At 50.7% G+C, this 144,179-nt stretch overlaps 2 protein-coding genes and 1 pseudogene across 4 annotated transcripts; 1 reads left to right on the top strand and 2 right to left on the bottom strand.

Moving 5' to 3' along the window:
* Positions 1-30,876: 30,876 nt before the first annotated feature.
* Positions 30,877-50,268, top strand: FBXO33 (F-box protein 33). Its single transcript, XM_073638356.1, has 4 exons — positions 30,877-31,316; positions 46,759-46,869; positions 46,986-47,671; positions 49,785-50,268. Exons 1-4 carry the CDS (start codon positions 30,892-30,894, stop codon positions 50,054-50,056), a joined length of 1,494 nt encoding a protein of 497 aa, XP_073494457.1. The 5' UTR covers positions 30,877-30,891; the 3' UTR covers positions 50,057-50,268.
* Positions 50,269-63,438: 13,170 nt separating this feature from the next.
* Positions 63,439-135,190, bottom strand: MIA2 (MIA SH3 domain ER export factor 2). Of its 3 annotated transcripts, none has more exons than XM_073638352.1 (31): positions 134,949-135,190; positions 119,501-119,634; positions 118,829-118,915; positions 117,932-118,046; positions 115,812-116,414; positions 103,602-103,760; positions 103,417-103,511; positions 95,907-96,038; positions 94,636-94,657; positions 94,037-94,125; positions 93,887-93,958; positions 93,360-93,470; positions 90,904-90,975; positions 90,582-90,686; positions 87,172-87,294; positions 86,947-87,070; positions 86,810-86,856; positions 84,799-84,889; positions 84,581-84,719; positions 81,377-81,478; positions 81,245-81,305; positions 73,101-73,136; positions 72,918-72,985; positions 72,565-72,644; positions 66,331-66,360; positions 65,923-66,045; positions 65,675-65,833; positions 65,424-65,567; positions 65,272-65,339; positions 64,983-65,190; positions 63,439-64,078 (listed from the first exon to the last, which is right to left on the bottom strand). In XM_073638352.1, the coding sequence occupies exons 1-31, from the start codon at positions 135,067-135,069 to the stop codon at positions 63,900-63,902; spliced, it is 3,699 nt and encodes a 1,232-aa protein (XP_073494453.1). In that variant the 5' UTR covers positions 135,070-135,190; the 3' UTR covers positions 63,439-63,899. The 3 variants fall into 3 exon arrangements, with proteins under 3 accessions (XP_073494453.1, XP_073494454.1, XP_073494455.1); XM_073638353.1 differs by having other exon boundaries at positions 103,417-103,508; XM_073638354.1 differs by lacking the exon at positions 66,331-66,360.
* Positions 114,173-115,748, bottom strand: LOC141153352 (uncharacterized; annotated as a pseudogene).
* Positions 135,191-144,179: the final 8,989 nt, after the last annotated feature.

The following is a 144,179-nucleotide window of genomic DNA, read 5'->3' as shown; positions in this document are numbered from 1 at the left end:
CTCCCCTGACCTCAACCCCATTGAGAACCTCTGGAGCATCATCAAAAGGAGTGTCTATGATGGCGGGAGGCAGTTCACATCTAAGCAACAGCTCTGGGAGGGTATTCTGTCCTCATGCAAAACAATTGAAGCAGAAACCATCCAAAACCTGACAAATTCAATGGACGAGAGAGTTCAGAAGCTCCTTTCGAACAAGCGGTCCTATGTGCAAATGTAACATCACCTAGAATAAAGTTTTGAGTTGAAAACTGTTTGATTTCAGTGTGTAATAACCGGCTAATGCTTATAATTTCAAAAATGCCCATTTTTTTGTTCTTTATTAAAATGAAAAGGTTGAAAACTCTGCTGTGCATAATAATTTGGAACATGCATTTTGAGTGCAGTTTGAGTGTTTTATTTTTTTTAAAATATACTGTTATCATAGGCAGTTTGTACAAAAACCTTTCAATTGTACTCTAATAGTTATTAGACTGGAAAATTACAATGACTGCAATTCATATAGGTAATTTGGGAAAATCTGAGAAAATATTATTTGCATAATAATTTGGAACACAGTGTATTCCCCATAACTATGCTCAGTGCACAAGATCCATAAAGACATGGAGGAGAACATGAGCAGCTCACAAAGCCCGGACCTCAGCCCCATCCTATAGTGGAGATTGTGAGCCCGGACCCCCAACATCAGGGTCTGACCTCACAAATGCTCTTCTGCATGAAGGGACAAAAATCCCCACAGATGCCTCCAAAATCTTATAGAAATCATTCCCAGAGGAGCTTGATCCGTTAGACCTGTAGAGGACAACTCCATATTAATGTCTATGAATGTAGATGAGGACAGAGAAACTCCAGGAGGTGAATGTGGGGGGCACATACTTCTCTCCATAGAGTATATGCACAAAATACTCATCCTCTGTAGCATCGGAGTCTCTGCCCCCTGATAGTCAGAGACGCCATCCCCATTACCGCTCCGGGCCCGACATCCTCTGGCCCTCCTGCTGCTGCTGCCGGCGCGCACAGCTTCCCGAGCACTGTGCTTAGGGTGCGCGCGACCGCGCTCCCTCCCTCTTAAAGGGGCCGCGCGTGTCGTCCTAAGGAGTCCCCAGCCAATGGCCGGAGGACCTCTCATATAAAAGGCACCTCCTCCAAAATGGAGGTGCCCGTGCAAGGTTGTAGCTCTGTGTTCTAAACTCTGCTTCAGTCCTCAGGTCCCGCTGCTAGCTTGACTACCAGTCCAGCCCGCCAGCCTGACTACCAGTCCAGTCCACCAGCCTGACTACCAGTCCAGTCCGCCATCCTGACTACCAGTCCAGTCTGTCAGCCTGACTACCAGTCCGCTAGCCTGACTACCAGTCCAGCCCGCCAACCTGACTACCAGTCCAGCCCGCCAGCCTGACTACCAGTCCAGCCCGCCAGCCTGACTACCAGTCCAGTCCACCAGCCTGACTACCAGTCCAGTCCACCATCCTGACTACCAGTCCAGTCTGTCAGCCTGACTACCAGTCCGCCAGCCTGACTACCAGTCCAGTCCGCCAGCCTGACTACCAGTCCAGTCCGCCAGCCTGACTACCAGTCCAGTCCGCCAGCCTGCTAACCAGTCCAGTCCGCCAGCCTGTCTACCAGTCCAGTCCGCCAGCCTGACTACCAGTCCAGTCCGCCAGCCTGACTACCAGTCCAGTCCGCCAGCCTGACTACCAGTCCAGTCCGCCAGCCTGTCTACCTGGGTCCGCCTGCCAAGTACACTCTCCAGCCCGACGGTTTGCCTACGATCCTAACCCACCAGTCTGTCTATGGGCCAGACTTGTCTGCCTACCCGGAGAACGTATCAGTTACCTGCCGTGCCTACCAGCCAGCCTACCTGGAGGCTCCTGCCAGCTACCCGTGGTGTCTGCTAGTCCGTCTTCCCGGACCTCCCATCAGCCTGCCTGCTGTGCTCATCTGCTATACCGGTCAGTCCCTGCCTTCTGACCCGTGGGAGTCACCTGCTCTCATACAAGGACTGGTCCACAGTAGCACCTGGTCCCTCTGCTCGGTCCTTCCCTGGTTCACGGAGTCGACTGAGCCGCCGTGCGACCTTGGTCAGTCCGAGTTGATAACTAGTTATGCCCCTCTGGTCCCTCCTTGCACCGCAGCACAGAGGTTCCACCACCCGGATATGTAACAGTTTGCTCAGGCCATGGAACCCGGTGGCCCCCAGGCTCCTTCGCTTGCTGACTTGTACCAGGTTTGTCGTCAGAGATCCCAACAGGAAACCATCCTGACCTACCTGCGGTCTGTCAACTCTCGCCTGGACACGCTGTCCATCCCACCAGTGTCCGCCTCGAGCTGAGCGACACCCGCTCCGGCGGCGCCTCTGCCTACCAGTGCCACGGCATCCAGCTCTGGACCCTGGCTCTCTGCACCTCGTTTTGGGGGTGACCCCGTCTTATGTCTGGGTTTTCTGAACCAGTGCACGCTGCACTTCGAACTACTGGCACGTCAGTTTCCCTCCGACCGGGCCAAGGTGGCGTTTATCATGTCTCACCTCACCGGGGAAGCATTGGCATGGCTAAACCCTCTATGGGAGAGACGGGATCCCCTGGTGTCCGATCTTCCGGCTTTCCTCATTGCCTTCCGGAGGGTCTTCGATGAGCCCGGACGAAGGACTTCTACTGCCTCCTCATTGCTCCGACTCCGCCAAGGGAGTCTCAGCGTGGGCCAGTATGCCATACAGTTCCGTACCCTCGCTTCTGAGCTTGCCTGGAACGACGAGGCCCTGGTGTCCACCTTCTGGGAGGGTCTTTCCGGACAGATGAAGGACGAACTAGCCGGCCGGGACATTCCTACCACCCTTTATGACCTGTTGTCACTAGCTACCCGGATTGACATCCTTTTCCTGGAATGAGCTAAGGAGACTACCCGGGAGAGAAGATTTCATTGTCTTGCTCCTGTTTTCCAGAAACCTGCCTCCCAACCTGCAACTCCCCGGGCACGCTCGCCCGAACCCATGCAGATCGACCAGACCAAGATGGTCAAGTCTCGCCAAGAAATACGCCGTGCCGAGGGGAGTTGTTTCTACTGTGGTAGTAAGGCGCATCTGATCCGTTCCTGCCCGGAGAAGCCGGGAAACTCCAGTGTCTAGGACCACTCGGTCTCTGTAATGCTCCCGCCGTCTTCCAAGAACTAGTTAATGACATCTTCCGTGACCTCTTATATTCATGCGTGGTGGTGTACCTGGACGACATTTTGGTCTTCGCTCCGGATCTACCGACACACCGGAGGGATGTTCGTCAGGTCCTGCTTAAGCCCAGGCAGAATCACCTATAGGCAAAATTTGAGAAATGTCTCTTCGAGCAGTCCTCTCTTCCATTCCTGGGCTATATTATCTCTAAGACTGGCCTACGGATGGACCCCGAGAAGGTCTCTGCCGTCTTAAAGTGGCCCCGATCAGAGGGGTTGAAGGCGATTCAGTGATTCCTGGGCTTCGCAAATTATTACCGCCTCTTCATCCCGCACTTCTCTTCCCGGACTGCTCCCATCTCTGCGCTCACCCGTAAGGGTGCTAATTAGTGCTGAGTGAGCACTAAAATGCTCGGGTGCTCGAAGCTCGGGCCAAGCTCACCGTGATACTCGGGTGCTCGACCCGAGCAACGAGCCCAATGTTAGTCTATGCGGCGGCACCCCCGGTAGTCTGTAGAAAGCCTAAAAAGTGCCCAAAACGATAGTGACAGTGCTCAAAAGACATGGGGACAGCATGGGCATCGCCCCAGGAAGCATTTCTGACCCCCAGATCACTGCTGTCAACAACGTGGTCAGAGGTATTAAGCCACTTTTACGGGCTCACAATAAAACTGTCAAAAACGAAACTGAAAGTGCTTTCCTGTGAAATATGTTAAGGAACATCCTTTCCAGGGTAATGACTTGTGTATAAGGTAAAATAAATAACCAAAAACAAAAATACTCCTCCACACCTTGGGCTTTGTTCACAAGTAGCATTTTTTATGCGTTTCTGCACTTTTGTATTGCTTTCAACCGTGACAAATGCATTCACCGGGAAATGGCATTTTAACATTTTAAAATCTTATCTGGCCATGTGCTGTGTGACATATGCATACAGTGCTCAAAAGACATGGGAACAGCATGGGGAAGACCCCTGGAAGCATCTCTGACACCCAGGTCACTGCCTAAAAGTGTGCCCATCAGAAGTGATCCTTGCCGCATCAGAAGATGCAGACTTGCAACTATCCCCATGCAAGTCCTTGTCCCAGGGCAGTGTTCAATTGTACCTCCCCCATTCCTTGCAATGCAAGCGCAAGTATGCAGCCTGCCACCCACCCACCCCCAGGCTGCAATACCATACTGCTAGCTGGCTTGCACTTGAAATGGGGCCTTTTAGTTTGGAGGAGGCCAAAGCTGGCCACTACCTCATGGCTGCTTCGGCAGAGAGGTATCCATACTCAGTTCCCAGCCGCCCGGCGGCCAGGTGTCCACGCTCAGTCCCCAGCCGCCAGGCGGCTGGGTGTCCATACTCGGTCCCCAGCCGCCCCGCGACCGGGTGTCCATAAATGGTCCCCAGCCGCCCCTATTTCTCCTTGAAACTTCCCCCACACTTTTCTTAGCCTGGCCTGCTTTAGGGCAGCATTGGATGAGCCCACCAGAGAACCAGACTCCTAAGGTGGGCCCTGGCTTCTCCATCAGGGGAGTTGGGAGTGCCAAGATGAGGAGCATGATGATGATGATAGAAGTTAGAGTCTGCTTTGTTTTCTTGGAATGCAAGCGCATGTATGTAGTAGGGGCTAGGCCTGAGGTGGTCAGCGTTTTGGCGCATATCCTACCTCCTCCGAGGATTGCTGGATGTTTTCCTGCTACTATCCCAGTTCTATGACTCCCGTTAAAACAAAGCTTCAGGTGATGAATGATGGATGAGGTGGTGGCAAAGGAGAAAGAGCAGGAGGGGACCATTCACATCAATATCAGGCCAGTCAACCACACATGTCTTGTAGGATATGTTTCTGTACCAAAAGGAGCGGTTCGGCTACACAGTTATAGGGCATGCAGTGAGTGCAATGCCTAACAAAAATTTCGAGGCACTCCAATGCCCCTTGGAAGTGACATGGAGGTCAGAGGGCCTTAACTAAACCGTTTTTTCCATTTATAGCAACTGGGTCTCCTGTGCACTGTTGGCCTAAGCAGTGAATGGAATGCTTTCCAAAAATTACGAGGAACTGCAATGCCCCTTGAAACAGACGTGGATTATAGAGTACTAAAAACCTTCTACCATTATTGGGGAGTGGGTCTCCCTTAGTGTTCGCCTATGCATTGAAAAGCAAAAGCTGACTAAAATTAGGAGGAAATGCAATGCCCGTTGGAAGAATGGTAGAGGTCGCAGTAGCTTAACAAGACGGTTTTAATGCCCCTGGGGAAAGTGGTGGAGGTCGCAGTAGCTTAACAAGACAGTTTTAATGCCCCTTGGAAGAGACGTGGAGGTTGCAGTAGCTTAGCAAGATGGTTTTAATGCCCCTTGGAAGAGACGTGGAGGTCGCAGTGGAATAAAAAGACAATATCAATGCCCCTGGCAAAAGTGGTGGAGGTCGCAGAAGCTTAACAAGATGGTTTTAATGCCCCTTGAAAGAGACGTGGAGGTTGCAGTAGCTTAACAAGACGGTCTTAATGCCCCTTGGAAGAGACATGGAGGTTGCAGTAGCTTAACAAGACGGTTTTAATGCCCCTTGAAAGAGACGTGGAGGTCGCAGTAGCTTAACAAGACGGTTTTAATGCCTCTTGGAAGAGACGTGGAGGTCGCAGTAGCTTAACAAGACGGTTTTAATGCCTCTTGGAAGAGACGTGGAGGTTGCAGTAGCTTTAATAAGACGGTTTTAATGCCCCCTTGGAAGAATGGTGGAGGTCGCAGTAGCTTAACAAGACGGTTTTAATGCCCCTTGAAAGAGACGTGGAGGTCGCAGTAGCTTAACAAGACGGTTTTAATGCCTCTTGGAAGAGACGTGGAGGTTGCAGTAGCTTTAATAAGACAGTTTTAATGCCCCTTGGAAGAATGGTGTAGGTCGCAGTGGAATAAAAAGACAATATCAATGCCCCTGGGAAAAGTGGTGGAGGTCGCAGTAGCTTAACAAGATGGTTTAAATGCCCCTTGGAAGAGCCATGCAGTACAGCATCTTAAAAACATTATTCCCATTATTGGGGAGTGGGCTTTCCATAGTCTTTGCCTATGCCTTCCAAGCAAAAGCTGCCACAACTTAGGACGGAGAAACTTGCAATGCTGGCAAACAAGATCCATGCAGTACAGCATCTTAAAAACATTATTCCCATTATTGGGGAGTGGGTCTCCCATAGTCTTTGCCTATGCCTTCCAAGCAAAAGCTGCCAAAAATTAGGACGGAGGAACTTGCAATGCTGGCAACACGGACCAAGGTCACCCTGGTGGTATAGTGGTGGTGGAGGCTGAAAATAAGGAGAAGAGCAAAATACAGCCGAAATGAGGAAGCGTATACCCATGTGTGGGTGTGAAGCGGTGCATGGGAATACACCTCCCGAAATAACACAGTGGATTTGACTTTATGTTACGCTGCTATCATTTGGTGGTGATGAGAAGTCTGGCCCAATCCAGCCCTTGTTCATTTTGATAAGGGTCAGCTTGTCAGCATTGTCAGTTGACAGGCGAGTGCGCTTATCAGTTATAATTCCTCCAGCGGCACTAAAAACACGCTCCGATAACACGCTAGCGGCAGGGCAGGCCAGGACCTCCAAGGCGTACAGAGCGAGTTCATTCCAAGTGTCCAGCTTGGATACCCAATAATTAAAAGGCACAGAGGAATCACTGAGGATGCTGGTACGGTCGGCAAGGTACTCCCTCACCATCTTTTGAAACTTTCCACTCCTTGTGAGAGTACCCCGCGCCTCAGGGCCTGTAAGCTGGGTGGGTCTGAGAAAACTGTCACAGAATGTTGACAGTGTTCCCCTGCCTCTGCTGGATTGGAGTTGTGTCTCTCTCGCCTGTACGCCTTGGTTGGGCAACGAACTGTGACCTCTGCCGTTAGCGTGTTCAGATGGGAATTTTTTTAACAGTTCTGCAGCAAGGGCCTTCTGGTACTGCCCCATTTTTGTAGACCTTTCCACCTCTGGAATAAGAGAGTGAAAGTTCTCCTTGAAGCGGGGGTCTAAAAGTGTCACCAACCAGTAATGACTGTCGCCAATATTTTGACAACGCGAGGGTCACGGTTAAGGCGGCGTAACATAAAGTCAGCCATGCGTGCCAGACTGGTAACGGGCAAAACTTCTGTGTCCTCACCAAGATGACAACTGACCATGCTCTCCTCCTCCTCCTCCTCCCCCCTGTCCTCAGGCCACCCACGCTGAACCGACGGTATGACAGTTGTACAGGTACTACCATCTACAGCGCATGATACCAACTCCTGTTCTTCCTCCTCCTCCTCCTCCTCTCTCTCATTGTCCCCCAATACAGAGATTTGACCGTTGGAACTGCAAAACCACAGTTCTATTTTTCTCTTTTAAACAGATATATTTGTGTCTGAACAGTCACAGACACACTCAATTTTTTTTTTTGGGGGGGGGGGGGATACCAAAAGGTTAATAAGACGCGTATTTGGACAGTCTGACTGAGGGGAAAAAAAATACAGGATTTAGATGAAAAAAAAAAATATTTTCCTAGCCCCTGAGACCGAGGTGCTAAGTCTAGCAATTTGACCAACAGGAGCACACAGGACTGTAATGCAGCGTTTGCTGGTATAACCACTGCGTCTCCTATACAGCCTGCCTGCCTGCCTGCCTGATATCTGGGATGGATATTAGTCCTGAGAATGACTGTTTGTTTGATTTTGCAGGCTTTAGAGAGCCTTCACTACCTATTTCGCACTATATACAGTATCTCTCCCTAACTCAGCAGCACTGACCCTGCACTGGCTGATCCGGAGCGACTGTGTCCAAGATGGCGGCGCCCGGTTTTAAATACTCGAGGTGACGCTGTGAGGCCAGCCAATCACTGTAATGCCCACAAACAACATGGCTGCGGCATTACAGTGACTGGCTGGCAATCCCTGCATGTTCATTGGCTCTGTAAAGAGTGCCAAATGTGCAGGGCGGAGACCCGAGCTCCCGCCCAAGTAACCCGGAAATGCTCGGTGCTCGCCGAACATCCCGAGTAGCGTGATGCTCGGGCGAGTAACGAGCAGTGTCGAGCACGCTCGCTCAACACTAGTGCTAATCCTAAGAAATGGATGTCCAAAGCGGAGGAGGCCTTCCTCTCCTTAAAACAAGCCTTCTCTACTGCCCCAGTGCTGCACCGTCCGGATTGCAATAAACAGTTCTTTCTGGAGGTTGATGCTTCCTTTTCCGGAGCCGGAGCGGTGCTCACCCAGAAATCTCCGTCTGGGAGAATGGTAACCTGCGGCTTTTTCTCCACATTCTTCTCCTCGTCCGAGCGCAAGTATTCCATAGGACACCGAGAACTGCTAGCCATCAAATTGGCGCTGGAGGAGTGGTGTTACCTGCTTACAGGGGGCTTTGCACCTGGTGGTCATCTATAATGACCACAAAAACCTAGCATATCTACAAAATGCCCAAAGACTCAATCCACGTCAGGCCCAGTGGTCTTTGTTCTTCGCCCGTTTCAACTTTACCCTTCATTATCGCCCTGCGGACAAGAACGTTAAAGCCGACGCTTTGTCCCGATCAAGAGGAGGAGCCTATGCATATCATCGATCCCTCCAAAGTGATGAATGTGGCTCCCTTGGACCTGTTTCACCTCCCACCCGGTAAGACGTTTGTAGCAGTTCCGGATCGTAAGAAGGTTCTTCACTGGCAAGCAAGAATAGAAGGAAAGGCAGCACTCACCCAGTCTTCTTTAAAGACCCGTTGAAGCACCGGAAGGCAGCGAAACGGCCGTTGTCCCTTTTTTCCTCTCCCCCGCATACCCTTTGGGGTCTCAGTCCAATGCTGCACGCTGAAACGCTTCGCACACAAAAATAAAGGAACATTTTAAAGAAGACTGGGTTAGTGCTGCCTTTCCTTCTATTCTTGCTTGTGATTGAAATATTTCTTGCATGTGCACCACCATTTAAGTCTTGAAGCACACAGTCTGAATTACGCCCTGGTGATTGATCCTTTGAAAAAACAGCGTGGTGCCAGAATGTTTCTCTTGCATTTGAACTGAAGGTTCTTCACTGGGGTCATTCATCTAAATTAGCCGGCCATGCTGGCCCGAGGAAGACCTTCCTGCTCATTACCCGGCATTACTGGTGGCTTCCCTGCGCAAGAGGTCGTAGACTTCATCACAGCCTGTTCGTCCTGTGCCCGCAACAAGGTTCCCAGACGTCTTCCAGCCGGCCGTCTCCGGCCTCTTCCTGTACCTGCTGCCCCGTGGCAACACATTGCTATGGACTTTATTACTGATCTCTCTGTTTCTGCTGGTTGTACTGTCATTTGGGTGGTCGCTGACCGCTTTTCTAAAATGGATTTCTCCTCTGCTTATCATCCTCAGTCCAATGGCCAAGTGGAACGTATCAACCAGATCCTTACCAGCTTCCTCCGGCACTTCGTCAACGCTCACCATACTGATTGGGTGGAGCTCCTACCATGGGCCGAGTTCTCCTATAATAACCATGAGAGCGAATCTTCTTCCAAGTCCCCGTTCTTTGTGGTCTACGGTCAACATCCCCGGATTCCGTTTCCCGTCTCCGCTTCAGTGGACAACCCTGCCGCGGAGTCTCTGGTCAGCGAATTTTCCACCATTTGGGAGGACACTAGATCCGCACTTCTTCAATCCTCTGCGCGGATGAAGAAACATGCTGATAAGAGACGTCTGGATCCGCCTCAATTCCGTCCGGGAGACAAGGTTTAACTTTCCTCCAAACATGTTCGTCTCAAAATACCCTCCTATAAGTTGGGTCCACGGTTCATCGGTCCATTTGAAGTCCTCAAGCAAATCAACCCAGTGGCCTACAAGTTATAACTCCCGGCCACCTTACGGATTCCCAACTCCTTCCATGTATCTCTCCTCAAACCAGTTGTGCTTAATTCTTTTTCCGACAATCCAGGTACCTCCCCAGCTCCAGTCTCCACTGAGGACGTCTATGAGGTAGAAAACATTCTGGCCACCATGAGGTTAAAAGGAAAAACCTTTTTTCTGGTGGATTGGAAGGGGTTTGGCCCAGAGGAGAGGACTTGGGAACCCAGGGAGAACATCCACGCCCCGCTTGTTCTTAAACAAATTTTTTCAGACCTAAAAAAGAGGGGGCGTAAAGGGGGGGTACTGTAGCATCGGCGTTTCTGCCCCATGACAGGCATAGACGCCGTCCCCTTTACCGCCGCGCTCCGGGCCCGGCATCCTCCGGCCCTCCTGCTGCTTTTACCGGTGCGTGCAGCTTCCCGAGCACTGTGCTTAGGGCGCGCGCGCGCTCCCTCCCTCTTAAAGGGGCCACATGCGCCGTCCTAAGGAGTCCCCGGCCAATGGCCGGAGGACCTCTCATATAAAAGGCACCTCCTCCAAAATGGAGGTGCCCGTGCAAGGTTGTAGCTCTGTGTTCTAAACTCTGCTTCAGCCCTCAGGTCCCGCTGTTAGCCTACCAGTCCAGCCCGCCAGCCTGACTACCAGTCCAGTCCGCCAGCCTGACTACCAGTCCAGTCCGCCAGCCTGACTACCAGTCCAGTCTGCCAGCCTGACTACCAGTCCAGTCCGCCAGCCTGTCTACCTGTATCCGCCTGCCAAGTACACTCTCCAGCCCAACAGTCAGCCTACGATCCTAACCTGCCAGTCTGTCTATGGGCCAGACTTGCCTGCCTACCCGGAGAACGTACCAGTTACCTGCCGTGCCTACCAGCCAGCCTACCTGGAGGCTCCTGCCAGTTATCCGTGGTGTCTGCCAGTCCATCTTCCCGGACCTCCCGTCAGCCTGCCTGCCATGCTCATCTGCTATACCGGTCAGTCCCTGCCTTCTGATCCGTGAGAGTCACCAGCTCTCATACAAGGACTGGCCCAGAGTAGCACCTGGTCCCTCTGCTCGGTCCTTCCCTGGTTCACAGAGTCGATTGAGCCGCTGTGCCACCTTGGTCAGTCCGAGTTGATACCTAGTTATGCCCCTCTGGTCCCTCCTTGCACCGCAGCACAGAGATTCCACCACCCGGATCCGTAACATCCTCATCCAATTTCCAGCTTCAGCACTGCTCTTCACTAGAAAAGTTAAAAGCTTGTAAAAGGTCAGTGCTGTCAATCTATGTACACAGTGACTCCACCAGCAGAATAGTGAGTGCAGCTCTGGAGTATAATACAGGATGTAACTCAGGATCAGTAATGTAATGTATGTACACAGTGACTGCACCAGCAGAATAGTGAGTGCAGCTCTGGAGTATAATCTAGGATGTAACTCAGGATCAGTAATGTAATGTATGTACACAGTGACTGCACCAGCAGAATAGTGAGTGCAGCTCTGGAGTATAATACAGGATGTAACTCACGATCAGTAATGTAATATATGTACACAGTGACTGCACCAGCAGAATAGTGAGTGCAGCTCTGGCGTATAATACAGGATGTAACTCAGGATCAGTAATGTAATCAGGGGTGGATTAAGAGAAGCTAGGGCCCCGGGCAGTTTAGAAGGCGCGGGCCCTGATGTATTACATGTCACATGATCCCCTGTGATAGATCATGTGATAGTTCACGTGAAATTAATTTGGCACAATATTAATATATTAATTATAATAATTTTTTTTAGGCTGTGTGCCCACGATGCGTTTTTTAAGCGTTTCCAAGTGGCAATTCCGCTGCAGAAACGCTTAAAAAACGCTTGGTAGAAGGTCTGCCATGTTCCCCAATGATAATCCTCATGTGCTGTGCACATGCTGCGGAAATTTCCGCTGCGGATTATCATTGTGGAAAAATCTGCAGCACTACCAATTATTTTGCGGAAGCGCGGCGTTTTCACCGCCATTGACTTGCATTGGAACGCATGGAATCCACATCACTGCATCTGTACATGCAAAATCCATGCGTTTCAATGTGCGGATGGTACCCGGGTGTGGAGGACAGGAGACTCTCCTCCGGACCCGGGTACCATAGAACCTGTAAAAAAAAGAATAAAATAAAAAATAAATATTATACTTACCTTCTGATGGCCCCCGGTGTCTTTATCCGATGAGTCCTGGCTTGCCGGCAGATCGCGGTAGACTAAAGGACCTGTGGTGACGTCATTTAGTCATGTGACGGGTCACGCGACCGCTGACGTCGGCAGGCCATCAGAGGGTAAGTATATATTTATTTTTTACCATTCTTTCGGTCACACTATATATGCTGTTTGCATGGATTTATATAGTGTGACCAAGTTGACAAGCACTTTCCAAGTGATGCTAAAATCACTTGTCAACCCGCATGCGGAAATGCATGTGAAGAACGCTTCACATCCGCATGTCCCTGGCAGGAAAAACGCATGTACAATCCGCATGTACAATCCGCATGCGTTTTTTCTGCAAGAGAGATGCAGAAACGCTCAAAAAAGATCCGGAGCATTTCTGCATCGTGGGCACATAGCCTAACATTAATTGTATGGCTTAATATTGAGCACATGTAGCCATCTATACACAGCAGGAGGCCGCACGGCGCCATCTATACACAGCGGGAGGCCGCACGGCGCCATCTATACACACCAGGAGGCTCCACGTAGTCATCTATACACAGCGGGAGGCCGCATGGCGCCATCTATACACAGCGGGAGGCCGCACGGCGCCATCTATACACACCAAGAGGCTGCACGTAGTCATCTATACACAGCGGGAGGCCGCACGTAGCCATCTATACACAGCGGGAGGTCGCACGGCGCCATCTATACACAGCGGGAGGCCGCACGGCGCCATCTATACACAGCGGGAGGCCGCACGGCGCCATCTATACACAGCGGGAGGCCGCACGGCGCCATCTATACACAGCTGGAGGCCACACGTAGCTATCTATACACAGCAGGAGGCCGCACGTAGCCATCTATACACAGCGGGAGGCCGCACGGCGCCATATCTAAAGAAGGGAGGCATATCTAAAGAAGATTATAATGCAGTCTGCAGATCCTGCAGGGCACGTATCAGGTTAGCTAAAGCTGACAATGAATTAAGGCTTGCAAGAGATGTCAAAAGCAATAAAAAAGGATTTTGGGGGTATGTCAAAAGTAAAAGAAAAGTCAAAGATGCTATAGGATTTTTACAGGATGAAAATGGAGAAATGGTAAGAGAGGATGTTGAGAAGGCCGAACTTTTTAATTCCTATTTTGCATCTGTTTTCTCTCAGAAAGAAAATGTAACATCAACTGATCTTCACTGTCCTTTTAAAGGAATAGAGGAATCCAAGTTATCAGTAAACAGAAAGATTGTGAGGGAATATTTAGCTAACATAAATGAGTTCAAGTCTCCAGGTCCAGATGAATTACACCCCAGAGTACTGAAGGAGATTGTAGAAGAAATTTTAGAACCACTCTCCATAATCTTTGAAAATTCTTGGAGAACAGGAGAAGTCCCAGAAGACTGGAGAAGAGCAAATGTTGTTCCTATCTTCAAAAAGGGGAAGAAGGTGGACCCAGGGAACTATAGGCCGGTGAGTCTGACTTCTATACCAGGAAAGATCTTTGAACAAATTATTAAACAACATGTATGTAAGTACATGGATAAGAATGAAGTGATTAACCAGAGTCAGCATGGGTTTGTAACTAACAAGTCATGTCAGACTAACTTAATTTCCTTCTATGACAGAATCACTGACTGGGTGGATCAGGGAAATGCTGTAGATATAGTATATCTTGACTTCAGCAAAGCATTTGACAAAGTATCTCACATCATCCTTATTGAAAAAATGACCAAGTATGCAATGGACCAGGCAACTGTTAGGTGGATTCATAACTGGCTTAGTGATCGGACTCAAAGGGTGGTTGTAAATGGCTTCACATCCAGCTGGATGAATGTCTCAAGTGGGGTACCACAGGGCTCCGTCCTGGGACCTGTATTGTTCAACATCTTTATCAATGATTTAGATGAAGGAATTGAGGGTAAACTGATTAAATTTGCTGATGACACAAAGCTAGGAGGGATAGCTAATACTAGAGAAGAGAGAGAGAGGATTCAAAAAGACCTAAATAAACTGGAGCAGTGGGCAGCAACCAACAGAATGGTTTTTAACAGGGAAAAATGCAAAGTACTACATCTGGGCAATAAAAATGAAAAAAGCATATACAGAATGGGAGGAATAGAGCTAAGCAACAGTACATGTGAAAAAGACTTAGGTATACTAATAGATCATAGACTGAACATGAGTCAACAGTGTGATGCAGCAGCAAAAAAGGCAAATACAATTCTGGGATGTATTAACAGAAGCATACAGTCTAGATCACGTGAAGTCATTATCGGTCTTTACTCCTCTTTGGTCAGACCTCATCTGGAATACTGTGTACAGTTTTGGGCACCACATTTTAAAAAAGACATAGACAAACTGGAGCAAGTTCAGAGAAGAGCGACCAGAATGGTGACTGGTCTGTAAACCATGTCCTATGAGGAACGGTTGCAGGATTTGGGAATGTTTAGCTTGCAAAAAAGAAGACCGAGAGGAGACTTAATAGCTGTCTACAAATATGTCAAGGGCTGTCACATTGTAGAAGGATCATCTTTATTCTCATTTGCACAAGGAAAGACTAGAAGCAATGGGATGAAACTAAATGGGAGGAGACACAGATTAGATATTAGAAAAAACTTTTTGACAGTTAGGGTGATCAATGAGTGGAACAGGCTGCCACGAGAGGTGGTGAGTTCTCCTTCAATGGACGTCTTCAAACAGAGGCTGGACAGACATCTGTCTGAGATGATCTAGTGAATCCTGCTTTGAGCAGGGGGTTGGACCAGATGACCCAGGAGGTCCCTTCCAACTCTACCATTCTATGATTCTATGATATATACACAGGGGGAGGCCGCACTTAGCCATCTATACACAGCAGGAGGCCGCACACACACAAACATATACAGACATATACATACACGCATAAACACATTTGAAACACAAAAATACATATAAACAGACATCACACAATATCTGCCTGCACACACACACTCAATCACTCACACACACACACACACTCTTACACACACACACACACACACACTCTTACACACACACACACACACACACTGTTACACACACACTCACCATCCCCCGGCTCAGCTCCAGTCCTCCAGCTCCTCTCCGGTGCAGCAGTGCAGGCCAGGCGCGCACTGTGTGACGTCACACTAGCAGACACGGCCACGCACAAGGCCGTGTCTCCTAGCTGTGACGTGGCCGAAGAAGAAATAGCGGCCATGCGCCGCTGCTGGGGGAGCGGTCCAGGGGCCCCCCCGCCTCTGACTGCCGGTATGTGCTAAGGCGTTGCACATGTTATAATGAGGGCAATCTGGCCATGGATGCCCCGGGAGTCAGTCCAGATTGCCCTCATTATAATCCGCCTAAGAGTCCAATATGACTGACCAGATTAATCCCTGTTTTTGGCATACATTATATCACGTCAGACAATTTACCAGTTGGTGCAGTAGATTGGTGGTTTTCTTACAGACTCCGCATTCATGATCTGCAGGTTTTTGACTATGTGTATGTGAATAATTAATCGTGTTCACAATAATAACAGTGTGGAGATCAATCAGTGAGGTCAATCATTCTGTGAGGAAACAGGTGTGAATCAGGGGGCCCTTATATAAGGGTGAAGCCAGCACATGTTGTACATGCATTTCTCCTAGAAAGCCTGAGAAATATGGGTCGTTCCAGACGAACAGCGTACTTTGATTAAAAAGTTGATTGGAGAAGGTAAAACTTATAAAGAAGTGCAGACAATGATCGGCTGTTTAGCTAAAATGATCTCCAATGCTTTATAATGGAAAGCAAAACCAGAGAGATGTGGAAGGAAACGGAAGACTGCCATTCATAGGATGGAAGAATAGCCAGAATGGCAAAGGCTCAGCCATTGATCAGCTCCAGGATGATCAAAGACATCTCAAGTTACCTGTGAGGACTGTGACAGTTAGAAGACGCCTGTGTGAAGCTAATATCTGAGCACGAAGTCCCCACAAAGTCCCACTGTTAAAAAAAAGACATGTACTGAAGCGGATACAATTTGCCAAAGAACACATCAACTGGCCTAAAGAGAAATGGAGAAACATTTTGTGAACTGATGAAAGTAAAATTGTTCTTTTTAGATCCAAGAGCTGCAGACAGTTCGTCAAGACGACCCCCAAACTCTGCATTCAGCAACAGTACAGTCTGAAGACAGTGAAGCATGGTGGAACCACCATGATATGGGCATGTTTCTCTTATCATGGTGTCAGACCTATTTACCACATACCAGGGATCATGGACCAGTTTGCATATATTAAAATACTTGAAGAGGTCATGTTTAGTGATGGGCGAACCCGAACAGTAAAGTTTGAGGTCCGTACCGAACACCTGTTTCGGCATGGACCCCGAATACGGACTTCCTCAGGAAGTCCGAGTTACTGTTCGGGTGTTTCCTGCACTGTCATGTTCGTGACAGCGCGGGAAACGCAGGCTCTGATCGGCGGCACATGGTTACTGCGGTCAGACAGCTGTGGGATCATGCTGACAGATGTCAGCATGATCCCAGAGCTGTGACGGTGACCTGCGGTAAAAAGCTTACCGCAGGTCACAGGCGCCGGCTGATGGTACTACTACCACCATCATCAGCCGGCGCCTGCTGCCATAGGAAATAGCAGTCCAACAAAATTGAGGTCATGGAGTGGCCAGCCAAATCCCCGGACCTTAATCTGATAGAACACTTGTGGGGGGGCATCGAAAATGCTTTTTCTGAGGCAAAACCAACAAATGACAAAAAATTGTGGGATGTAGTCAAAGCATCCTGGGTTGGAATAACAGCTGACTCTATGCAACATAGACGTGAAGCAGTTCTAAAAAACTATGGGTATACAAAAAAGAGAAGACATATTGTGAGTTTGTAAAGACAAATGCAGACACTGCTATTTTTTAGAACAGCCCAATGTTCATTTTTTATTATTTTCTGTAAAGTAGTTAAAAATTATATACATTTCTCTTTATGTTTTGATTTAGAAAACAACAGTGTGCAATGTTCCCAATGCTGGAAATAAAGACTGGTAGAAAGATTTTGTGCTTAACTCATGTTTATGAACACACTGCTATTATTTTGAACACTACTGTATTTGATTCAGATCTTTCCTTTATTCTCCACATACAATAACTCACCCGCTCATGTCATCTACACCTCAAAAACATCTCTAGAATTCGACCCTTTCTCACCTTTGACTCTGCAAAATCTCTTACTGTCGCTCTTATTCATTCACGTCTGGACTGTTACAACTCTCTACTGATCGGTCTCTATTTTACTAAATTCTCCCCTCTCCAATCCATCCTGAATGCAGCAGCCAGGACCATATTCCTCGCCAACCGCTACACTGATGCCTCTTCCCTGTGCCAGTCATTGCACTGGTTACCTATCCACTACAGAATACAACACAAACTTATCACTCTCATCCATAAAGCGCTCCACAGTTCAGCACCGCCCTATATCTCCTCACTCATCCCTATCACCCTACTCCGTTCTGCTAATGACCTAACACTAACAACGGGGGATTGCTGGGTCACTCCTGGGTGAATCCAGGAAATCAGGAAGTTGACGTGACATCAGAGGCGGCTGCAGCCGGGATTGCGTGATGCAGACTGAGCGAGCGGCGTTAGCGCCACTCACAGGCACATATGCCAACAAGAGGTATTTACAAAAATACTTAGTTAAAAGGTGTAAGTCGATGGGGGCATTATACAATGTAGTGGACCACCTCTGTAAGTGTTTTATTGTGGATATTTGGTTACAATTAGTATTTCGTCATGTCCCCCTTACATTTTATCACCGTCTGCAGTCGCTCAGGCGTGGATTCAGCAAGGCTGGTGAAGTACGTGGAGTCCATGGTTCCCGCCAGTGTCTTCAGCGCCTCCTTCAGATCGTTGATGTTGCTGGGTCATGTCTCTTGAACCTTGTTTTTCATTACATTCCAGGCATTTTCTATGGGGTTGAGGTCGGGGGAATTACCTGGCCACTCTAAAATGTTAATGTCATGGTCATTGAGAAACTTTGTCACAGCTTTGTGGGCAGCGGCTCCATCATCCATAAAGTAATCACATTGATGAATGACCAAAATTTAAGCCAATGTCCTTCCAAAACATTAATATAATTGCCCTGTCTATGCTCCACTGAATACCCCCCACCCATCTCTATGTCAGGGTGGTTAACAGTCGCCTCCCACCACCCATCACAATGTCAGGGTGGTTAACAGTCGCCTCCCACCACCCATCACAATGTCAGGGTGGTTAACAGTCGTCCCCCCACCCATCTCTATGTCAGGGTGGTTAACAGTCGTCCCCCCACCCATCTCTATGTCAGGGTGGTTAACAGTCGCCTCCCCCACCCATCTCTATGTCAGGGTGGTTAACGGTCGTCCACCCACCCATCTCAATGTCAGGGTGGTTAACAGTCGCCCCCCCCCATCACAATGTCAGGGTGGTTAACAGTCGCCCCCCCCACCCATCACAATGTCAGGGTGGTTAACAGTCGCCCCCCCACCCATCACAATGTCAGGGTCGTTAACAGTCGCCCCCCCACCCATCACAATGTCAGGGTGGTTAACGGTCGTCCCCCCACCCATCTCAATGTCAGGGTGGTTAACAGTCGCCCCCCCACCCATCACAATGTCAGGGTGGTTAACAGTCGCCCCCCCCACCCATCACAATGTCAGGGTCGTTAACAGTCGCCTCCCATCCATCACAATGTCAGGGTGGTTAACAGTCGCCCCCCCACCCATCACAATGTCAGGGTGGTTAACAGTCGCCCCCCCCACCCATCACAATGTCAGGGTCGTTAACAGTCGCCTCCCATCCATCTCAATGTCAGGGTGGTTAACAGTCGCCCCCCACCCATCACAATGTCAGGGTGGTTAACAGTCGCCCCCCACCCATCACAATGTCAGGGTGGTTAATGGTCGTCCACCCACCCATCTCAATGTCAGGGTGGTTAACAGTCGCCCCCCACCCATCACAATGTCAGGGTGGTTAACAGTCGCCCCCCACCCATCACAATGTCAGGGTGGTTAACAGTCGCCCCCCCACCCATCACAATGTCAGGGTGGTTAACAGTCGCCCCCCCACTCATCACAATGTCAGGGTGGTTAACAGTCGCCCCCCCACCCATCACAATGTCAGGGTGGTTAACAGTCGCCCCCCCCACCCATCACAATGTCAGGGTGGTTAACAGTCGCCCCCCCACCCATCACAATGTCAGGGTGGTTAACAGTCGCCCCCCCACCCATCACAATGTCAGGGTGGTTAACAGTCGCCCCCCCCCACCCATCTTAATGTCAGGGTGGTTAATAGTCGCCCCCCCACCCATCACAATGTCAGGGTCGTTAACAGTCGCCCCCCCACCCATCACAATGTCAGGGTGGTTAACGGTCGTCCCACCACCCATCTCAATGTCAGGGTGGTTAACAGTCTCCCCCCATCCATCTCAATGTCAGGGTGGTTAAGTCGCCCCCCAACTCATCACAATGTCAGGGTGGTTAACAGTCGCCCCCCACCCATCACAATGTCAGGGTGGTTAAGTCGCCCCCCCCCACACCCATCTCAATGTCAGGATGGTTAACAGTCGCCCCCCACCCATCACAATGTCAGGGTGGTTAACAGTCGCCCCCCCACCCATCTCAATGTCAGGGTGGTTAACAGTCGCCCCCCCACCCATCACAATGTCAGGGTGGTTAACAGTCGCCCCCCCCACCCATCACAATGTCAGGGTGGTTAATGGTCGTCCACCCACCCATCTCAATGTCAGGGTGGTTAACAGTCGCCCCCCACCCATCACAATGTCAGGGTGGTTAACAGTCGCCCCCCACCCATCACAATGTCAGGGTGGTTAACAGTCGCCCCCCCCACCCATCTCAATGTCAGGGTGGTTAACAGTCGCCCCCCCACCCATCACAATGTCAGGGTGGTTAACAGTCGCCCCCCCCACCCATCACAATGTCAGGGTGGTTAATGGTCGTCCACCCACCCATCTCAATGTCAGGGTGGTTAACAGTTGCCCCCCACCCATCACAATGTCAGGGTGGTTAACAGTCGCCCCCCACCCATCACAATGTTAGGGTGGTTAACAGTCGCCCCCCCACCCATCACAATGTCACGGTGGTTAACAGTCGCCCCCCCACTCATCACAATGTCAGGGTGGTTAACGGTCGTCCACCCACCCATCACAATGTCAGGGTGGTTAACAGTCGCCCCCCCACCCATCACAATGTCAGGGTGGTTAACAGTCGCCCCCCCACCCATCACAATGTCAGGGTGGTTAACAGTCGCCCCCCCACCCATCACAATGTCAGGGTGGTTAACAGTCGCCCCCCCCCACCCATCTCAATGTCAGGGTGGTTAATAATCGCCCCCCCACCCATCACAATGTCAGGGTCGTTAACAGTCGCCCCCCCACCCATCACAATGTCAGGGTGGTTAACGGTCGTCCCCCCACCCATCTCAATGTCAGGGTGGTTAACAGTCTCCCCCCATCCATCTCAATGTCAGGGTGGTTAAGTCGCCCCCCAACTCATCACAATGTCAGGGTGGTTAACAGTCGCCCCCCACCCATCACAATGTCAGGGTGGTTAAGTCGCGCCCCCCCCCCCACACCCATCTCAATGTCAGGATGGTTAACAGTCGCCCCCCACCCATCACAATGTCAGGGTGGTTAACAGTCGCCTCCCCCACCCATCACAATGTCAGGGTGGTTAACAGTCGCCCCCTCACCCATCACAATGTCAGGGTGGTTAACAGTCGCCCCCCCCACCCATCACAATGTCAGGGTGGTTAACGGTCTCCCCCCACCCATCTCAATGTCAGGGTGGTTAAGTCGCCCCCCAACTCATCACAATGTCAGGGTGGTTAACCGTTGTCACCCACCCATCTGATTGCCACGGTGGTTAACAGTCGCCCCCCCCCCACCCATCTCAATGTCAGGGTGGTTAACAGTCACCCCCCACCCATCACAATGTCAGGGTGGTTAACAGTCGCCCCCCACCCATCACAATGTCAGGGTGGTTAACAGTCGCCCCCCCACCCATCACAATGTCAGGGTGGTTAACAGTCGCCCCCCCACCCATCACAATGTCAGGGTGGTTAACAGTCGCCCCCCCACCCATCACAATGTCAGGGTGGTTAATAGTCGCCCCCCCACCCATCACAATGTCAGGGTTGTTAACAGTCGCCCCCCCACCCATCACAATGTCAGGGTGGTTAACGGTCGTCCCCCCACCCATCTCAATGTCAGGGTGGTTAACAGTCTCCCCCCATCCATCTCAATGTCAGGGTGGTTAACAGTCGCCCCCCACCCATCACAATGTCAGGGTGGTTAACAGTCGCCCCCCCACCCATCACAATGTCACGGTGGTTAACAGTCGCCCCCCATCCATCTCAATGTCAGGGTGGTTAACAGTCGCCCCCCACCCATCACAATGTCAGGGTGGTTAACAGTCGCCCCCCCACCCATCACAATGTCACGGTGGTTAACAGTCGCCCCCCAACTCATCACAATGTCAGGGTGGTTAACAGTCGCCCCCCACCCATCACAATGTCAGGGTGGTTAAGTCGCCCCCCCCACACCCATCTCAATGTCAGGATGGTTAACAGTCGCCCCCCACCCATCACAATGTCAGGGTGGTTAACAGTCGCCCCCCCACCCATCTCAATGTCAGGGTGGTTAAGTCGCCCCCCACCCATCACAATGTCAGGGTGGTTAACAGTCGCCCCCCCCACCCATCTCAATGTCAGGGTGGTTAACAGTCGCCCCCCCACCCATCACAATGTCAGGGTGGTTAATGGTTGTCCACCCACCCATCTCAATGTCAGGGTGGTTAACAGTCGCCCCCCACCCATCACAATGTCAGGGTGGTTAATGGTCGTCCACCCACCCATCACAATGTCACGGTGGTTAACAGTCGCCCCCCCACTCATCACAATGTCAGGGTGGTTAATGGTCATCCACCCACCCATCTCAATGTCAGGGTGGTTAAGTCGCCCCCCACCCATCACAATGTCAGGGTGGTTAACAGTCGCCCCCCCCACCCATTTCAATGTCAGGGTGGTTAACAGTCGCCCCCCCACCCATCACAATGTCAGGGTGGTTAATGGTCGTCCACCCACCCATCTCAATGTCAGGGTGTTTAACAGTCGCCCCCCACCCATCACAATGTCAGGGTGGTTAACAGTCGCCCCCCACCCATCACAATGTCAGGGTGGTTAACAGTTGCCCCCCACCCATCACAATGTCAGGGTGGTTAACAGTCGCCCCCCCACCCATCACAATGTCACGGTGGTTAACAGTCGCCCCCCACCCATCACAATGTCAGGGTGGTTAACAGTCGCCCCCCACCCATCACAATGTCAGGGTGGTTAACAGTCGCCCCCCACCCATCACAATGTCAGGGTGGTTAATGGTCATCCACCCACCCATCTCAATGTCAGGGTGGTTAACAGTCACCCCCCACCCATCACAATGTCAGGGTGGTTAACAGTCGCCCCCCCACCCATCACAATGTCAGGGTGGTTAACAGTCGCCCCCCCACCCATCACAATGTCAGGGTGGTTAACAGTCGCCCCCCCACCCATCACAATGTCAGGGTGGTTAACAGTCGCCCCCCCACCCATCACAATGTCAGGGTGGTTAACAGTCGCCCCCCCACCCATCACAATGTCAGGGTGGTTAATAGTCGCCCCCCCACCCATCACAATGTCAGGGTTGTTAACAGTCGCCCCCCCACCCATCACAATGTCAGGGTGGTTAACGGTCGTCCCCCCACCCATCTCAATGTCAGGGTGGTTAACAGTCTCCCCCCATCCATCTCAATGTCAGGGTGGTTAAGTCGCCCCCCAACTCATCACAATGTCAGGGTGGTTAACAGTCGCCCCCCACCCATCACAATGTCAGGGTGGTTAAGTCGCCCCCCTCACACCCATCTCAATGTCAGGATGGTTAACAGTCGCCCCCCACCCATCACAATGTCAGGGTGGTTAACAGTCGCCCCCCCACCCATCTCAATGTCAGGGTGGTTAACAGTCGCCCCCCCACCCATCACAATGTCAGGGTGGTTAACAGTCGCCCCCCCCACCCATCACAATGTCAGGGTGGTTAACAGTCGCCCCCCCACCCATCACAATGTCACGGTGGTTAACAGTCGCCCCCCCACTCATCACAATGTCAGGGTGGTTAATGGTCATCCACCCACCCATCTCAATGTCAGGGTGGTTAAGTCGCCCCCCACCCATCACAATGTCAGGGTGGTTAACAGTCGCCCCCCCCACCCATCTCAATGTCAGGGTGGTTAACAGTCGCCCCCCCACCCATCACAATGTCAGGGTGGTTAATGGTCGTCCACCCACCCATCTCAATGTCAGGGTGGTTAACAGTCGCCCCCCACCCATCACAATGTCAGGGTGGTTAATGGTCGTCCACCCACCCATCACAATGTCACGGTGGTTAACAGTCGCCCCCCCACTCATCACAATGTCAGGGTGGTTAATGGTCATCCACCCACCCATCTCAATGTCAGGGTGGTTAAGTCGCCCCCCACCCATCACAATGTCAGGGTGGTTAACAGTCGCCCCCCCCACCCATTTCAATGTCAGGGTGGTTAACAGTCGCCCCCCCACCCATCACAATGTCAGGGTGGTTAATGGTCGTCCACCCACCCATCTCAATGTCAGGGTGTTTAACAGTCGCCCCCCACCCATCACAATGTCAGGGTGGTTAACAGTCGCCCCCCACCCATCACAATGTCAGGGTGGTTAACAGTTGCCCCCCACCCATCACAATGTCAGGGTGGTTAACAGTCGCCCCCCCACCCATCACAATGTCACGGTGGTTAACAGTCGCCCCCCACCCATCACAATGTCAGGGTGGTTAACAGTCGCCCCCCACCCATCACAATGTCAGGGTGGTTAACAGTCGCCCCCCACCCATCACAATGTCACGGTGGTTAACAGTCGCCCCCCACCCATCACAATGTCAGGGTGGTTAACAGTCGCCCCCCCACCCATCACAATGTCACGGTGGTTAACAGTCGCCCCCCCACTCATCACAATGTCAGGGTGGTTAACGGTCGTCCACCCACCCATCACAATGTCAGGGTGGTTAACAGTCGCCCCCCCACCCATCACAATGTCAGGGTGGTTAACAGTCGCCCCCCCACCCATCACAATGTCAGGGTGGTTAACAGTCGCCCCCCCCACCCATCTCAATGTCAGGGTGGTTAACAGTCGCCCCCCCACCCATCACAATGTCAGGGTGGTTAATGGTCGTCCACCCACCCATCTCAATGTCAGGGTGGTTAACAGTCGCCCCCCACCCATCACAATGTCAGGGTGGTTAACAGTCGCCCCCCACCCATCACAATGTCAGGGTGGTTAACAGTTGCCCCCCACCCATCACAATGTCAGGGTGGTTAACAGTCGCCCCCCCACCCATCACAATGTCACGGTGGTTAACAGTCGCCCCCCACCCATCACAATGTCAGGGTGGTTAACAGTCGCCCCCCACCCATCACAATGTCAGGGTGGTTAACAGTCGCCCCCCACCCATCACAATGTCACGGTGGTTAACAGTCGCCCCCCACCCATCACAATGTCAGGGTGGTTAACAGTCGCCCCCCCACCCATCACAATGTCACGGTGGTTAACAGTCGCCCCGCCACTCATCACAATGTCAGGGTGGTTAACGGTCGTCCACCCACCCATCACAATGTCAGGGTGGTTAACAGTCGTCCACCCACCCATCACAATGTCAGGGTGGTTAACAGTCGCCCCCCACCCATCACAATGTCAGGGTGGTTAACGGTCGTCCACCCACCCATCACAATGTCAGGGTGGTTAACAGTCGCCCCCCACCCATCACAATGTCAGGGTGGTTAACGGTCGTCCACCCACCCATCACAATGTCAGGGTGGTTAACAGTCGCCCCCCACCCATCACAATGTCAGGGTGGTTAACTGTCGCCCCCCACCCATCACAATGTCAGGGTGGTTAACAGTCGCCCCCCACCCATCACAATGTCACGGTGGTTAACAGTCGCCCCCACCCATCACAATGTCAGGGTGGTTAACAGTCGCCCCCCCACCCATCACAATGTCACGGTGGTTAACAGTCGCCCCCCACCCATCACAATGTCAGGGTGGTTAACGGTCGTCCACCCACCCATCACAATGTCAGGGTGGTTAACAGTCGCCCCCCACCCATCACAATGTCAGGGTGGTTAACGGTCGTCCACCCACCCATCACAATGTCAGGGTGGTTAACAGTCGCCCCCCACCCATCACAATGTCAGGGTGGTTAACTGTCGCCCCCCACCCATCACAATGTCAGGGTGGTTAACAGTCGCCCCCCACCCATCACAATGTCACGGTGGTTAACAGTCGCCCCCCACCCATCACAATGTCAGGGTGGTTAACAGTCGCCCCCCCACCCATCACAATGTCACGGTGGTTAACAGTCGCCCCCCCACTCATCACAATGTCAGGGTGGTTAACAGTCGCCCCCCCCCCCACCCATCTCAATGTCAGGGTGGTTAACAGTCGCCCCCCACCCATCACAATGTCAGGGTGGTTAACAGTCGCCCCCCCACCCATCACAATGTCAGGGTGGTTAACAGTCGCCCCCCCACCCATCACAATGTCAGGGTGGTTAACAGTCGCCCCCCCACCCATCACAATGTCAGGGTGGTTAACAGTCGCCCCCCCACCCATCACAATGTCAGGGTGGTTAACAGTCTTAGGTCTCATTCACACGTCCTGGTAATTCCTCTGCAGGAAAAACCAGCACCAGTGTGATCCGTTTCCGTGTGACATCTGTGTGCTGTCAGTGTGACACGTATGGAATGAAATGCAGATAGAAAATAAAGTGTTATGTATTAAAGATGTGCAAAGACAGATATAGATAGCGACGAAGAAACATGATAGAAATATGTCAGTGTGCTACATCATCAGTAAACTGATGAACGATGAACTGCAGTGACCTCAATGAGATCAGCGCTAGCACCATGAGAAATTTCTCACGGTGCTAGCAGTAACGTCATGAAGGTTACCCGCAGTTCATCGTCCGGCTCACACTGAGCCGCAGGTCACTGAAGCTGCACTCTGACGTTCAGCGTCTCCTGGATTCACGGCTGTGCGGTCACATCACGCCACCTTACAGCAAGGCATCCAGATTAAGCAGAGCTGGACTCATCGTGGGACAAATGGATTATTGGCGGACAGGTGAGGAATATGGTGTTTTATCTTATTTTACAAAGAAAGGACTTTATTCTGTCTGTGTCTTTATTATATTTTACTATGGGGCTAGTAAAGGGGCAGTCTTATAGACGCGCTCCATTACTAACCCTTGACCTTGATGTCAAATGCCATAAAACAGCTGACATTAACCCCAATCCTATTACCCCAGTCGCCACCACACTAGGACAAGTGGAAGAGCGAGGCTAAGCGCCAAATTTGGTGCATCTTATTGATGCACCATTTCTGAGGCCACTGAGGGCTGATGTTATCAGCCTCGGAGGGGCCAGTATCTAAGTCCCCTACCCTGGCTATTAATATCAGCCCACAGCTGTCTGTTTAGCCTTTGCTGGTTACAATTTATAGGGGAACCTAACGTCATTTTTTTCTGGGGTCCCCTTCTAAACTAACCAGTAAAGGCTAAGCAAACAGCTGTGGGCTGGTATTAATAGCCTGGGAACCTTAAGGCTTATGCCTCTTTCCCAGATTATTAACATCAGACCCCAGCGGTCGGCTTTCCCTCTGCTGGTTATGAAAATTATGTGGGAGCCCACGCTGTTTTTTTTTTTTTTTTTTAATCTAATACATGCTGGACACACACGCCAGCTGCTGACTACAACTATCATCAGTGTCGCCTGGTCTCACTGATCGCAGGCAGCAATGATGAGAGCTGCCCTTCAGCCCCTGACGCCTGGAAACAGCGCCAACTGTACGGCTTTTCCCAGGCGTGTGTCATCAGTGTGCACCTGTGCGGCACGCATTTTGTCTGTGGTGCTGGTAAAAAAAACAAGACGTCTGCGGGTTTTTCACATGGATACAAGGTCAGCGTGAAAAACCTGACATGTGCGCACCACCATTGAATAGGTGGGCGTGTGTCAGTATTTGTGGTGTTTAAAAACGGACGTGTGAAGGGGGCCTTAACCGTGTATTTAGGGTCATACCATGACGTGGCACATGGACGACGCACGATCTTTGAGCCTCCCCTGACCAACCTGAATGTGCTCTCGTCACTAAACACCGCTTCCTTCCACTCTTACAGAAGGCGAGCCTCCTCAGTCCTTAGTGAGGTCTTCTCAGGTGTGCCAGCACCCGATTTCACAAATCTCATACACACACATTAGGTTTTTTCCTGACTGATTTGGAAAATTCCTGAGTTTTTGCAAACTGCAGCATGTCGCTCCTTTCAGCGTTTTTGCAGCGTTTTTCACCCATAGAAACCAATGGGTAAGTGCAAAAACGCTGCAAAAAAAAACGCAGGCATCAGGTTTCGCTGTGTTTTTGGTGCCAAAACCTTAAGGAAGTTGCATCATCTTTTTTCAGGGGGGGGGGGGGGGGGGCACTTTATCAGTATGCACAAGAGACAATAAAAAAACAGCAAAATAAATGCTAAAAACCTGCTTTTTTTAAGCTGTTTTTTACAGCCAAGAGAGCAGGTTTTGCTTGCGAAAAAAAAAGCAGCAAGAAGGCAACGTGTGAACATAGCCTTAAGGAGGTTGTCCACTACAATACATAAGAAAGAAGTATTTTTGTAATTACCTTCCATTGTCATTCTTACCTGTGAGAGGCGCTACAGCTGACCGCTCACAGGCATCACGTGACCCCCCTGACGCGCACCCCCTGATTGATGGGATGTAGGCGGGGTTCACCGCATGTCACAGCCCAGCATTCAGCACACTCTTGCGGCCAATGAACGCAGCTCACAGGCACTTCTAACAACAGAAGGTAATTACAAAAAAACTTTTTTTTTCCAAAGTTTAAAATCGTGTGTGCATTATGTATAGTAGTAGCCAACCGGTTTAAGCTTCTCCCGACCCATTTAGAGGAGATGATCAATCACTGTCTAACAGCAAAACTGGCTTAGCTTCCCATAGCAGTCAATCAGAGTGCAGCTTTCATTTTGCCAGAGCAGCTCGAGAAGTGAAAGCTGAACTCTGATTGGCTGCTATGAGAAATGAAACCAGTTTGCTATTAGTTTTTGATTCTCTCCCCATTGTCTGCACCGTGAAGAAGTGAAATCATCAGCGGATTTTACATGCAAAGATTTTTTTTTTTTGCAAACACTGTATTATTATTATCATTACTATTAATATCTATTGTCATTTAGGTTTTTTTTTCATCCCAAGAAACAGTCATTTTAAAAAGCTGAAGAAACGCAATAAAGTCTGAAACTTCTGAAGTCTCTTCTCCTTTCCTCTCTTCCTCCTGTCTCCTCCTTTCCTCTCTTCTCCTGTATCCCTTTCCTCTCTCCTCCTTTCCTCTTCTCCTTTCCTCTCTCCTCCTTTCCTCTCTTCTCCTTTCCTCTCTCCTCCTTCCTCTCTTCTCCTTTCCTCTCTCCTCCTTTCCTCTCTCTCCTTTCCTCTCTCCTCCTTTCCCTCTCTCTCCTCCTTTCCCCTCTCTCCTCCTTTCCTCTCTCCTCCTTTCCTCTCCTCCTTCTTTCCTCTCTTCTCCTTCTCCTCTCTCTCCTTTCCTCTCTCTCCTCCTTTCCTCTCTCCTCCTGTCCTCTCCCTCCTTTTCCTCTCTTCTCCCTGTCTTCTCTCTTCTCCTTCCTCTCTCCTCCTTCCTCTCTTCTCCTGTCTCCTCTCTTCTCCTTTCCTCTCTCCCTCCTTTCCTCTCTTCTCCTGTCTCCTCTCTCTCTCCTCCTTTCCTCTCTTCTCCTTTCCTCTCTTCTCCCTGTCTTCTCTTCTCCTTTCTCTCTTGCTCCTTTCCTCTCTCCCTTTCCTCTCTCTCTCCTCTCCTCTTTCCTCTCTTCCTCCTTCTCTTTCCTCTCTCTCTTCTCCTGTCTCTCTCTTCTCCTGTCTCCTCTTCTCCTTTCCTCTCCTTCTCCTTCCCTCTTCTCCTTTCTCTCTTCTCCTGTCTCCCTCTTCTCCTTTCCTCTCTTCTCCTGTCTCCTCTCTCCTCCTTTCCTCTCTCCCTCCTTTCTCTCTTCTCCTGTCTCCTCTCTTCTCCTGTCTTCTCCTGTCTCCTCTCTCCTCCTGTCCTCTCTTCTCCGGTCTTCTCTTCTCCTGTCTTCTCTCTTCTCCTGTCTTCTCTCTTCTCCTGTCTTCTCTCTTCTCCTGTCTCCTTTCCTCTTCTCCTGTCTTCTCTCTTCTCCTGTCCTTTCCTCTCCTTTCCTCTCTCTCCTGTCTCCTCTTCTCCTGTCTCCTCTTCTCCTGTCTCCTCTTCTTCCTCTTCTCCTGTCTCCTCTTCTCCTGTCTCCTCTTCTCCTTTCTTCTCTCTTCTCCTGTCTCCTCTTCTCCTTTCCTCTCCTCCTTCCCTGTCTCCTCTCTTCTCCTTTCCTCTCTTCTCCTTTCCTCCTTTTCTCTCTTCTCCTTTCCTCTCTTCTCCTTTCTCTCTCTTCCCTGTCTCCTCTTCTCCTTTCCTCTCTTCTCATGTCTCCTCTTCTCATGTCTCCTCTTCTCCTTTCTTTCTCTTCTCCTGTCTCCTCTTCTCCTTTCCTCTCTCCTCCCTTCTCCTGTCTCCTCTCTTCCTGTCTCTCTCTCTCCTGTCTCCTCTTCTCCTGTCTCCTCTTCTCCTGTCTCCCTCTTCTCCTGTCTCTCTTCTCCTGTCTCCTCTTCTCCTGTCTTCCTCTTCTCCTTTCCTCTCCTCCTGTCTCCCTCTCTCTCCTGTCTCCTCTCTTCTCCTTTCCTCTCTCCTCCTTCCTCTCTCTCCTCCTCTCTCTCTCCTGTCTCCTCTCTTCTCCTGTCTCTCTCTTCTCCTATCTTCTCTCCTCCTTTCTCCTCTAACTCTCTTCTCTTCGCAGGATTTCTTTCCTGCTGGTTCCCGCACCGCTGTGGATTAACCCCCTGCACCCCGGTTCCCGCTGTCGCTCGTCACCGCCGCTTACATCATAGAAGCCGCACGCAGCAAAACAACTGCAGCATCTCCGCAGCCGCACCCATGTGAGCACAGGGGCCGCAGCCGTCACGCCCCCTCCTGACTTTGCTTTACGTTATCCGTAAACCCCATGCGTTCACCCCTCTGACTGCAGCGGAGTGGTACAGCCTAGAATCGCTGTACCAGCGCTTTATCTAGAGGATACCATTAATGTGCAGAGGGGTGGTATTTACACTAGGGAGTAAGGAACACGGACATTATGGTTTATTTTTAAGTGCTAGGATAAATAAAAAATATGACTATAGATGTTGTTTGCGTTTTGTATGTAACAGAAGGAGGAAACTATGCAGCATTTTGCATGCTCCCCATAGTGTATGAACAGTGGTACGACCTTTTCATATAGTCGCTAACACAGGACTATACCATGTTGATGAGGAGGGGAGATATGGTCAGTCGGAAATGACGGATTAGTGGGGGAGGTCACGTCGCCGTTGCTGCGGCTGCTTTGTCTTTCAGTTTCCGCCTCAGATCCGCGGTCAGTACAGAGGCCGCGGCCTGTGGTCCCGCCTCCCCCCGGCTTGGTGTGGTGGTACGCTCCGCAGCGCAGTGTCAGCTGTCCCCGCCCTCTCCTTCACCTCCGCTTGTTGTTCCCCGGGGTCCGGAGCGGACAGTCGGCCACAGGCGGCGCTCCTCTCCCGGTCTTGTGCCCCGGTCTCGCCCATGGCTCTGTGCGGGGATGCGGGAGCCTCGTCCCTCCCCAGCGAGCTGATCGTGCACATCTTCTCGTTCCTGCCGGCTCCGGACCGGCTGCGGGCCTCGGCCGCCTGCTCGCACTGGCGGGACTGCCTCTTCTACCCGGCGCTGTGGCCGGAGCTGCGGCTGAGCCTGCAGGCGTCCCTGGCCGAGCGGCCGCGGCTCGAGTTCCTCATGCGGAAATGCGGCTGCTTCGTGCGGGAGCTGCGGGTGGAGTTCGCGGCCGAGAATTATCTGTCCGGATCGGCCGAGGCCGGCGGCGCCTCTCCCCCCTCCTGCTCCGCGCAGGACGCCGCTGACGGGGAGGCGCCGCCCTCGGGGAGGTGGATGGAGGTGCTGAGGACCTACCTGGAGCTGGTGCTGTGCGTGCTGGGCTGCGTGCGGGGCAACAGGTGAGCGGAGCCGCAGCGTGTGTACAGGGGTAAGAGTGTGCGGTATAGGGGGCCACAGTGTGTACAGGGGCAACAGGTGAGCGGAGCCGCAGCGTGTGTACGGGGGGGGGGAACAGTGTGCGGTATAGGGGGCAACAGGTGAGCGGAGCCGCAGCGTGTGTATGGGGGGAACAGTGTGCGGTACAGGGGGCCACAGTGTGTACAGGGGCAACAGGAGAGCGGAGCAGCAGCGTGTGTACAGGGGTAAGAGTGTGCGGTATAGGGGGCCACAGTGTGTACAGGGGCAACAGGTGAGCGGAGCCGCAGCGTGTGTACGGGGGGGGGGGGGACAGTGTGCGGTATAGGGGGCAACAGGTGAGTGGAGCCGCAGCGTGTGTACGGGGGGGGGGGGGGGGGGACAGTGTGCGGTACAGGGGGCCACAGTGTGTACAGGGGCAACAGGTGAGCGGAGCCGCAGCGTGTGTACGGGGGGGGGGGGGGGGAACAGTGTGCGGTATAGGGGGCAACAGGTGAGCGGAGCCGCAGCGTGTGTATGGGGGAACAGTGTGCGGTATAGGGGGCAACAGGTGAGCGGAGCCGCAGCGTGTGCACGGGGGGGGGGGGGACAGTGTGCGGTACAGGGGGCCACAGTGTATACGGGGGCAACAGATGAGCGGAGCCGCAGCGTGTGTACGGGGGGGGGGGAACAGTGTGCGGTACAGGGGGCAACAGGTGAGTGGAGCCGCAGCGTGTGTACGGGGGGGGGGGGGGGACAGTGTGCGGTACAGGGGGCCACAGTGTATACGGGGGCAACAGATGAGCGGAGCCGCAGCGTGTGTACGGGGGGGAACAGTGTGTACAGGGGCAACAGGAGAGCGGAGCAGCAGCGTGTGTACAGGGGGGAACAGTGTGCGGTACAGGGGGCAACAGGTGAGTGGAGCCGCAGCGTGTGTATGGGGGAACAGTGTGCGGTATAGGGGGCAACAGGTGAGCGGAGCCGCAGCGTGTGTACGGGGGGGGGTGACAGTGTGCGGTACAGGGGGCCACAGTGTGTACAGGGGCAACAGGTGAGCGGAGCCGCAGCGTGTGTACGGGGGGGGGGGGGGGAACAGTGTGCGGTATAGGGGGCAACAGGTGAGCGGAGCCGCAGCGTGTGTACGGGGGGGGGGGGGGGGAACAGTGTGCGGTATAGGGGGCAACAGGTGAGCGGAGCCGCAGCGTGTGTATGGGGGAACAGTGTGCGGTATAGGGGGCAACAGGTGAGCGGAGCCGCAGCGTGTGCACGGGGGGGGGGGGGACAGTGTGCGGTACAGGGGGCCACAGTGTATACGGGGGCAACAGATGAGCGGAGCCGCAGCGTGTGTACGGGGGGGGGGGAACAGTGTGCGGTACAGGGGGCAACAGGTGAGTGGAGCCGCAGCGTGTGTACGGGGGGGGGGGGGGACAGTGTGCGGTACAGGGGGCCACAGTGTATACGGGGGCAACAGATGAGCGGAGCCGCAGCGTGTGTACGGGGGGAACAGTGTGTACAGGGGCAACAGGAGAGCCGAGCAGCAGCGTGTGTACAGGGGGGAACAGTGTGCGGTACAGGGGGCAACAGGTGAGTGGAGCCGCAGCGTGTGTATGGGGGAACAGTGTGCGGTATAGGGGGCAACAGGTGAGCGGAGCCGCAGCGTGTGTACGGGGGGGGGTGACAGTGTGCGGTACAGGGGGCCACAGTGTATACGGGGGCAACAGATGAGCGGAGCCGCAGCGTGTGTACGGGGGGAACAGTGTGCGGTATAGGGGGCAACAGGTGAGTGGAGCCGCAGCGTGTGTATGGGGGAACAGTGTGCGGTATAGGGGGCAACAGGTGAGCGGAGCCGCAGCGTGTGTACGGGGGGGGTGACAGTGTGCGGTACAGGGGGCCACAGTGTATACGGGGGCAACAGATGAGCGGAGCCGCAGCGTGTGTACGGGGGGGGGGGAACAGTGTGCGGTACAGGGGGCAACAGGTGAGTGGAGCCGCAGCGTGTGTATGGGGGAACAGTGTGCGGTATAGGGGGCAACAGGTGAGCGGAGCCGCAGCTTGTGTACGGGGGGGGGGGGGGGGGGGACAGTGTGCGGTACAGGGGGCCACAGTGTATACGGGGGCAACAGATGAGCGGAGCCGCAGCGTGTGTACGGGGGGAACAGTGTGCGGTATAGGGGGCAACAGGTGAGTGGAGCCGCAGCGTGTGTATGGGGGAACAGTGTGCGGTATAGGGGGCAACAGGTGAGTGGAGCCGCAGCGTGTGTATGGGGGAACAGTGTGCGGTATAGGGGGCAACAGGTGAGCGGAGCCGCAGCGTGTGTACGGGGGGGGTGACAGTGTGCGGTACAGGGGGCCACAGTGTATACGGGGGCAACAGATGAGCGGAGCCGCAGCGTGTGTACGGGGGGAACAGTGTGCGGTATAGGGGGCAACAGGTGAGTGGAGCCGCAGCGTGTGTATGGGGGAACAGTGTGCGGTATAGGGGGCAACAGGTGAGTGGAGCCGCAGCGTGTGTATGGGGGAACAGTGTGCGGTATATGGGGCAACAGGTGAGCGGAGCCGCAGCGTGTGTACGGGGGGGGTGACAGTGTGCGGTACAGGGGGCCACAGTGTATACGGGGGCAACAGATGAGCGGAGCCGCAGCGTGTGTACGGGGGGGGGGGAACAGTGTGCGGTACAGGGGGCAACAGGTGAGTGGAGCCGCAGCGTGTGTATGGGGGAACAGTGTGCGGTATAGGGGACAACAGGTGAGCGGAGCCGCAGCTTGTGTACGGGGGGGGGACAGTGTGCGGTACAGGGGGCCACAGTGTATACGGGGGCAACAGATGAGCGGAGCCGCAGCGTGTGTACGGGGGGGGAACAGTGTGCGGTATAGGGGGCAACAGGTGAGTGGAGCCGCAGCGTGTGTATGGGGGAACAGTGTGCGGTATAGGGGGCAACAGGTGAGTGGAGCCGCAGCGTGTGTATGGGGGAACAGTGTGCGGTATAGGGGGCAACAGGTGAGCGGAGCCGCAGCGTGTGTACGGGGGGGGTGACAGTGTGCGGTACAGGGGGCCACAGTGTATACGGGGGCAACAGATGAGCGGAGCCGCAGCGTGTGTACGGGGGGGGGGGAACAGTGTGCGGTACAGGGGGCAACAGGTGAGTGGAGCCGCAGCGTGTGTATGGGGGAACAGTGTGCGGTATAGGGGGCAACAGGTGAGCGGAGCCGCAGCTTGTGTACGGGGGGGGGGGGGGAGACAGTGTGCGGTACAGGGGGCCACAGTGTATACGGGGGCAACAGATGAGCGGAGCCGCAGCGTGTGTACGGGGGGGGGAACAGTGTGCGGTACAGGGGGCAACAGGTGAGTGGAGCCGCAGCGTGTGTATGGGGAACAGTGTGCGGTATAGGGGGCAACAGGTGAGCGGAGCCGCAGCGTGTGTACGGGGGGGGGGGGGACAGTGTGCGGTATAGGGGGCAACAGGTGAGCGGAGCCGCAGCGTGTGTATGGGGGAACAGTGTGCGGTATAGGGGGCAACAGGTGAGCGGAGCCGCAGCGTGTGTATGGGGGAACAGTGTGCGGTATAGGGGGCAACAGGTGAGCGGAGCCGCAGCGTGTGTACGGGGGGGGGGGGGACAGTGTGCGGTATAGGGGGCAACAGGTGAGCGGAGCCGCAGCGTGTGTACGGGGGGGGGGGACAGTGTGCGGTACAGGGGGCAACAGGTGAGCGGAGCCGCAGCGTGTGCACGGGGGGGGGGGGGGACAGTGTGCGGTATAGGGGGCAACAGGTGAGCGGAGCCGCAGCGTGTGTACGGGGGGGGGGGGGGGAACAGTGTGCGGTATAGGGGGCAACAGGTGAGCGGAGCCGCAGCGTGTGTATGGGGGAACAGTGTGCGGTATAGGGGGCAACAGGTGAGCGGAGCCGCAGCGTGTGCACGGGGGGGGGGGGACAGTGTGCGGTACAGGGGGCCACAGTGTATACGGGGGCAACAGATGAGCGGAGCCGCAGCGTGTGTACGGGGGGGGGGGAACAGTGTGCGGTACAGGGGGCAACAGGTGAGTGGAGCCGCAGCGTGTGTACGGGGGGGGGGGGGGACAGTGTGCGGTACAGGGGGCCACAGTGTATACGGGGGCAACAGATGAGCGGAGCCGCAGCGTGTGTACGGGGGGGAACAGTGTGTACAGGGGCAACAGGAGAGCGGAGCAGCAGCGTGTGTACAGGGGGGAACAGTGTGCGGTACAGGGGGCAACAGGTGAGTGGAGCCGCAGCGTGTGTATGGGGGAACAGTGTGCGGTATAGGGGGCAACAGGTGAGCGGAGCCGCAGCGTGTGTACGGGGGGGGGTGACAGTGTGCGGTACAGGGGGCCACAGTGTGTACAGGGGCAACAGGTGAGCGGAGCCGCAGCGTGTGTACGGGGGGGGGGGGGGGGAACAGTGTGCGGTATAGGGGGCAACAGGTGAGCGGAGCCGCAGCGTGTGTATGGGGGAACAGTGTGCGGTATAGGGGGCAACAGGTGAGCGGAGCCGCAGCGTGTGCACGGGGGGGGGGGGGACAGTGTGCGGTACAGGGGGCCACAGTGTATACGGGGGCAACAGATGAGCGGAGCCGCAGCGTGTGTACGGGGGGGGGGGAACAGTGTGCGGTACAGGGGGCAACAGGTGAGTGGAGCCGCAGCGTGTGTACGGGGGGGGGGGGGGGACAGTGTGCGGTACAGGGGGCCACAGTGTATACGGGGGCAACAGATGAGCGGAGCCGCAGCGTGTGTACGGGGGGGAACAGTGTGTACAGGGGCAACAGGAGAGCCGAGCAGCAGCGTGTGTACAGGGGGGAACAGTGTGCGGTACAGGGGGCAACAGGTGAGTGGAGCCGCAGCGTGTGTATGGGGGAACAGTGTGCGGTATAGGGGGCAACAGGTGAGCGGAGCCGCAGCGTGTGTACGGGGGGGGGTGACAGTGTGCGGTACAGGGGGCCACAGTGTATACGGGGGCAACAGATGAGCGGAGCCGCAGCGTGTGTACGGGGGGAACAGTGTGCGGTATAGGGGGCAACAGGTGAGTGGAGCCGCAGCGTGTGTATGGGGGAACAGTGTGCGGTATAGGGGGCAACAGGTGAGCGGAGCCGCAGCGTGTGTACGGGGGGGGTGACAGTGTGCGGTACAGGGGGCCACAGTGTATACGGGGGCAACAGATGAGCGGAGCCGCAGCGTGTGTACGGGGGGGGGGAACAGTGTGCGGTACAGGGGGCAACAGGTGAGTGGAGCCGCAGCGTGTGTATGGGGGAACAGTGTGCGGTATAGGGGGCAACAGGTGAGCGGAGCCGCAGCTTGTGTACGGGGGGGGGGGGGGGGACAGTGTGCGGTACAGGGGGCCACAGTGTATACGGGGGCAACAGATGAGCGGAGCCGCAGCGTGTGTACGGGGGGAACAGTGTGCGGTATAGGGGGCAACAGGTGAGTGGAGCCGCAGCGTGTGTATGGGGGAACAGTGTGCGGTATAGGGGGCAACAGGTGAGTGGAGCCGCAGCGTGTGTATGGGGGAACAGTGTGCGGTATAGGGGGCAACAGGTGAGCGGAGCCGCAGCGTGTGTACGGGGGGGGTGACAGTGTGCGGTACAGGGGGCCACAGTGTATACGGGGGCAACAGATGAGCGGAGCCGCAGCGTGTGTACGGGGGGAACAGTGTGCGGTATAGGGGGCAACAGGTGAGTGGAGCCGCAGCGTGTGTATGGGGGAACAGTGTGCGGTATAGGGGGCAACAGGTGAGTGGAGCCGCAGCGTGTGTATGGGGGAACAGTGTGCGGTATATGGGGCAACAGGTGAGCGGAGCCGCAGCGTGTGTACGGGGGGGGTGACAGTGTGCGGTACAGGGGGCCACAGTGTATACGGGGGCAACAGATGAGCGGAGCCGCAGCGTGTGTACGGGGGGGGGGAACAGTGTGCGGTACAGGGGGCAACAGGTGAGTGGAGCCGCAGCGTGTGTATGGGGGAACAGTGTGCGGTATAGGGGACAACAGGTGAGCGGAGCCGCAGCTTGTGTACGGGGGGGGGACAGTGTGCGGTACAGGGGGCCACAGTGTATACGGGGGCAACAGATGAGCGGAGCCGCAGCGTGTGTACGGGGGGGGAACAGTGTGCGGTATAGGGGGCAACAGGTGAGTGGAGCCGCAGCGTGTGTATGGGGGAACAGTGTGCGGTATAGGGGGCAACAGGTGAGTGGAGCCGCAGCGTGTGTATGGGGGAACAGTGTGCGGTATAGGGGGCAACAGGTGAGCGGAGCCGCAGCGTGTGTACGGGGGGGGTGACAGTGTGCGGTACAGGGGGCCACAGTGTATACGGGGGCAACAGATGAGCGGAGCCGCAGCGTGTGTACGGGGGGGGGGGAACAGTGTGCGGTACAGGGGGCAACAGGTGAGTGGAGCCGCAGCGTGTGTATGGGGGAACAGTGTGCGGTATAGGGGGCAACAGGTGAGCGGAGCCGCAGCTTGTGTACGGGGGGGGGGGGGGAGACAGTGTGCGGTACAGGGGGCCACAGTGTATACGGGGGCAACAGATGAGCGGAGCCGCAGCGTGTGTACGGGGGGGGGAACAGTGTGCGGTACAGGGGGCAACAGGTGAGTGGAGCCGCAGCGTGTGTATGGGGAACAGTGTGCGGTATAGGGGGCAACAGGTGAGCGGAGCCGCAGCGTGTGTACGGGGGGGGGGGGGACAGTGTGCGGTATAGGGGGCAACAGGTGAGCGGAGCCGCAGCGTGTGTATGGGGGAACAGTGTGCGGTATAGGGGGCAACAGGTGAGCGGAGCCGCAGCGTGTGTATGGGGGAACAGTGTGCGGTATAGGGGGCAACAGGTGAGCGGAGCCGCAGCGTGTGTACGGGGGGGGGGGACAGTGTGCGGTACAGGGGGCAACAGGTGAGCGGAGCCGCAGCGTGTGCACGGGGGGGGGGGGGGGGGACAGTGTGCGGTACAGGGGGCCACAGTGTATACGGGGGCAACAGATGAGCGGAGCCGCAGCGTGTGTACGGGGGGGGGGGAACAGTGTGCGGTACAGGGGGCAACAGGTGAGTGGAGCCGCAGCGTGTGTATGGGGGAACAGTGTGCGGTATAGGGGGCAACAGGTGAGCGGAGCCGCAGCTTGTGTACGGGGGGGGGGGGGACAGCGTGCGGTACAGGGGGCCACAGTGTATACGGGGGCAACAGATGAGCGGAGCCGCAGCTTGTGTACGGGGGGGAACAGTGTGTACAGGGGCAACAGGAGAGCGGAGCAGCAGCGTGTGTACAGGGGGGAACAGTGTGCGGTACAGGGGGCAACAGGTGAGCGGAGCCGCAGCGTGTGCACGGGGGGGGGGGGGGGACAGTGTGCGGTACAGGGGGCCACAGTATACGGGGGCAACAGATGAGCGGAGCCGCAGCGTGTGTACGGGGGGAACAGTGTGCGGTATAGGGGACAACAGGTGAGTGGAGCCGCAGCGTGTGTACGGGGGGAACAGTGTGCGGTACAGGGGGCCACAGTGTGTACAGGGGCAACAGGTGAGCGGAGCCGCAGCGTGTGTACGGGGGGGGGGGGGACAGTGTGCGGTATAGGGGGCAACAGGTGAGCGGAGCCGCAGCGTGTGTACGGGGGGGGGGGACAGTGTGCGGTACAGGGGGCAACAGGTGAGCGGAGCCGCAGCGTGTGCACGGGGGGGGGGGGGGACAGTGTGCGGTACAGGGGGCCACAGTGTATACGGGGGCAACAGATGAGCGGAGCCGCAGCGTGTGTACGGGGGGGGTGACAGTGTGCGGTACAGGGGGCCACAGTGTATACGGGGGCAACAGATGAGCGGAGCCGCAGCGTGTGTACGGGGGGGGGGGAACAGTGTGCGGTACAGGGGGCAACAGGTGAGTGGAGCCGCAGCGTGTGTATGGGGGAACAGTGTGCGGTATAGGGGGCAACAGGTGAGCGGAGCCGCAGCTTGTGTACGGGGGGGGGGGGGACAGCGTGCGGTACAGGGGGCCACAGTGTATACGGGGGCAACAGATGAGCGGAGCCGCAGCGTGTGTACGGGGGGGAACAGTGTGTACAGGGGCAACAGGAGAGCGGAGCAGCAGCGTGTGTACAGGGGGGAACAGTGTGCGGTACAGGGGGCAACAGGTGAGCGGAGCCGCAGCGTGTGCACGGGGGGGGGGGGGGGGGACAGTGTGCGGTACAGGGGGCCACAGTGTATACGGGGGCAACAGATGAGCGGAGCCGCAGCGTGTGTACGGGGGGGGGCAACAGGTGAGTGGAGCCGCAGCGTGTGTAGGGGGCAACAGTGTGCGGTATAGGGGGCAACAGGTGAGCGGAGCCGCAGCTTGTGTACGGGGGGGGGGACAGTGTGCGGTACAGGGGGCCACAGTGTATACGGGGGCAACAGATGAGCGGAGCCGCAGCGTGTGTACGGGGGGAACAGTGTGCGGTATAGGGGGCAACAGGTGAGTGGAGCCGCAGCGTGTGTATGGGGGAACAGTGTGCGGTATAGGGGGCAACAGGTGAGCGGAGCCGCAGCTTGTGTACGGGGGGGGACAGTGTGCGGTACAGGGGGCCACAGTGTATACGGGGGCAACAGATGAGCGGAGCCGCAGCGTGTGTACGGGGGGGAACAGTGTGCGGTATAGGGGGCAACAGGTGAGTGGAGCCGCAGCGTGTGTATGGGGGAACAGTGTGCGGTATAGGGGGCAACAGGTGAGTGGAGCCGCAGCGTGTGTATGGGGGAACAGTGTGCGGTATAGGGGGCAACAGGTGAGCGGAGCCGCAGCGTGTGTACGGGGGGGGGTGACAGTGTGCGGTACAGGGGGCCACAGTGTATACGGGGGCAACAGATGAGCGGAGCCGAAAGCGTGTGTACGGGGGGGGGGAACAGTGTGCGGTACAGGGGGCAACAGGTGAGTGGAGCCGCAGCGTGTGTATGGGGGAACAGTGTGCGGTATAGGGGGCAACAGGTGAGCGGAGCCGCAGCGTGTGTACGGGGGGGGGTGACAGTGTGCGGTACAGGGGGCCACAGTGTATACGGGGGCAACAGATGAGCGGAGCCGCAGCGTGTGTACGGGGGGGGGGGAACAGTGTGCGGTACAGGGGGCAACAGGTGAGTGGAGCCGCAGCGTGTGTATGGGGGAACAGTGTGCGGTATAGGGGGCAACAGGTGAGCGGAGCCGCAGCTTGTGTACGGGGGGGGTGGGGGACAGTGTGCGGTACAGGGGGCCACAGTGTATACGGGGGCAACAGATGAGCGGAGCCGCAGCGTGTGTACGGGGGGAACAGTGTGCGGTATAGGGGGCAACAGGTGAGTGGAGCCGCAGCGTGTGTATGGGGGAACAGTGTGCGGTATAGGGGGCAACAGGTGAGTGGAGCCGCAGCGTGTGTACAGGGGGGAACAGTGTGCGGTACAGGGGGCCACAGTGTGTACAGGGGCAACAGGAGAGCGGAGCAGCAGTGTGTGTACAGGGGGGAACAGTGTGCGGTACAGGGGGCCACAGTGTGTACAGGGGCAACAGGAGAGCGGAGCAGCAGCGTGTGTACAGGGGGGAACAGTGTGCGGTACAGGGGGCAACAGGTGAGCGGAGCCGCAGCGTGTGCACGGGGGGGGGGGGGACAGTGTGCGGTACAGGGGGCCACAGTGTATACGGGGGCAACGGATGAGCGGAGCCGCAGCGTGTGTACGGGGGGGGGGGAACAGTGTGCGGTACAGGGGGCAACAGGTGAGTGGAGCCGCAGCGTGTGTATGGGGGAACAGTGTGCGGTATAGGGGGCAACAGGTGAGCGGAGCCGCAGCGTGTGTACGGGGGGGGGGGGGGACAGTGTGCGGTACAGGGGGCCACAGTGTATACGGGGGCAACAGATGAGCGGAGCCGCAGTGTGTGTACGGAGGGGGGGGGGGGGGACAGTGTGCGGTATAGGGGGCAACAGGTGAGTGGAGCCGCAGCGTGTGTATGGGGGAACAGTGTGCGGTATAGGGGGCAACAGGTGAGCGGAGCCGCAGCGTGTGTACAGGGGGGAACAGTGTGCGGTACAGGGGGCCACAGTGTGTACAGGGGCAACAGGAGAGCGGAGCAGCAGCGTGTGTACAGGGGGGAACAGTGTGCGGTACAGGGGGCCACAGGGTGTACAGGGGCAACAGGAGAGCGGAGCAGCAGCGTGTGTACAGGGGGGAACAGTGTGCGGTACAGGGGGCAACAGGTGAGCGGAGCCGCAGCATGTGCACGGGGGGGGGGACAGTGTGCGGTACAGGGGGCCACAGTGTATACGGGGGCAACAGATGAGCGGAGCCGCAGCGTGTGTACGGGGGGGGGAACAGTGTGCGGTATAGGGGGCAACAGGTGAGTGGAGCCGCAGCGTGTGTATGGGGGAACAGTGTGCGGTATAGGGGGCAACAGGTGAGCGGAGCCGCAGCGTGTGTACGGGGGGGGGTGACAGTGTGCGGTACAGGGGGCCACAGTGTATACGAGGGCAACAGATGAGCGGAGCCGCAGCGTGTGTACGGGGGGGGGGGGGAACAGTGTGCGGTATAGGGGGCAACAGGTGAGTGGAGCCGCAGCGTGTGTATGGGGGAACACTGTGCGGTATAGGGGGCAACAGGTGAGCGGAGCCGCAGCGTGTGTACAGGGGGGAACAGTGTGCGGTACAGGGGGCCACAGTGTGTACAGGGGCAACAGGAGAGCGGAGCCGCAGCGTGTGTACGGGGGGGGAACAGTGTGCGGTATAGGGGGCAACAGGTGAGTGGAGCCGCAGCGTGTGTATGGGGGAACAGTGCGCGGTATAGGGGGCAACAGGTGAGCGGAGCCGCAGCTTGTGTACAGGGGGGAACAGTGTGCGGTACAGGGGGCCACAGTGTGTACAGGGGCAACAGGAGAGCGGAGCAGCAGCGTGTGTACAGGGGGGAACAGTGTGCGGTACAGGGGGCCACAGTGTGTACAGGGGCAACAGGAGAGCGGAGCAGCAGCGTGTGTACAGGGGGGAACAGTGTGCGGTACAGGGGGCCACAGTGTGTACAGGGGCAACAGGAGAGCGGAGCAGCAGTGTGTGTACAGGGGGGAACAGTGTGCGGTACAGGGGGCCACCGTGTGTACAGGGGCAACAGGAGAGCGGAGCAGCAGCGTGTGCACGGGGGGGGGGGGGGGACAGTGTGCGGTACAGGGGGCCACAGTGTATACGGGGGCAACAGATGAGCGGAGCCGCAGCGTGTGTACGGGGGGGGGGACAGTGTGCGGTATAGGGGGCAACAGGTGAGTGGAGCCGCAGCGTGTGTATGGGGGAACAGTGTGCGGTATAGGGGGCAACAGGTGAGCGGAGCCGCAGCGTGTGTACGGGGGGGGGGGGGGGGGGACAGTGTGCGGTACAGGGGGCCACAGTGTATACGGGGGCAACAGATGAGCGGAGCCGCAGCGTGTGTACGGGGGGGGGACAGTGTGCGGTATAGGGGGCAACAGGTGAGTGGAGCCGCAGCGTGTGTATGGGGGAACAGTGTGCGGTATAGGGGGCAACAGGTGAGCGGAGCCGCAGCGTGTGTACGGGGGGGGGGGGGGGGGGGGGACAGTGTGCGGTACAGGGGGCCACAGTGTATACGGGGGCAACAGGTGAGCGGAGCCGCAGCGTGTGTACGGGGGGGGGGGGGGGACAGTGTGCGGTATAGGGGGCAACAGGTGAGTGGAGCCGCAGCGTGTGTATAGGGGAACAGTGTGCGGTATAGGGGGCAACAGGTGAGCGGAGCCGCAGCGTGTGTACGGGGGAAGAGCGTTCGGTACAGGGGGCCACAGTGTATACGGGGGGGCAACAGGTGAGCGGAGCCACAGCGTGTGTACGGGGAAAGAGCGTGCTGTACTGGGGGCCACAGTGTGCACAGGGGCAACAGGTGAGCGGAGCCACAGCGTGTGTACAGGGGGGAAGAGCGTGCGGTATAGGGGCAACAGGTGAGCGGAGCCGCAGCGTGTGTACAGGGGGGAAGGGCTTGTGGTACTGGGGGCCCACAGAGTGCAGAGCCACAGCTTGTGTACTGGGGGGGAAGAGCGTGCGCTACAGGGGCAACAGGTGAGCGGAGCCGCAGCGTGTGTACATGGGGGAAGAACATTCGGTATAGGGGGCCGCAGAGTGCAGAGCCGCGGCGGGTATAGGGGGCCGCAGAGTGCGGAGCCGCGGCGGGTATAGGGGGCCGCAGAGTGCGGAGCCGCGGCGGGTATAGGGGGCCGCAGAGTGCGGAGCCGCGGCGGGTATAGGGGGCCGCAGAGTGCGGAGCCGCGGCGGGTATAGGGGGCCGCAGAGTGCGGAGCCGCGGCGGGTATAGGGGGCCGCAGAGTGCGGAGCCGCAGCGGGTATAGGGGGCCGCAGAGTGTACAGGGGCAACAGGTGAGCGGAGCCGCAGCGTGTGTACGGAAGAAGAGCGTGCGGTACAGGGGGCCACATTGTATACGGGGGCAACATGTGAGCGGAGCCGCAGCGTGTGTACGGAAGAAGAGCGTGCGGTACAGGGGGCAACAGGTGAGCGGAGCCGCGGCGTGTGTACAGGGGGGAAGAGCGTGCTGTACTGGGGGCCACAGTGTGCACGGGGGCAACAGGTGAGCGGAGCCACGGCGTGTGTACGGGGGGAAGAGCGTGCGGTATAGGGGGCAACAGGTGAGCGGAGCCGCAGCGTGTGTACAGGGGGGAAGAGCGTGCGGTACTGGGGGAACCACAGTGTGTACGGGGGCACCAGGTGAGCAGAGCCGCAGCGTGTGTACGGGGGGGAAGAGCGTGCGGTATAGGGGGCCACAGAGTGTGTGTACAGGGGCAACAGGTGAGCGGAGTCGCAACGTGTGTACAGGGGGGAAGAGCGTGCGGTACAGGGGCAACCGGTGAGCGGAGCTGCAGCGTGTGTACGGGGGGAAGAGCGTGCGGTATAGGGGGCAATAGGTGAGCAGAGCCGCAGAGTGTGTACTGGGGGAACAGAGTGCGGTACAGGGGGCCACAAAGTGTGTACAGGGGCAACAGGTGAGTGGAGCCGCAGCCTGTGTACGGGGGCACGGTGTTCGGTACTGGGTGTTACAGTGTGTACAGGGGCAACAGGTGAGCGGAGCCGCAGCCTGTGTACGGGGGCACGGTGTTCGGTACTGGGTGTTACCGTGTGTACAGGGGCAACAGGTGAGCGGAGCCGCAGTGTGTGTACGGGGGCACGGTGTTCGGTACTGGGTGTTACCGTGTGTACAGGGGCAACAGGTGAGCGGAGCCGCAGTGTGTGTACGGGTAGAACAGAGTGCGGTGCGGGGGCCCAACATCCATATTACAGGGGACACAGGTGAGTGGGGCTGCTCCATATGTACAGGGGGAACAGTGTGCGGGCAATAGGTGAGATCCAGGGGCCGCAGTGTGTACACCTGGTGCTGGGCTGCGATGTATGTACAGGGGCCGCACTATGTACAGGAGGGCCACAGTGTGTATACAGCGGCTGCAGTACAGGGGCCCCTGGAGGCAACAGACGGGGGCCACAGTGTATGTGTGTGAGAAGCCACCGTTGTGTACAGGGGCTCCGCATTAGCGGCCCGCCCTGTACACTCCGGGGGTCCCGTATGTGACGCACCCCGATATTTATTCTACAAGGTGCTGTGTCTGCACTGGGGGTTACAGGACCCCCCATATATCTACACTACAGGGGCCCCAATATGTACAGTAGACCCCCCTCCCCCAATAAATACAGGACTGGCCCTGATGTGCAGCACAAGGGCCTCTACTACTAAAATGTCCAGTACCCCCTTCATCACACAGCGACATGCTGGGACTACAGGACTGGTGACCACCCCCAATAGGTTTACTACCCCGGACCCCCTTATATGTGTACAGTGCTTCTTATCTGTGAAGGGGGGGTCAGACGCATGCAATGGCTGACCCCTGTTGTGTTGAATGCTGGATCTCCCCCTAAATATGTACAGTGCAGAGATCCCAAATATGTGCAATTCAGGCCCCCCATATATCAATGTGCTAGGACCCTAAATATTTTTCCGGTATCATCCAATATCTACTTAGTCGTGCTCCCCAATATGTGCAGGACAGGCAGCCCACTCCCAAATAATCACAGCATCCAGACCCCCCCACCTTCTACTGTCCTATACCCCATTAGTCAGTATTAGGACCCCCGCTGGGGAAGAGGCCCCCCATTCTCTTCTCATAGTTTTGAGTGCTGCCCCTCTAATTCTGTACCCCTCCCCCAATCCTGTCCTTCCCCGCACACTATAATGTACATAGCCCGACCTCTAGTAACCCCATAACTGCAAAATACCCCCATCCCACAGGTACCCCTATACCTGTGCAGGGAGACCCCAGGATCACAGCCACCTCCCACAGGTGACCCCTATACCTGTGCATGCAGACCCCAGAAATACAGCTCCATCTTACAGGTGACCCCTATACCTGTGCAGGGAGACCCCAGGATCACAGCCCCCTCCCCATCCTCATTTTTGTGATCAGAGCCTTTGACTCCAGCTGCTGTAGACTGTATGGGTATGCTGGGAGTTGTAGTTCCGCCACTGGTCCTGTGTGACATTTCTATGACCGTTCTGTAATCCGGCGACCGCTCTCGCTGATGTCTGATTACAGTGATTTGCCGGAGAGCGATGGAGTTGCGTTTCTTGGTCTCCTCCTTGGTCGGGTTTCTTCAGGGAGGTGCAGTGTGCGCTCATCTCCATAACAGCAGAGGACGCGGCGCTAGTCACCTCCGTCCCATGTGATCGTACATATGGCGACGTTGGCACAGCCTCTTGGGGAGTCCTGGTCCCGGGAGGAGGCCGGGTTGTGCACGCTCGTCCTGTGATCAGGAGCTTCTGCCCCGAGTGGTCATGACCTTCACTGGCCGAGACCAGAGCAGAAACCTGAAATCACAGAGAGTAGCGGTCCTGTATGTGCCCTCTGTAGTGCCCTGCCTGGACCGTCCAGCCTCGTGATGTCCCCATAGAGCTCACGGGGAGGGGCCGCCGTCGTTATTGCTTAGATTGGAGACAAAAGGGGCAAAAATAGTGGTCAGGGGCCGGATCCTGTGGATGCAGTGAAGGTTTGATGTGTCCAGTCTACAAATACTATCTGCCCTTCACTTAGTCACCTGCTAGGACCCCATAGATCACCAGAACTAGCAGACTTGTGGTCGGGCAGAACAGGGGACAGGAGATGTTGGCTGATCGTCAGCGCTGCCCCCTAATGGGAGGGAGTTCTGGAAGGATGCTCCATTCAGCTTCTGACCACAGGGACCTCCACTAACGAGGAGACTTGTGTCCCATGTTCTCCCCTGGCCAGGAGGCATTCAGGGGAGCAGCTGATTGTGCGTGGGCACACGAGCGCTCGTCTATCTCCGACCATCGTTCTGATGATCGGCGGGGTCCGCTCCTGCACAGACATCACTTGTGCTCTTTTTTTTTTTTTTTTTTTTGCCGACTAGAATACCCCTTTAATAGACCCCCATCGTCTGCTTAACACCCTTATTTTTCTTCCCTCTCTGCAGGAATCTCCAGAAGCTCAGCCTTTTTGGTGACATCAGTATTTTGCAGCAGAACGGCACCATAACGAACACTTACCTAAATAAAGCGGATCCGGGCGGCAAAAAGATGCAACAGTAAGTGGAGCGGGTGAGGGGGGCACCATAATCCATCGCTGCATCCTAAGGGTCCTCATTATGGGGGTCTCCAGCTGCTGGGGGGACCGTGCGCTGACCTATGTCTCTATTCACAGGATCCAGCAGCTCTTCGAGGAGATCCTGGCCAACAGCCGGCACCTGAAGTGGCTCTCCTGCGGCTTCATGCTGGAGATTGTGACCCCAACCTCTCTGGCGTCCTTGTCGAATCCGGTGGCCAACACCATCGAGCACCTGAGCCTCCTGGACAACCACATGTCTGCCGACACCACCCTGGTGACCACCATCGAGCTGGAGCGCTTCGTCAACCTGCGCTCGCTGGCTCTGGACTTCTGCGACTTCACAGCAGAAATGACGCGGGTGTTGGCGAATAACAACCACGTGCCTTTGCATCGCCTCTCGCTCCTGGTCCACAGCACCTCGCTGAAGAGCAAAACCCTGGACAAGATGCCGGAGGACGAGGACTGGAGGGCGCTAACGCGGAACAGCGCCAACCTCCGGGTCTACATGATGGCGTTTGACGTGAAGAGCGACGACATGTTACGAATATTGAAGCCCGGCATCCCGCTGGAGAGGATTCACTTCGACAGCTACATCACCTGCGTGTCCGGGGCGGTGGTGGACCTCATCTCCCGGCAGTATGACACATTCCTCACCCACTTCATCCTCATGAACGACGTCAATGACATGTCCGGCTTCCCGGATCTCAGCGACAACAGGAACGAAGACCCGCTGGTTCTCTTGGCTTGGAGGTGCATGAGGCTGTCCCTGCTGGCTATTCACGGTAAGGGGGCTGGCCGGAGTGACACGGCGTGGAACCGTGCTGTTCGGGCTCTTAAAGGGGCATCTGCCATGGTTCCAGACTGGAGGGACCCGACCTGTCCTGCTTTACACAGGCAACCCATTGATGTAAATTCACAGTGTAGTTCTTCCTTTCCCTAGTGGTGGCGCCACCAAGAAACTGAACACTTACTGTCAGGATTGACCCTTTCCTGCACTATAACATCTCGCACAGTGCAGGTGTCTGATCGCTGCTTTATAATGGCTTTAAATTGACATAAAGGGGCCATCAGACAGAACATATTTATTTCTTCTTTAGACATGGATTGATTTAAAATAATAAACGGAGGCATGCGCTTCTTTCAGCGACCCCCGCAGGTCGCTGCAGGGGTCTCTGCCAGAGGTAGCGTCTGCCTTGTTCAAAATACCAATAAGAAGGGGGTCGACTAGAACTCAAAATTTAGGGGAGAAATGCTGGATACAGGCTCTGATAGTACAGGTCCGCTCCTTCCTTAAAGGGAATCTGTCGGCAGGTTTTTGCTATGTGATCTGAGAGCAGAGTGATGTAGCTGATTCCTGTGATGTGTCACTCACTGGGCTGCTTGCTGTAGTTTCAGTACTATCAGTGTTTTATCAGCAGGAGATTATCAGTAGAGGGCTAGTTGTCTTGTGCCATGCAGTCCTGTGTAAGCCCGCCCCTATCACTGATTGGCAGTGACGCGCCCGCCGTGGGGTACTCGGTAGCCGGGCCGGTTGGTTCTATTGGGGTAGTCACGGTGGCAGTGACCCAGCTCCGTGGCCCAGGGTGGTCAATAAATTAAAGAAAAGAGGGGAGTAAAGTTTTTGGGGATAAAGTTTAGTGACGCCACCCGTGGTATGTGGCTATAGATGGCCGCCGCTGCTGTTCAGATCCACTGGGGCCATTGGTGACACAGCAGAGATGGTAGAGCTAGGCCTCAGGGCTGTTAGAGATGATCTTTGTTGTTGGTGTAGTGCAAGGCAGGTGACACAGCAATTAACTCTAGGACACAGCGGGGTGCAGTCTTTAAGTGTTTACTCACAGTTCTTATGATGTTCCGGGTTACAACTGCCAGCAGGTTATAACAGCCCACCGAGTCCTGTTTCCTCCGGGGAAGTGATTCAGCCAACTCTCGGATAATTTGGGTGCACTTGATCGGGACCCCCTTCTTGTGTACCTTTCCCGGGTCATCTCTCTCTGCGCTGGCTCTCGCCCTCCTGCCCTGTGCCTCACACACAGTGTCCCGAGCCAGTGGCCGCGGGCCTTGTCGGGCGACGTCCTCTCTGTCTCCTTGGTCCTATATGGCCACCTTTTCAGCGAATGTGTGTGGTTTTGGCTACAGCACTTAAAGATACTGCAAGCTCCGGTTTGCTAGCTGAGTCTTGCAGTTCTCCAGTAGTCTGGGGCCGGTCCCCTACTGCGGCCTGATCCCTTCATGGTCGGCGTGAACTCAGGCGCACGGGTGGACTCCGCACTTCCCGTGCCTCTAGGATCCCATCTCTGACTCCCTCGCTCCTCTTGTTCTTTCTCTTACTGGGCCCCTCTATCTGGACCCTACTCCTCAACGGTCCACTCACTGCGCTCTTGCTCCTAGGACCAGAACCCCAACCACTTCTAGATCTTTCTACTCTTCCTTTTATACTGTGTCATGTGACCCACGTCACCAACTGTCACTCTACGTGGTCCCCTCTACCTTGTGTGCCCCCTAAACTACTTCCTCCACCCACCTCCTCTACCTAGTTCCCCCCTGCAGACAGGGACTGTGCTCTCCCTCAGGAGCAATCTCGCCCTTCCCTAATGGAGTGATGTGGTGTTGGATGTGGGTGTGTGGGTCCCGGGTAGTGCTTCCTGCTTACCTGAGAGTGGGGTACCTGACCTCTGGCTGAGATGCAGTACCTCTGTGTGAACTGGACCCGCAGGGGCGCCACAGCAGCTTGCAGTGGAAGCAGCCAATCAGTGGTGTAGGCAGGGTTATACAGAGCTCAGCATTCAGAAAACTGCTAGATCTGCAGCCGAGAAAACAGGGATTTATCAAAACTGCAGCCAGCAGCCCAGTAAGTGAATTCCCCCCAGTAACGTCGTCCTCATCTCCCCGCAGGTTACACCGTCTGGGCCCACAACCTGATCGCCATCGCCCGTCTCAGAGGACCGGACCTGAAAGTCCTGGAAGTGACGGAGGAAAGCATAGACTTTGACCAAAGCGAGCTGGCCGACCAGGACGTGGACCCGGTGCACAACCTGATAGAGCAGGTGTCCATCGGCTTGGCCCGGCCCTGGCGCGCCGTCATGGACATCGAGCTGCTCAGCGTCTTCACCGAGCCGGCCCGTCACTTCTATCGCGAGATGCAAAACTTCAGCGAAGGCATTTGATTAGGATTATTTTTTCTTTTTCTTTTTTTTTTTTTTAATTTAAATTCAATTTATTTTTTCCGCTCCCCCCTCCTCGTGGTTACAATATGCAATTAGGGTCTTATCATGTTTCCTCAGTAGCGAGTTAACCCTTTGTGCCGTGTTTAATCAGTATTAGCGCTATATATATATATATATAAAAAAAAAAAGAAGAAGAAGAATTCGTACGTGTACGGACTGATCGGACTGAGGAACGTCAGCTCTTGGTTCAGAAGCTGAAAGTGACGCCGGTTTTCGGGTCTTTTTTTTTTTCACTGTTACAAACGATTCTCTCGGACACTGGAGCTCGGCAGGTCATGGGCGGACAGCGGAGAATATCCCGCGGCGGACGGCGGAGAATATCCCGCGGCGCACAATATCCCGCGGCGGACAGCATCAACAACTGAAACTTCTCGTGCAGAACTGAACTTTTTTGGGTCTTCATTTTTTTTCCCTTCTATGTAGATGAATTTCGTCATTGAGTCCTGTGTATGGGTGACTGGCCAAAAGAGTGTTTACCCCCACTCCCCCAGTGGTGGTCATAAAGACCCCTTCACAATGAGGTCATCATTAGTTACAGCAGGACCTGATTGAAAGTATTGATTTCAGGGGGGGGGGGGGGTAAATGCCCTTTCAGGCCGTGTTCACACAATGCTTTTCCATTGTTTTTTTTTTTGCGGAGGTTTTTACCGTGCAAAAGCATTATGTGAACACGGCCCTAGGGGTTTGTTTTTGTCATATATGATATACTATGTTATGTACTGTCTTTTTTTTATTTATATTTATATATATATATATATATATATATATGTGTGTATATATATATATATATATATATATATATATGTGTATATATATATATATATGTGTATATATATATATATATATATATATATATATATATATATATGTATATATATATATGTATATATTTATTTATTTCTGTGCCAGCGATTCTGTATATAATGTGCGCTAATCATTTTGTAAATGACTTGGAGCTTCAGAAGGGAGGGGATCCCGACGCGCGTTGAGGGTCCGTGGTTACTTTGCGTGCTGAGAGGTCACATGATCCTTTTTTTCTTCCTTTTGGGGGCCTCTGGGTGCAGTCACACTCCAAAACCCGAGAGGACTCGAGCTGGGGGGGGTCATCACTTTGCACTTGTGCACTGGCCCAAGTATTGTTTGTTTGTTTTTTCTTTCTCTCTCCCCTTATATATAATCGTCTTTTTATGTCCACAGTTAGACGCTCGCAAGCTTTTAGTCGTGAGATACCCGACGACGGTCACTGGATTTTCTCTGTCAGCGCCGGTTTCAGCTGCCAAAGAATAAGATTAAAAAAAATAAATAAATAAAAAAAACTTTTAAGAAGTGCCCACATGCTGGCAGGAAAGGGAGGGGGGAGGGCTGCGTCACCGTCATGGGTGGCCGCCGGCCGCGACACTGCTAGATTGTAATATAAAAAAAAAAAAAAAACAAAGGTCGGGTTTCGACCTGCGGTACGCAGCTGTGCTGTGGTTCAGTGTGAACAACGCCTAAGAATTCTTAAAGAAACACACACCTGTTTTCACTGTGACTAGCGAATGTATAAAAACGAGAAGAGATATCGCTGGTGTGAGCTGCTATCACGCGTTACTACCAAGAGAAACATTCCATAACGTTTGTTTTAATATCTCGTTCTATCCGAGAGGCTTTTACAAGCCGCCTTTATCTCGTTTCAGGGCAACCGCGGTACGGACGTGGTCTCTGTGAGACTTCCATCTGACCCCAGTTTTAAGTGGTACGAATGTTGTGCATTTAACGATAATATTATATATATATATGGACGGTCTGCAATAATGAACCAATAGCCGACGAAGTGTGTGCGCGATAAGGGGGGGTGTCCAGCAGAGCTTGACCGCACCCGGGCCGCGACTTCGGAATAAAAAAAAATAATAAAATCCCGACCATCTACATTTAACAGATGTCCGGATGCGAATTCTATTTATGGCGATATATTAAGAAAAAGAAAAAAAAGTTTCTATGTGTTTTACAAAATGGAAAAAAAAAAAAAAAAAAAAATGGTTTTACCATCTTATATTTAAGGACGCTGCTCTCGGACAGGTGTGCGCTGCGTTTTTTCCAGCACACGCCGTGCGGATTATTTTATACGATGTACATCAGTGTAGAGGGGCCACTGGCGCGCTGTGCGGGGGACGGGAGGGAAACATACAGGCCAGATGTGGTGACAACGATGGCGGCGTTTTATCAACGAGGTCAGAATCAAAGGTGGGAGATGAATTCGGAAACTCCTGACAGGGGAATGATACAAATGAGGAAACAGCCGAATGTTAGCGACGACTGATGTTGTTTGGTTTATGTTCAATGTATATTCTTTTAATCAATGAATAAAGCATTAAAATACTGCAGCCGCCTCCTCTGGTCACTCAGCTCCCGGTGATTGCGTCCAATGTCGCCACGTCATTGTGGGGGGAAGCGGAGAGGGGAGACTCGGGCTTTTTCTTATTTATTTATACTTTGTATTTTTAGATTTAAACGTTCGCCTTGGTCTCATCCTTGCCCCTCTTTAGCCTCTGCCCTCTCTACCCTCCCTCTTAAGCCCTCTGCCCACTCGCTGCTTTCCCTCTCCTCTCTTCTTCTCTTTAGCCCCCCTCGCTGCCTTCCCTCTCCTCTTCAGCCCCCCTCGCTGCCTTCCCTCTCCTCTTCAGCCCCCCTCGCTGCCTTCCCTCTCCTCTTTAGCCCCCCTCGCTGCCTTCCCTCTCCTCTTCAGCCCCCCTCGCTGCCTTTCTTCTCCTCTCCTCTTCAGCCTCCCTCGCTGCCTTTCTTCTCCTCTCCTCTTTAGCCCCCCTCGCTGCCTTCCCTCTCCTCTTTAGCCCCCCTCGCTGCCTTCCTTCTCCTCTTCTCTTTAGCCCCCCTCGCTGCCTTCCTTCTCCTCTTCTCTTTAGCCCCCCTCGCTGCCTTCCTTCTCCTCTTCTCTTTAGCCCCCCTCGCTGCCTTCCTTCTCCTCTTCTCTTTAGCCCCCCTCGCTGCCTTCCCTCTCCTCTTCTCTTTAGCCCCCCTCGCTGCCTTCCCTCTCCTCTTCTCTTTAGCCCCCCTTGCTGCCTTCCTTCTCCTCTTCTCTTTAGCCCCCCTCGCTGCCTGCCTTCCCTCTTCTCTTTAGCCCCCCTCGCTGCCTTCCCTCTCCTCTTCAGCCCCCCTCGCTGCCTTCCCTCTCCTCTTCAGCCCCCCTCGCTGCCTTCCCTCTCCTCTTCAGCCCCCCTCGCTGCCTTCCCTCTCCTCTTCAGCCCCCCTCGCTGCCTTCCCTCTCCTCTTCAGCCCCCCTCGCTGCCTTCCCTCTCCTCTTCAGCCCCCCTCGCTGCCTTCCCTCTCCTCTTCAGCCCCCCTCGCTGCCTTCCCTCTCCTCTTCAGCCCCCCTCGCTGCCTTCCCTCTCCTCTTCAGCCCCCCTCGCTGCCTTCCCTCTCCTCTTCAGCCCCCCTCGCTGCCTTCCCTCTCCTCTTCAGCCCCCCTCGCTGCCTTCCCTCTCCTCTTCAGCCCCCCTCGCTGCCTTTCTTCTCCTCTTCTCTTTAGCCCCCCTCGCTGCCTTTCTTCTCCTCTTCTCTTTAGCCCCCCTCGCTGCCTTCCCTCTCCTCTTCTCTTTAGCCCCCCTCCCTGCCTTCCTTCTCCTCTTCTCTTCAGCCCCCCTCGCTGCCTTCCTTCTCTTCTCTTTAGCCCCCCTCGCTGCCTTCCTTCTCCTCTTCTCTTTAGCCCCCCTTGCTGCCTTCCCTCTCCTCTTCTCTTTAGCCCCCCTCCCTGCCTTCCTTCTCTTCTCTTCAGCCCCCCTCGCTGCCTTCCTTCTCCTCTTCTCTTCAGCCCCCCTCGCTGCCTTCCTTCTCCTCTTCTCTTTAGCCCCCCTTGCTGCCTTCCTTCTCCTCTTCTCTTTAGCCCCCTCGCTGCCTTCCTTCTCCTCTTCTCTTTAGCCCCCCTCGCTGCCTTCCTTCTCCTCTTCTCTTTAGCCCCCCTCGCTGCCTTCCCTCTCCTCTTCTCTTTAGCCCCCCTCGCTGCCTTCCTTCTCCTCTTCTCTTTAGCCCCCCTCGCTGCCTTCCTTCTCCTCTTCTCTTTAGCCCCCCTCGCTGCCTTCCTTCTCCTCTCCTCTTTAGCCCCCCTCGCTGCCTTTCTTCTCCTCTTTAGCCCCCCTCGCTGCCTTCCTTCTCCTCTTCTCTTTAGCCCCCCTCGCTGCCTTCCCTCTCCTCTCCTCTTTAGCCCCCTCGCTGCCTTCCTTCTCCTCTTCTCTTTAGCCCCCCTCGCTGCCTTCCTTCTCCTCTTCTCTTTAGCCCCCCTCGCTGCCTTCCCTCTCCTCTCCTCTTTAGCCCCCCTCGCTGCCTTCCTTCTCCTCTTCTCTTTAGCTCCCCTCGCTGCCTTCCTTCTCCTCTTCTCTTTAGCCCCCCTCGCTGCCTTCCTTCTCCCCTTCTCTTTAGCCCCCCTCGCTGCCTTTCTTCTCCCCTTCTCTTTAGCCCCCCTCGCTGCCTTCCTTCTCCTCTTCTCTTTAGCCCCCCTCGCTGCCTTCCTTCTCCTCTTCTCTTTAGCCCCCCTCGCTGCCTTCCTTCTCCTCTTCTCTTTAGCCCCCCTTGCTGCCTTCCTTCTCCTCTCCTCTTTAGCCCCCCTCGCTGCCTTTCTTCTCCTCTTTAGCCCCCCTCGCTGCCTTCCTTCTCCTCTTCTCTTTAGCCCCCCTCGCTGCCTTCCCTCTCCTCTCCTCTTTAGCCCCCTCGCTGCCTTCCTTCTCCTCTTCTCTTTAGCCCCCCTCGCTGCCTTCCCTCTCCTCTCCTCTTTAGCCCCCCTCGCTGCCTTCCTTCTCCTCTTCTCTTTAGCTCCCCTCGCTGCCTTCCTTCTCCTCTCCTCTTTAGCCCCCCTCGCTGCCTTCCTTCTCCTCTTCTCTTTAGCCCCCCTCGCTGCCTTTCTTCTCCCCTTCTCTTTAGCCCCCCTCGCTGCCTTCCTTCTCCTCTTCTCTTTAGCCCCCCTCGCTGCCTTCCTTCTCCTCTTCTCTTTAGCCCCCCTCGCTGCCTTCCTTCTCCTCTTCTCTTTAGCCCCCCTCGCTGCCTTCCTTCTCCTCTCCTCTTTAGCCCCCCTCGCTGCCTTCCTTCTCCTCTCCTCTTTAGCCCCCCTCGCTGCCTTCCTTCTCCTCTCCTCTTTAGCCCGCGGATTTTCCATGCGTTTTTCCTGCCAGGTAGAAGCGTTTGTGAAGCGTTTCGCATGCGGGTTGTCAAGCGCTTTCCAAGCGATTTTAGCATCACTTGGAAAGTGCTTGACAACTTAATCACACTATATAAATCTATGAAACCGGCATGGATTTTTTTATAGTGTAACCAAGTTAATTAAAATAAACAATAAAAATGGTAAAAAAAAAAACATATACTCACCTACTGATGGTCCCTGGTCTCCCCGGTGTCTCGCGGTGGTGTAAAAGGATCTTCCATGACGTCCTTTACTCATGTGACAGGTCACGCGACTGCTGACGTCAGCGGTTGCTTGACCCGTCACACGACTAAATGATGTCATGGAGAGTCCTTTTAGATCACAGGGAGCCAGGATGCATCGCTATGGAGACCGGGGGCCATCAGAAGGTAAGTATAATGTATTTTTATTTAACTTTTTTTTTTTTTTTTTTTTTTTAAATACAGGTTCTATGGTACCAGAGTCATGCCAGTTACTGACAGCAAAACACATCTTTTTACCACTCACCCAGGTTTAAGCCTCCCACACAGCGGTTTCTGTTTCAGTTAATGGTGCTGTAACCTATGTATGACAGTGATGATCATCATTATCACTCTTTAGTAGAATTGGTTACTCAGAGACCTGACTAATCCTACAGAATCCCTGACTTTCTGCAAGTTCCCAGGAGAACCGATGCTGTAAGATGCATGTACACGGAGACATTTTTTTTTGTGATTGTTCAGAAAGGATTTTATTTTCTTCATACATTCCTAGTGTGGTTATTTTTTAAGAATTTTATAGGGCAAAAAAGAAAAAATAAATGTATTGACTTATCTAGAGGTGTACAGACTACGCCTGTAAAGAAGAAGAAGGAGGAAACTAGTTCTTTAGGCCACGTTCACACGCTCAGTATTTCACATCAGTATTTTTAAGCCAAAACCTGAAGTTAGTGATAAATGCAGAAGTGGTGACGAGTTTTTATTATACTTTTCCTCTTGATTCCTGGTTTAAGCTGTCAAATACTGAACGTGGCCAAATCCTCTGCGGCCCATTACAAGGGCTGACTCCTGCCAGGAAAGAGGTTGGGAGTTTGAATCCTGCGATGGACACAGCATTATTTCATTTTTTTTTTTTTTTTTTTTAGTTCCCCACCTGCCTAAACTTTTGCAAAGTTTATATGGGAGGACATGCTCTCTCCAGTCAACATGCTTTCTCAGTGGTTTGTAGTGTGGGGGGTCCTGAGGTGTTGGGGGTCCTGAGTTCAAATCCCACCAAAGACAACAACTGAAAGGAGGGTAGTGGACCTGTGATCTGTCAACCTTGAAACCATCAGAGAAGGGAGTAGGGGGGTCGTTAAGTTTGTTTAAAAAAAAACTACTTTTTCCCCCTCTTAAGGGAAATTTGGACCAGCAGTGCAGCACCGTGACTCAGTGGTTATTATTGCTATCTCGCAGCACTGAGGTCCTGGGTTCAAATCTCACCAAAGAACAAATCTAAAAGGTTATTTCTGGTAAGGAATTAAAGCTTTGGACCGGCAGTTGTTTTATTACTTGTTCTATATGAAAGAAATGACATACTTGTCCCTATGGAGCAGAGTGGCTCAGTGGTAATAGCTGACTTTTTGCAGCTGTGGCATGTTGGGTTCTAATCCGACAGAACAACATGTGAAGGTACGTTGTTATATAAACCTATAAATCACTTACTCTTTATGCAATATTCTGTTGCATAGTAGAAATTACGTGGTGGCTCAGTGGTTAGCACTAGTCTTTTGCAACACTCAGGTTCTGGGTTCAAATTATCTCACCATCAACTTTGAAACTGTTTCTTTGTCGATGGAGGGGGGGGGTAAGTTTTCTTTATTTAAATTTTTATACTTTTTACCCTTTTAGGGAAGACTTGAACCTGCAATGATTTGATAATTTGTTACACAATATTAAAGCAGTAGACCAGTGGCTCAGTGGTTACCACTTGCTATATAAATGCACTGGCCTTCTGTGTTCTCATCCCACTAAAAGGATGAGCGGCTTTTTCTGAAAAAAAATAATAATTGACTGCGATGATTACTTGTTCTATACAACAATGGCTATATTGCATTACATAGAATAAATGGCAGCACAGTGGCTCAGTGGTTAATATTGATGTTTATGAGCACTGTGGTCCTGAGTTCTAAATCACAAAATAAACTCTGAAAGGAAGGCAGTTTATTTATTTAGCAAAAAGAGAGTTCTTTAAATCTATTTTTGCCCTTGTGATGGTGCTAACTAGATACTGAAATATTACATAGCATATTCTGCTAGCTAGGTGGCTCAGTGGTTAGCACTCCTGCTTTAAAGCACTGAGGACCTGGGATCAAATCTCACAAAAGCTAAAAGGATGTGTGGTTATTTCTTTGGCATTATAAAGACAAAATGACCTTGAAACTTTCTTTATCGATGTGGTAGTTGTTTCAAATTCTTATAATTTTTTATACTCATTTTGTACACTGCACTGCTGTATACTATAGACAGTGTGGTGGACTAGTGGTTAGTGTTGATGTTCTGCTTCCCTGAGGTCCTGGGTTCAAATCTCAACAAGGACTTTTAGTTAAAAGGAGGTCAGGTTGAAGTGAAACTATGTTTCTTTGTCAATGGGAAGGTCATTTAATTCTTTGTTTTTTAAATTAATTTACTTTTTTTTTTTACCTTTTCACCCCCTTTTTGAGAAGACTTGAACCTGCAATGATTTATTTTTTTTTAATGTAATTCTATAGTGGCTTAGTGGGTAGCAGACCTGGTTTGCACCACTGAGTTCCTGTGTTTGAATCCCAACAAGGGTAAAAGCTGCCGTAATATTTGGTTATTTCTGGGAGAAAGAAAATTCCTTTTGAACCGTTCATCGCCTTTTCTATATAAAAGAAATGACAAACTTCTCCCTGCGCAGCAGAGTGGCTCAGTGGTTAGTACTTTTGCTTTATAGCATTGATGTCCTGCGATCAAATCTCACCAGGGACTAATCTAAAAGGATGTGCGGTTATTTCTTTGACATTATATAGAAGAAATTAAAACACCTACACAGAGCAGCACGGTGCGTCAGTGGTTACTACTGTATCTATGTAGTGTTGGGGACCAGGGATCAAATCCCCCAAGGATGACATCTTGCTGTGCAATAGAAGAAATAACGTTCTATTACCACAGTGACTCAGTGGTTAGCAGCACTGAGGTACCACAACAACTAAAAGGATGTAAGATTTTCTTTTCGAAGTAGAACTTTTTGACTACTTTTTCTATCTACTGTATTGTACAGAAGAAATAACCGTCGTTCAGCACGGTGGCTCAGTAGTTAGCACTGACATTTTGCAGCACTGAGGTCCTGGATTCGAATCACAATTAAGGCATCAATTAAAAGCCTGTGTGGTTATTTCTTTGGCATTACAGGAATGAGCTAATACTCACCTATTGGGTGGCTCAGTGGTTAGTGCATGGTTCAAATATTCTGCAGCGCCGAGGCCCTGGGTTCTAATCCTGACTGGAAGGTTCTTTACAGCTACTTTTCAATTTGTGATGATTTTATCTGTTGTTCTAGATCCTGAAATGTTGCATTATATGGAAGAAGTGACTACATCCCACCTACAGCAGATTGTTGATTTTTGCAGCACTGAGATCCTGGGTTCAAATCCCACCAAAGACAACAACTAAAATCATGTGCAGTTCAGTCATTGGCATTATATAGAAGAAACGAAAATCCCCTGCTTGGAGCGACACATCAGCTTAGTGGAAAGCCCTGGTGCTTTACTGCTCTGAGGCCCTGGGTCCAAATCTGATTGAGGCCAGTGAGATTCCCCCTCTGAGGAATTGAAATCTGTGACTGCAAATAGACCCTGTTGCTCTTTTTCCTGACCTTCCCATATGTGCTGGGAGTCATATTGATGACTTAGCCAGAAATCAGCTCTTGGGCAGCACAGTGGCTCAGTGGTTAGCACTGGTGCTTTGCAGCATGGGAGTCCTGGGTTCTCAGACCACCATGGATGAGATCTGCAAGGAGTTTGTATGTTCTCCCTGTGCCTGAGGGTCTCCACCACTGATCCAAAGACATACAGGTAGGGGCCAGTGATGAAAGTGCTGTGTGAAATGATGGCATTACCTGTATCCAGGAGGGACACTGCTGCTATGTGGCTGCTTGTCTGTCCACCTTATTGGGCAAGTATCCTGAGTAGTGTCTGCCCTCATTGGATGATTGTCAGTTATTAGTAAGCAATTGATTTGTTATATATAATCAGCTCGGTTGTGAGCTGTGAAAAGTCCTTTTTGGACTTACCCAAAATTTCATTCTTATCCCCTCACATCACTAAATAGCATTAACTTACTAATTCCTCCAATGAGGGAAGACACTACTCAGGATACTTACCCAATAAGCTGAACAGACTAATAGCAGTGTCCCTCCCAGATGCCACACAAGGCCTTGATACAAGTAATACCATCATTTTCCACAGCTCTTTCATCACTGTACATTTTTGGAGTGTAGGTGGAAACCACAAACTCCTTGTAGATGTCATCCATGGTAGGATTCAAACCCTGGACTCCCATGCTGCAAAGCACCAGTGCTAACCACTGAGCCACTATGCTGCTTAAGAGCTAATCTCTGGCTAAGGCTTCAATGTGACTTCCAACATCTATGGCAAGGTCAGGAAAATGAGGAATGGGGTCTGTTTGCAGACATTGATGTCCTCAGAGGTGAAATCTCATTGGCCTCAGTCAGATTTGAACCCAGGACCCAATGAGCTGCAAAGAACCAGGGCTTTCATTAAAGCTACCGAGCCACTCAGAGATTCCTTGATATAATGTTAATGACTGAACTGCAGATGATTTTAGTTGTCTTTGGTGGGATTTGAACCCAGGATCTCGTTGCTGCAAAAAGCAACGACAACCAACAATCTGCTATAGATAAGGAATGGTAATTTCTTCTATATAATGCAATATGGCAGGATCTAGAACAAGAGATTAAATCATCACAAGTAGCTTTAAAGAGCCTCACAGGCAGGATTAGAACCCAGAACCCCCAGCGTTGCAAAACACCAGTATTAACCACTGAGCCACCCAGTAGGTGAGCTTTGCTTCTTCCATATAACATCAATGACATAACTGCATATGCATTTAGTTGTCTTAAATTAGATTTGAACCTAAGACCTCAGTGCCGCAAAACATCTGTGCTAACTACTGAGCCACCGTGCTGTGCGACAGCTGCTTCTATATAACGCAGTATATACAACAAGTAGTAAAAAAGTAACAAATAGGAAATCTTTTTTTTTTCCCCAGAAAAAACCTTACACCATTTTAATTGTTGTTCTTTGTGGGACCTCAGTGCTGCTAACCACTGAGTCACCGTGCTGCCCTTGGTAGCAAAATGTTACTTCTTCTATAGCTGAGAGAGGAACATACCAGCTCCTTGCAGATGTCTTCTTTGTGGGATTTGAACCGAGGACGCCAATACTACAAAGCACCAGTGCTAAGCACTGAGCCACCGCGCTGCTTAAGAATGAACGTCTGGCTAAGGCATCAATATGACAATACAATATGTGAGCACTGGCACTGCCATTGTGCAGCGCTGCCATTGTGCAGCGCTGCCATTGTGCAGCGCTGCCATTGTGCAGCGCTGCCATTGTGCAGCGCTGCCATTGTGCAGCGCTGCCATTCTGCAGCGCTGCCATTCTGCAGCGCTGCCATTCTGCAGCGCTGCCATTCTGCAGCGCTGCCATTCTGCAGCGCTGCCATTCTGCAGCGCTGTGGTCCTGGGTTCAAATCCTCACCAAGGACATAAAATGCAAGAGCTCTGTATGTTCTCCGCGTATCAGTGTGGATTTCCTCCCATACTCCTAAGGCCTACAGGTAGGGAGAGAGGGAGCCATTAGCACCCAGTGATTGTGTTGCCGGCAGGGTTAGATGGGTCATGTTTAAATGCTGAGCTCTCTTTTGACAGCAACATCTAAACGGTTAGATAGTTACATTGTGTAGAAAGGGACCAGGAGTTAATCGCAGAACACTAGATGGTGGTATCGTGGGAAAAATCAATCAATATTTAGTTGGGAAATGCTGCAAAGTCTGAATGCGTCCTAACATAGAAGTGTTTGGGTGATGTTGAGATTTGGGGGGGGTTTTCTGCAGTTCATAGAATAATCCACCAAGAAGGAAGAGTCGCGCCATTATGGTGTTTTTTCATAAGTAAAGATGAGCGGACCCGTGGAAGTTCAGGTTCTGGTACATGACCCGAACTTTATTCCAAAGTTCAATTCGGATATCAGAACTTGAACCAGAAACCAAAACATATTGAAAACAATGCCGACCCGAACTTTTCACCTGGAAAATTCTCTCTTTACAACTTCCTGGAGAAGTCTGTGATTGGCCTTTAGCACCAGCCACTAACTGTCCAGTACAACCCCCGAACTTTTAAGTTTGGGTTCACTGATCTCTATTCATAAGGCATAAGTATGAGCTCCGTGCAGAAATCCCAGCACTTACAGTCTGGCCTGCTCGATGGGAGACAAGGCCGGAGACGCTGCAGCCATGGGAGCATTTGTCCTACAAATCCAGACAATCAGTGGACATTTGATGACCGCCCTTTGCCTTCTGCAATTCTTCTAGGTAAACTCCTTGCACTGTCGGGCACAAAGTTTTGAAGGTTGTTCCAAACATCTTACAGAAGTAACCACCGATCCGATCTTGGGTGGATGTCGGCTCGGGCAGATCACAGACTGGATCAGGCTCCTGCCGCAGATACTTCCCAGCAGGGAGGCGTCTTACTTTATGTTTAGCTCTTCTAGCTTTGTGTCTCCCTCTTCGTCTTGATGACGGCCTGAGCTTCAGTCTACATCACTGAAATCTCGCAATGCTTGAGCCATCAAACAAGACCAAAAGGACGGTATAAGCAAGATTGATGAAAGACAAATTATTTTAATACTAGCTATTGAACCAGTTCTACACCTGGGTGGCGAGCATTTTTATTGATATATGCTCCCCCACCCTAGTGTATGCTCCCCCGTCCTGATGTATGCGCCCCCGTCCTGGTGTATGCTCCCCCATCCTGGTATTTGTGCCCCCATCATGGTATATGCTCCCCCTGTCCTGGCGTATGCTCCCCCTGTCCTGGTATTTGCGCCCCCATCCTGGTCCTCCATCCTGGTATATGCTCCCCCATCCTGGTCCTCCATCCTGGTATATGCTCCCCCATCCTGGTATATGCTCCCCCATCCTGGTCCTCCATCCTGGTATATGCTCCCCCATCCTGGTCCATGCTCCCCCATCCTGGTCTATGCTCCCCCATCCTGGTCTATGCTCCCCCATCCTGGTCCTACATCCTGGTATATGCTCCCCCATCCTGGTATATGCTCCATAAATTAAATAAAACAAAACACTCTCTACAAACCTTTCCATCGCTTCCCTGCAGCGCATTGCCTGGGTTATTTTACTAAAATGGCGCCGTAATCAGCGCCTGTATAGCACGATATCTGGCACCATTTTATTGAAGACAAATGTGCATTGTGCAGTGTCTTCAACAAATTGGCGGCAGAGTATGCACATATGCATACGGCGCCGTCTGGCGCCATTTTGTTGAAATGCAAGATTCAACAAATGCACACTGCAAGAAGACACACAGGCGCCGATTCCTCCCCCGGCCCAAACAGAGGCGCCGCGGCCATACTTCTCCAGATATGTAATTATGGCGCCGGAGATGGCGGTATGCGTTCAGCGCCTATGCATACCGCGATCTCCAGCGCCATATACCTGTCTGGGATGTGTTTTTCTGCCCTGGCCACACTGAGCATGCGCAGTCTATAGAGGCTTCGGACAGACAGACACATCCCTGGTTATATTATAGATATGTATGTATATTTTGCACTAATAAATTTGGCTCTTTCGGGCTATTTGTTCCTTTGTACATTGGTGGCTGCAGAACGAGTCAACTGAGAAGATGTCAGTAAGCTCGTTCTGACGGGGAATTATGTTTTTTTTCCTGCACTCCATTCATCCAATTTTACCATAAATGTGCAGGCAGAATAAGCTCACTGACAGATTCTCATGATTAACTCATCAATGTGTAAAAAGAGCTAATAGCCAATAAGATTTGAATGGCGCAAAAAATTTAAGGTGACGCAATTTTGGATCAAAAGAACATTTTTTGTAATTGTAAGTAAAAATCAAACTTAACCCTGAAAGTTCCCTTATCCTTTAAGACCACCCCAGGGAAGCTGATGAGGAGTTTGTAGATTTACTAAAAGTCCGTTTTTCTCTCCAGTTGGAGCTTTTCCATCTGTGTCCTCATGTGCAGCGCTCCTCCGGGTGCACACAGCTCCAGAAACCAGCTGTCAGTTTAATTAGAGGTGCAGCTGGATTATTGGAAATGCCGGATGAAAGGACTTTTACTGTAACATTTGTGTCTGCAGCGTTCTCTTATGTACAAGACACGGGACTTTATTACCTCTCAGTTTAACTCTTAAGACTAAAGTCCGACCCTTTAATTTAAAAAATAAAACAAAAATCAAAGCGTGGCCGGAAGCGCTGAGCCCCCCGCCGCTGTCCGCGGAGCGGCCCTCCGTCTACATCCTAAAAGATCCTGAACTATAAATATTCCTCTTTTTGCGGAGTCCTTTTTTGGGGGGGAGTTTATGTATCAAGTCGTCGGTTCTGGTAGCTTGTCTTGGGGCGGGAGGCTGCTGGCGGCCGGTGCAGAGTCCGCGGTGGGATAGCTTCCGGCTGGGGGTCTTATGGACACTGGAGGGAAGTACGCCTCGCCGTGCATGGGGTAAGCGGGGTAGAGATGTGGCTGCGGAGGGGGAACAGGACTTCTCACTGCGGAAGGAAACACAAAGACAAGAACAATGTCGGGATTGATGCAACGAGACATTCGGCCAGCGCCTTCCTCCGGCTGCTGACAGTCACTGTCGAGGCCGAACACCTGCATTAATAATCCTCAGATCTGATTGCCGGAAGGAAGGAAACGCCTTTTATTCAGACACCAAACTCATCCCATCCCCTCCTGCTCCAGACCAGGGTTTGTTACACTTTCTCCAACCCTGATCGTTTTGTTACAATGTATCAATCAGTCTGAGGAATGTTCCTTCCGGTCCAGATGTGATGGAACTGCTGCTGTTAATTACGTATCGGCCTCTGTTCACACGCAGATTTTTTTCTGCGTTTTTTTTTAAACATTTTTGCAATCAATTGTAACCGCAAAATAAAATATTTCTAATTCATCACATGGTGCTATTTTTTTCCTTGCTTTTTATTTTTTGAGAAAAAAAAAAAACAGCATGTGAATTTTTTTTAAGAGTTTTTACTGAAGTTTTTGCCAATTTAACTTATGTACAAAAGAAAAAAAAAATGTGTAATTTCCTTTGCGGCCACAGCTTGTGTTTTTCACCCAGAAAAAAAAAAAAAAGTTAAGTGTGAACACACCCCAGGGTATATTACGTTGGCGAGGAATAGCTTCGAAGCAAATCTAATTTTCAGGCAGAATTAGGCAGATTTGCAATCAGGAGCCAATGGAAATGTTTCTCTACCGTTTTGTGTATGCAGCTCTTCGGCAGATTATGTGCTCTGTAGGTTAGTAAGCATTACGGGCCACGAGTGTGACTGCAGGATCAGACTACACAGGGATTGTAGTCTGTAACCATGGCGACACATAGCTCTGTACCGGAGCTGGATACGATGTATCTCTTAAGCAGCAGTCCCCACCAGGGCGGACATAACTCACTTGGGATGTGGGGCGGTGGCATGCCTGGAAAGCCCGGGGGTCCAAACATGTCCATTGGAGGAGGGGGCATAAAAGGTCTTCGGAAATAAGGTGCTCTGGGGTCCCTGGGTAGCAATGGGACCCTCATGGGCGGAGGCGGGTGCATGGGGAACTCTCCGGATTGGCCGTCCATGACGTCGTTATCCTGACTGGACGCAGCAGACACGTTCTGCAGAAGAGAAGTGTTTCCAAGTTAAAGGGACGGCAATGGCTGATCACAGGGAGCAATAGCTGAACTCCTAATCCTTACATTAGCCTCTTCCTCTCCGTTCCGACTCGCGTTTGTCCGCGCCTTATACTCCGGAGAAGATCGACCGTCTGTGGATTTAGCACATAGATGGGCTCAGACCCCCCGGGATTATGACCCGGCCCCCCACGGCCCCGGACGGCTCACATCTTTACCTTGCGAGTCCACGAAGGCTTTGCCCTGACTCCTGGTCAGCTCGGCCGGTCCGGAGAACCTTCCAGATGGCGGCGGCGGAGGAAGGTAATGATAAAATCTCTCCGCCCGTCTGGGTGCGAATGGGGGTTCGGGGAAGGGCAAACCTGGGGAGATACAATGTAACCAATCACAATGCAGAACTGCAGAGCTGAACTCTTAAAGGGATACTACACTTTAACCCCTAGAGGCAGCTTTCAGAGGTCTTGGTTACCTGGTGGGGGGATATTGTTCCTCTGCTCCCTGTCCCAGGGGGGTGACAAGGAGCCGGCGTCTGACAAGGTCCGCTGGTGGTCCGCTCTTCTGTCAGAGTTTACGTCCCCTCGTTCTTTAGGCCCGGGGTATCCTGGGTAATATCCTGGTGGTCTCACACCTGCCATCACAGCATAAAAGTCATCAGAGCCTTTATTCCATGACGTCTGTGCTCCACCAGGGGTCAGTATATGGGGGGCTCCCGCACACCTCTGTCTGCTGCGGGGAGCATCGGGGACAGCCTCAGCGGACCTTCCAACAGGGTGGGGGGCGAGAGGAAAGCTCGACCTTCATGATGGCGACTGATCGGAGACAATCCGAAAGGCGAGTTCTCTGTGAATAGCGAAGACATAACGCAGGTGAGTGTCCAGAGCAGTCTACAGTAAGTGCCCCCCAAAAGTATGTGCCCCCCTCTACTTAATAAATGGGAATCTTCCGGCCACCCTCAGGTGGATGAATCTCTATCTCCGTACCAGCAGCACGGTGGGAGGGGTGCACATACTTTTTGCACATGTTCTGTATCGCTATGATGAGATGTGAATCAGACACGTGAGATTACTAAATGGGATGTCAGGAATCACAGCATGCAACGAGACCGGGGGCGACAGAGGGAAGTACCTGGATGGTTAATATAAGCATCTGCATAGGCTACGGGAGAGAAGAAACAGAGATTACAGCAGATACAAAAGAGTCAAACGTCTGCGTAGTGGCCGCATTCTGTACTGCAGCTCAACTGCTATTGAAGTGAATGGGATCTGAGCTGCAGTACCAACAACGGCCACTACACAGTGTACGGCGCTATTGGGCTCTGATTCTGAACACAGGACTTTCAGCGGCAGGGCCGGCGTCAGCACCCGACTCACCCAGGCAAGTGCCGGGGCCCACTCACCATTGGTGACCCCGGAACACTATGGGCCCAAAGAGTCAGAAGAACCCGGTGCCAGAAACTGTGAGTAGACCCCACTCCCTGCCTGCTCAGGGCTACAGCACTTAGAATAGTTACCTTTCCTCGATTCTCCGCAGTCTTCTTCTGACACTGTGACGTGTTTGGGCAGAGAGCACGCTGACACAAGTACAGCGCCCCCTCTGTACTGAGCAGTGTACTGAGCAGTGCAGAGAGCCGGAAGATGCCGAGAAGTCCAGACCTGCCGCCAGTGAGGAGAGGTATTTGATTTTTTATATATATATGAAGTAGTGATGGGTGAGCGTGCTTGGTAAACCCTTTCACCGAGAACGCTCAGATGCTGCCCGAGTATTTTCGGCGTGCTCGACAACTATGTTGTTGCATGTGTCGCGGCTATTAGCGGGCTGCGACACATGCAGGGATTTCCTGTTTGTTAGGCAATCCCTATATGTGTCACAACTGTCAAACAGCCGCGACACATGCAACAACATAGTTGTCGAGCATGCTGAAAATACTCAGGCCATTATTCTGCATGGATGACTATATGTGGCCATTATTCTGTATGGATGACTATATGTGGCCATTATTCTGCATGGAGGACTATATGTGGCCATTATTCTGTATGGATGACTATGTGAGGCCCATTATACTGTATGAAGGACTATATGTGGCCATTATTCTGTATGGAGGACTATGTGAGGCCCATTATACTGTATGGAGGCCTATGTGGGGCCCATTATACTGTATGGAGGACTATGTGGGCCCATTATCCTGTATGAAGGACTATGTGGGGCCATTATACTGTATAGAGGATTATGTGGGGCCATTATACTGTAAGGATGACTATGTGGGGCCCATTATACTGTATGGAGGACTATGTGGGCCCATTATACTGTATGGAGGACTATGTGGGGCCCATTATACTGTATGGAGGACTATGTGGGCCCATTATCCTGTATGGAGGACTATGTGGGCCCATTATCCTGTATGAAGGACTATGTGGGGCCATTATACTGTATAGAGGATTATGTGGGGCCATTATACTGTAAGGATGACTATGTGGGGCCCATTATACTGTATGGAGGACTATGTGGGCCCATTATCCTGTATGAAGGACTATGTGGGGCCATTATCTTGTATGAAGGACTATGTGGGGCCATTATACTGTATGGAGGACTATGTGGGGCCCATTAAACTGTATGAAGGACTATGTGGAGCCATTATTCTGTATGGAGGACTATGTGGGGCCATTATTCTGTATGGAGGACTATGTGGGCCCATTATACTGTATAGAGGACTATGTGGGGCCCATTATTCTATGTGGGGCCCATTAAACTGTATGGAGCACTATGTGGGCCCATTAAACTGTATGGAGCACTATGTGGGCCCATTATACTGTATGGAGCACTATGTGGGCCCATTATACTGTATGGAGCACTATGTGGGCCCATTATACTGTATGGAGGACTATGTGGGGCCATTAAACTGTATGGAGGACTATGTGAGGCCATTATACTGTATGGAGGACTATGTGGGGCCATTATACTGTATGGAGGACTATGTGGGGCCATTATACTGTATGGAGGACTATGTGGGGCCCATAATACTGTATGGAGGACTATGTGGGGCCCATAATACTGTATGGAGGACTATGTGGGGCCCATAATACTGTATGGAGGACTATGTGGGGCCCATAATACTGTATGGAGGACTATGTGGGCCCATTATACTGTATGGAGGACTATGTGGGGCCCATAATACTGTATGGAGGACTATGTGGGGCCCATAATACTGTATGGAGGACTATGTGGGGCCATTATACTGTATGGAGGACTATGTGGGGCCATTATACTGTATGGAGGACTATGTGGGGCCATTATACTGTAAGAATGACTATGTGGGGCCATTATTCTGTATGGAGGACTATGTGGGGTCATTATTCTGTATGGAGGACTATGTGGGGCCATTATTCTGCATGGAGGACTATATGTGGCCATTATTCTGTATGGATGACTATATGTGGCCATTATTCTGTATGGATGACTATATGTGGCCAATATTCTGCATGGAGGACTATATGTGGCCAATATTCTGTATGGATGACTATGTGGGGCCCATAATACTGTATGGAGGACTATGTGGGGCCATTATTCTGTATGGAGGACTATGTGAGCCCATTATACTGTATGGAGGACTATGTGGGGCCCATAATACTGTATGGAGGACTATGTGGGGCCATTATACTGTATGGAGGACTATGTGGGGCCATTATACTGTATGGAGGACTATGTGGGGCCATAATACTGTATGGAGGACTATGTGGGGCCCATAATACTGTATGGAGGACTATGTGGGGACCATAATACTGTATGGAGGACTATGTGGGGCCATTATACTGTATGGAGGACTATGTGGGGCCATTATACTGTATGGAGGACTATGTGGGGCCATTATACTGTATGGAGGACTATGTGGGGCCCATAATACTGTATGGAGGACTATGTGGGGACCATAATACTGTATGGAGGACTATGTGGGCCCATTATACTGTATGGAGGACTATGTGGGGCCCATAATACTGTATGGAGGACTATGTGGGGCCCATAATACTGTATGGAGGACTATGTGGGGCCATTATACTGTATAGAGGACTAGGTGGGGCCATTATTCTGTATGGAGGACTATGTGGGGCCATTATACTGTATGGAGGACTATGTGGGGCCATTATACTGTATGGAGGACTATGTGGGGCCATTATTCTGTATAGAGGACTATGTGGGGCCATTATTCTGTATGGAGGACTATGTGGGGCCATTATTCTGTATAGAGGACTATGTGGGGCCATTATTCTGTATGGAGGACTATGTGGGGCCCATTATTCTGTATGGAGGACTATGTGGGGCCATTATTCTGTATGGAGGACTATGTGGGGCCATTATTCTGTATGGATGACTATATGTGGCCATTATTCTGTAGGGATGACTATATGTGGCCATTATTCTGTATGGATGACTGTATGTGGCCATTACACTGTATGGATGACTATGTAGGAGGGCCCATTATACTGTATGGAGGACTATGTGGGGCCCATTATACTGTATGTAGGACTATGTGGGCCCATTATACTGTATGTAGGACTATGTGGGCCCATTATTCTGTATGGAGACTATGTGGGGCCATTATTCTGTATGGAGGACTATGTGGGGCCATTATTCTGTATGGAGGACTATGTGGGGCCCATTATTCTGTATGGAGGACTATGTGGAGCCATTATTCTGTATGGAGGACTATGTGGGGCCATTATACTGTATAGAGGACTATGTGGGGCCATTATTCTGTATGGAGGACTATGTGGGGCCCATTAAACTGTATGAAGCACTATGTGGGCCCATTAAACTGTATGGAGCACTATGTGGGCCCATTATACTGTATGGACGACTATATGTGCCCATTAAACTGTATGGAGGACTATATGTGGCGGCCATTATTCTGTATGGAGGACTATATGTGGCGGCCATTATTCTGTATGGAGAACTATATGTGGCCATTATTCTGTATGGAGGACTATGTGGTGCCCATTATACTGTATGGAGAACTATATGTGGCCATTATTCAGTATGGAGGACTATGTGGGGCCATTATTCCCGTATGGAGGACTATGTGGGGCCATTATTCTGTATGGAGGACTATATTAGGCCATTATAATGTATGGAGGACTATGTGGGACCCATTATACTGTATGGAGGACTATGTGAGGCCCATTATACTGAATGTAGGACTATGTGGGACCCATTATACTGTATGGAGGACTATGTGGGGCCCATTATACTGTATGGAGGACTATGTGGGGCCCATTATTCTGTATGGAGGACTATATGTGGCCATTATACTGTATGGATGACTATATGTGGCCATTATTCTGTATGGAGGACTATGTGGGGCCATTATTCTGTATGGAGGACTATGTGGGCCCATTATACTGTATAGAGGACTATGTGGGGCCCATTATTCTATGTGGGGCCCATTAAACTGTATGGAGCACTATGTGGGCCCATTAAACTGTATGGAGCACTATGTGGGCCCATTATACTGTATGGAGGACTATGTGGGGCCCATAATACTGTATGGAGGACTATGTGGGGCCCATAATACTGTATGGAGGACTATGTGGGGCCCATAATACTGTATGGAGGACTATGTGGGGCCCATAATACTGTATGGAGGACTATGTGGGGCCATTATACTGTATGGAGGACTATGTGGGGCCATTATACTGTATGGAGGACTATGTGGGGCCATTATACTGTAAGGATGACTATGTGGGGCCATTATTCTGTATGGAGGACTATGTGGGGTCATTATTCTGTATGGAGGACTATGTGGGGCCATTATACTGTATGGAGGACTATGTGGGCCCATTATACTGTATGGAGGACTATGTGGGGCCCATAATACTGTATGGAGGACTATGTGGGGCCCATAATACTGTATGGAGGACTATGTGGGGCCCATTATACTGTATGGAGGACTATGTGGGGCCATTATACTGTATAGAGGACTATGTGGGGCCATTATTCTGTATGGAGGACTATGTGGGGCCATTATACTGTATGGAGGACTATGTGGGGCCATTATTCTGTATGGAGGACTATGTGGGGCCATTATACTGTATGGAGGACTATGTGGGGCCATTATTCTGTATGGAGGACTATGTGGGGCCCATAACACTGTATGGAGGACTATACTGTCCGGTCTGCACTGTGCGCTGTGAGGATTCACCGGTTTCTGAGCTATTGTAGAATTTACAATAGATATCACTCATGTATTGTAAGAAGTGAAATCTTTGCATTGTACTATATATATATATTTCTCTGCGGTATCTGTGCATCATGAATCGTGGTATGTGTTGAAGGGGCAACTGAGACTCTTTCACCCGGGGCCCACGAAAGCCGGCCGTGTCCAGCGGCTACTGATCAGTGAGGATATCGGACCCCTACCGCCCCGATAATGATAAGGACATGCCTTTGAAAGGTGCATATCATAAGAAACACTTTTTGATCAGACGGTCTAAGCTCTAGGACCCTGCCTATCCTGAGACTTAAGGGGGTCCCAAAGTTTATTTCCTGCCGAGCCCCCTTCTAAGTCTTTCCCTGCACGGTAAGGAGCGCTGCTGTGCAGAAGTAATGCAGCCGGCTCCATCCCCTTTAGGAGGGTGTAGCTACAGTTCCCAGAGCACCGCTGTGCAAGGGGGAAAGATAAAAATGGCCGCAGCTTTTTGTGCAACTTTCAAGCTAAATCTTAGAGATGAGAAATACAATGTGCATCTGTGTACCGGGCTCTATACCGCCATATGACGTCGCCGAGGACAGGCAGCAGCATGACAGGTACTCAGAAGGCAGAGGAGAGAAGAAGGTTGTTCTATAATTAACACCATACAGGGAAAGTAAATAATTCAGCCATACAGTGTGAATAATACTGCCATATAGTGTGAATACTACCAGACAACACAATGTACATAATAGTATAATACTGCCATATAGTGTGAATAATACGGTCATATAGTGTATATACTACTATACAACACAATGTAAATAATACTACCATACAGTGTAATACTGGCATATAGTGTAAATACTACCAGACAACACAATGTACATAATAGTATAATACTGCCATATAATGTGAATAATACGGTCATATAGTGTATATACTACTATACAACACAATGTAAATAATACTGCCATAGAGTGTATATACTACCATACAACACAATGTAAATAATACTGCCATACAGTGTAAATAATACGGCCATAGTGTAAATAATACTGCCATATAGTGTAAATACTACCAGACAACACAATGTAAATAATACTGCCATACAGTGCCCACCCTACACCACATAATAAGGCATTAAGTATCCAAACATCAGAGGATAGCAGTGTGATCACCTCTACCGATTGCTTGCATCACATCCAGGGCGAAGGGATCTTTTTCCAAAAGTTCCAGTTTATATTCGGCCTCTGTTAACCTATTGATGAAACAATAGAATCATTTTACTCTCTAGTCGCCTCCACAGCCGTCTTCATAATTCTGCTGATCCGCTGTGTGACCTCCAGTATAGAGGCTGTAAATCTACCCGACAGCGGGGTGGAGGGAAGCAGCCGCCTATTTCCTAGGACGAGCAGCAGAATTCTGGAAGCAGCTCTGGATGTGAATAGGAACCACAAAGAATTTGTATACAAGAAATACTGAAATGAATGATCCATCGTCTGCAGAGCAGAAATCACCGCGCTGCACTCACTTCTGTCTCATGTGCGCAGTCTCTTTTTTGACGTCACTCAGAAATCTTTCTGCCGCCCTCGCAGTGAGCTACAGGATAAGAAACGGAAACAAAATCGGATATAAAAATCCTTCACCTCTTATTCAGAGAATTAGGGGATTAATACACAAAGCAGCCGGCGACAGACACGAGGCGGACACTCACCCAGTTATCATGAGATTTCTTCTCATACGACGTCACCTGGAAACAAAGGAGAAACTGTAACAATCATTCCTCAAAATACTATCCAACTACCAGCCAGAGACAAGTATTATACTCCAGAGCTGCACTCACAATTCTACTCATTGTGTTCAGACACACAACGTACAATACAGGATGTAACAGAGGATAAGTAATGTAATATATGTGACTGCACCAGCAGAATAGTGAGTGCAGCTCTGGAGGATAATACAGGATGTAACTCAGGATCAGTAATGTAATGTATGTACACAGTGACTGCACCAGCAGAATAGTGAGTGCAGCTCTGAGGTATAATACAGGATGTAACTCAGGATCAGTAATGTAATGTATGTACACAGTGACTGCACCAGCAGAATAGTGAGTGCAGCTCTGGAGTATAATACAGGAGGTAACTCAGGATCAGTAATGTAATGTATGTACACAGTGACTGCACCAGCAGAATAGTGAGGGCAGCTCTGGAGTATAATACAGGAGGTAACTCAGGATCAGTAATGTAATGTATGTACACAGTGACTGCACCAGCAGAATAGTGAGTGCAGCTCTGGAGTATAATACAGGATGTAACTCAGGATCAGTAATGTAATGTAATGTATGTACACAGTGACTCCACCAGCAGAATAGTGAGTGCAGCTCTGGAGTATAATACAGCATGTAACTCAGGATCAGTAATGTAATGTATGTACACAGTGACTCCACCAGCAGAATAGTGAGTGCAGCTCTGGAGTATAATACAGGAGGTAATTCACGATCAGTAATGTAATGTATGTACACAGTGACTGCACCAGCAGAATAGTGAGTGCAGCTCTGGAGTATAATACAGGAGGTAATTCACGATCAGTAATGTAATGTATGTACACAGTGACTGTACCAGCAGAATAGTGAGTGCAGCTCTGGAGTATAATACAGGAGGTAACTTAGGATCAGTAATGTAATGTATGTACACAGTGACTGCACCAGCAGAATAGTGAGTGCAGCTCTGGAGTATAATACAGGATGTAACTCAGAATCAGTAATGTAATGTATGTACACAGTGACTGCACCAGTAGAATAGTGAGTGCAGCTCTGGAGTATAATACAGGATGTAACTCAGGATCAGTACAGGATCAGTAATGTAATGTATGTACACAGTGACTGCACCAGTAGAATAGTGAGTGCAGCTCTGGAGTATAATACAGGATGTAACTCAGGATCAGTACAGAATCAGTAATGTAATGTATGTACACAGTGACTGCACCAGCAGAATAGTGAGTGCAGCTCTGGAGTATAATACAGGAGGTAACTCAGGATCAGTAATGTAATGTATGTACACAGTGACTGCACCAGCAGAATAGTGAGGGCAGCTCTGGAGTATAATACAGGAGGTAACTCAGGATCAGTAATGTAATGTATGTACACAGTGACTGCACCAGCAGAATAGTGAGTGCAGCTCTGGAGTATAATACAGGATGTAACTCAGGATCAGTAATGTAATGTATGTACACAGTGACTGCACCAGTAGAATAGTGAGTGCAGCTCTGGAGTATAATACAGGATGTAACTCAGGATCAGTACAGGATCAGTAATGTAATGTATGTACACAGTGACTGCACCAGCAGAATAGTGAGTGCAGCTCTGTAGTATAATACAGGAGGTAACTCAGGATCAGTAATGTAATGTATGTACACAGTGACTGCACCAGCAGAATAGTGAGTGCAGCTCTGGAGTATAATACAGGAGGTAACTCAGGATCAGTAATGTAATGTATGTACACAGTGACTGCACCAGCAGAATAGTGAGGGCAGCTCTGGAGTATAATACAGGAGGTAACTCAGGATCAGTAATGTAATGTATGTACACAGTGACTGCACCAGCAGAATAGTGAGTGCAGCTCTGGAGTATAATACAGGATGTAACTCAGGATCAGTAATGTAATGTATGTACACAGTGACTGCACCAGTAGAATAGTGAGTGCAGCTCTGGAGTATAATACAGGATGTAACTCAGGATCAGTAATGTAATGTATGTACACAGTGACTACACCAGCAGAATAGTGAGGGCAGCTCTGGAGTATAATACAGGAGGTAACTCAGGATCAGTAATGTAATGTATGTACACAGTGACTGCACCAGCAGAATAGTGAGTGCAGCTCTGGAGTATAATACAGGATGTAACTCAGGATCAGTAATGTAATGTATGTACACAGTGACTGCACCAGTAGAATAGTGAGTGCAGCTCTGGAGTATAATACAGGATGTAACTCAGGATCAGTACAGGATCAGTAATGTAATGTATGTACACAGTGACTGCACCAGCAGAATAGTGAGTGCAGCTCTGTAGTATAATACAGGAGGTAACTCAGGATCAGTAATGTAATGTATGTACACAGTGACTGCACCAGCAGAATAGTGAGTGCAGCTCTGGAGTATAATACAGGATGTAACTCAGGATCAGTAATGTAATGTATGTACACAGTGACTACACCAGCAGAATAGTGAGTGCAGCTCTGGAGTATAATACAGGATGTAACTCAGGATCAGTAATGTAATGTATGTACACAGTGACTACACCAGCAGAATAGTGAGGGCAGCTCTGGAGTATAATACAGGATGTAACTCAGGATCAGTAATGTAATGTATGTACACAGTGACTGCACCAGCAGAATAGTGAGTGCAGCTCTGGAGCATAATACAGGATGTAACTCAGGATCAGTAATGTATGTACACAGTGACTGCACCAGCAGAATAGTGAGTGCAGCTCTGGAGTATAATACAGGATGTAACTCAGGATCAGTAATGTAATGTATGTACACAGTGACTGCACCAGCAGAATAGTGACTGCAGCTCTGGAGTATAATACAGGATGTAACTCAGGATCAGTAATGTAATGTATGTACACAGTGACTACACCAGCAGAATAGTGAGTGCAGCTCTGGAATATAATTCGAGAGGTAACTCAGGATCAGGACAGGATCAGTAATGTAATGTATGCACACAGTGACAGCACCAGCAGAATAGTGAGCGCAGCTCTGGGGTATAATACAGGATGTAACTCAGGAGCAGTACAGGATCAGTAATGTAATGTATGTACACAGTGACTCCACCAGCAGAATAGTGAGTGCAGCTCTGGAGTATAATACAGGATGTAACTCGGGATCAGTAATGTAATGTATGTACACAGTGACTGCACCAACAGAATAGTGAGTGCAGCTCTGGAGTATAATACAGGATGTAACTCAGGATCAGTAATGTATGTTCACAGTGACTGCACCAGCAGAATAGTGAGTGCAGCTCTAGAGTATAATACAGGATGTAACTCAGGATCAGTAATGTAATGTATGTACACAGTGACTGCACCAGCAGAATAGTGAGGGCAGCTCTGGAGTATAATACAGGATGTAACTCAGGATCAGTAATGTAATGTATGTACACAGTGACTACACCAGCAGAATAGTGAGTGCAGCTCTGGAGTATAATACAGGATGTAACTCAGGATCAGTAATGTAATGTATGTACACAGTGACTACACCAGCAGAATAGTGAGGGCAGCTCTGGAGTATAATACAGGATGTAACTCAGGATCAGTAATGTAATGTATGTACACAGTGACTGCACCAGCAGAATAGTGAGTGCAGCTCTGGAGCATAATACAGGATGTAACTCAGGATCAGTAATGTATGTACACAGTGACTGCACCAGCAGAATAGTGAGTGCAGCTCTGGAGTATAATACAGGATGTAACTCAGGATCAGTAATGTAATGTATGTACACAGTGACTGCACCAGCAGAATAGTGACTGCAGCTCTGGAGTATAATACAGGATGTAACTCAGGATCAGTAATGTAATGTATGTACACAGTGACTACACCAGCAGAATAGTGAGTGCAGCTCTGGAATATAATTCGAGAGGTAACTCAGGATCAGGACAGGATCAGTAATGTAATGTATGCACACAGTGACAGCACCAGCAGAATAGTGAGCGCAGCTCTGGGGTATAATACAGGATGTAACTCAGGAGCAGTACAGGATCAGTAATGTAATGTATGTACACAGTGACTCCACCAGCAGAATAGTGAGTGCAGCTCTGGAGTATAATACAGGATGTAACTCGGGATCAGTAATGTAATGTATGTACACAGTGACTGCACCAACAGAATAGTGAGTGCAGCTCTGGAGTATAATACAGGATGTAACTCAGGATCAGTAATGTATGTTCACAGTGACTGCACCAGCAGAATAGTGAGTGCAGCTCTAGAGTATAATACAGGATGTAACTCAGGATCAGTAATGTAATGTATGTACACAGTGACTGCACCAGCAGAATAGTGAGGGCAGCTCTGGAGTATAATACAGGATGTAACTCAGGATCAGTAATGTATGTTCACAGTGACTGCACCAGCAGAATAGGGAGTGCAGCTCTAGAGTATAATACAGGATGTAACTCAGGATCAGTAATGTAATGTATGTACACAGTGACTGCACCAGCAGAATAGTGAGTGCAGCTCTGGAGTATAATACAGGATGTAACTCGGGATCATTAATGTAATGTATGTACACAGTGACAGCACCAGCAGAATAGTGAGCGCAGCTCTAGGGTATAATACAGGATGTAACTCAGGATCAGTAATGTAATGTATGTACACAGTGGCTACACCAGGAGAATAGTGAGCGCAGCTCTGGAGTATAATACAGGATGTAACTCAGGATCAGTAATGTAATGTATGTACACAGTGACTGCACAAGCAGAATAGTGAGTGCAGCTCTGGAGTATAATACAGCATGTAACTCAGGATCAGTACAGGATCAGTAATGTAATGTATATACACAGTGACTGCACCAGCAGAATAGTGAGTGCAGCTCTGGAGTATAATACAGGATGTAACTCAGGATCAGTAATGTAATGTATGTACACAGTGACTACACCAGCAGAATAGTGAGTGCAGCTCTGGAATATAATTCGAGAGGTAACTCAGGATCAGTACAGGATCAGTAATGTAATGTATGCACACAGTGGCTACACCAGGAGAATAGTGAGTGCAGCTCTGGGGTATAATACAGGATGTAACTCCGGATCAGTAATGTAATGTATGTACACAGTGACAGCACCAGCAGAATAGTGAGCGCAGCTCTGGGGTATAATACAGGATGTAACTCAGCATCAGTAATGTAATGTATGTACACAGTGACTCCACCAGCAGAATAGTGAGTGCAGCTCTGGAGTATAATACAGGATGTAACTCAGGATCAGTAATGTAATGTATGTACACAGTGACTGCACCAGCAGAATAGTGAGGGCAGCTCTGGAGTATAATACAGGATGTAACTCAGGATCAGTAATGTATGTACACAGTGACTGCACCAGCAGAATAGTGAGTGCAGCTCTAGAGTATAATACAGGATGTAACTCAGGATCAGTAATGTAATGTATGTACACAGTGACTGCACCGGCAGAATAGTGAGGGCAGCTCTGGAGTATAATACAGGATGTAACTCAGGATCAGTAATGTAATGTATGTACACAGTGACTGCACCAGCAGAATAGTGAGTGCAGCTCTGGAGTATAATACAGGATGTAACTCAGGATCAGTAATGTAATGTATGTACACAGTGACTGCACCAGCAGAATAGTGAGGGCAGCTCTGGAGTATAATACAGGAGATAACTCAGGATCAGTAATGCAATGTATGTTCACAGTGACTGCACCAGCAGAATAGTGAGTGCAGCTCTGGAGTATAATACAGGAGATAACTCAGGATCAGTAATGCAATGTATGTTCACAGTGACTGCACCAGCAGAATAGTGAGTGCAGCTCTGGAGTATAATACAGGATGTAACTCAGGATCAGTAATGTAATGTATGTACACAGTGACTGCACCAGCAGAATAGTGAGTGCAGCTCTAGAGTATAATACAGGATGTAACTCAGGATCAGTAATGTAATGTATGTACACAGTGACTGCACCAGCAGAATAGTGAGGGCAGCTCTGGAGTATAATACAGGATGTAACTCAGGATCAGTAATGTATGTTCACAGTGACTGCACCAGCAGAATAGTGAGTGCAGCTCTAGAGTATAATACAGGATGTAACTCAGGATCAGTAATGTAATGTATGTACACAGTGACTGCACCAGCAGAATAGTGAGTGCAGCTCTAGTGTATAATACAGGATGTAACTCAGGATCAGTAATGTAATGTATGTACACAGTGACTGCACCAGCAGAATAGTGAGTGCAGCTCTGGAGTATAATACAGGATGTAACTCAGGATCAGTAATGTAATGTATGTACACAGTGACTGCACCAGCAGAATAGTGAGTGCAGCTCTGGAGTATAATACAGGATGTAACTCAGGATCATTAATGTAATGTATGTACACAGTGACTGCACCAGCAGAATAGTGAGTGCAGCTCTGGAGTATAATACAGGATGTAACTCAGGATCATTAATGTAATGTATGTACACAGTGACTGCACCAGCAGAATAGTGAGTGCAGCTCTGGAGTATAATACAGGATGTAACTCAGGATCAGTAATGTAATGTATGTACACAGTGACTGCACCAGCAGAATAGTGAGTGCAGCTGTGGAGGATAATACAGGATGTAACTCAGGATCAGTAATGTAATGTATGTACACAGTGATTGTACCAGCAGAATAGTGAGTGCAGCTGTGGAGTATAATACAGGATGTAACTCAGGATCAGTACAGGATCAGTAATGTAATGTATGTACACAGTGACTGCACCAGCAGAATAGTGAGTGCAGCTCTGGGGTATAATACAGGATGTAACTCAGGATCATTAATGTAATGTATGTACACAGTGACTGCACCAGCAGAATAGTGAGTGCAGCTGTGGAGGATAATACAGGATGTAACTCAGGATCAGTAATGTAATGTATGTACACAGTGATTGTACCAGCAGAATAGTGAGTGCAGCTGTGGAGTATAATACAGGATGTAACTCAGGATCAGTACAGGATCAGTAATGTAATGTATGTACACAGTGACTGCACCAGCAGAATAGTGAGTGCAGCTCTGGGGTATAATACAGGATGTAACTCAGGATCATTAATGTAATGTATGTACACAGTGACTGCACCAGCAGAATAGTGAGTGCAGCTGTGGAGGATAATACAGGATGTAACTTAGGATCAGTAATGTAATGTATGTACACAGTGATTGTACCAGCAGAATAGTGAGTGCAGCTGTGAAGTATAATACAGGATGTAACTCAGGATCAGTAATGTAATGTATGTTCACAGTGACTGCACCAGCAGAATAGTGAGTGCAGCTCTGGAGTATAATACAGGAGATAACTCAGGATCAGTAATGCAATGTATGTTCACAGTGACTGCACCAGCAGAATAGTGAGTGCAGCTGTGGAGGATAATACACGATGTAACTCAGGATCAGTAATGTAATGTATGTACACAGTGACTCCACCAGCCGAATAGTGAGTGCAGCTCTGGAGTATAATACAGGATGTAACTCAGGATCAGTAATGTAATGTATGTACACAGTGACTGCACCAGTAGAATAGTGAGTGCAGCTCTGGAGTATAATACAGGATGTAACTCAGGATCAGTAATGTATGTACACAGTGACTGCACCAGCAGAATATTGAGTGCAGCTCTGGAGTATAATAGAGGAGGTAACTCAGGATCAGTAATGTAATATATGTACACAGTGACTGCACCAGCAGAATAGTGAGTGCAGCTCTGGAGTATAATACAGGATGTAACTCAGGATCAGTAATGTAATGTATGTACACAGTGACTGCACCAGCAGAATAGTGAGTGCAGCTGTGGAGGATAATACAGGATGTAACTCAGGATCAGTAATGTAATGTATGTACACAGCGACTGCACCAGCAGAATAGTGAGTGCAGCTCTAGAGTATAATACAGGATGTAACTCAGGATCATTAATGTAATGTATGTACACAGTGACTGCACCAGCAGAATAGTGAGTGCAGCTCTGGAGTATAATACAGGATGTAACTCAGGATCAGTAATGTAATGTATGTACACAGTGACTCCACCAGCAGAATAGTGAGTGCAGCTCTGGAGTATAATACAGGATGTAACTCAGGATCAGTAATGTATGTTCACAGTGACTGCACCAATAGATCACTAACCTGGTTTTGATAGGAGGAGACAGTTTTATCCATTTCTTCTTCCAGTTCGGAGACTCTTGTCCTAGAGGAGAAGAATTTTGTGAACATGTAGAGCCAGCAGAGATCGGGGACTGACTTCTGGACTTTTCTTACTTAACAGAGACGAGTTCGCTGGTCGCCATGTTCATCTTTTCGTCTGCTTTAGACAGTTTTGCCTCCTTCTGAACTCGCTCTTTCTCTTGGACGGTGAGTTTCCTAAAAAATTATAAACATATGTCAACTGTATTGGTAAGTGGATTACACAGGATTGGATGCAGGCTTTACCACCTCGCTGCCCTCTTTGGCGGAGCCAAAGCCAGAATCTGAGCTCCAGCTGATGTCCGGGCTGCAGTTTCTACCTGAGAACAGATCTGTATGAAACCTGGCACTCAAGTAAGAAATTCCAAAAAAAATGGATTTTAATTTTAGTACAATCCAGATAAATTATAGACATTTAGACCTCAATCAAATGAAATAATCATAAATATAGAACAAGAAATCAGACAAAAATCATATGGTCTTGTCCTAATACACATGTACAGTACAGACCAAAAGTTTGGACACACCTTCTCATTTAAGGATTTTTCTGTATTTTTATGACTATGAAAATTGAACATTCACACTGAAGGCATCAAAACTATGAATTAACACATGTGGAATTATATACTTAACAAAAAAGTGTGAAACAACTGAAAATATGTCTTATATTCTAGGTTCTTCAAAGTAGCCACCTTTTGCTTTGATGACTGCTTTGCACACTCTTGGCATTCTCTTGATGAGCTTCAACAGGTAGTCACCGGAAATGGTCTTCCAACAATCTTGACGGAGTTCCCAGAGATGCTTAGCACTTGTTGGCCCTTTTGCCTTCACTCTGCGGTCCAGCTCACCCCAAACCATCTCGATTGGGTTCAGGTCTGGTGACTGTGGAGGCCAGGTCATCTGGCGTAGCACCCCATCACTCTCCTTCTTGGTCAAATAGCCCTTACACAGCCTGGAGGTGTGTTTGGGGTCATTGTCCTGTTGAAAAATAAATGATGGTCCAACTAAACGCAAACCGGATGGAATAGCATGCCGTTGCAAGATGCTGTGGTAGCCATGCTGGTTCAGTATGCCTTCAATTTTGAATAAATCCCCAACAGTGTCACCAGAAAAGCACCCCCACACCATCACACCTCCTCCTCCATGCTTCACGGTAGGAACCAGGCATGTAGAGTCCATCCGTTCACCTTTTCTGCGTCGCACAAAGACACGGTGGTTGGAACCAAAGATCTCAAATTTGGACTCATCAGACCAAAGCACAGATTTCCACTGGTCTAATGTCCATTCCTTGTGTTCTTTAGCCCAAACAAGTCTCTTCTGCTTGTTGCCTGTCCTTAGCAGTGGTTTCCTAGCAGCTATTTTACCATGAAGGCCTGCTGCACAAAGTCTCCTCTTAACAGTTGTTGTAGAGATGTGTCTGCTGCTAGAACTCTGTGTGGCATTGACCTGGTCTCTAATCTGAGCTGCTGTTAACCTGCGATTTCTGAGGCTGGTGACTCGGATAAACTCATCCTCAGAAGCAGAGGTGACTCTTGGTCTTCCTTTCCTGGGGCGGTCCTCATGTGAGACAGTTTCTTTGTAGCGCTTGATGGTTTTTGCAACTGCACTTGCGGACACTTTCAAAGTTTTGCCAATTTTTCGGACTGACTGACCTTCATTTCTTAAAGTAATGATGGCCACTCGTTTTTCTTTACTTAGCTGCTTTTTTCTTGCCATAATACAAATTCTAACAGTCTATTCAGTAGGACTATCAGCTGTGTATCCACCAGACTTCTGCACAACACAACTGATGGTCCCAACCCCATTTATAAGGCAAGAAATCCCACTTATTAAACCTGACAGGGCACACCTGTGAAGTGAAAACCATTTCCGGTGACTACCTCTTGAACTCATCAAGAGAATGCCAAGAGTGTGCAAAGCAGTCATCAAAGCAAAAGGTGGCTACTTTGAAGAACCTAGAATATAAGACATATTTTCAGTTGTTTCACACTTTTTTGTTAAGTATATAATTCCACATGTGTTAATTCATAGTTTTGATGCCTTCAGTGTGAATGTACAATTTTGATAGTCATGAAAATACAGAAAAATCTTTAAATGAGAAGGTGTGTCCAAACTTTTGGTCTGTACTGTATATGATTATTTCCAGTACTGATGAATGTTTGTGATTGAGACCGCATTGTCTATAATTTATCGGGCTTGTACGACAATATGTGATGGGCGAACTCATGGATGTTCGGGTCCGTCGGGTTCAGACGAACTTTAAAAAAAAACTTTGGTTCGGATAACAAATCGGTACCCGAACTCTAACCCTTATCGGGACCCCATTCAAATGAATGGGGGGGCCCGAACATCCAGCGTTTCCCATGCTGTCACCTGTGTGATAGTGCAGGAAACTCTGGCTCTGATCGGCAGTAAGTTCGTTACTGCCGGTAAAAGCAGCTGTGACCGACAGTAAAAAGGTTACCGCCAATCACAGGCGTCGGCTGATGAACTCCGCTCACCTTATTGACGTCAGCGCTTGGCAGTTCTCACACTCGGCCGTGTATTTTTTACAATGCGACTATGGGATTAGTAATGGGGTGGTCTTATACATGCCTCTTCATTACTAACCCCTGGGCTTGATGTCAGCTGACATTACACAGCTGTCATCAACCCCACAAATATTACCCCGTTTGCCACCGCACTAGGGCAAGTGGGAAGAGCTGCCAGAATTGGTGCATCTAATAGATGCACCTTTTCTGGGATGGCTGCAGATTGCTATTTTTAGGCTGGGGAAGGCCAATATCCATGACCTTTTCCCAGTCTAAGAATACCAGTCCTCAGCTGTCTGCTTTAGCTTGGCAGGTTGTCAAAAATGTGTGTGGGGGGGGGGGGACCCCAGGCCGTTTTTTTAAATTATTTCTGTAAATAATTAAAAATAACACCGTGGGACCGCTCTATTTTTGATAACCCGCCAAGATAAAGCAGACAGCTGGGGGCAGCAGCTCGCAGCTGTCAGCTTTACCTGCGCTTGTTATCATTAATAGAGGGGACCGCACCTCATTGTCTTAAAAAAAAAAATGTGCCTGTCAATCACAGCCATACCAATACTTGTCATGGCTTTGATTGAGCCAGAAGTGCCGAACCCAAACAGTACCACGGACGTCCAGGAGAAGTCAGTGTTCGGGGTCAGTGCACAGTATGTGAGTGATGCCTCGTTACTCAACTTTTTGAAGTTAGATTCTGTATATTAAAATTGCTACTAAATGCATCCAAGGCCATAAGAAGGCAATATCCTACCGGTGCAGCTTCTGCTCGTTCTCCTGGTACACCTCCATCATGACGCTCATTTTCTGCTTTAGTTTCTCCAACTCTTCCTCTAATTGTCCCTTCTCATGTGAGAGCGACTGGCTGCTGTTCTGCAGATTTGTGATACACTCTGCACATGGAAAGAGAGAATTATCTACAAGAAAAGGAGGCCAACGATACAGTGATAAAAAGATAAAATATTGCTGTACCTGCCAGCTGTTCTTTCGCCTTTATTTCATCGGAAAGATTATCACACAGATGCTTCTTCTCGGATTCCACACTTTTCAAAGATGCATTTAGCTACAACACAAAGACAAGGATTAACGAAGATCCTGTCTGCAGCCACCACTAGGGGGAGCTCCCTGTATACAGAGATACATCATAAGATCCTGTTTACAGCCACCAATAGGGGGAGCTCCCTGTATACAGAGACACATGATAAGATCCTGTCTGCAGTCACCACTAGGGGGAGCTCCCTGTATACAGAGATACATGATAAGATTCTGTCTGCAGCCACCAATAGGGGGAGCTCCCTGTATACAGTGATACATGGTAAGATTCTATCTGCAGTCACCACTAGGGGGAGCTCCCTGTATACAGAGATACATGATAAGATTCTGTCTGCATCCACCACTAGGGGGAGCTCCCTGTATACAGAGATACATAAGATCCTGTCTGCAGCCACCACTAGGGGGAGCTCCCTGTATACAGATATACATGATAATATCCTGTCTGCAGCCACCACTAGGGGGAGCTCCCTGTATACAGAGATACATGATAAGATTCTGTCTGCAGCCACCAGTAGGGGGAGCTCCCTGTATACAGAGATACATGATAAATCCTGTCTGCAGCCACCACTAGGGGGAGCTCCCTGTATACAGAGATACATGATAAGATCCTGTCTGCAGCCACCAGTAGGGGGAGCTCCCTGTATACAGAGATACATGATAAGATCCTGTCTGCAGCCACCACTAGGGGGAGCTCCCTGTATACAGAGATACATGATAAGATTCTGTCTGCAGCCACCACTAGGGGGAGCTCCCTGTATACAGAGATACATGATAAGATTCTGTCTGCAGCCACCACTAGGGGGAGCTCCCTGTATACAGAGATACATGATAAGATTCTGTCTGCAGCCACCACTAGGGGGAGCTCCCTGTATACAGAGATACATGATAATATTCTGTCTACAGTCAACACTAGGGGAACTCCCTGTATACAGAGATACATGATAAGATTCTGTCTGCAGCCACCACTAGGGGGAGCTCCCTGTATACAGAGATGCATAATAAGATTCTGTCTGCAGTCACCACTAGAGGGAGCTCCCTGTATACAGAGATGCATAATAAGATTCTGTCTGCAGTCACCACTAGGGGGGGCTCCCTGTATACAGAGATACATGATAAATCCTGTCTGCAGCCACCACTAGGGGGAGCTCACTGTATACAGAGATACATGATAAGATCCTGTCTGCAGCCACCACTAGGGGGAGCTCCCTGTATACAGAGATACATGATAAAATCCTGTCTGCAGCCACCACTAGGGGGAGCTCCCTGTATACAGATATACATGATAATATCCTGTCTGCAGCCACCACTAGGGAGAGCTCCCTGTATACAGAGATACATGATAAGATTCTGTCTGCAGTCACCACTAGGGGGAGCTCCCTGTATACAGAGATACATGATAAGATTCTGTCTGCAGTCACCACTAGGGGGAGCTCCCTGTATACAGAGATACATGATAAGATTCTGTCTGCAGTCACCACTAGGGGGAGCTCCCTGTATACAGAGATACATGATAAGATTCTGTCTGCAGTCACCACTAGGGGGAGCTCCCTGTATACAGAGATACATGATAAGATACTGTCTGCATCCACCACTAGGGGGAGCTCCCTGTATACAGAGATACATGAAAAGATACTGTCTGCATCAACCACTAGGGGGAGCTCCCTGTATACAGAGATACATGATAAGATACTGTCTGCAGCCACCACTAGGGGGGGCTCCCTGTATACAGAGATACATGATAAGATACTGTCTGCAGCCACCACTAGGGGGAGCTCCCTGTATACAGAGATACATGATAAGATCCTGTCTGCAGCCACCACTAGGGGGAGCTCCCTGTATACAGAGATACATGATAAGATCCTGTCTGCAGCCACCACTAGGGGGAGCTCCCTGTATACAGAGATACATGATGACCACGTAGATCACCTACCATAGCAGCATAAATCAGCTTCTTAATCCTTTGTTTCTGGGGATCCCCTGAAAATAAAAGAAAACAAAAATTGATTATAATATTCTCCCTGCTATGCTATAACGAATAGATGGCAGTGATTACTGGCCGGACATTACCTAGGGGGTCGCCGTTTTCAAAATCCCACTTAATACTGGAGAGAACGTTGTCGTCTTCCTCATCATTGGCTTCGTCCACCTCTGAGCTCCAGTCTTTCAGCGACAGTAAATTTTCAATCAATGACTAAAAAATAATATGCATTTGTTAGATGGTCAACGCAGGAGGGGGATGGGGGAGGAGCGGTGATCACCGTCACTGCATTCATCCCCGCGTGCTCCGCTCACCTTCACCTGGCTCTGCCTGCTGCTCAGATCTTCCTCCATGACTCCCACGGACGAGCTGAGGATTCGGGAGTGCTCGGACAGCTCGCTGAATCTTTCCTCCCAGCCCTCAGCCTCCTTAGAAAGCTGCAAAGCAAAAAGAATTGGAATTTCATGGGAAACACAAATATTTACTTAAACGGATGAGGGGGGTGGTCTCTTTAATAAGGTGTTTGCTATTAAAAGACGTTTGTAAGGTCACAAGGTTCTGGTCTCTTTAATAAGGTGTTTGCTATTAAAAGAGGTTTGTAAGGTCACAAGGTTCAGACAAAGTATCTTTAACCCCTCGGTGCCACAGCCATTTTTTATTTGTACACTTTTGTTTTTTCATTTCCCCTTTATATATTTCCATAGATGCTGTCACATGGCGGCTGGTATTTTGCATGAGGAATTATATATTATTTTTATAATGTGTTGAAAAATAGAAAAAAAAAAAGTAGGGCAGAGAATGCAAAAAAAAATTAAAATCAACCACAGAGGTTTGTTTTGGTTTTTTTTTGTTTTTTTAATACATCATTTTTATTAGGATATTCAGAAAGGAAAAAAACATATAAAGAAAGATGAACAAAGCCAACATGAGACGTTAATCGGGAGCCCGTCCGCAGATCAGGCACATTGTATAGGCAGTAAATTGTGATTATAGCTGGCACAAGAAATAAACAAAGATTAAATATTAACAATTTAAAGTCATCATTGCCAACAATACGAAAGGAATTAGATGCAGATAATTAATTTGTTCTGACTATCTCCCATATTTTAGTTTACGTGTAATAGTCCTAAGTTGTTATTTAGATCCTCTAGAATATACCGTTCTGTAGAAGTGAATTTTGTTTTTTTTCAATCAGAGAGCAGCACGTTATAATAAACTGTCTCCATTTTGATACAAATTTGCCAGCCTGTTCCTTGTTACTGAGGGCATCAAGTTGTTCTATTCCCATAAAGTGTTTCAATTGGATTATCAGCTCTGCTATGGGGGGAGTATTAGGGTCTAGCCATTGTTTGAGTAGCTGTTTTTTTTGCCAAGAAGAGTAGAGTATGGAGCAGTTTTTTTGGGGGGTCTTTTGTTTCTTTGTAAGGATTCTCTGGGTTCCTCCAATAATGTAGTAGGGCTAAGTATGGAGAGAGGGTGTACCCTGGACCCCATATAATATGAATCAAATCTGAAACCTGATCCCAATATACCGTTGATTCAGTGCAGGACCATAGGCCTTGTATGGATGATGACATTTAGGGCATGCATTCAGTCTACTCGATAATGGATCTTTTTTATATTAAAGGCGTATATGGCCCCATGTATTATTTTATATTGAATTTCTCTCCATGTTTCATTTATAATGTATTTTCTAAATACCTTCAAGCCTAATCTGATCTTAATGGGAATTTCAACGTCTTCCAATATTTAAAGAAAATGTCAGGGTGTATCTTTAACAAAGTAGATTTCATTACCGAATAGAGATTAGATATTGAGGGGGTGCCCGTTGGGGATAGTAGAATGACATCCAATTCATTTTGGGAGGTCTCGAAAGTAACATCCCTTAAGTTTGATATAATGGGAAGTCTGATTTAGCCATGTTGGAGAGGTAGAGCATATTTACCCATACACTCTGGGTAAGTCAACCATCTCTGATCGGTAGGGTGGTGCAGATGACATATGTTCTCTATACCAGCCTGCTGCCATTTAAAGAATAATTTGTTTTCAATGCCCTGAGGGAATTCTGGATTCCGCCTTAGAAATTCTGAAAGAAAGGCCTTATTTCTTCCTAACCGCTTTCCAAGCGGAGATGGTGTCTTTAAAAGTTACTGATTTTTTGATTTCTGGGGGTAGGGAAGTGTATCGAGAGTGTAGACGTGCAATCAAAGTGAAGGGGTATGCATAGTCTGATTCCAAAGAGTACTCAGAGTATGTATGTCTTTTGTGGAGCCAGGCTATTATGTAGCGGAAGAGGCAAACGAGATTATAATTCCTGATGCTTGGAAAATTAATCCCACCATCATCTTTGGACGACATAAGTTTGTCTAGATTAATCCCAGGACGTTTACCCCTCCATATAAAATGACTGAAGGCCCTGTTGAGTGTAGTTACGTCAGAGTTTCAGCAATGGTAGAGTTTGGAGTTGATACATAATTTTGGAAGTACTGATCATCTTGACCAAATGTGCCCTACCCAAAAAAGACAAGGGCAAATCCTGCCATGTCTTCAATTGATTAGTGATTTTTTTAATGAGGGGGGGGGGGAATAATTTAACGTGTACAAAGAGGATGGCGAGCGACCTATTTTGATGCCCCAATAAGTGATATGAGAGGGAGCTATACTTACATCGTTTAAAGATCCTTTTGGGTAAAGTTTTACTCCCTTTTCAGTTAATGGTAGTAATACACATTTTTTTTTAGCATTTATTTTAAACCCAGAGTAAGTACCGAAATTTTTAAGTAAATCCATTACCAGAGGCAAATACAGAACGGGATCAGACATAAATAGAATGATATCGTCTGCAAAAAAAATTGATTTTTTTTTTAGTAAATTGAATGCCTGGAAAATTTTTAGGGTCCGATAGAATACGAACTAAGGGTTCTAGTGCTAGGTTAAAAAGTAGAGGGGACAAAGGACATCCTTGTCTTGTTCCCTTCTCAAGGGGGAAGGGAGTGGACAGAAAACCTGGGGTATACACCTGAGCTTTAGGAGACATATATAAATTGCGTATATAATTAAAGAAGGGGCCTGACAATGACATCTTAGTTAAGACCTTATATAGCCAATCCCAACTAATGTTATCAAAGGAAGGGAAAACGGGATCACCTCGAGTTATTTTGTTAAAGATCGATACTAATAATGGGGAAACCTCTTCCCTTAAAGATTTAAAGAAATCAGAAGTGTATCCATCAGGTCCAGGGGCTTTGTTTGGTTTTACATTTCTAATTGTATTAGTAATCTCTTCCAATGAGATAGGGTTATTTAATATCCATTTCTGTTCCTCTGAAAATAAAGGTAATTTGACCCTATCTAAGAGTGTATCGGAGAGGGGCAAGGCTTGTTTTGGATTTTTATATAAGTCCTTATAAAATGAGCCTAGGATCTCATTAATTGATTTAGGATTCGTGTGAATTACCCCGTTGGTATTTCTTAATTGGAAAATTCCCTGTGCGTTTTTCATCTTTCACTACGTTCTCTGTATGGTAACGTGGACACGAGAACTTTATTCTTAAGGTCAAAACAATTACAAAGAAACCAAATCTAGATTTTTTTTTATTTTTACTATTTTTAAAAATCCCCGGGGTTAATAGAACTGAATATTTTTTGCCATTTTGAAATTTTATTTATTGTTTCTTTTGCATAAAAAATAAGGTGACATTGTATCAGTTAGAAAGGGGCCCACCTGCTTGATGCTCTCCTCCAGGTGAGACGTCTCCTCCGCCGCGTCCTGGAGCGATGACTCCAGGCGGCCCGTGTTAATTTCAAACACTTTCTGGGTCGTGCGAGTCTGCGGAATAAGCGGAGGTCACGAGAGTGCGGAGGCCGAGTAAAAGCGGAGGCCATGTGAAACGGAGGCCACATGAGTGCAGGGACCGTGTGAGTGCAGAGCGGAGGGGTTTACTGCTGTTCATATATCAATCTCTCTAAATAAGACAATTCCTTCCATAAGTGCGGACCCAAGAGCCGCTCCGCCAGCCTCACCCACCCGCACTGGAAACACTTACCTCCTCCTTCTGAGACGTTTCCTTCTTGAAATTCTCCTCCAGAGATTTTATTTTCTCATTTAGATCTTCAAGCTGCAGAGACATTTACAGTAATGGTAACGAGCATCCTGCCGGTGCCGAGATCCAGATCCTCCGACCTCCGCCCATATATTACCATAATGTCCAACCTGTAACCTCGCTGCTCCTCCTCCCATATATTACCGTACTGTCCAGTCCGGACCCTCGCTGCTCCTCCTCCCATATATTACCGTACTGTCCAGTCCGGACCCTCGCTGCTCCTCCTCCCATATATTACCGTGCTGTCCAGTCCGGACCCTCGCTGCTCCTCCTCCCATATATTACCGCACTGTCCAGTCCGGACCCTCACTGCTTCTCCTCCCATATATTACCGTACTGTCCAGTCCGGACCCTCGCTGCTCCTCCTCCCATATATTACCGCACTGTCCAGTCCAGACCCTCGCTGCTTCTCCTTCCATATATTACCGCACTGTCCAGTCCGGACCCTCGCTGCTCCTCCTCCCCCCATATATTAACGCACTGTCCAGTCCGGACCCTCGCTGCTCCTCCTCCCATATATTACCGTACTGTCCAGTCCGGACCCTCGCTGCTCCTCCTCCCATATATTACCGTACTGTCCAGTCCGGACCCTCGCTGCTCCTCCTCCCATATATTACCGTACTGTCCAGTCCGGACCCTCGCTGCTGCTCCTCCCATATATTACCGTACTGTCCAGTCCGGACCCTCGCTGCTCCTCCTCCCATATATTACCGTACTGTCCAGTCCGGACCCTCGCTGCTTCTCCTCCCATATATTACCGTACTGTCCAGTCCGGACCCTCGCTGCTCCTCCTCCCATATATTACCGTACTGTCCAGTCCGGACCCTCGCTGCTCCTCCTCCCATATATTACCGTGCTGTCCAGTCCGGACCCTCGCTGCTCCTCCTCCCATATATTACCGTGCTGTCCAGTCCGGACCCTCGCTGCTCCTCCTCCCATATATTACCGTGCTGTCCAGTCCGGACCCTCGCTGCTCCTCCTCCCATATATTACCGTGCTGTCCAGTCCGGACCCTCGCTGCTCCTCCTCCCATATATTACCGTACTGTCCTGTCAGGACCCTCGCTGCTCCTACTCCTATATATTACCATACTGCACAGCCTTGACCCTCGCAGCTTCTCCTCTCATATATTAACTGTACTGTTCAACCCAGAGTCATGCTGCTTTTCCTCCCATATATGTCTGTATTGTCCAGCCCGGACCCCTGCTGCTTCTTCTCCCATATATATTACCATACTGTCCAGCCTGGACCCCCATTGCTTCTACTCCCATATATTATGGTACTGTTCAGCTCAGAGCCCCGCTGCTTCTCCTCCCATATATATTATTATACTGTCCTCCAGCCTGGACCCTCCCCCGCTGCTTTTCCTCCCATGTATTAACCATACTGTCCAATCCGGACCCTCGCTGCTTCTTCTCCCATATATTAACCATACTGTCCAATCCGGACACTTGCTGCTTCTTCTTCCATGTATTAACCACACTATCCAATCCAGACCCTAGCTGCTTCTCCTCCCATATGTTACCGTATTGTCCAGCCCAGACCCCCACTGCTTCTTCTCCCATATGTTACTGTACTGTCTAGCCCGTTCCCTCACTGCTTTTTCTGATATATATATATATTACTGTACTGTCCAGCCCAGACCCCCGTTGCTTTTCCTCCTATATATTACTGTAATGTCCAACCCAGACCCCTGCCGATTCTTCTCTTATATATGTTACTTTACTGTTCAGCCCGGACCCCCATTGCTCCTCCTCCCATATATTACCGCACTGTCCAGCCCGGATCCCCGCTGCTTCTTCTCCCATATATGTTACAGTACTGTCCAGCTCGGAGCCCTTCTGCTTCTCCTTCCATATATATTATTATGCTGTCCTCCAGCCTGGACCCCCAGCTGTTTCTCCTCCCATATATTAATCATACTGTCCAATCTGGAACCCCGCTGCTTCTTCTCGTATATATATTACCATACTGTCCAGCCTAGACCCCCATTGCTTCTCCTCCTATATATTACCATACTGTCTAGCACGCAGCCCTGCTGCTTCATATATATTATTATACTGTCCTCCAGCCTGGACCCCCTCCCGCTGCTTTTTTTCCCATATATTAACCATAGTGTCCAATGCGGACCCTCGCTGCTTCTTCTCCCATATACTAACCACACTGCCCAACCCGGACCCTTGCTGCTTCTCCTCCCATATGTTACTGTACTGTCCAGTCCAGACCCCTACTTGCTTCTTCTCCCATATATGTTACTCTACTGTCCAGCTCGGACCCCCTTTGCTACTCCTCCCATATATTACCACATTGTCCAGCCCAGATCCTCGCTGCTTCTTCTTCCATATATGTTTCAGTACTGTCCGGCCCGGACCCCCATTGCTTCTACTCCCATATATTACCATACTGTCCAGCTCAGAGCCCTGCTGCTTCTCCTCCTCCAGCTCCTGCTCCAGTTTGGCCATGTTCTCTTCCAGTTCCTTGTTAGACGCCTGTAGAGATTCCTGCAGAGCCTAAAATAAGGGTTAAGTATAACGTAATAAAATACCGGACCAGCAGGAGGAACATTCTGTCCTCCAGGTGGGGGTGACCTATTTAATTTGATACAGGCATCATGTGCCCACCCCTGTGGTCTATGAAAAGTACAACACCTCACAAGGACATTATGGTCTGCAATCTACTATTCTATGTTATCAGCCAACATAATGAATGACAGATGAGAAAACACCCGTCTCTCCATCAGGTGACTGATATCAGCTCCTCTTATAACGCTCCGGTTATACACTGCTGAGTTTAAAGGGGTTGTCCTATAATTAACACGTATCATTTATCCACAGAACAGATTATAAACTTGTAATTTCTGACACTCTCCCCATGAGACATCCCCTTTAAGATCACCCCATCAGTTCTTGCACTTTTCTCCACTCACCTTCTGCTCAGAGATCTCGGTCAGTAACTTCTGGTGACCCGATTCCTGCAACATCTGCTGGACTTCTTCATACTGAGGGAGGAAGATAACAACAGTCACTTTATCAGCAGCGTGCAGCCCCCATCTCCTGCCTCGGGGTGACCACCCTACCTGCTTCTGTACCATGCAGAGTTTCTCCAGGACTTCCCTTTTACTGCTCAAAGCTTCGGCGACCTGATTCCCGAGTTTATATTCCCGACCTGAAGATGAGAAGATCAAGTATGAACAGCAGGACAAGGAGCGAGCGGGAAGCTCATCAGGGGTCTCTCCGTTCTGCCGCCTGCCTGGCATTGTGCACTCGTCAGTATGGTAGATGGGACAGGTGCACAAAACATGGTGACAGGAGGACACCTCCGGAGGGTCTCTAGCCTCCCAATGCAAGAGTCAGAGCTGATTGATAACCCCTTTAAATAAACTGTCTGGAAACGGTCTGATGTCGCCCCTACAAGAAGCGGACAGACCCCTCTGACCAAACGAGGGCTGCAGACATGGCATCAATGGCCGCCCAGAACATACTGTGCACCTGCCCTATCAGAGCGGGTCACCTGTACCAGACGTGGAGAGCGGACGTCCGCACAACGTGAGCGCCACCTCTCATCACCCGCTGCAGCTGACAACCCCTTTAAGGACTTCTTAGAAAGGTTTACATCTTTAAAAGTTTAAATAAGGGAATAATTACTGGGGCGACCTCGGCTGGTCCGGACACTTACCGGCATAAAATCTGCTTTTAATCTAAAAAAATATATAAGAAAGAAACAGTCAGGCATCAGCAATCTATTATAAATATTTAATATTATATATCCGTATGGGATTAGGAAAGTATGGCTCTCTAGCGCCACCCTGAGCCACAGGCTGTATGTGGCACTGCAGCTCAGCCCTATTGACGTGAATGGAGCGGAGATACAATAGCGGATGAAGTGCGACGCCGTTTTTGGTAGAAACCATCCGCGTTTTGCAGATCCCATCGCAAGTAGCCAGAGCAATCCCCTAGGGAAGACGGCACTCAGGCAAGGTCCAAGCAGCTTTGTAATTTACCTCTTCTCAGGAACGGAGGGATTATTTATGCTATAGTGTACAGCTTGTTGTCTAGGTGCCGGCCACCGCTGCAGTCTATCAGAGGTGGCCAGTCTCCTGGGCAAGGAGCTCGTGCTTGCAATCATGCACTGAAGTAGGTCAGATGGCCGGATCCTGAAGCCTCCATGTCCTCCGAGGCCAAGCTCCTCTGCTAGCTGCACGTTAGAGGGCCCAGTACAGGCTGGCAGAGTGAACTGTCAATCTTCAGGAGAGCACCGCCCCCTGACAAGCAGAGAGGCAGAGGAGCGGTGCGCCCCCGAAGATCAGCACTTTAATGATGGTCGAACCTCTGGGACTCCTACTGATCCTAAGAATGAAGGGGGTCGCAGTGTTACATCACCTACCGGGACCTCCACGCATCTGACTGCCACTGGCCAAAGTAGGTTGGACGGACAGCGCTAAGTCCTTAATTCTCAGGATCAGTGATGGCCCCAGAGGTCGGACCCCCAGAGATCATTAAAGGGTTTCTCCGGTCAATATAAGATATAATTTATTGAAGGGACTTAAGAAGTGATGGGGGACTGACCTTAGGGACCCCCCTGGATCCCGGGTTATGAAATGCCTCGTCACAATGGTCGGCCATCACTTTATGAGACTCAGACATCTCCTGCATAGGAATGAATGGGGCGGCTGGACCCCCGCACACTCCGCATGCTATCACATGGATAGGGAGACGACTATTGATGACGGGACAAACCCTTTAAGTGATGTGATGGTAGTACCCCTTTAAGGAGGATTCTTTAGGACCCTTGGATCCCCATGTGATGAGTCAAGTGCTGTATATTATACAGCTCCCGATTATACGGATGCTGCTGTTATGGAATTGTAAGTCTAGTAATTCCCCGGATGCTTCACCCTCGAGTCCGATTATCCCCCTGAGGAATGTATAATCCGAGCCACCACTTACACATCGCATCGTTCTGCACGTAAACGCCAAGAAGGAGACGAATCCGAAGATGGCGGTGAAGATCACCACATCCCAGGGGCAGCCGAAGAAATCCGCGCCGGGCTGGAGGTCGTCCGGTAACAGGGACGCAACCTGCGAGGAAAGAAGAACCCACTGTAACAAACCCTCAGCTGTGAGAAATGTTACGGCAGGTGGCCTGCAGTCAGGAATGGGTGGCGTCCGTGTATGCAAATCCCCACGGCTGAACACATTCAGCAGCGCTGATCGCTCCTCCTTTGTTACAGTGTATCAGCGCAAGGAAAAAAGTTTCCGTTTTGATTCTTCAGCAGAGTGCTGAATTATATGGCTTGGATACAATTGTACCAAACCCTCAGCTGTGTGCACACTAACAAGAGTCATCTGATCTGCTGACAGCAAGCAGAGATGTTGAAACGATGCAGATCAGTCACATGTTCTAAAATTGAGGAAGGAAAAGACGGATCTGCAATTCCGCGACAAGCAGTCATTACAAAAGACCGTGGGAGGGGGACGGGACATTACAGTGAGGAGGAGAGGGAAGGGAGGTTACAGTGAAGAGGAGGGGGCAAGGGAGGTTACAGTGGGGGTGGGGGGAGGGACATTACAGTGAAGAGGAGGGGGCAAGGGAGGATACAGTGGGGGTGGGGGGAGGGACATTACAGTGAAGAGGAGGGGGCAAGGGAGGTTACAGTGGGGGTAGGGAAGGGGAAGTTAGTGGAGGTGGTGGGGCAAGGGACATTACTGTGGGGGGAAGGGACATTACAGTGGGGGTGATGGGGCAAGGGACATTACTGTGGAGGGAAGGGACGTTACAGTGGGTGGTGGGGGGGGGGCAAGGGACGTTACAGTGGGGGAGGAAGGAGGGACGTTACAGTGGGGGAGGAAGGAGGGACGTTACAGTGGGGGAGGAAGGAGGGACGTTACAGTGGGGGAGGAAGGAGGGACGTTACAGTTGGTGGTGATGGGGCAAGGGACATTATTGTGGGGGGAAGGGACGATACAGTGGGGTTGGTGGGGCAAGGGACGGTACAGTGGGGGTAGGGGAGGGGAAGTTACAATGGGGGGGTGACATTACAGTGGGGTTGGTGGGGCAAGGGACGTTACAATGGGGGAGGGGACGTTACAGTGGGGTTGGTGGGGCAAGGGATGTTACAATGGGGGAGGGGACGTTACAGTGGGGTTGGTGGGGCAAGGGATGTTACAATGGGGGAGGGGACGTTACAGTGGGGTTGGTGGGGCAAGGGATGTTACAATGGGGGAGGGGACGTTACAGTGGGGTTGGTGGGGCAAGGAACATTACAGTCAGGGGGGGCAAGGGACGCTACAGTGGATGGGGGGGGCGTTACAGTCAGGGAGGTGAGGCAAGGGACACGTTAATCAGGGGGGCCGTTACAGTTGGGGTTGAGGCAAAGGACGCTACAGTGGGGGAGGATAATCATTAACCAGATCTCTGCCATGAGAAATTTGTCAAAACCCGACCCTGCTTGTATGAATACAGCGCTATCACCGTGTGCCCCGCGGCGTGCCGGATATTCTGGATTATCAGACTGCGGGGCATTCATCTCTACTTGATGAAAACTATTGCAACTTTCTAACAAACTTTGTTAAAAAAAAACATCATCAGACTCAGATTTTATTTCTTGACTTAAGATGAAAATGCACAAAATGTAGGAGATCTCTTTGCTGTCAATGAATGTGCACACTAGACTCCCAATACAACAGCTGAGGGTTCGTTACAATTGTATCCAGGGTGAGTGGACTGATACATTGTACCGAGCAGTCAGGACCGATGTGCGCAGGCGCGGTATATGAGGGTGTCTGTACGGTCACTGCTGTGTTATATTGGGGGGCACGACTCCCACTACCGCCTGTCAGGTGTAATGTGGTCCGGGACTCACCCGCCGCACCGCCTCCGCCATACCCGCTCTCTCATATAACGCGCAGCAGCCGCATCCGCAGCCCTCAGTCACCGGCTGGACGGTACCATCTACACAGGAAGTGGGGCGAAGCGCTCTCCACTGGTCACACTACCAGCCGTCCACCCGGGAGCTGTATCTACATCCTTATACTCCTATCAGCCCGGCATTGTTATAGGCACGTTGTCTTGTGAGAGAATCTACAGAATTTACGCAAAAATCCCCCCCCTCCTATTCATTTGGTTTAGCCCAACCGAGCGTCACAGGAATAGGAAGGAGCGTAGCTGTACGTGTCCCTGGAGGGGGCGGGGCGTCTGAGGCCACGGCGGCCATATTGACTGGCAGCATGAAAAAATTAAAGGGCCAGTCCATGTAAAAACTTTCGTTATCTAGAAATGTCATCAAGGACCTTGTACAAAAGATGCAATAAGGCAAATTATCGATAAATGACTGTAAATAATAGAAAACTTAAATGTAATCCAGGATCCTTGGATAAAGACAGAATTATGGAAATGAACAATGACTGTAATGATCATTTTTACATAGGATTTTTGACACACTGGTTATTAATCTAGTGGTGCTGAAAGCCCCCTAGTGGCCTAATAGGCGATCATCAGATCATCAATTGGAAGATATAGAGTAATACAGTATTTCAGTGTATAGTACAAGCCAGCAGCAGATTTCTATGGAAATTAAAAAATGAAGTAAAATGTAATCAAAAAATATTTTAAGAAAAGTATAGAAGTTACATATATATCGTTCCCCTTTTTTCCCCAAGTTAATAAATAAAATGATAAATAAAAATGTGGTATCCCTGCGTCTGTAAAAGCCCGGTCTGCCAAAATATTAAATTATTTAGCCTGTACAGTAAAATAGAAAAGAAATCTGGAATTGCAGTTTTTCAATTTCTAAGTTACCCCCCCCACCTGTCCTCCCAAAAAAATACAATAAAGGCAATAAAAACATCACCAAATGCTATCAGCAAAGCCATCGACTCCAGGTGTCTCCTATGGCTGCAGAGGCAGAAAAATGAAAAAAAGTGTTATCTTACTGGTTACCAGTAACCCCAGTCCTTCTCTGGTTCCATATCATGCATTCACCACCATCCTGTTCTGCTATTGCTGCAGATCAGCAGAATTTGCTATTTCTCCATTAATATATTAAGAAACTGCTCAAGTAGCCATTCCCTTATGGAAGAATATCCAGTGGATCCAGGGATCCGGTGCGGAGTCTATGAGTAGACGATCAGTGTCAGTCTATAATAAAGATCTTTAGGGAATCGCTATTTATGCAATTTCCCACCAAACAAAATAACGTAATGAAATTCCGCACCGTTTTACCAAGAGCCACGCGGTGGGATTCGTCCGCTGATTCCTTATCTGCCTACATCCTTGTCTTATTCCGGCCAGCAGCAATCAGACAAAAGCGCTTTCCTCCCTATAACAAGCAGCGATTAATGATTAATCCCATAATCCAGCGCATCACTGCAGGCCCCTATATAACACTCAGGAAGCTGAGCTTTGTGGTGCTGTTTGTTTCCCTGAAGCTCCCTGTGACATCGAGGAATCATGGAAGTCGCTGGGATTGTTCCTACTCCGACTTCCATAACAGCAGCTCATCTCTTTACACGTTACCTGCGCTGATACACTGTAACAAACTATCAGGGCAGGAGAGAGCTTTGTCCTGCTGATCTCTGCATTGTCTACACTGGATACATTTGTAGCAAATTCTTAACTGTGGGAAAAAAAAATAAGTCTGTAGATTGTTACCATTCACTAACAGCAAGCAGAGATCTTACCATTCACTAACAGCAAGCAGAGATCTTACCATTCACTAACAGCAAGCAGAGATCTTGGGGAAAAAATGAAGAATTGTAACACAAAGGCCCAAAATCAACAAATGCATTTTATAAGTCATTTTTCTGTCTAGTCGGTGTTTTCACTTGTGGATTTTGCACTGAATTTCTCAAAAAGTTTCACAATGTTTAATCAATTTAGTGCTTACATTTTTGTGTTTTGAAAGTAATTATGTTATTACTCTCGAACTAAAATCTAGTACTATCCCTAACTCTAGTCCTAAGGCTAACCCTTGTACTAGCCCTAACTCTAGCCTTAACCATAGTACTATCTCTAACTCTAGTTCTAACCCTAGTACTATCCCTAACTCTAATCCTAATGCTAACCCTAGTACTATCTCTAACTCTAGTCCTAACCTTTGTACTAGCCTTAACTCTAGTCCTAACCCCTGTACTAGCCTTAACTCTAACTTTAACCCTAGTACTAGCCCTAACTCTAGTTCTAACCCTAGTACTAGCCTAACTCTAGTCCTAACCCTAGTACTATACCTTACTCTAGCCTTAACCCTAGTACTAGCCTAACTCTAGTCCTAACACTAACCCTAGTACTATCTCTAACTCTAGTTCTAATCCTAGTACTAGCCCAAACTCTAATCCTAATGCTAACCCTAGTACTATATCTAACTCTAGTTCTAACTCTAGTACTAGCCCTAACTCTAGCTCTAACATTAACCCTTGTACTATCCCTAACTCTAGCCTTAACCCTAGTACTAGCCCTAACTCTAGTCCTAACGCTAACCCTTGTACTATCCCTAACTCTAGCCATAACCCTAGTACTAGCCCTAACTCTAGCCATAACCCTAGTACTAGCCCTAACTCTAGCCTTAACCCTAATCCCAGTACTAGCCCTAACACTAACCCTTGTACTTTCCCTAAACCTAGCTCTAGTCTGAGTCCTGTCCTTCCCTTATCATTAACCACCTAACCAAAGTCCTAACCCTAGCCTTAATACTAACCCTAACTCTAGTCCTAATACTAACCCTAGTACTATCTCTAACTATAGCCTTAACCCTAGTAATAGCCCTATCTCTAACTCTAGCCAAAGCCATACCCTTGCCCTGGCACTAACTCTAACCAAAGTCCTAACCCTAGCCCTAGTACTAGCCCTAACTCTTGTCCTAACCCTATCCCAAGTACTAGCCCTAATTCTAGCTGTAGCCTGAGTCCCGTCCTTGCCCTAGCACTAATCCTAACCCAAGTCCTAACCCTAGCTTTAGTACTATCCTTAACTTTAGTCCTAACCCTACTACTAGCCCTAACTCTAACTCTAGTCTAAGTCCTATCCTTGCCCTGGCACTAACTCTAACCCTAATCAAGGTCCTAACCCTTGCCCTAGCAATAAGCCAAGTTAGAATTATAAAAAGTGTGTTAAAACTAGAAAAAAAAAAGACGCAAGTGATGAATTAGCCATAAACATCTGGACAATGTAAACCGCTTCATAAAGTAAACCCATAATAAATTTGGCACAAAAATAAAAAATGTCTAAAGGCAAATTTTTTAATCCAAAAGAGTTTCTTAGAAAGTTTTGAAACTTTTCAGTCTACCGTGATTTTACTTCTATGATGTGGGTGAGCCCCTCTAGTTATGAATGTCCTAAAAGGGTGCATGAAAAGGGTGACTCTACCATAAAAAACCATAAACGGCCCCCCATAAGCCGAGCATGTGACTGAGCGGGATGAGAACTTTCTCCCCCCAGTAGCACCTGGTGTCACACTCTATTAGCCAATCAGCCATGGAAATTGATTAAGCGGTGGTCTGTACGGTCAATATTCCACCTGCACCTACCTCCTCCTCCTCCGCTGCTACTGGAGCCTCCATAACATGTAAGTAAGTGTCCAGGGGGTCACGGGAGCATCTAGGACATGGGGGACATGCTGCCTGGGTGGCAGGGTCACTACTTCTGTAAGGTGATCTGCCTGGACACTTGCGCAATGCCGGGGGTGACACAGGTGGAGTAATGACAACCGACAGGACCCTAATCTGTCCCTGCAGGCGGGTTCTAGCAGCTGTCAGTTCTCACGTATTATCTACCTACAGCGCAGATGTAGCAGAGCTGAAGTTGTCATAAGTGCAATATTCACTTAGTCTGTTCATTCAGATCTTCTAGGATCAGTGTGGCGGAGGCAGCAAAGGAGGAAAGATAAGAGCAGCACAATGACATCCCCTTCATATAAGCGCCCTGTGGTGTAGTGTGGGTTGTGAGAACACGGGTCAACAAGTACTTCACACTTTCTAAACTGTGAAACATTAGCGCCCCTGAGTCCCCTCCAACAGTTATTGAACCGCTTACATTTTATTGTTTTTTTCCTGTTACTATTTTATTACCCTAGCCCTAAACCTAACCCTAGAACTAGCCCTAAGCCGAGTCCTAATGCTAACCCTAGTACTATCCCTAAGCCTACTACTATCCCTAAACCTAGACCTAACCCTATCCCTAACACTATCCCTTGTATTATCCCTAAACCTAGTACTATCCCTAACCCTAGTTCTAACCCTAGTACTATCCCTAAACCTAGACCTAACCCCATCCCTAACACTATCCCTTGTGTTATCCCTAAACCTAGTACTATCCCTAAACCTATACCTAACCCTATCCCTAACAGTATCCCTTGTATTATCCCTAAGCCAAGTCCAAACCCTATCCCTAACCCTAAACCTAGTTATAACCCTAGTACTATCCCTAAACCTAGTCCTAACCCTGGTATAATCCCTAAACCTAGTACTATCCCTAAACCTAGTCCTAACCATAGTACTATCCCTAAACCTAGTCCTAACCCTAGTTCAATCCATAAACCTAGTCCTAACCCTAGTACTATCCCTAAACCTAGTCCTAACCCTAGTTCAATCCATAAACCTAGTCCTAACCATAGTACTATCCCTAAACCTAGTCCTAACCCTAGTTCAATCCATAAACCTAGTCCTAACCCTAGTACTATCCCTAAACCTAGTCCTAACCCTAGTACTACCACTAACCTTAGTACTATCCCTAAACCTAGACCTAACCCTAGTATGATCCCTAACCCTAGCTCTAGCCTGTGTCGAGACCTTGCCCTAGCACTAAGACTCACCCTAATTAAAGTCCTGACCCTATCCCTAGCACTATCTGGATTTAAGAATACTGTAGAAAAAAGTATTTTAAAATTGGTTATTACTTAATATAACCAAGGGGACACTTTTTTAAAAAATAATTGGGACAACTCCTACAACAGATCTGTGCCTCTCTCCTCTCAAAATTACAAGTGAGAGGAGAGGTGTGAAGTTGTGGGAGAGCCCAGTGCATCCCCACCTCAGTTGCTGCCTATGCAGAGCACAAAAGTCGATGACAAACTCATCTGGGCGGCTGCTCCGTGCATAGGAACCTGCAGCAATGATGTCAGTAACCTCTGGCTGCTTTACTCATCTACATCACCGGCCACCAAGCCGGCACTCACTATCTATTTTTCTCCAAGGAGTACCAGTGGGGGTGGGGGGAGAAATATTGAGCGTCATGGTAGATGGTGTTTGGGGCAACCATCAGTGCCCCCCACCTCTATACTGTAAGGGCCTCATAGTGCGGCTCCTCTGCTGCACTGTCATTCAGCTCTGCTACATCTCTACAGAAGTCAATATCACTGTAGAGCAAGGCGGCTTGTGCACATGATTACGACTTCTGAAATGGCTGATAACAGAAAGCAATAGATTGCATGCCAGTGCATGCAGGATAGAGGGCAGGATACTGTACCTGTCTGACTGTACTTGTGACCAGGGACCTGACCGGGACCAGATATCGGGAGTGGACCTCCCTGGACCCTGACGAGACCTTCCTCATCATCTCTGCTGTGATAAATACACGATACATTGTAACAAATCCGGCACTGTGGTTACAACATTTACTTTTCGGTTACACTCTGGCACAATGTAACTCACCTATAAATGCCACCACCGATGCATATGAATACAAGGGCACATTGGCGCCTGGACTCTCCTCTGCCCCCTGTGGTCTCTTCCAGGGACTGTCCAGAGGTTTTGTGCAGCCCCCACCGGTCCCTGTCGCCTCCGCAGCTTCACAGTGTGAAAAAACTTCCTCTAAAAAGCAAAATAGATTCATCAGATTTGATGACCTGGAGATCCGCTAGTAATGGATTCAGTGCAGCCCTCGGAGGTGGGGGTCACAGGGGCAATGTAACCCCATGACATTAGAGTCAGCATCGCCCGCATCTCTGGGGTCACCATACTTAAAAGGGTTGTCCGGAATTAGATAAACATGACTGCCTTCTTCCAAAAACTACGCCTCCTCTGCCCACAGGTTGTGTATGGTATTGAAGCTCTGCACCATTCACTTCAAAAAGGCTGAGCTGCAGTACCAGACACAACCAGGGGTGGCACTATTTTTCTTAGAAGCCAGATGTGTTTAATCTCTGCCAAGCCGTTTACATGAGGCAGAAGATGACTAATGGTGTAAGTTATAGGAGAGCGCCACTAGCCCGGACTTAGGAGCATGTCTGGCACTGCATAGTGACCATATGCCTGCACTGCATAGTGACCGTGTGCCTGCACTGCATAGTGACCATGTGCCTGCACTGCATAGTGACCATGTGCCTGCACTGCATAGTGACCGTGTGCCTGCACTGCATAGTGACCGTGTGCCTGCACTGCATAGTGACCATGTGCCTGCACTACATAGAGACCGTGTGCCTGCACTACATAGAGACCGTGTGGCTGCACTGCATAGTGACCGTGTGCCTGCACTGCATAGTGACCGTGTGCCTGAACTGCATAGTGACCGTGTGCCTGCACTGCATAGTGACCGTGTGCCTGCACTGCATAGTGACCATGTGCCTGTACTGCATAGTGACCATATGCCTGCACTGCATAGTGACCATGTGCCTGCACTGCATAGTGACCATGTACCTGCACTGCATAGTGGCCGTGTGCCTGCACTGCATAGTGACCGTGTGCCTGCACTGCATAGTGACCATGTGCCTGCACTGCATAGTGACCATGTGCCTGATCTGCATAGTGGCCATGTGCCTGCACTGCATAGTGACCATGTACCTGCACTGCATAGTGGCCATATGCCTGCACTGCATAGTGACCGTGTGCCTGCACTGCATAGTGACCATGTACCTGCACTGCATAGTGGCCATGTGCCTGCACTGCATAGTGACCGTGTGCCTGCACTGCATAGTGACCATGTGCCTGCACTGCATAGTGACCATGTGCCTGCACTGCATAGTGACCATGTGCCTGCACTGCATAGTGACCGTGTGCCTGCACTGCATAGTGACCGTGTGCCTGCACTACATAGAGACCGTGTGCCTGCACTACATAGAGACCGTGTGCCTGCACTGCATAGTGACCGTGTGCCTGCACTGCATAGTGACCGTGTGCCTGAACTGCATAGTGACCGTGTGGCTGCACTGCATAGTGACCGTGTGCCTGCACTGCATAGTGACCATGTGCCTGTACTGCATAGTGACCATGTGCCTGCACTGCATAGTGACCGTGTGCCTGCACTGCATAGTGACCGTGTGCCTGCACTGCATAGTGACCGTGTGCCTGCACTGCATAGTGACCGTGTGCCTGCACTGCATACTGACCATGTGCCTGCACTGCATAGAGACCATGTGCCTGCACTGCATAGTGACCGTGTGCCTGCACTGCATAGTGACCGTGTGCCTGCACTGCATAGTGACCGTGTACCTGCACTGCATAGTGGCCATGTGCCTGCACTGCATAGTGACCGTGTGCCTGCACTGCATAGTGACCGTGTGCCTGCACTGCATAGTGACCATGTGCCTGCACTGCATAGTGACCGTGTGCCTGCACTGCATAGTGACCGTGTGCCTGCACTGCATAGTGACCGTGTGCCTGCACTGCATAGTGACCGTGTGCCTGCACTACATAGAGACCGTGTGCCTGCACTGCATAGTGACCGTGTGCCTGCACTGCATAGTGACCGTGTGCCTGAACTGCATAGTGACCGTGTGCCTGCACTGCATAGTGACCGTGTGCCTGCACTGCATAGTGACCATGTGCCTGTACTGCATAGTGACCATGTGCCTGCACTGCATAGTGACCGTGTGCCTGCACTGCATAGTGACCGTGTGCCTGCACTGCATAGTGACCGTGTGCCTGCACTGCATAGTGACCATGTGCCTGCACTGCATACTGACCATGTGCCTGCACTGCATAGAGACCATGTGCCTGCACTGCATAGTGACCATGTGCCTGCACTGCATAGTGACCATGTGCCTGCACTGCATAGTGACCATGTGCCTGCACTGCATAGTGACCATGTGCCTGCACTGCATAGTGACCGTGTGCCTGTACTGCATAGTGACCGTGTGCCTGCACTGCATAGTGACCGTGTGCCTGCACTGCATAGTGACCATGTGCCTGTACTGCATAGTGACCGTGTGCCTGCACTGCATAGTGACCATGTGCCTGCACTGCATAGTGACCATGTGCCTGCACTGCATAGAGACCATGTGCCTGCACTGTATAGTGACCATGTGCCTGCACTGCATAGTGACCTTGTGCCTGCACTGCATAGTGACCGTGTGCCTGCACGGCATAGTGACCGTGTGCCTGCACTGCATAGAGACCTTGTACCTGCACTGCATAGTGACCATGTGCCTGCACTGCATAGTGACCATGTGCCTGCACTGCATAGTGACCATGTGCCTGCACTGCCTAGTGACCATGTACCTGCACTACATAGTGACCGTGTGCCTGCACTGCATAGTGACCGTGTGCCTGCACTGCATAGTGACCATGTGCCTGCACTGCATAGTGACCATGTACCTGCACTGCATAGTGACCATGTGCCTGCACCGCATAGTGACCATGTGCCTGCACCGCATACTGACCATGTGCCTGTACTGCATAGTGACCATGTGCCTGCACTGCATAGTGACCTTGTGCCTGCACTGCATAGTGACCGTGTGCCTGCACTGCATAGTAACCATTTGCCTGCACTGCATAGTGACCATATACCTGCACTGCATAGTGACCGTGTGCCTGCACTGCATAGTGACCGTGTACCTGCACTGCATAGTGACCATGTGCCTGCACTGCATAGTGACCATGTGCCTGCACTGCATAGTGACCAGATGCCTGCACTGTATAGTGACCATATACCTGCACTGCATAGTGACCATATACCTGCACTGCATAGTGACCATGTGCCTGCACTGCATACTGACCATGTGCCTGTACTGCATAGTGACCATGTGCCTGCACTGCATAGTGACCTTATGCCTGCACTGCATAGTGACTGTGTGCCTGCACTGCATAGTGACCATTTGCCTGCACTGCATAGTGACCATATACCTGCACTGCATAGTGACCGTGTGCCTGCACTGCATAGTGACCGTGTACCTGCACTGCATAGTGACCATGTGCCTGCACTGCATAGTGACCATGTGCCTGCACTGCATAGTGACCAGGTGCCTGCACTGTATAGTGACCATATACCTGCACTGCATAGTGACCATATACCTGCACTGCATAGTGACCGTGTACCTGCACTGCATAGTGACCATGTGCCTGCACTGCATAGCGACCATATACCTGCACTGCATAGTGACCATGTGCCTGCACTGCATAGTCACCGTGTACCTGCACTGCATAGTGACCATGTGCCTGCACTGCATAGTCACCGTGTACCTGCACTGCATAGTGACCATGTGCCTGCACTGCATAGTGACCATATACCTGCACTGCATAGTGACCATGTGCCTGCACTGCATAGTGACCGTGTACCTGCACTGCATAGTGACCATGTGCCTGCACTGCATAGTGACCGTGTGCCTGCACTGCATAGTGACCGTGTGCCTGCACTGCATAGTGAACGTGTGCCTGCACTGCATAGTGACCGTGTGCCTGCACTGCATAGTGACCATGTGCCTGCACTGCATAGTGACCATGTGCCTGCACTGCATAGTGACCGTGTACCTGCACTGCATAGTGACCATGTGCCTGCACTGCATAGTGACCGTGTGCCTGCACTGCATAGTGACCGTGTGCCTGCACTGCATAGTGACCGTGTGCCTGCACTGCATAGTGACCGTGTACCTGCACTGCATAGTGACCATGTGCCTGCACTGCATAGTGACCTTGTACCTGCACTGCATAGTGACCATGTGCCTGCATTGCATAGTGACCATATACCTGCACTGCATAGTGACCATGTGCCTGCACTGCATAGTGACCATGTACCTGCACTACATAGTGACCGTGTGCCTGCACTGCATAGTGACCTTGTACCTGCACTGCATAGTGACCATGTGCCTGCACTGCATAGTGACCATATACCTGCACTGCATAGTGACCATGTGCCTGCACTGCATAGTGACCGTGTACCTGCACTGCATAGTGACCATGTGCCTGCACTGCATAGTGACCGTGTGCCTGCACTGCATAGTGACCGTGTGCCTGCACTGCATAGTGAACGTGTGCCTGCACTGCATATTGACCGTGTGCCTGCACTGCATAGTGACCGTGTACCTGCACTGCATAGTGACCATGTGCCTGCACTGCATAGTGACCTTGTACCTGCACTGCATAGTGACCATGTGCCTGCACTGCATAGTGACCATATACCTGCACTGCATAGTGGCCATGTGCCTGCACTGCATAGTGACCATGTGCCTGCACTGCATAGTGACCATATACCTGCACTGCATACTGACCATGTGCCTGCACTACATAGTGACCGTGTACCTGCACTGCATAGTGACCATGTGCCTGCACTGCATAGTGACCATATACCTGCACTGCATAGTGACCGTGTACCTGCACTGCATAGTGACCATGTGCCTGCACTGCATAGTGACCATGTGCCTGCACTGCATAGTGACCAGGTGCCTGCACTGCATAGTGACCATATACCTGCACTGCATAGTGACCATGTGCCTGTACTGTATAGTGACCGTGTACCTGCACTGCATAGTGACCATGTGCCTGCACTGCATAGTGACCGTGTACCTGCACTGCATAGTGACCATGTGCCTGCACTGCATAGTGACCATGTGCCTGCACTGCATAGTGACCGTGTACCTGCACTGCATAGTGACCATGTGCCTGCACTGCCTAGTGACCATATACCTGCACTGCATAGTGACCATGTGCCTGCACTGCATAGTGACCATATACCTGCACTGCATACTGACCATGTGCCTGCACTGCATAGTGACCGTGTACCTGCACTGCATAGTGACCATGTGCCTGCACTGCATAGTGATCATGTGCCTGCACTGCATAGTGACCATATACCTGCACTGCATAGTGACCATGTACCTGCACTGCATAGTGACCGTGTACCTGCACTGCACAGTGACCATGTGCCTGCACTGCATAGTGACCATGTGCCTGCACTGCATAGTGACCAGGTGCCTGCACTGCATAGTGACCATATACCTGCACTGCATAGTGACCATATGCCTGCACTGCATAGTGACCGTGTACCTGCACTGCATAGTGACCGTGTGCCTGCACCGCATACTCACCATGTGCCTGCACCGCATACTGACCATGTGCCTGTACTGTATAGTGACCATGTACCTGCACTGCATAGTGACCATGTGCCTGTACTGTATAGTGACCATATACCTGCACTGCATAGTGACCATATACCTGCACTGCATAGTGACCATGTACCTGCACTGCATAGTGACCGTGTACCTGCACTGCACAGTGACCATGTGCCTGCACTGCATAGTGACCATGTGCCTGCACTGCATAGTGACCAGGTGCCTGCACTGCATAGTGACCATATACCTGCACTGCATAGTGACCATGTGCCTGTACTGTATAGTGACCGTGTACCTGCACTGCATAGTGACCATGTGCCTGCACTGCATAGTGACCATATACCTGCACTGCATAGTGACCATGTGCCTGCACTGCATAGTGACCATATACCTGCACTGCATACTGACCATGTGCCTGCACTGCATAGTGACCGTGTACCTGCACTGCATAGTGACCATGTGCCTGCACTGCATAGTGATCATGTGCCTGCACTGCATAGTGACCATATACCTGCACTGCATAGTGACCGTGTACCTGCACTGCATAGTGACCGTGTACCTGCACTGCACAGTGACCATGTGCCTGCACTGCATAGTGACCATGTGCCTGCACTGCATAGTGACCAGGTGCCTGCACTGCATAGTGACCATATACCTGCACTGCATAGTGACCATGTGCCTGCAGTGCATAGTGACCGTGTACCTGCACTGCATAGTGACCATGTGCCTGTACTGCATAGTGACCATGTACCTGCACTGCATAGTGACCATGTGCCTGCACTGCATAGTGACCGTGTACCTGCACTGCATAGTGACCATGTGCCTGCACTGCATAGTGACCATGTGCCTGCACTGCATAGTGACCATGTGCCTGCACTGCATAATGACCGTGTACCTGCACTGCATAGTGACCATGTGCCTGCACTGCATAGTGACCATGTGCCTGCACTGCATAGTGACCATGTGCCTGCACTGCATAGTGACCGTGTACCTGCACTGCAGAGTGACCATGTGCCTGCACTGCATAATGACCGTGTGCCTGTACTGCAGAGTGACCATGTGCCTGCACTGCATAGTGACCGTGTACCTGCACTGCATAGTGACCATGTGCCTGCACTGCATAGAGACCATGTGCCTGCACTGCCTAGTGACCATGTGCCTGCACTGCATAGTGACTGTGTACCTGCACTGCATAGTGACCAGGTGCCTGCACTGCATAGTGACCATATACCTGCACTGCATAGTGACCATGTGCCTGTACTGTATAGTGACCGTGTACCTGCACTGCCTAGTGACCATGTGCCTGCACTGCATAGTGACCGTGTACCTGCACTGCATAGTGACCATGTGCCTGCACTGCATAGTGACCATGTGCCTGCATTGCATAGTGACCGTGTACCTGCACTGCATAGTGACCATGTGCCTGCACTGCATAGTGACCATATACCTGCACTGCATAGTGACCATGTGCCTGCACTGCATAGTGACCATATACCTGCACTGCATAGTGACCGTGTACCTGCACTGCATAGTGACCGTGTACCTGCACTGCACAGTGACCATGTGCCTGCACTGCATAGTGACCATGTGCCTGCACTGCATAGTGACCAGGTGCCTGCACTGCATAGTGACCATATACCACCTGCACTGCATAGTGACCATGTGCCTGCACTGCATAGTGACCGTGTACCTGCACTGCATAGTGACCATGTGCCTGCACCGCATACTGACCATGTGCCTGCACTGCATACTGACCATGTGCCTGCACTGCATACTGACCATGTGCCTGTACTGTATAGTGACCATGTACCTGCACTGCATAGTGACCATGTGCCTGTACTGTATAGTGACCATATACCTGCACTGCATAGTGACCATATACCTGCACTGCATAGTGACCATGTGCCTGCACTGTATAGTGACCGTGTACCTGCACTGCATATTGACCATGTGCCTGTACTGTATTGTGACCATGTACCTGCACTGCATAGTGACCATGTGCCTGCACTGCATAGTGACCGTGGACCTGCACTGCATAGTGACCATGTGCCTGCACTGCATAGTGACCATGTGCCTGCACTGCATAGTGACCGTGTACCTGCACTGCATGGTGACCATGTGCCTGCACTGCATAGTGACCATGTGCCTGCACTGCATAGTGACCATGTGCCTGCACTGCATAGTGACCATGTGCCTGCACTGCATAGTGACCGTGTACCTGCACTGCATAGTGACCATGTGCCTGCACTGCATAGTGACCATGTGCCTGCACTGCATAGTGACCGTGTGCCTGCACTGCATAGTGACCGTGTACCTGCACTGCAGAGTGACCATGTGCCTGCACTGCATAGTGACCATGTGCCTGCACTGCATAGTGACCATGTGCCTGCACTGCATAGTGACCGTGTGCCTGCACTGCATAATGACCGTGTGCCTGTACTGCAGAGTGACCATGTGCCTGCACTGCATAATGACCGTGTGCCTGTACTGCAGAGTGACCATGTGCCTGCACTGCATAATGACCGTGTGCCTGTACTGCAGAGTGACCATGTGCCTGCACTGCATAGTGACCATGTGCCTGTACTGCATAGTGACCGTGTACCTGCACTGCATAGTGACCGTGTACCTGCACTGCATAGTGACCGTGTACCTGCACTGCATAGTGACCATATACCTGCACTGCATAGTGACCATGTGCCTGCACTGCATAGTGACCGTGTACCTGCACTGCATAGTGACCGTGTACCTGCACTGCATAGTGACCATATGCCTGCACTGCATAGTGACCATGTGCCTGCACTGCATAGTGACCATGTGCCTGCACTGCATAGAGACCATGTGCCTGCACTGCATAGTGACCATGCGCCTGCACTGCCTAGTGACCATGTGCCTGCACTGCATAGTGACCATATACCTGCACTGCATAGTGACCGTGTGCCTGCACTGCCTAGTGACCATGTGCCTGCACTGCATAGTGACCATATACCTGCACTGCATAGTGACCATGTGCCTGCACTGCATAGTGACCATGTGCCTGTACTGCATAGTGACCATGTGCCTGCACTGCATAGTGACCATGTGCCTGCACTGCATAGTGACCGTGTGCCTGCACTGCATAGTGACCGTGTACCTGCACTGCATAGTGACCGTGTACCTGCACTGTATAGTGACCATGTGCCTGCACTGCATAGTGACCATGCGCCTGCACTGCCTAGTGACCATGTGCCTGCACTGCATAGTGACCGTGTACCTACACTGCATAGTGACCATGTGCCTGCACTGCATAGTGACCGTGTACCTGCACTGCATAGTGACCATGTGCCTGCACTGCATAGTGACCGTGTACCTGCACTGCATAGTGACCATGTGCCTGCACTGCATAGTGACCGTGTACCTGCACTGCATAGTGACCATGTGCCTGCACTGCATAGTGACCATGTGCCTGCACTGCATAGAGACCATGTGCCTGCACTGCATAGTGACCGTGTACCTGCACTGCATAGTGACCATGTGCCTGCACTGCATAGTGACCGTGTGCCTGCACTGCATAGTGACCGTGTGCCTGCACTGCATAGTGACCGTGTACCTGCACTGCATAGTGACCATGTGCCTGCACTGCATAGTGACCGTGTACCTGCACTGCATAGTGACCATGTGCCTGCACTGCATAGTGACCATGTGCCTGCACTGCATAGAGACCGTGTGCCTGCACTGCATAGTGACCGTGTACCTGCACTGCCTAGTGACCATGTGCCTGCACTGCATAGTGACCGTGTGCCTGCACTGCATAGTGACCGTGTACCTGCACTGCATAGAGACCATGTGCCTGCACTGCCTAGTGACCATGTGCCTGCACTGCATAGTGACCGTGTGCCTGCACTGCATAGTGACCATGTGCCTGCACTGCATAGTGACCATGTGCCTGCACTGCATAGTGACCGTGTGCCTGCACTGCATAGTGACCGTGTGCCTGCACTGCCTAGTGACCATGTGCCTGCACTGCATAGTGACCATGTGCCTGCACTGCATAGTGACCATGTGCCTGCACTGCATAGTGACCATGTGCCTGCACTGCATAGTGACCGTGTACCTGCACTGCATAGTGACCATGTGCCTGCACTGCATAGTGACCATGTGCCTGCACTGCATAGTGACCGTGTGCCTGCACTGCATAGTGACCGTGTGCCTGCACTGCCTAGTGACCATGTGCCTGCACTGCCTAGTGACCATGTGCCTGCACTGCATAGTGACCATGTGCCTGCACTGCCTAGTGACCATGTGCCTGCACTGCCTAGTGACCATGTGCCTGCACTGCCTAGTGACCATGTGCCTGCACTGCATAGTGACCATGTGCCTGCACTGCATAGTGACCTTGTACCTGCACTGCCTAGTGACCATGTGCCTGCACTGCATAGTGACCATGTGCCTGCACTGCATAGTGACCGTGTACCTGCACTGCATAGTGACCGTGTACCTGCACTGCATAGTGACCGTGTACCTGCACTGCATAGTGACCGTGTACCTGCACTGCATAGTGACCGTGTACCTGCACTGCATAGTGACCGTGTACCTGCACTGCATAGTGACCGTGTACCTGCACTGCATAGTGACCGTGTACCTGCACTGCATAGTGACCATGTGCCTGCATATTATTTCTATGGTGGGAGTAGAGATAAGCGTCCCCAGGACACAACGCAGTGCCGCTCATCTGGAGAAATAGTAGGATGAGACATGGAGCTCCAACCTGTCTGATCAATGGCTCAGGGAGTATCTGCTGCTCGTTGTGGAGATGCGTGTGATGGTAGATCCAAGCTGATCATATTATGGGTTCACTGACTCCGGCTGGGGATCATGCGGGGAGCATTATAATAACACTGATATATACACAGTATTTGTAAGTTAGTGATTTCAGGACGGCGCACATGGACACAGACTTCTCCATCCTCCCTGAAATATTGCTTTACCCTAAAACACTAAAATCCCTAATAAAAATCCAAAACCCGAAGTCGTCCTCTCCTGTCAATCATATAATAAATGTTTTTGCCATTTCATGTTTGTAGATGTTTCTGAGAAGCGGCGTGCCGCCATTACAGATCCCACAAGACGTCGTCTTTATCACCTTCTCTTGATTCAGGAGTATCACTCTCATTCTCCTCATCCTCTCTGTCCTCTCCGGGCCTGAGCCTTGTGCCTTTTTCTGCTGTGTCAAGTTGAGATTCTGTTTCCATCTCAGTAACGGTTCTCAATTTTTCCAAGGTGGTCTTATCTGTAAATATGTAGATAGATCCGGCTGTAAGACCTTGATGTCCATCTTGTCCTGATTGTACATCTTCAGTAAGACCCCTCATGCAGTCCTGATCCTGTCTTGTGGTGCACACAGCTTGCTTTCTATTTTCGGATCCCATGGTCTTATGTTCTTCATAGGTTTCTTCCACCTCCTTCCTTCCTGACTTTAGGTTTGTGTTCACTTTCTCTTCATCAGTTGACTCTGGTTCATCTCTTAGATGATGGGAAGAAATGGTCATCAAGACTCCATGTATCGCTCATGGTAGACGCAACTTCTGCAGGAATTTGGACTTCATCCTGTTCCTGGGTCTCCATTGGGTTAAAGGTTTCTTAAGTCTCTTGGGAAACTCTTCATATTCTCCTTCTCCTGCCAATGTCCATTTATCTACAAGAGAAATCTGTGGTTGATGCATCTCTTCAAGATTTATGACTTCGGCCTTACCGCGATCATCTATGATGACCGAACCTGCTCCGTGTTTGAGCCCGTCATCAGTCCCCTGTGACAATGAGTCAGAATATTCATTACTCGTATCTGTACGGTCTCTGGAATCATCTTGACGAGAACATGACGTCTGCACAGGTTCAGCTTCTTCAAGTTCAGGTTTCTCATCATGTTCTTCTCCATCATGAAAGGTGTTATCCTTCTTTGTCATTCCTTCATCAGCATAAACCTTTGGTCGATGTTCCTCTTGGTCATTCACAAAGGAATCAACTTCACTGACATTGATCCTTTGTGACAATATATCAGAATTTTCTTTATTCTTAGCTACATGCTCTCCAGGATCAACAGCTTGATTAGACCCTAAGGTCTTCGTAAAATGTTCTTCTTCAAGTCCTTGTTTCTTTTCTTCTTCAACTTTTTCTTCTAGAAAAGTGCTGCTGATCTCTGTCAACGCTTCCTCAGGATGAACATCTGATTGATGCATTTCTCTAAGATGGCAGAATTCACCCTGAGGGTTTCCATCTACAACAGAACCAAGTCCATTTAGTTCACTTCCCTGTGACAATGTATCAAGATATTTATGTAAGTCATTGCTCGCTACTCCTAATCTAGATTTATGTAGTGACGTTTGTGTGGAGTGTCCAATCCCTCCAAATTCCTCCTCCTTCTCCTTACTGTGACTTACCTGACTTTAGAACATTTGACACAATGGGCTTGAACCATTGTGATGTTCATTGACTTGTGGAAGAATCTTGTTTTTTTGTAACTCTGGGAACTTTTTATAGTTTGTTTGTCAGATATTCTACACATCGTAGACATCACATCTATCCTCACACTCACATCTAGACTTTTGTGCAGACTCATCAGACCCACCTTTAACTGGTACGTTGGTTACAGTCATATATTCCACTTGGACGTCCTTTGTCTTCTCACTTTGGTCCATTCTTGAGGTCTTCGATAGATCAGGCATTGGATTACTATCGTGACTCTGATTCTCTGGAGTCATCTCATTATCTGCTTCTACCACATTCAGGTTTGATTCTTCTTTTTTCTCACTTTTGGCCCCAAATCCTAAAACATCCCTAATTCCGAAGTGAAACCACTTTGGCTTTGACTCTTCAGCCTCCTTCTTTATATTGGTTTGCTCTTGGTCAGTCTGTTCATTAGAGGTGGAATGTTCTCCTCTAAAGTTCTCATCATCTTTGACTTTTGGTTCATCCTTTTTTTCTCCAAAGGGCAGAAACTTTTTGAATCTTCCTCCGAGCCAGCCAGACTTTTCAGGAGCATCTTCCTCCGGCTGTTTCTGAGCTTCTTCAGCTTCTTCATTTATGATTTCCATGTTCATGGTTTTAGATTCAGCATTTTTCATTTCATTCTTTTTTCCCATACCAAACCACCCAGCAATGCTGGAGGGAGTCCAAGACTCCTGAACTTCTGGTGACTCCGGGACGATGACATCTTTGGTAGATTGTCCATCTGTAGAATGAAACAATGTAGCTAAGTTTTTGATATTATCAATAGTATCTGTTTAGTATTTGACCATGACAGCCCAATGTTACTCTATGGGGAAATTGCTTAAATAGCATTGCCATTATCAAAATCAATTGGTGTTCTGTTAGTAACAAACGTAATGATGATTTGTCGGAGTTGGGACAATCGTATTGGATCATCAGGATGTTCATGCCCGCGAATGGGCTTTCAAGGAAATGGACACTTATTAGCGCAATAACACCTTTAACTTAAAGGGGTTGTATATGTTTAGAAACACATTGCCTCTTTCTTCCAAAAACAGCACCACACCTGCCCATAGGTTGTGTCATGCATTGTGACTTAGGTGGTTTATAGTTAAAGGGGTCGGCCACTGGTGGGAGGTCATGTGACCAGTCCGATTCATCAGCTTCCTCCAATCGAAAATCAGCTTTCCCCTGTAAGGCGTGTTACAATTGGAGTAGACTGGTCACATGCTCGTCCACCAGCAGCGATTTTATATGCTGATTATTTGTGAGGAAATCTAGACTAACATGAGAAAGTGGTCAAAATTCCTATACACTCCCTTTAAATGGCCGCTGTCGTCTCATTAAACTTTGCATACATGAATATTAAAAACGAATATAAGAAAATTTGTAATGCATGTTATCAGTGCTTCTCCACTTAAGAAACACTTATCCTCCACTTTCCTCCTGAACTAATCATTCACTCTGAAATACTGCTTTGCTCAAAAAAAAAAGGGAGTGCCAGCTCACTGAGTGATCAGATTACAACTGCTAATTGAGGTCTATGGAGGAAATGAGGAGGAAGGAGCAGAAAGAGAGAGAGAAACACAGACCTATACTGCTGCTTTCTAGTAAGTGTTTTATTTAACAACACAGCTGGATTCACAGCTGCACTGCTCAATAATGCTGTATAATACCCACCATACTGCTGCTTTCTAATAAGCATTTTTTCTCAATCCAGAGTTGGATTCACAGCCACACTGCAATGTCATCCATGATGCCGCTACATTCTTGTAAGTTTAGTAAGTTTTTATCTCATCTTAGTGCTGGATTCACAGCTACACTTCTCAGTACTGCTGAATATTGTTCTGTATGCTACTGCTGCTTCTGAATATGTGCTACATAGAAACAGCACATCTGGAATCATCATATCTGTGTGTGCTGTGTATGGGAGACATAACTGCTCGTCTCCACCAGCTCAGAGACAACTGAAAATTAGAAATAAAGGCAGCAGAGGGGAAAATTGATATAAATGCAGGATACAAGTCATATAATGGCCAGAAATAGTGTTATTTCTTATTTACACACAGGAAAGCTGATTCTGGACAGTTATCTGAGATGACAGGGTCGCTTTTATTGAAGTCCAGGATTACAAAACAGGGTCTGGATTTTGTTTTCTGATCCCTTTTATTCATCTCAGACAGCCCCTTTAATATTAAAATGAAGATGAAAATCTTTATATACATTGGGATTGGCCTGCATTACCTCCTGTATTCTTACCTTCCTGCATAGTTTGGTCTATGGGGTCTTCTTTGTTTCTGTTGATATGATGTAAAATGCTGTCCTCATTCTCAAAAACATATTCCCCTCCATCCAGACACACAAAATCAATCTCCTGGGGAGAAAATAAGAAGGGTTTTATCTTTACCCTCATTTAAGAGCCTTTAAGAAGAAAAACATGGCTGCTTTCTTCCAAAACAGCGCCACATCTGTCCACAGGTTGTGTCTTGTATTGCAGCTCTGCACCAATAACTTCAATGAAGCTGAGTTGCAATACCAGACTCAACCTGTAGACAGGGGTGGTGCTGTGTTTGGGAGAAGGTAGCCATGTTTTCATAATCCTTTACATCCCTGTTAAGTCCCTACTCCCGATTGTTGCAAAGAAGAGAAATGGAGAATAATACTGCCCAAATAGTAGTGTCACAACTTCAATAATTCCACCATACAGTGAGTACAAATATACAGAATAGTGCCATGTAATGAACACACAACAGTGCCACACGGGACTTAAACAAAGCGGAGAAGTCAGATCCAGGAAGGAGGTTTACACTATATACAGTATATTAAGAAAACCTTCTTTTCCACCAAGCAGAGCTGCAGTGTAAAGCATGAAAGTTTAGGGAAAAAAAAGCATCCTGAGCCTCTAATAAGCCAGGAGGTGGATTTCAGACTTCCTCAGACTCCAAAAGACAATGCAACTCAGATGTAATGACTGATTATACATACACCTTAATGGAGCAGAGCTGCAGTATAAAGCATTAGGGAATTAAAATGCTGATGAGACAGGAAGTCTTTTAAGACTCCATAAGACACCAATACACAAATGCAGTTAATCTGCAGTCACTGACGTCCTCATGGAGTCAGAAAGTTTCAAAGTTACGACATAAATATTGTTACCTGCGCCGGGATCTCTATTTCCTCCCTCAGATAAACCTCCTCAATAGTAACAGAATCCTTTGGAAAGAAGCCGTACGCTTTTCCTGTCTGAAAAATATGAGAAAAAAAAATTGCAATGCAGTAACAGGCGACATGTGGCTCATCGGCATGCTGGGACCTGTAGTTCCCCGGTGGCTGGAGAACCACAGGTGGTGGAAGGATGTGCAGATACCAGATTCTATGATGTTTTATTATACAATAAATAATTTTCTACATATTTTTTTTATGCTGATTGAATTTACAGTCATCCAGTGGGGGAAAAAGCTTTTCTCCCTATGTCCTGATGACAACACGTCCCGCTTTGTGCTGTAACCGCTCACTGTTATCATAGGAACTCTGCGCATCATCATAACCCATCCGATTTCAGGATTCTTTTTTTTTCTCCTTGTGCTCACAAAATGCAAATTATTATCTGATTGGCTGCAATGGTGCCAATTCTTCCTGATTGGGATGGAAGTGTTATCATAGGGACACAGTTAAAGAAGCTCAAAGGAAAACCTTCTGATACTTCCCTTTCTAAGGTGACCATAAAAGGAACATGTGGAAAGACATCAGTAACATTGGGCACCTGTCACCAGCTATAGAAGCCACGTCTAGGGGCGGTGGTGGGCAGGACCTCGATGGGTGACTTACACTTCCTTGCCACAAGTCTTCCCTCCTTCCGGTCAGCTTATAATAAACATTAATTTCATCTCCAGTTTTAAAGGTCAAGAATCTGCAGTCGGGTCCGGAATAATCTTGATTTGCTGAAACTCGCATCATCAAACCTTAAAGGGAAAATATGAGAATGTGATACAATGTAGCAAAGGGAAAGACCGAGCATGTGATACAATGTAATAAATATAAATAACGAGAATGTGATACAATGTAACAATGAGAAACTCCGAGAATGTGATACAATGTAGCAAAGGGAAAGGCCGAACATATGATACAATGTAATAAATATAAACAGTAAGAATGTAATACAATGTAACAAAGAGAAACTATTAGAAAGTGATACAATGTAACAAAGGGAAAGACTGAGCATATGATGCAATGTAACAAAGGGAAAGACTGAGCATATGATGCAATGTAATAAATATAAACAGTAAGAATGTGATAGAATGTAACAAAGAGAAACTATTAGAAAGTGATACAATGTAACAAAGGGAGAGACACTGAGCATATGATACAATGTAACAAAGGGAAAGGCTGAACATATGCTACAATGTAATAAAAATAAACAGTAAGAATGTGATAGAATGTAACGTAGAGAAACTATTAGAAAGTGATACAATGTAACAAAGGGAAAGCCTGAGCATATGATACAATGTAACAAAGGGAAATATCGAGCATATGATACAATGTAACAAAGGGGAAGACCGAGCATATGTTACAATGTAACAAAGGGAAAGGCTGAACATATGCTACAATGTAAAAAATATAAACAATAAGAATGTGATAGAATGTAACAAAGGGAAAGGGTGAGCATATGATACAATGTAATAAATACAGAGAATGTGATGCAATTTAACAAAGAGAAACTACGAGAAAGTGATACAATGTAACAAAAGGAAATTCTGATAGAGTGATATAATGTAACAAAAAGGGCGAGCATGTAACACGATGTAACAAGAAGGAAACGATGAATATGTGACACAGTGTTACGAGGAGAAATTACGATAATGTGATAAAATGTAACAAAGAGAAACTAGAAGAAAGTGATACAATGCAACAAAGAGTGAAAAAAGCCACAAGAACTGAGCATATGATACAATGTAACAAAGAGAACAATAATTAGTATGTGATACAATATAGCAAGGGGAAAGGACAAACGTAAGATACAATGTAACAAAGAGAAAGGTCGAGCATATGAAACAATGTACTAAATATAGACAAGAATGTGATACAATGTAACAAAGAGAAATTATGAGAAAGTGATGTAATGTAACAAAAAGAAAGGTCGACCATGTGACACGATGTAACAAGAAGCAAACAATGAATACGCGATACAATGTAACAAAGAGAAAGGACGAGTATGTGATACAATGTGACAGGAGAGCTCTGGATCCATAGACTCCATCATATCCCATTATATCAGGTACTGGACTTATCTCCAAATGTTTATCTCATGTATTTATAATATTCATTCATTATCACCTCAGAGCAGGGTCGGTGCCTGAAGACAGCAAATCCGGGCAAATCTGACCCATGGCGTCTGGTGGGTCCACTCTGCCCAGGTTTCTATTTGCGACATTCACCGTACATGTTTGGCGTGGGCTCAAGAGCTGTGTTACACAGCCGGCAGCCAACCTAACAGCTGCGACCTGAGCTGCGACCAGAGCTGTGGCCAGAGCTGGATCAGAGCTGCGACCAGAGCTGCGACCAAAGCTGCCATCAGAGCTGCGACCAGAGCTGCGACCAAAGCTGCCATCAGAGCTGCGACCAGAGCTGTGGCCAGAGCTGGATCAGAGCTGCGACCAGAGCTGCGACCAAAGCTGCGACCAAAGCTGCCATCAGAGCTGCGACCAGAGCTGTGGCCAGAGCTGGATCAGAGCTGCGACCAGAGCTGCGACCAAAGCTGCGACCAAAGCTGCCATCAGAGCTGCGACCAGAGCTGTGGCCAGAGCTGGATCAGAGCTGTGACCAGAGCTGCGACCAAAGCTGCGACCAGAGCTGCAATCAGAGCTGCGACCAAAGCTGTGATCAGAGCTGCGACCAAAGCTGCGACCAAAGCAGCCATCAGAGCTGCAATCAGAGCTGCGACCAAAGCTGCCATCAGAGCTGCGATCAGAGCTGCGACCAAAGCTGCCATCAGAGCTGCGACCAGAGCTGTGGCCAGAGCTGGATCAGAGCTGCGACCAGAGCTGCGACCAAAGCTGCGACCAAAGCTGCCATCAGAGCTGCGACCAGAGCTGTGGCCAGAGCTGGATCAGAGCTGTGACCAGAGCTGCGACCAAAGCTGCGACCAGAGCTGCAATCAGAGCTGCGACCAAAGCTGTGATCAGAGCTGCGACCAAAGCTGCGACCAAAGCAGCCATCAGAGCTGCAATCAGAGCTGCGACCAAAGCTGCCATCAGAGCTGCGATCAGAGCTGCGACCAAAGCTGCCATCAGAGCTGCGACCAGAGCTGTGGCCAGAGCTGGATCAGAGCTGCGACCAAAGCTGCGACCAGAGCTGCAATCAGAGCTGCGACCAAAGCTGTGATCAGAGCTGCGACCAAAGCTGCCATCAGAGCTGCAATCAGAGCTGCGGCCAGAGCTGCGACCAGAGCTGCGATCAGAGCTGCGACCAAAGCTACGATCAGAGCTGCGACCAAAGCTGCCATCAGAGCTGCGACCAGAGCTGCGATCAGAGCTGCGACCAGAGCTGCCATCAGAGCTGCGATCAGAGCTGCGATCAGAGCTGCGACCAAAGCTGCCATCAGAGCTGCGACCAAAGCTGCGACCAAAGCAGCCATCAGAGCTGCGATCAGAGCTGCGATCAGAGCTGCGACCAAAGCTGCCATCAGAGCTGCGACCAAAGCAGCCATCAGAGCTGCGACCAGAGCTGTGGCCAGAGCTGGATCAGAGCTGCGACCAGAGCTGCGACCAAAGCTGCGACCAAAGCTGCGACCAGAGCTGCGACCAAAGCTGCCATCAGAGCTGCGACCAGAGCTGCGATCAGAGCTGCGACCAGAGCTGCGACCTGAGCTGTGACCAGAGCTGTGACCAGAGCTGCGACCAAAGCTGTGGCCAGAGCTGGATCAGAGCTGCGACCAGAGCTGCGATCAGAGCTGCGACCAAAGCTGCCATCAGAGCTGCGACCAGAGCTGCGACCAAAGCTGCGACCAAAGCTGCCATCAGAGCTGCGATCAGAGCTGCGACCAAAGCTGCCATCAGAGCTGCGACCAGAGCTGTGGCCAGAGCTGGATCAGAGCTGCGACCAGAGCTGCGACCAGAGCTGCGATCAGAGCTGCGACCAAAGCTACGATCAGAGCTGCGATCAGAGCTGCGATCAGAGCTGCGACCAGAGCTGCCATCAGAGCTGCGACCAGAGCTGTGATCAGAGCTGCGACCAGAGCTGCGACCAGAGCTGCAATCAGAGCTGCGACCAAAGCTGTGATCAGAGCTGCGACCAAAGCTGCGACCAAAGCAGCCATCAGAGCTGCAATCAGAGCTGCGATCAGAGCTGCGACCAAAGCTGCCATCAGAGCTGCGATCAGAGCTGCGACCAAAGCTGCCATCAGAGCTGCGACCAGAGCTGTGGCCAGAGCTGGATCAGAGCTGCGATCAGAGCTGCGACCAAAGCTGCGACCAGAGCTGCAATCAGAGCTGCGACCAAAGCTGTGATCAGAGCTGCGACCAAAGCTGCCATCAGAGCTGCAATCAGAGCTGCGGCCAGAGCTGCGACCAGAGCTGCGACCAGAGCTGCGATCAGAGCTGCGATCAGAGCTGCGACCAAAGCTACGATCAGAGCTACGATCAGAGCTGCGATCAGAGCTGCGACCAAAGCTGCCATCAGAGCTGCGACCAGAGCTGTGGCCAGAGCTGGATCAGAGCTGCGACCAGAGCTACGATCAGAGCTGCGACCAGAGCTGCGATCAGAGCTGCGATCAGAGCTGCGATCAGAGCTGCGATCAGAGCTGCGACCAAAGCTGCCATCAGAGCTGCGACCAGAGCTGCGACCAAAGCTGCGACCAGAGCTGCAATCAGAGCTGCGACCAAAGCTGCGACCAAAGCAGCCATCAGAGCTGCAATTGTAGCACCCTGAGGATTCGGCTGCTACAGGGGTATTGCACCTCAACCCAGAGGTGTGATATTCCACTCCCGGGTAAGGAAGGAGTGTGGGACTGAGCTCGGTAGGCTGCATGCACTACATACATCCCATTTCCGAGGAACAGGCCGACGGTACTCCCACTTAGAAATGTGCAGGTACGACCGAGTCTGTTCCTGGCTGGAGTGGGAGGGGGGTGGTACATCCCATGTAGTGTAGGGGCAGATAGGGGGAGCAGCCTGGGTAAAGTTAGGAGCTCATTGGGTGCTGGTCACCTGAGCTCACACATAGAGGGATATATAAGGTGGGCACCAACTAGAATCAGGGTCAGACGCAGAGAGTCAGATGCAGAAAGGATCAGCTGCAGAGAACAAGTCAGGAGAGGAGAGAAGAAAGACCAAGACCCAGAGTGAGAGAGGAGAAAAGAGAAAGACCCAGAGCACAGAAGAGAAGGGACCCAAGAACCCAAATCAGAGCACCGGGTGAGGAGTCAGCAAAAGGGTACCGGAACCCAAACTGGTGGGGGTAAAAACAATCCCCAGCCAGAGACCGGAGACCGTGGGCAGTGTCTGCCACGGTCACCCACCACATTCACCCCGAAGGCACACCACATGAAGGGTCAGGGAACCCAGGGCCAAGGGTGTCCCAACAGAAGGCCCGAGGGAGCTGGACCTAGGTGGATCACTGGTGGGGACGGCTGAAGAAAGGACAGAGGGAGAGCTCAGGGCCACGCTCCGGACTTGTTTGGGGGTTGGCTGGATCCAGGACCTGGTGGACGCAGCACGGCTCGGGTGGTCACTAGCAGCTGGAGTGACCAGTACAACACCTGCAGTAAGTAAACACCCTTAACTGCACAACCCGACTCTGTCTTCACTGCCGTCTGCACTTCACCACCACAACCCCCATCCTCTGCGCCTGTCCCCTCTGAGGCTATACCCCTCCCGTTGGGGGTTATCCCACCAAGCTGCGCACCCACCATCAGCCTCAGCGGACCCTGCTGCAGCAGCGGCCACAGTGACCGCATCACAACGGGTGGCGTAGTCGACACAAAAGAACTTTAGTAACATCTGTAGAACTGCCACATCACAAAGAGCTTGACGCCCTGGGCACGGGACCGGGTCACAGCCGCTCGGAGACTACAACCCCCCCATCTGATCCGGTGCCGGGTATTCCCCTCAAAAAGGAATATGTCCCAGGGGGCGCGTCAACTTTGGCGTAGTCGGCAGGATTACGTGCCCGCAACACCCGGGTACTGCGTGCCTGAAGAAAAGTGCAAGTTTACCTCAGAAAGAAGTCTCCCGCCGGTTCCGGAGGGTCCACGCCATCGGACTCCATCACCAGTCGTTTCCCGCCGATTGTCCGCCATTTCTAACTTGTTCCCGCCATCTGCAGAGTTTCCCGCCACTGGGCGACGCTTCCCGCCAAAACCGCAGATTTCCCGCCTTGGAAGAGCAGCGGACGCCATTATGGGCGTGCCAAAGGAGGGCAGGAGGCCACCTCCCATCGTGGGCCAGGACAGAAAATGGCGCCAAAAGTGGAAACCGCCCCCACCAACAGAGACTGTGATGCTGGAGGTGTCTGTCAGCGTGAAAGAACTACCCCTGGAGCTGACAGTCACCGAGTTGCCCCGGGACCGCCCTCGAAGTGGGAGGAGACGAAAGAGAAGAGAAAAGATGGGTGTCGCTTGGAGCAGTCTGGAGCGAGCGCACCCGGAGGCAAGAGGTCTAACGAGGAGTAGCGAAGGAGCTCACCCGGAGATGGAGAGAAAGCAGAACAGCACCGGCCCGCTGGCCAGGAGTCTGCTAGAGACCGAGGAAGGAGGGCAGAGCAGCACCGGCCCGCTGGCCAGGAGCCTGCCGGAAGCAGAGCAGAGCAGCACCGACCCGATGGTCAGGAGCCTGCTAGAGTCCACAACCCCGCTAGGTCTAGCGGAGATCTTAGCGCAGCTCCCCCGAGACCGGGAGTGTGCACAAACTGCCCTGGAGGGCCTCGCAAGGAGGATGGCCCGGGTACAGCGCGAGATACTGGCGGAGTGGAGCCGGGAGATGACCCAGCAAGCAGAGACCAGTCAACGGAGCACGCTACCCTGGAAGAGGAAGCAGACCGCCTCTGAGGATGGCGCGGGAGGACCCAAGGCCGGAGACGGCGCCGAGAAGGGAGCCGAACGCATGGAGGCAGGTAAAGGGGACGCCTATACCCCAAGCCGTGACACCGCTTACCTGCCCCAGCTCCCCGTCGCAGAGCCCGAAAGTCCCCCTGCTGTGCCCGTAGCCGCCATGTCACCGCCATGGACTAGGCCCCGACCGGAAGCCGCCGCAGCGACCCCTGTGACGTCACGCGCCTCGACCCGGAGCGTGACAAAGCAGGAATTACCACCAGCCTGGTCGCAAGGCCTAGTACCCCCGGGCGCCGCATCACCAACAGCGCCCCCTACCTCCGCGGAGCCTCCGGCCTGGCCGCAAGGCCAGGTGGCCCAGGGCGCCGCCGTCCTAACGGTGCCCTTCACCTTCCAGGTGCCCCAGGCCTGGCCGCAAGGCCTGGGCAACCCGGGCGCCACCACCACCGCGCCCGCGCCCGTAATACCAAGGGTGCCACACCTGGGGGAGGACCTCTTCAGCCAGCTCACATGGCCGGACGGGCGGCCCTTCATCTGGCCCGAAGGATACCCTGAGCTGGAGCGGCAACAAAGACTAAGACCCCTGGATGAGCCCCTGATCCCGGCTCCGAAGCCCGTGACTCGGGTCTCGCCTCCTTTAGAAGAAGCCCAATTCGAGTGGGACCCCACGGGAGAAGATTTGATGGGGTTCACCGGAGAAACTCGGGCAGTCGCCGCTGAGAGTACTGAGTGTTGTCGTCAGCAGCTAGCAGAGTTTGCGAGAGAACGGGAGGAGAGGCGGGTCAGAGAACAACAGGCCCAAATCCGGAGCGTGGAGCAGAAGAGCCGGACTAGGAGGAACCCCCGTGCAGCGCACTGTCCCCGCACCATCGGGACGGTGATAAAGTTCAACCCGCAGCATGGGTGGGGCTTTATTCGGGACCGTAACAACCGCGGTGACGTTTTTGTGACCCGCAGAGACGTCGAGTCCCACCTGCCGGAAGGTCACAAAGGCCGTGACCTCTACGTCGGAGACGAGGTCACCTTCACCCGGCACAAGTGTGCCAAAGGACCTTACGCCCTCCACGTACACCGCTTGACGGAGGAGGAGTTGCGGTACGGGGAGGAGGAGCCAGAGGACCCGGACGGGTCTGAAGCAACACCGTATCGCCAAGAGAAAGCAGGAGGGAGCCGTCGTTGAGGACGGGAGTAGAGACTGTATATAGTTGCCTGTCGGGGCACAGTGAACCGTTGCTGCTAAAATAGTCCCCGTTGGGACCAGTGAACTGTTTACCCGTTAACCCCTTCATCCTACAGGCTGAGGACTGTGAGCAGCCATTCCCTTTCCCTCCTTACCTGGCCGAGGACTGAGAGCGGCCAACTTCCCTGTATATAGTTGCGCTTCCTAAAGCGCCCCCTACCGGTTTTATAGAAAACCTGTTTTTCTAAGAGACTGTCGCACTTTTCCCGGACACACGTTGCACAGTGTCCGGAGGAGGAACCTGAAACAAGAGACGACGAGAAAGTTTTATCTGCTAAGATATGTTATTTATATAGTGTTTTATATGTTTATTATGTTTATATGAAAATTTTGTATGTTTTTGGTGTTATTTATGTCTTACAGCCCGAGGACGTGCTGTGGTTTACCAGGGGGGAATGTAGCACCCTGAGGATTCGGCTGCTACAGGGGTATTGCACCTCAACCCAGAGGTGTGATATTCCACTCCCGGGTAAGGAAGGAGTGTGGGACTGAGCTCGGTAGGCTGCATGCACTACATACATCCCATTTCCGGGGAACAGGCCGACGGTACTCCCACTTAGAAATGTGCAGGTACGACCGAGTCTGTTCCTGGCTGGAGTGGGAGGGGGGTGGAACATCCCATGTAGTGTAGGGGCAGATAGGGGGAGCAGCCTGGGTAAAGTTAGGAGCTCATTGGGTGCTGGTCACCTGAGCTCACACATAGAGGGATATATAAGGTGGGCACCAACTAGAATCAGGGTCAGACGCAGAGAGTCAGATGCAGAAAGGATCAGCTGCAGAGAACAAGTCAGGAGAGGAGAGAAGAAAGACCAAGACCCAGAGTGAGAGAGGAGAAAAGAGAAAGACCCAGAGCACAGAAGAGAAGGGACCCAAGAACCCAAATCAGAGCACCGGGTGAGGAGTCAGCAAAAGGGTACCGGAACCCAAACTGGTGGGGGTAAAAACAATCCCCAGCCAGAGACCGGAGACCGTGGGCAGTGTCTGCCACGGTCACCCACCACATTCACCCCGAAGGCACACCACATGAAGGGTCAGGGAACCCAGGGCCAAGGGTGTCCCAACAGAAGGCCCGAGGGAGCTGGACCTAGGTGGATCACTGGTGGGGACGGCTGAAGAAAGGACAGAGGGAGAGCTCAGGGCCACGCTCCGGACTTGTTTGGGGGTTGGCTGGATCCAGGACCTGGTGGACGCAGCACGGCTCGGGTGGTCACTAGCAGCTGGAGTGACCAGTACAACACCTGCAGTAAGTAAACACCCTTAACTGCACAACCCGACTCTGTCTTCACTGCCGTCTGCACTTCACCACCACAACCCCCATCCTCTGCGCCTGTCCCCTCTGAGGCTATACCCCTCCCGTTGGGGGTTATCCCACCAAGCTGCGCACCCACCATCAGCCTCAGCGGACCCTGCTGCAGCGGCGGCCACAGTGACCGCATCACAACGGGTGGCGTAGTCGACACAAAAGAACTTTAGTAACATCTGTAGAACTGCCACATCACAAAGAGCTTGACGCCCTGGGCACGGGACCGGGTCACAGCCGCTCGGAGACTACAACCCCCCCATCTGATCCGGTGCCGGGTATTCCCCTCAAAAAGGAATATGTCCCAGGGGGCGCGTCACAATCAGAGCTGCGATCAGAGCTGCGACCAAAGCTGCCATCAGAGCTGCGATCAGAGCTGCGACCAAAGCTGCCATCAGAGCTGCGACCAGAGCTGTGGCCAGAGCTGCGACCAGAGCTGCGACCAGAGCTGCGACCAGAGCTGCGACCAAAGCTACGATCAGAGCTGCGACCAAAGCTGCCATCAGAGCTGCGACCAGAGCTGGATCAGAGCTGCGACCAGAGCTGCGACCAAAGCTGCGACCAGAGCTGCGACCAGAGCTGCGACCAAAGCTACGATCAGAGCTGCGACCAAAGCTGCCATCAGAGCTGCGACCAGAGCTGCGATCAGAGCTGCGACCAGAGCTGCGACCAAAGCTACGATCAGAGCTGCGATCAGAGCTGCGATCAGAGCTGCGATCAGAGCTGCGACCAAAGCTGCCATCAGAGCTGCGATCAGAGCTGCGATCAGAGCTGCGACCAGAGCTGCCATCAGAGCTGCGACCAAAGCTGCGACCAAAGCAGCCATCAGAGCTGCGACCAGAGCTGTGGCCAGAGCTGGATCAGAGCTGCGACCAGAGCTGCGACCAAAGCTGCGACCAAAGCTGCGACCAAAGCTGCGACCAAAGCTGCCATCAGAGCTGCGACCAGAGCTGTGGCCAGAGCTGGATCAGAGCTGCGACCAGAGCTGCGATCAGAGCTGCGACCAGAGCTGCGACCTGAGCTGTGACCAGAGCTGTGACCAGAGCTGCGACCAAAGCTGTGGCCAGAGCTGGATCAGAGCTGCGACCAGAGCTGCGATCAGAGCTGCGACCAAAGCTGCCATCAGAGCTGCGACCAGAGCTGCGACCAAAGCTGCGACCAAAGCTGCCATCAGAGCTGCGACCAAAGCTGCCATCAGAGCTGCGACCAGAGCTGTGGCCAGAGCTGGATCAGAGCTGCGATCAGAGCTGCGACCAAAGCTGTGATCAGAGCTGCGACCAAAGCTGCCATCAGAGCTGCAATCAGAGCTGCGACCAGAGCTGCGACCAGAGCTGCGACCAAAGCTACGATCAGAGCTGCGACCAAAGCTGCCATCAGAGCTGCGACCAGAGCTGCCATCAGAGCTGCGACCAAAGCTGCCATCAGAGCTGCGATCAGAGCTGCGATCAGAGCTGCCATCAGAGCTGTGATCAGAGCTGTGATCAGAGCTGCGATCAGAGCTGCGACCAGAGCTGCGATCAGAGCTGCGATCAGAGCTGCGATCAGAGCTGCGATCAGAGCTGCGACCAGAGCTGCCATCAGAGCTGCGACCAAAGCTGCCATCAGAGCTGCGACCAAAGCTGCCATCAGAGCTACGATCAGAGCTGCGATCAGAGCTGCGACCAGAGCTGCGATCAGAGCTGTGGCCAGAGCTACGATCAGAGCTGCGATCAGAGCTGTGGCCAGAGCTACGATCAGAGCTGCGATCAGAGCTGCGACCAAAGCTGCCATCAGAGCTGCGATCAGAGCTGCGACCAAAGCTGCCATCAGAGCTGCGACCAGAGCTGTGGCCAGAGCTGGATCAGAGCTGCGATCAGAGCTGCGACCAAAGCTGCGACCAGAGCTGCAATCAGAGCTGCGACCAAAGCTGTGATCAGAGCTGCGACCAAAGCTGCCATCAGAGCTGCAATCAGAGCTGCGGCCAGAGCTGCGACCAGAGCTGCGATCAGAGCTGCGACCAAAGCTACGATCAGAGCTGCGACCAAAGCTGCCATCAGAGCTGCGACCAGAGCTGCGATCAGAGCTGCGACCAGAGCTGCCATCAGAGCTGCGATCAGAGCTGCGATCAGAGCTGCGACCAAAGCTGCCATCAGAGCTGCAATCAGAGCTGCGGCCAGAGCTGCGACCAGAGCTGCGATCAGAGCTGCGACCAAAGCTACGATCAGAGCTGCGACCAAAGCTGCCATCAGAGCTGCGACCAGAGCTGCGATCAGAGCTGCGACCAAAGCTGCCATCAGAGCTGCGATCAGAGCTGCGATCAGAGCTGCAACCAAAGCTGCCATCAGAGCTGCAATCAGAGCTGCGGCCAGAGCTGCGACCAGAGCTGCGATCAGAGCTGGATCAGAGCTGCGACCAAAGTTGCGATCAGAGCTGCGACCAGAGCTGCCATCAGAGCTGCGACCAGAGCTGGATCAGAGCTGGATCAGAGCTGCGACCAAAGTTGCGATCAGAGCTGCTCCGATCCCAGTAGTTTAATCTCTTGGATGTCATTTATGATAGTGGCATTTAATAGGCTACAAATAAGGGCCGGTGTCCCTTCTGATGTCATTGCCCATCCCAACCCCCAAAACTGGAGGCTCCTGTGTCTGATAGATAATTGTACAATACGCTGAAAGATTACAGTATTGTGTATTCTACAAGTGATCAAAGGATCAAGTCCACTAGGGGGACCAAAAAATGTAAAATAAAATAAATAAAAATATATAAATGTATGAAGATGTTTAACATACGTGATACTAATAAAATATCAGAATATTTATCCCATACTGTGTACACCAACAAAAAAAAGAAAAAGTAAATCACCTCCAAAATGGTAATAATAAAAACTACGGGAAAAAAGTAATGGAAACAATCAAGCCTTGATGCAGCTCTAGTGACTGAAATATAAACAGGTTATAGCTCCCAGAAGGTGAGGACCGAGGAGGAAAAAAGAAAAGCAAAGAGGTCACAAGGTCACTGCATGGAGAGATTCCCATTGCAGCAAGGACAAAAAATGTATTGTAAAGTACTAGCAATGAACCCCCAGAGCGATGCCGAGCCTCAATTAAGACGACCCTGGACCCCGGTGTTGGGCGGCTGCTTCTGGGACTAGAGGCGTTTTATCTGGGTGGTGATGTACAGAGAAGTCTCCATGGGGTATTATTAGGACTTGTACAACAATCTGCTCTGTAACCTCCCACTGCCTCATTAAGTCCATCCTAACCTGCACCATCCAGGTAAAAGTTGGTTGGCTATAAGGAGTATGGAGGGGTATGAAGGAGCACGCAGGAGTATGGAGGAAAATGGAAGAGCATACAGGAGTATGGAGGGGCATGGAGAGATTTGGAGGGGCACGGAGAGATATGGAGGGGCACGGAGAAGCATGCAGAAGTATGAAGGAGTATGGAGGAGAATGGAGGCACATGGAGGCGAATGGAGGAGCATGCATGAGTATGGAGGGTTATGGAGAGGCATGGAGAGATATGGAGGAGTTTGGAGGAGCATGCAGAAGTATGAAGTGGTATGGAGGCAAATGGAGGAGCATAGAGGAGAATTGAAGAGCATGGAGGAGTATGGAGGACTATGGAGGCAAATGGAGTAGTATGAAGGAGCATGGGAGGAGTATGGTGGAGTATGGTGGAGAATGGAGGAGAATGAAGGAGTATGGTGGAGAATGGAGAAGCATGGAGGAGAATGAAGGAGCATGGAGGATAATGAAGGAGCATGGAGGATAATGAAGGAGCATGGTGGAGAATGGAGAAGCATGGAGGAGAATGGAAGAGCATGGAGGAGTATGGAAGCAAATGGAGGAGAATGGAGTAGTATAGAGGAGCATGGGAGGAGTATGGTGGAGAATGGAGGAGGATGGGAGGACTATGGTGGAGAATGGTGGAGAATGGAGGAGAATGAAGGAGAATGGTGGAGAATGGAGGAGCATGGAGGAGAATGAAGGAGCATGGAGAAGAATGAAGGAGCATGGTGGAGAATGGAGAAGCATGGAGGAGAATGGAAGAGAATGGAGGAGAATGAAGGAGCATGGAGGAGAATGAAGGAGCATGGAGGATAATGAAGGAGCATGGTGGAGAATGGAGAAGCATGGAGGAGAATGAAGGAGCATGGAGGATAATGAAGGAGCATGGAGGATAATGAAGGAGCATGGTGGAGAATGGAGAAGCATGGAGGAGAATGGAAGAGCATGGAGTAGTATGGAAGCAAATGGAGGAGAATGGAGTAGTATAGAGGAGCATGGGAAGAGTATGGTGGAGAATGGAGGAGGATGGGAGGAGTATGGTGGATAATGGTGGAGAATGGAGGAGAATGAAGGAGTATGGTGGAGAATGAAGGAGCATGGAGGAGAATGAAGGAGCATGGAGGATAATGAAGGAGCATGGAGGATAATGAAGGAGCATGGTGGAGAATGGAGAAGCATGGAGGAGAATGGAAGAGCATGGAGGAGAATGGAAGCAAATGAAGGAGAATGGAGTAGTATAGAGGAGCATGGGAGGAGTATGGTGGAGAATGGAGGAGGATGGGAGGAGTATGGTGGAGAATGGTGGAGAATGGAGGAGCATGGTGGAGCATGCAGAAGTGTGGATGAGAATGGAAAAGCATGGAGGAGAATGAAGGAGTGTAACGGGTCTGGGAGGTGGAACCTCTGAGCAACGATACAAAGGGGCAGTCCTTGTAAGGAAGCGGGTGGCTCCCAGGGTAGGAGGGCAGGTAGTCACGGCAAGTGACGGGGACAGTCTCTGGGTAGAAGGGCAGGAGGTCACGGCAAGTGACGGGGACAGTCTCTGGGTAGAAGGGCAGGAGGTCACGGCAAGTGACGGGGACAGTCTCTGGGTAGAAGGGCAGAAGGTCACGGCAAGTGACGGGGACAGTCTCTTGACAGGCGGGTGGTCACGGCAAGTGACAGCTAAGCCTCCAGATAGGCTAGCAGGCGGGTAGCAGGTGGACGCTCCCAGGTGAGCGGGCAAGAGTCTCTGGACAGGCAGGTGGTCACAGCAAGTGATGGCTAAGCCTCCAGGTAGGCTAGGGGGCAGGTAGCAGGCGGACGCTCCCAGGTGAGCGGGTAAGAGTCTCTGGACAGGCAGGTGGTCACAACACGTGACGGCAGAGCCTCCAGGTAGGCTAGCAGGTAGGTAGCAGGCGGACGCTCCCAGGTGAGCGGGTAAGAGTCTCTGGACAGGCAGGTGGTCACAGCACGTGACGGCAGAGCCTCCAGGTAGGCTAGCAGGCAGGTAGCAGATGAGCGCTCCCAGGTGAGCGGGCAATCAGATCCATAGACAGACTGGCAGGGCTGGTAGGCAGACTGTTGGACCGCAGGAATGCAAGTAGATAGACAAGTATCAGGCAGGTATCAAGCAGGAATCTGGCAGGTAACTGGCAGGTATCTGGTAACGGGACCTGAGGGCTGAAGCAGAGTGATAGGCTATGCAACAACATTGCTCGGGCACCTCCATTTTGGAGGAGGTGCCTTAGATATGGTGCGGTCCTCCGGCCATTGGCCGGGGACTCCTTAGGACGGCGCGCGTGGCCCCTTTAAGAGAGGGGGAGCGCGCGCGTGCGCGCCCTAAGCACAGTGGCCGAGAAGCAGCGCACGCTGCCAGCAGAGCGGGAGGAAGACGCCGGGCACGGAGCCGAGAGGTGAGGGGAACAGCGTCCCTGCCTAGCAGGAGGCAGGGACGCCGACGCTACAAGGAGCATGGAGGAGAATGAAGGAGTATGGTGGAAAATGAAGGAGCATGTAGGAACATGGAGGCAAATGGAGGAAAATGGAGTAGTATGGAGGAGCATGGGAGGAGTATAGTGGAGAATGGAGGAGAATGAAGAAGTATGGTGGAGAATGGAGGAGAATGAAGGAGTATGGTGGAGAATGGAGGAGCATGGTGGAGAATGGAGGAGCATGGAGGAGAATGAAGGAGTATGGTGGAAAATGAAGGAGCATGTAGGAACATGGAGGCAAATGGAGGAAAATGGAGTAGTATGGAGGAGCATGGGAGGAGTATAGTGGAGAATGGAGGAGAATGAAGAAGTATGGTGGAGAATGGAGGAGAATGAAGGAGTATGGTGGAGAATGGAGGAGCATGGTGGAGAATGGAGGAGCATGGAGGAGCATGGAGAAGTATGGATGAGAATGGAGGAGAATGTAGGAGCATGGAAGAGAATGGAGGCAAATGGAGGAGTTTGGAAGGAGTATGTAGGAGCATAAGGAGTATCCAGTGGAGTGTAGAGGGGTGTAATGGGGTACAGCATAGCATTATAAGACGGGGCTTGGTATGGGGTGTAAGCTGTATCTAATCATTGTAGACTTCAGCTTACTCTTCCCCTGCTTTCATTATCTCTAACCAGCCATAAACACTGGTGACCTTCGTCTCCTCGGTGTCGTAACTCACTGCTTTCTTTCTATCCCAATTACACAAAACCACAAACATTATATAGAACTATCCACAGGGCGCACTTATATATGCAATACACAATGTACTGTGACATAAGATTAGCGGTGTACGGGCCGAGCGTCTCCTGCAGACATCTCCTGGGTCACAATTGTCCTCATATCAATGTACATATCTCCAGAGGTTCTGACACTGGAAACATATTGGAACCGTCACCGAATCAAACCCTTCACCATGGGAAATACAACACAGAAGCATTTGTCGTAGGGTGCACTTACTTTCACAGTTGGGGTCCCCACATTTCTTCCTCTCAGACAGAATCTTCTGCATATGAACCTGTGTGGTGTATAATAGGACCACCAGGGTCACCAGCACCCCTGAGACCTTCATCTCTGCCATAACTGCTTCTTATGGGGAAATCTGTGCATCAGGGATGACGCCTGGATCTGCTTCACTCCCGGTCATTTCCCTGAGGCCTGAACTGCTGCAGCCGGTTAATAATTAACTAAATCTCTGTGAATCTTGTCCCTGGCAGCCGCCAATCATCCCGGCAGATTCCTGTCCGTCTCCATGGACATGGCGGCAAATCATGTAGTCGAGGCGCTGAGACCGACACGGGGTGTGAGATCAGGAAAAACTCTCTTCCAGCACCAAGAAGCCTTCACTATGCAAACTAAAATAATAATAATATACGAGTGAAAGTTTGTGAACCTTTCAGAATTTTCCATTTTTCTGCATAAATTTGACCTAAAACTTCTTCAGGTTCACACACGAGTCATGAAAGTAGAGAAAGAACCAAATCAAAGAAATGAGTCAGAAATATTAGACTTTGTGTCATTCTATAAAGGAGGAAAATGCTCCAATATCACATGTCGGTGATCGGTGAAAGTATGTGACCCATTGTCCTTCATATAGTATAATGCTCTCGACATATATCCTCCATATTCTGCTGGTGCAGTTGTAGCACCCCGAGGACTCGGCTGCTACAGGGGTATTGCACCTCGAACCAGAGGTGTGGTATTCCACTCCCGGGTAAGGATGGAGTGTGGAACTGAGCTCAGTTAGCTGCATGCACCACACTCACCCCATTTCCGGGGGACAGATCAACGGTACTCCCACCAGATAGATGTGCAGGTACGACAGCTTCTGTCCCTGGCTGGAGTGGGGAGGGGGGAGGAACATCCTAGTGGTGTAGGAGCAGATAGGGGAGGGACTCTGGGCATAGGTAGGAGCCCATTGGGTGCTAGTCACCTGGGCTCGGGTGTCAGAGGGAGTATATAAGGTGGGCACCATCTTAGGACAGGGTCCTGTTCAGAGGAGAGTCTGTGCAGAGAGGAGCTCAGCCGGAGAGGGCTGACAGGGAGCTGTAGCTCCGTCTGGGCCCAGCTCCAGAGCCAGGCCTGAAGCAGAGAGAGAGAGAAGGAAAAAGGAGGAAGAAGACAGACGCAAAGAAAGGCCCAGAGACGAAAGCATAGAGGGAACCCTGAGATCCCACGAGAGAACGGAAACGGGTGAAGGGTTGGCAGAGCAGGGTACCGGATCCCAAACTGGTGGAGGCCAATTATCCTTAGCCAGGAACCGGAGGTCGTGGACAAGTTTTGGCGCGACCCCTCGCCATATCCACCAGGAAGGCATACCACGTATAGGGTCAGGGAAGCCGGGAAAGGATTCACCACTAGAAGGCCCGAGGGAGCTGGACAAAGGTGGATCCCTGGTGGGGACGGCCAGTAGAAAGGAAGAGAGGGGAGCTCAGGACCACGCTCTGGAACTGCCTGGGAGTGGGCCGAGTCCCTGACCTGGTGGACGCAGCATGACTCGGGTGGTCCTACTGTGCACGGGCGACCTGGTAAAGAACTGTGAGTAAAGCTTTTGAAACTGCACTTCAAGCCTCCGTGTTTCGTCGTCGCACCTGCACCATCAGTACTGGGACACCCGCACCATCACTCCCATTGTCATCTCTATCATAGCTGCCCTGAGGCCATACCCCTCCCGTTGGGGGTTATACCATCCACGCTGCACATCCGTACCACCGGCCTCAGCGGACTGCCCTGCAGCGGCGGCTTCATAGCCGCATTCAACGGGTGGCGTAGTCGGACACTAATACCATCATATCAATAACTGCCACTTAGTTTGACCACCCTGGGCACGGACCGGGTCACCGCCACACGAAGACTACTACCCCCATCGGATCCGGCTCCGGGTATTCCCCGCGCGCACGCGCGCCGCACTACAGCACTGGCCCAGGGGGCGCGTCACAGTCACTGTGTACATACATTACATTACTGATCCTGTACTGATCCTGAGTTACATCATGTATTATATTCCAGAGCTGCACTCACTATTCTGCTGGTGCAGTCACTGTGTACATACATTACATTACTGATCCTGTACTGATCCTGAGTTACATCCTGTATTATATTCCAGAGCTGCACTCACTATTCTGCTGGTGCAGTCACTGTGTACATACATTACATTACTGATCCTGAGTAACATCCTGTATTATACTCCAGAGCTGCACTCATTATTCTGCTGGTGCAGTCACTGTGTACATACATTACATTACTGATCCTGAGTTACATCCTGTATTATACTCCAGAGCTGCACTCACTATTCTGCTGGTGCAGTCACTGTGTACATATATTACATTACTGATCCTGTACTGATCCTGAGTTACCTCCTGTATTATACTCCAGAGCTGCACTCACTATTCTGCTGGTGCAGTCACTGTGTACATACATTACATTACTGATCCTGAGTTACATCCTGTATTATACTCCAGAGCTGCACTCACTATTCTGCTGGTGGAGTCACTGTGTACATACATTACATTACTGATCCTGAGTTACATCCTGTATTATACTCCAGAGCTGCACTCACTATTCTGCTGGTGCAGTCACTGTGTACATACATTACATTACTGATCCTGAGTTACATCCTGTAGATCTTTTATTATAAAAATGAAAAACATAACAAAATTAATAACCAGAAAATAAACAATGTAATGAACTGGTCCAGCCGCTCCCTCTCTCCTCACACACATATTATACATATATACACAATAATTACTACCTACACCATGACATCTGGTCCGGTTACCAAACAAATAATAACAATATAATAAACAATAACCGACAAATTATATACAAACTAATATATACCTTTTTTTTTTTTTTTTTAAATAAATAAATAAAATAAATGCTAACTATACAAATATATACAAGACAAAACAAAACCCCCCACACTCGAGCCCACCAGTCCCTCCCCGGCACTGACCTGAGAGCTGGTCCTGCGTCTCATGCCTCAGTCCATGTCGAACGTCCATAGGCCAGATCAGGCAGTGCCAGTTTTTCACCCAAATAACCAGTGTCCCACAAGATGAACCAACCTCCCCCCTTTTCCCTCCACCCAACCTAACACCTTCACCCAAACCCATATATACAATATATACAGAAACAAACAATACAATAATCACAACTGACAAAGCCCAAGTTTGGCGCCTGCAGCCCTACATCACTGTCTACTGATCAATAAAACAAAAATCTATGGTGTCAGCAGCAGCCCACCACCAGGAGAGGAGATGACCAGACTAGGGCACACTAAAAGAAAAGCCCCTCCAGAGGAGAGCGGCCCTCCGTGTACCCAGTCTCTCATACTCCAGAGAACGCACCTTCACCAGGTCACCGAGTATGGTCCTAAACACATCGTCCACTGGGAGGATTTTCCGCTGCGTCGATACTAAGCACCGTGCGTTCCACGTGTGATACCTAACCACTGCGCTAACTAGAAATAAGGTGCAGCGGTCCCGACCACCCAGGTCCCCGAATGATCCATAGGCCCATTCCGCATAAGAGAGACCGGCCAGCCGGGGCCAGCCAATGGAGGCGCCCACCCTGTTGTACACCTCTGTGTTAAAGGGACAACGAAGCAGGAAGCATGGTACCACAATGCTCCCGAGGACAGTTCCTGTCCTCAGAGCTCCTACACTTCAGATTGTCCCTCACACACAGTTTCCCATGGAAGCAGCGCCAAGCCAAGTCCCAAACCTTCGAGGGGATCCTGATAGAATTCAAAAGATGCAGACCCACCCCAAGATCCCGACTTGGGCAATCCCTGAGCGCCAGAGGCCTCTGAAAATGGGTCAACAGAACCCTTTTGTCAAGGAGCTTCCTTGGCAGAGTCCTGACCTCCCACATTCCCAGACCCCACCGGCGAATTACCTTCAGAACCACGGTAGCGTAAGCCGGGAGATGTCCATGCGGTGTGCGGAGATCCTTCACTTGCCCTCCTGTCTCCCATTCCTGGAAGAAAGGCTGAAACCATCCCTTACAGGAGAATACCCACGGAGGAGCCCTCTCTTTCCAGAGGTTTGCAATATTGATCTTAATGAAGGTATTCACAAGGAATACCACAGGGTTGACCATACCCAACCCTCCTAGTCTCCTCGTACGGTAAGTAACCTCCCTCTTGACCAGGTTCAGTCTATTCCCCCATAACAGTTGAAAGAACAAACTGTAGACCCGAGTCCAGAGAGGCTCTGGCAAGATGCACACACTGCCCAGATAGATCAGCAAAGGGAGCAGGTAAGTTTTGATCAGGTTTACCCTTTCCCTTAGGGTCAAAGACCAACCCTTCCATTGGTTCACCTTCTGAGTGGCGATCTCTAGCCTGCTGTCCCAATTTTGTTTGGGGTAATCCCCCTGGCCAAATTCGATGCCAAGAACTTTTGCAGAGACTTTGGGTTCTGGAAGGGTGTCCGGGAGATCAAAACCAGGATCTCCTCCTCCCAGCCAGAGACTCTCACACTTATCCCGGTTGATCTTAGACCCGGATGCCTCCGAGTAGCGATTTACCTCTGACATCAGCCATTCTGCCTCCCCATCAGAGGAAACAAAAACGGTGACGTCATCGGCATATGCCACCACTCTCAGAGTGGCTTCCGGTGCTGCCCGGTCCATCCCGATCCCAGCCAACGGTCCACGCTCCACCCTCCTAAGAAGTGGGTCAATCGCAAACACATACAGTAACGGGCTCAAGGGACAACCCTGGCGAACACCACACCCAACCTCAAAAGAGCTGCCAATCCAACCGTTCACAAGCGGGAAACTCTCTGCCCCAGAGTACAAGGTCTTAAGCCAATCAACAAACCCCCCCGGCAGGCCATACCTCAGAAGGACAGACCAGAGGTACTCATGATTAACCCGATCAAACGCTTTTGCCTGGTCCAATGACAGCATGTACCCCTTCCAGTGGCCAGCCCTACCCTGCTCCACCGCCTCTCGGACACAGAGTACAGCACTAATTGTACTGTGGCCCGGAACAGAGCAATGCTGGGCCCCCGAAAGGAGCTGGGGTGCAAATTTCACCAGCCGATTAAACAGCACCTTTGCCAAAACCTTCCTGTCTGCATTGAGAAGCGCTATGGGACGCCAATTCTCAATGCAAGATTAGTCCTTACCCTTTGACAAGATGATCAGGGCAGACCTCCTCATTGACTTTGGCAGAGTGCCCGAGGAAAGACGCTCATTGAATACCTCAGTCAAGAGGGGAACCAAGGCGTCCTTAAAGGTCTTATAGAATTCAGATGTTAAGCCATCCGGACCGGGAGATTTCTTCATAGAATCATAGAATCATAGAATCATAGAATGGTAGAGTTGGAAGGGACCTCCTGGGTCATCTGGTCCAACCCCCTGCTCAAAGCAGGGCAAGCCCTTCAATCGCCAACTTAACTTCCTCTTCCCTGATCATCTCTGTCAAAACGCCAAGAGAGGGGTCTACCCCTGGTTCGGGGACGGCTTCAGCCAGAAAAGCCGACATCTCATCCCAATCCAGATCCCTCTTCCCCAAGAGGTGCGAGTAGAAGGATCTGACGACCTCCAGGATCCCTGATCTGGATCTTTTCAGGGACCCCGCAGTGTCAACCAGTCCTGTAACAACTTTACTATTCACTGACATCTTGCAGTTTCTATAAGGGTCGGGCGAGCGGTACTTCCCGTAATCCCTCTCAAAAACCAAAGATGCGTGTCTATCATACTGACACCTCATTAGCAAAGATTTCACTCTGGAGATCTCCTCGCGGCTACCTCCAGTTGAGACAAGATGCTCGAGTTTCCTCCTCAGGCCCTGATACAGGCGGTACCTGTCCAGGCTCCTGAGGCTCGAGAGCTGGCGGAAGAATCTCGCCACCCTTTTCTTAAACATCTCCCACCACTCTGACTTACTACTACAAAGATCCAGTAAGGGTACCTGGCTCTGAAGAAAATCCTCAAAGGACTGTCTTATCTCCGCTTCTTCCAAGAGAGACGAATTGAGCCTCCAAAAGCCTCTTCCCATCCGGGGGCTCTCTGTAACATTCAGGGAAAACAAAATCAAACAGTGATCGGAGAACTCCACCTCAACAACAGATACTGCTGAAGAGACGGCTTCCTCCTTTAAATAAAACCTGTCTATCCTGGACCTACAGTTACCTCTATGATAGGTGAACCCCTCGTGGCCTGCGGTGTGCCGGATGTGGACATCCACCAGGCGAGCCTCACTAGCTATACTATTAAGGGCGATGCTATCATAAGTCAGCTTGTCTCTGGAACCTCCTCTATCCCGGGGCCTCGTGACAGTGTTGAAGTCCCCTCCAAAGACGACCTGCCGACTCGTAAAAAGGTAGGGCTTGATCCTCATAAAGAGACACTTCCGGTCCCACTTAGATTGGGGACCATAGATGTTAATGAGCCAAAGCTCTTGTCCCTTCATGAGGACATCTAATATCAGGCACCTCCCCATTTCTAACTCAATAACCCGTCGGCATTCTACCGGTGCGGTAAAAAGGACCGCCACTCCGCTATACGGCTCGGCCGCAAGAGACCAATAGGATGGCCCGAGTCTCCACTCCCTCTTAGCTATAAAACACCTCTGCCATATTTGGCAGCCTGGTCTCTTGCAAAAAGAAAATGTCAGCTTCAACCCGGCTGAGAAAATCAAAGGCCGCAAATCTAGCCATGTTTGACTTAATGCTGGCGACATTAATGGACGCCAGCGTCAACGGAGTGGGTACCGCCATCATTGGTGATTGAGTTAGATGGCTTTCTTCTTCCCACTCCCCTTATCCTCTGCCTCAGAGGAGGAATCCTTCCCCCTTTTTAATGACACAGAGGTGTCCATTCCCACATTTTTCCTTCTTTTTTCGTCCTCGTCTCCGGACTCTGGGCCAGTCCCTCCCCCCAAGGACATTGCATCCCCAGGAGAAGGAGACTCGGCACCCCCTGTAAGCTCCGCTGAAGCCGGAACCTCACCCTCAGCCTCCTCCTCAGAGGAAGAGATGTTATCAAGGGCTTCTAACCGGTTAGAAAGACCAACTAGAGGGGAGTCGGTTTTACCTTCCTTAGGTACCTTGGTCAGAGCGGGAGAAGATGTTTTATCTCCCTTCTTTCTCTTCTTTTTGGTGCCGAGCTTACGCTTGTGCTCTAGCCACCGCTTATTATCCTCATCCATACTTTCATAATGGGAGGATTCTGAAGCAGAGGCAGTTTCCTCCCTGTGGATCCTCCTGACCTTCTCATCCAACTCATCATCCCTCGGGGCCTCAGCAGCAACACTGGCATCCAGGACAGGGGCTGCGCCGGTAGTCTGGGGCTCGCCCCGCTCCCTCTCCTGTCTGCGCTTGTCTAGACGCCTCAGCTGGGCAGGCGTCTTTTTATTGCTTTTCTTCCCTGGCCCCTCAGCTCCCCCACCCCTGCTAGTCCCCTCCCCAGCAGAATCGGCCTCACGGCTTACTCCCACCGGGGTCTCGACTGCATTAGCAAAGGAGCGAGGACAACGGCTGAATGGGTGGCCTAACTCACCACACAGGTGGCACCTAATCTCCACACAAGAGGCGGCAAGATGGCCGACACCCCCACACAACGCGCATTTCTGCACGGTGCAGTTTGCACTGAAGTGTGTGGGGTCGCCGCACCTGTGACAGAGCTTCGGTTGCCCCTGGTAGAAGACCAGGATACGATCCCTACCCAGGAAGGCAGACGATGGAATGTGGGCAACCGTACCACCTGAACGCTTAAGTTTTACCATAAACGTCCAGGCCCCTGACCAGATACCAAACTCGTCGCGGTTTTTCTTTGGCATCTCCACCACCTCTCCATACTGACCAAGCCACGTCATGATGTCATAGCAAGAAAGAGACTCGTTACGAGTCATCACGGTCACTTTCTTGATCTGGTTTTGGCGAGACACTGCCTGAACGGCAAAGTCTCGCCAGCCGGGCTCATTTTTTGCCAACTCATAATTCGCCCAGAAGAGCTCAAGCCCCTCCGGTCGAACAAAGCTGACATCAAACTCAGGCGTGGAATAGGGATGTATCAAGGCGTAGATGTCAATCGCCTTGAAGCCCATCCTCAGCAGGAGCTCCACAACTTTAGACCTTGGAGGACATGCATCACTGCCCCTCCACCGAAGACGGACCACATTCCTACGCACACTGCCTGGCCCGGCTGTTGGGAGGGACCACACTGTATCTCCCCCTTTTTGCTCTCGGAAGGCCCCGAGGCCATGCCTCTCTATCCAGAAGGATAGATCAACCTCTCGACCCTCTACCATTAGTGATCTCTCCCCCTTCTTTAGAGCCTCCAGAAGGCGCCGTTGCAACATACCGTCCCCAAAGCCCGGAGACGAGGAGGATGCCCTATTTGCCCCGGAGGTGACACTGGCATAACTCTGGACAGGTGTTGCCGCTGATCTCTAGCTGCAGTTAGGCACCGCTGATCTTTAGCATCAGGATCTTCCGGACCAGCGACGCCAACACAAAATAGCACTTTCGTGGGAGGACCGGAACGCTCAGCCCCAACTGCCCCCTCACACTGCCGCCGCTTCTCAACTAAGTGATCAGCGGCAACAGCATTCAGAGGCGCCGAGGCTACAGGAGCTACCCCCGACACCGGGCTGCTCCCCCCTCCCACTGAGGAGCGCACCACAGCATCGTGGCCTGAAGGAACGCCCGCCGCTGGGCCGCCCTCACTGTCCAGCCTCTTGGCTGATGCACCTCCTGCTACGTCCCCACTACTACAAGCAGAGACGGAGCTCTGCGCCTCACTACCGCGCTCTGTAATCTCCCCGTGCCTTTGCACCGGATCCACAGCAGAACCCGGGCTGGGCTGGGCAACGGGGCTTATACAGCGAGCTGAGCCTGCCGCCGACTCAGGGGGTACAGGGAGGGGAGCATATACGTATCTTACCGCCTCCTGCAGCTTTGGCTTGGTCTTCTTTGCCTTTTTGTGGCCCCCAGGTGCCTCTTCTGGTAGATCGTCACCAAGATGGAAGTTTTGGAGGCACACTGGGGACTCCAGAAGCTTTATCTCCACCATTAGCGCCCCTCCCTGGCCGCTGCTGTCACTGTCCTCCCCAGAGCCGGCAGAACTGCGACCGGATGTCACTATCGCCTGTCCTGCAGGGAGCTCGCTGCACGTGGCCTGCGGGTGACTTTGCAGGCTGCCAGGTGGGGCTTGCTGCTGGTCATCATCACTCTC

The sequence above is a fragment of the Phyllobates terribilis genome, unplaced genomic scaffold (genome assembly GCF_046119375.1).
Source record: "Phyllobates terribilis strain yellow unplaced genomic scaffold, ASM4611937v1 Scaffold_7__3_contigs__length_470593459, whole genome shotgun sequence".
NCBI lineage: Eukaryota > Metazoa > Chordata > Amphibia > Anura > Dendrobatidae > Phyllobates > Phyllobates terribilis.
The sequence above is the reverse complement of the archived record's forward strand: the minus strand, read 5'-3'. Positions and strand labels throughout refer to the sequence as shown.

What these genes read in the sequence shown, in the direction of transcription:
- MIA2 (XM_073638352.1), bottom strand. Translation starts at nt 135,069, where the DNA reads ATGGCAGAGATGAAGGTCTCAGGGGTGCTGGTGACCCTGGTGGTCCTA. An exon ending in CGTGCAGAACGATGCGATGT is followed by an intron (nt 94,658 to 95,906) that starts GTAAGTGGTGGC and finishes ATATTTTTTTAG; the next exon opens with ATTAAAAGCAGATTTTATGC. An exon ending in TCTGCATGGTACAGAAGCAG is followed by an intron (nt 93,959 to 94,036) that starts GTAGGGTGGTCA and finishes TTCCTCCCTCAG; the next exon opens with TATGAAGAAGTCCAGCAGAT.
- FBXO33 (XM_073638356.1), top strand. Translation starts at nt 30,892, where the DNA reads ATGGCTCTGTGCGGGGATGCGGGAGCCTCGTCCCTCCCCAGCGAGCTG. An exon ending in GGCTGCGTGCGGGGCAACAG is followed by an intron (nt 31,317 to 46,758) that starts GTGAGCGGAGCC and finishes CCCTCTCTGCAG; the next exon opens with GAATCTCCAGAAGCTCAGCC. An exon ending in GTCCCTGCTGGCTATTCACG is followed by an intron (nt 47,672 to 49,784) that starts GTAAGGGGGCTG and finishes ATCTCCCCGCAG; the next exon opens with GTTACACCGTCTGGGCCCAC.